The sequence below is a fragment of the Amborella trichopoda genome, chromosome 7 (genome assembly GCF_054954075.1).
Source record: "Amborella trichopoda isolate Santa Cruz 75 chromosome 7, AtrichopodaSantaCruz75HAP2 v2.0, whole genome shotgun sequence".
Classification (NCBI taxonomy): Eukaryota; Viridiplantae; Streptophyta; class Magnoliopsida; order Amborellales; family Amborellaceae; genus Amborella; species Amborella trichopoda.
The window spans coordinates 13,746,608-13,890,786 of record NC_142342.1 but is presented as its reverse complement, the minus strand read 5'-3'; the positions used below and the strand labels follow the sequence as shown (position 1 = coordinate 13,890,786).

Below are 144,179 nucleotides of genomic sequence, written 5' to 3'. Positions count from 1 at the left end.
TCACTCTCCTCTACGAGCCTCACACCCCTCTCTCTTTCTGATCTCTGTAATCTTTTCTAATCCTCCCAAAGAGAAAATATGTTTTGAAAGAAAGAAAGAGGGGGCACGCCCCCAACCACATAGAGCTTAGAGGGGCACGACACATGGCTCATGGTAATTAAATAGAGCCATGACAATACTCATTCCTGAATTACTAATTTACTCTTCATTTTGTAAATTATGTATACTTGGCCCTTTCAGCCCATTTCCGTAATTTCCTCCTCTTTCCTCATTCTCCTCGCATAAAATGCATCTTTCACCAGACACTGTAGCAACAGCATGAGATGAATATTCCACGAGACACCATAGAAATAATAAAAATGGAATAAGTTACACATAAAATACAACTAGGGTTGTCACTTGGTTCAGGAAAACCAAGCAACCTCGACGCACGTCCAACCTTGGACTCGAAAACTAGATCTATCCAATCTGGTCCTTGTCCAACAGAGTTCATACCAGACTAGTACTGGATCTAACCTCGACTTGTCCAAGTTGGGTCCAAGTAGAAGTCGGGCCCGGAAGCAACAATCAACATAAGGATACAGGGACATCACTATATTGAAGTTTGTCCCCCTGGCTTCATAGCTTTTTAGAGGGACGATCTCCTCTTTCAATCTCAAGATTCTATCCTCTAATGTCCAGTACCACGCCCTGAATTATGGATGCCTTCACCATCTCCCCATGCATCAATGAATAAAGGTGTCTTAGAGAGAGCACAATGGCTTATAGGGACGAAATTTAGTCCCACATTTAAGAATGTATCATGTTTGCTATCTATTAAAAGGTGTTCACGTTCCACCTTTCAAGGGCTTGGGCAATGAATGTGATATTTAAACTACCAAAACCCCCCATTAACTTGCCCAAGCTTTTATTTTTCGGACATGTATAGTGGGTTTTTCTCTCTTTAAAGTTTCTTTTTTATTCTCGGTATATATATGGGCCTTTGATACAAGGTGGTCGCAAGTTCTTACAACCATTTAATGTGAATTTGATAGGTTGGATGGGTCAGGAAGTTCGAAAACATTTCTTTTGAAGTTTGAGCTTGGTCAATGGAATAATTGCAGCCATCCATTTTCACATAAATTGGTCAAGATTATTGTGACCACCTTGTATCAAAGGTAAATAGTCTCATTCTATAGTTTCTCTTTTTTTTTTTGGGTATGGTTTGTAGAAGGTTGCAACTTTAAACAATCTAATTAAGGTGCACTTCCAAATTTTAACTTAACATATAATTTTGGTGTAAAACATTCCTAGAATTATCTGAAAATCTATTTTCATCTCTAATTATAACATTTTAAACTCCAAAAATAGTTAAAATCAAGTGGATCTAGATATGTGTTGCAAAATGCACTAATTGTGGGACTCAAAATCTTTTCTTTTTCATATTCATACATCTAGATGTTGAGATGATCAATTAGAGGGTTATTTAACATTAAAACAACCATTCCCGACGGAATTTTGAGGTGCATTTTTAATTCCACATTTTAAGGTTGCAACCTTATATAAACTTTTTTTCTTTTTCTTTTTTTTTCTTGGGTAAATACATCTCTCTCTCATTGTACTTTTCTCTCTTTAATAATTCTCTCTCTAGTATGCCGCTTTTTTTTTAGGGTTAGTATACAATGAGACCATTTACTTTGATACTGGGAGGTCACAATTATTTACAACTATCAGCTGTGAATTTGATTTATATATATATATATATATATGAATTTGAGAGAAATTTACCCAAAATTTATTTTATTTTCACAATTCAACAATAGTCCTCTATATTCTATATTTTACACTTAAGATTTATTTTTTTAGATTATAAAGTTTCCTTTAATTTTATTTATTTTATATACATAGATTAAACTCAAATTTGATATATACATATTTTCATATTTAAAAATAATAAATGATCAAAATACCCTTAAAGTATTTAGAGCTATTTTGAAATTTTAAATTATTTTTTAATTTTTATAGGTACATAATGTGAAGGGGTGTGGGACATTTTTCTCGTAGACTTGTCTCTTGGAGACTGGCTTGTATTTATATTACATGCAAGGCAATGGTCAAATTTCTTATCATGCCCAAATTGTAGATGACAAAATAATAAGTTAAAATTGTAGACGACAAAATAATAAGTTTCATCGTCCGCGTGAAATTCATGCCAAAATTGTTGATTTCTTGTGCAAATCACCAATGGATGGACTCATTTTTCTCATTTGGCAAGGATAGAAACAAAACTGAAAGGATTCCTTGCACCCACATGACCGCATTATCCATTTGCTCCCTTCAGTAAAATCCAAAGGTTAATTTTATGACCCTAAATTTTGGGGATGTATCCTATTCAACTAGAGATGTGTGTATTTCAAAACCACCTGAATGAATTAATGTCAAAAAATTGAGCATAAACTGACCAATTTTTGGACGTCAGATCTCAGCGTTGAACTCAAATCTAATTTTCTTATTTTGTGAAAATAAACCCACTCTAATTGTTAAGTGGAACCCGGAGCTTCCTAAATTTTTCTAAATGGCCTTTTCACTCGAAGGAGAGAGTGAATAATCTGCTCCCATGGAAGCATAGTATACATTTCAAAAATAAAACTATCTAACTATAAAATTTAAGGAAAATATCTCCTTGTCCCTATTTTTAACTTCCATATCTCATGATACTCAAGAATTGAAAATATTATTTGTAAGCCAAAGGTCTCCATCTTTTCTATCTTACAACCTCTTGGGCCTTTTTTACTATAAATTTTTGACCTAAACAAACACTAAAATGACACCTTATTTAAACGCTATCTCTCTCTCTCTCTCTCTCTCTTCACTTCTCGATGAGTTTACTAGCCAAGGGGTTTAGCTTGAGCTCGAACACGAGCACACCTTTTTATGTGTGTGAGAAAGATCGAGTTCTAGAGAGAGAGAGATGGGGTTTTAGAGAGAGATGGAGTTTTAGAGAGAGAAAGAGATGGAGTTTGAGTTTTAGGTAGAGAGATGGAGGTTTGAGAGAGAGAGAGACGATGTGAGAAAGAGAGATGGAATTTGGGTTTTACAGAGAGAGACGATGATGTGATAGAGATGGAGTTTTAGAGAGAGATAGAGTCATTACATAAGTTGTCGAGGTCTATTATATATGGTCAAAAGGGTTTAGGGGGTTGGAAGATAGAAAAGATAGAGTCTTTTTGCTTACAAGTAATATTTTTAATTCTTGTGTCTGATGAGATATAGAAGTTAAAAATAGAGGATAATAGGATATTTTTCCTAAAATTTAAATTGTTATCCAAGGGGACTATGACATTTGTTGACCCATAGAGTAAGTTTAGTGGGCCAGCCCTGACTTAAGTGTTAAGGTCCAATGGGCCTTAATTACATGGAGTCTTAGTTTAACATGGTGCAAGCAAACAAGTCTGATATGGGCTACGACCGGGCCCTATTGAGCCGGGCTTGAGTTCATGGTCTATTCGCTGAATATGCGGGGCTATGGTGGAGGCCCGACCCATGTATACCCCTTTTCGGTAATTCAGTGGGACCTTCCACCCTCTTTTTCCATGGCAAGAACACAATTGCGCTGCTACTTGCCCAATAAAATAGAGCCCAATGTGGTTTCCTGAACATTACTTCTCATACAAATTTAGTTTGGGCTTGTGTAGTTAGCAGTTGATACTAGCAATCAACACTGTATCTTACGTTAGATTCTCATAACTAAACTGCCTTAAAAAAAGCTTTGCAACTTCCTAAAACTAGTGGGGAAGATTTATCAGAGACTCTAAGAGGAGTCAGCCACTCAAAGCATTGGTGCCCCTTACTTCTGAGATCTTTAGGATATTATACATGGACCAAGGATGCAAAAAATGGTCTAAGGCTATGGGCTGTTGTGGTGCTTCATCTCAGAGCCTTTGGTCTCTTAGCATTGGCCAGCATGGCAAAGCCTGGCTGCGAGGAGAGATGTACCCTTTCGGGATGGGCCTTCATGGAGGGCTTTGACATAACCTGCAATAGCTCCTTTACACCACTGAAACCCTTCATAGGAAAAGGAAACCTCCAAGAGATCAATATCTCGCTCGTGAATGCTGAGGTCCGAGTGAATACCAGTTTGTCAATTGCCTACAGTTGTAGTAATGGAAACAGCAGTGACGGCTTTGTGGAACTTGTGGAAAATCGACCAAATATCATTTCAAATTGTTGTAATGTCAGGATAATCCAATTACTCCTTTTGAACAAATTAGGATATCTCAAATCCCACTAGATGTGGTGAGCACTACATCACAATGATTTCAACATTCAAATAACATGCCCAAGATGCAATAACAAGTGCAATATAATTGGGAAAAATATAAAAACAATAAAACAAGCATATGGAAAACCATCAAACCACAACACAAATGAAAGTAGAGATGACCACGTACATATACGTGGTTCACCTAAGATGGGCTACGTCCACGGGCAATACAGCAAAAGTGTACTCACTATCAAGAGGAAAACTTACAAGATTGGGGCTATGTAGAGTTACCTCATACAATCTCAAATAAAACTCAAACAAAAGAGCTTCTTACCATAAAACCACCTACAATCGACTCATTTCTTTGATTCACCGATGCCGCGAAGAAATACCCATAAAAATTTTAGCAAAAACCCCTCAATTTTCTCCCCAACCTTCTCTCTACCATTTCACCTTTTGTTTTCTTCTTACATCTTTTCTCACTCAACTCAAATGAGTTATAAAGCCTTATAAGAAAGAACACTTTAATTATGACTAAAATAACCCTCATCATAATGAAAATACCATGGGGTTGTGATTTAGCATCACGCCCCAACAATCTCCACGTTGATGCAAAATCACACATTTGTCTTGTCAAACCATCACTTCTTTCCTTTCATGAGACTTAGAGAAGTTAGACTTCATTCTAATTTTTTTACTTAGTGGCCTTCGTAAACATATCCGTAAGGTTGTCTTCGGTCTTGATATTGACTAATCAAACTCTTCCATCTTCGACAACTTGTAGGTTATAGTGATATTAAACCAATATGTGCCTTGACCTCTTGTGGTGAACTGGATTCTTGCCCAAATGGATAGCACTCATATTGTTACAAAATAGTTCCATTGGCTTGCACACAATGTCCGTCTCACCCATCAATCCTTGAAGCCACACGACTTCTTTTAATGTCTCTATTATCGCCATGTACTCAGCTTCAGTAGTTGACAATGCTACTGTGTCTTGTAGCCTTGACATCCAACTAACCGATCCGTTTGTAAACAGAAAAACATGTGCGGTAATCGACCTATCACTATCAAGATCACTGGTAAAATGTGCATCCATAAGACCTTGCATTTGCATTGAGCCCTTGCCAAATGTGATTGCATAACTAGTTGTACCTCTTAAGTATCGAAGCACTCATTTTGTTGCTTCCCAATGAACCTTTTCGGGGTTTGCCAAAAACTGACTTAGAACATCAACCGCATGTGCGATATCTAGTCTTGTATATATCATGACAAACATTAAACTTCCAATCACATTTGCCTAAGGAACTTTAGCCATTTGAAGTTCTTTCTTCTTCCGTCTTCAGACTTTGTATTGAAGACAATTTGAAGTGAGGCGATATGGGTGTCTTCACCTGCTTTCCATCTTTCATGCCAAATTTTTCAGGCACCCTTTCTATGTAACCCTTTTGAGAAAATGACAAATTTCATTTTGTCTATTCCTTTTAATTTCAATCCCAAGGATTTGCCTTGCAGGCCCGGGATCCTTCATCTCAAATCTTTTGCATAAAGAAGTCTTGAGCTCATCAGGTTTTTCCTTATCTTTGCATACCAAAAGCATGTCATCCACATATAAGACTAAAATCAAGTATGTAGCATCATCAAAGAATTTTAAATAGATGCAATGATCATAATTACTTCTTGTGTACCCAATGCTCATCATGAACATATCAAATATTCTATACCATTGTCTTGATGCTTGCTTGAGCCCATACAAGGACTTCTTCAATTTGCACACAAGTCATTCTTTGCCCTTCTCTATAAAGCCTTCCGGTTGTTGCAAGTACACTTCCTCTTCAAGTTCTCAATGCAGAAAAGTAGCATTCACATCTATTTGCTCAATCTTTAAATCATGCATAGCAACTAATCCAAGCACCAAGCGAATTGAGACCAACTTGATTATCGGTGCAAAAATTTCCTCAAAGTCAATACTTTATTTTTGCGAAAAACCTTTTGCCACCAATCTTGCCCTATATCTTTCAAGCATGTCATCAAGCCCCTTCTTTATCTTGAACACCCATATACAACCAACAGCCTTTCTACCTTTTAGTAGCTCCACCAAATCTCAAGTCTTGTTTCTTTGAAGGGCCAATATCTCTTCTTCCATAGCTCTTTTCCAATGCTCGGTACCATTGTTATCAATAGCTTCACGGAATGATGTTGGCTCTTCATTTTCGGCTATCAAAGCATTCAAAGTATTTGGATCCACATAATATTTGTACCAACCAGGTGCATGATTTTCTCTAGTAGGGTGCCTATGTGCCAAAGGCACAACTTCATCATGATGGCTATGTAGTTCTTCATCTTGACTTCCTAGTTCTTTACTATGATTAATGGGTATATTCTTATAAGACATAGTTGTACTTGGTGGAAGTATTTCGGGGTTGCTTTCAAATTCTTGGTACTCTTGTTGCACTTCTTGACCATTGTTTTTCATCATCATTCATTTTTCCAATACCTTGGATTCATCAAAATGCACATTACAACTGTGATTATTTTTTTGGTACTTGGATCCCATAACAGGTACCCTTTCACACCCTTGCTATTACCCATAAAGATGCACTTCTTTGATCTTGGATCCAATTTATTCCTTTGGCAACTTGGAATAAGTGTATATGCATCACAACAACAAAATTTTAAATCGGAGCAGTCACTCAAAGTTCCATACCATACCTCATTAGGAGTTTGTTTCCCAATACTACCAAAGGTGATCATTTGATAAGATAACCAGTCATTGATACGGCTTCAGCCATAATTCTTGTTCTAGGCCAGCATTGCTTAACATGCGCCTCGTACGCCCCATCAAAGTGTGATTCATCCTCTCAGCCACACCATTTTGTTGAGGATTGTAGGCATTTGTGTAATGCCTAGTAATTTCATCATCTTTGCAAAAAATTTCAAACTACTTTGATACAAACTCTCCACCATTATTGGTTTAAAGAACTTTGATGAGATGCCCCGTAGATTTTTCAACTTCAATTTTAAAATTCTTGAATGCATAAAACACATCACTTTTGGACTTGAGGGTTTTGATCTTTACTTTTCTTGAGAAATCATCAACAAATGAAACAAAATATAATGCACCGCCATAAGATGTAGTTGGTGAAGGGCCTCATACATCTGAGTAAATGTAATCAAGTTTGCACTTGCTTGTATGCTTCCCGGCCTTGAATGGGCGTCTATGTTGTTTCCCATAGACACAATGCTCACAAAATTTGGATCCATTAATTTTAAGTGTAGGAATAAAATTCCTCTTCATCAAGACACTTATACCCTTATCTCTCATATGCCTCAATCTTCTAAGCCACAGGCGAAATGGAACTTGCTCACCTTCGACTGCAGAATTCACTTCATCATTTATTATTTTGCTTCCCAATAAATTGTACAAGCTCCCAACTAGAACTCATTTCATCACAATTAGAGCCCCTTTTGATACTTTGATTATCCCACCTTGACCGGTGAACTTATAACCCTTTTAATCTAGAGAAGAGAGGGAAATCAAGCTCTTTTTTAGTTCCGACACATGCCTAACATCTTTAATTTCCTGAATAGTCTCATCAAACATCCTTAGGCGAACTGAACTCATTCCAACCACCTTGCTAGTGGAATTATTACCCATGGATACCGATCCTCCTTCACATGACTCATATAAGTCAAACCGTGATCTATGTGGGCACATGAAATGGGTTGCTCCACTATCAAGTATCTAATTTTGATAGAATATTGAATTATATGCTACCATCAATACTTCATCTTCAATGAATTCGGATGTAAACTCTTCAACTTGATTTGCTTCATTTTTTTATTGACTTGGCTTTCACCTCCCGCATTAGGAGCTCTAAAAGAATTTATCACATTTCTTTTAAAACAATTCTCCCTTATATGACCGGGCTTCCCACAATACCAACACACATTTTTGTTTTTGGGCCCTCTAGATTTTGATCGAAATCATGAATTACTTCTTGAATGATTTCTCGATGAATCGCCCCATTCATTTGATCGACCTCTTTCCACAAGAGCTTTTGTCTTCGATTCTACCGAACTTCCCTAAGATGTCTTCTTTCAAAGTTCATCGGCAAGTAGAGCACTACACATCGAGCCCAAATTAAGAAAATCCTATTTACTACAACTCAATGTAATAACAATGTTATCATAGGATTCCGGCAATTAACAAAGTAAGGTGACCGCCTTATCTTCATCGTTCATTCTCGCACCAATACTCTCAAGTTGACAAATGATATTATTAAACTCATTCAGGTGTTTTGACACATTTGCACTTTCTTTCATTCTCAAGGAATACAATTTCCTTTTTAAGAAATTTCGGTTTGTCAGATATTTTGTTTGATACAAACTTTCCAGTTTTTCCCACAAGTCTTTTGCCGTCTTTTCGCCAATAATATTAAACAAAACTTCATTCGCTAAATACAAGCGAATAGTGGCTCGTGCCTTCATATCGAGTTCGTCTCAATCATCATTGGTCATGTTTCTTAGTTTCTTATCTTTTTCCAAGTAATGATTTGTGTTGCCCTTGATGTACCAATAAATCTTGTATATTTTATTTTCAAATTTAAAAATCATATTTCCCATTAAACTTCTCCACCTCAAACTTGTGAGATGTCATTTTCCCAAAAAATACCACACTAATTCCTTGAGCTCTGATACCACTTGTTGTAATGTCAGGAAAACCCAATCACCCATTTTGAGCAAATCGGGATATCTCAAATCCCACCAGATGTGGTGAGCACTCCACCACAATGATTTCAACACTCAAATAACATGCTCACGATGCAATAACAAGTGCAATATAATTTGAAAAAAATATAAAAACAATAAAACATGCAATATGGGAAATCATCAAAGCACAACAATGTACGTGGTTCACCCAATGTAGGCTACGTCCACAGGCAAGACAGCAAAGAAGTATTCACTATCAAGAGAAAAACTTATAATATTCGGGCTATATAGAGTTACCCCGTACAATCTCAAAAAAAGTTCAAACAAAAGAACTTCTTACCACAAAACCGCTTACAATCGACTCCTTTTTTCGATTCACCGATGTCGAAAAAAAGCACAGGTAAAATGGCTCAACTCGAACCCAAATAGTGGCACTAGGGTTTTGTGGCAAAAACCCCCAAATTTTCTCCCCAGACTGCTCTCACTCAACTCAAATGAGTTAGGAAGCTTTATGATAAAGAATATTTTCATTATGACTAAAATAACCCTCATCATAATAAAAATGCCATGGGATTGTGATTTGGCATCATGTCTCAATGCAAATGAGACTATGTTCACAGCCATCGAGTGCGACACTGTGGGGTACGTCACAGACGATGCCAGCTTCACCAATGCGTGCATGTCTTAGTGTGCGAGCGAAAGCACCGTGGTGAACGGTTCATGTGATGGAATCGTGTGTTGTGAAACAAAGTTGCCCCCTCCGTGTGTCTGCTGGTAGTGTTAACAACCACACATTGAGTAGGAACTACGGCTGGTGCTCCTATGCCTTCCTGGCAGAGCTTGGGAGCTACAAATTCATTGGAACGGATCTTTGCCGTTTTCTGAGCAAAGCAGATTCCACAATTGTGCTGGAGTGGGCGACAGGGAAGGGGAGGTGCCCGACGACCGGGAATTCTACTGGTACTCCATATACGTGTGGAGTGAACTCGGAGTTCTATTATTCAGAGAGGGGCATCGGGTATCTATGTCGTTGCATCACGGGCTACGAGGGGAACCCATACCTTCGTGGAGGATGCCAAGGTAAGTACCAGCGTTTCTAAACTTGGCTCTAATGACTCGGACTCGAACGAGTTACTTGGTCTCCACCTATAAGCGAGATGGGTACTGTGTTCCCGAGTTCTATGTATATTTTTATTCACTTATATATAGATTGTGTAAGTGACTTTTGGCTATTGTATTCATCTCGGTTACCTCATGAGTTCAAATTCTCCCAAGATGTTTTTTTTCTTATTAAAAATTAAAAAAGGAGAGCTTTCTTATTTTTTTAAAAATAAAACAAGATGTTTTTTAAAAATTAAAAAAAAAGACATTTCTTTTTTTTTTTTTTTTTAAAATATGAAAAATCCACACGGCTACAAAGTGACATGCCAGAGGCAGGATTGAACCTCTTGTTGAGGTGCCACAACTTTAATACCAATACGCTACTTCGTTATTCATGATAAATATAGGCATTTTATTATATATAAACCTCATTGATTTTTTTTTTTTGTTTAAGCATGACCTGAACTAAGCTGAGTTACTCAACTCAACCGAGTGACTTGCTTGGCCAAGGTCCGAGTACTTTGGCCGAGTCAATTTTCTGAGCACAGGTAAGTACTCGCTCTCCTATGTGTGCTCCATTTAATAGGCAGAAATTACAAATGTTCTCGGTCAACTCACATTTTTTTAGTTTTTTAAAAACTGCCCCTCGGTCTAAGGATAGAATCCTTAATGCGAATTTTATTTTTTTGTTATTTTTGTTTTTAAAGTTTTTTTCTTTAGCGGGGCAGTACCCCAGGCATTAGGCCAATGCCATACTAATGACAAAAACTTAAAATTAAAATTAAAATTAAAATTAGATCGGATGATGTCTTCGGATTGAAAGATAATTTTGGAAAAAATAATATTGATCGATCTTCTTTGTATTTTCCACTTACAAATGAAACATTTTGAATTTTAGGAAAGATTTTAGAGTATGTAAGTAAATCACTTTAATTATTATCAATGTGGAACATTTCATGTCCAATCAGGTACGCCTTGTAATAAGCCACGCAGCCAGGTGTCGCTCAAAAAACCTAGGATTGGGCTACAAGATGTGGCCCAAAGACCAAGGCATCACAGCACAACGATAGGGCCTGGACGGCCCAAGACCAGGGAAATGACAACACTTGCTCGCCTTCCCAGCCCGTCTCCTAAGCTGGCTCAACCCAGCCTTCTTTTTTGACTTTTTTTTGTTTTTTTTTTTTTTAATTGATTATGTTAGCCCAGACCGGTAGAGACTTGGTCAGGGCCTATTGATCCTCGCTTTTTATGAACAGACATGGCAACTACAACAGATATGGCAACAAGATATTGAGATCTGTCAGTGTAATTGTATGTTATACCTATATAAAAACTGTATCTTATAGTTTTAGTAAGTATTGGTTGTACTCTCTCTATAAGTACACAATTGTATTGTAATCTTAATCATTATTAAAAATATAAAAAAATTGATGCACACATCTTAAAGAATCATTAATATGTCATCATACTAAACTGTTTGGATGGCAGATATCGATGAGTGCACGAGAGGGGATGATGACTGTGTAATTGGAGCTCAATGCATTAACACGGTCCCTGACTATACTTCCAAATATCCCAAAGGAAGCAACAGGGATGGCAAAAACAAAGGAAATTGATGCACACATCTTAGAGAGTCATTTCCTATGTTAAAAGTTATTCCACGTTCAAAACTAATCTTTCGTTCCTTTTCATCAATATCCATTTGAGTACAGTACACATTGGGAAGTGAATTTCTATAGTATTTCACTCATGGTTCATCATTGTCCAAAGTCCATTATATGGTCATACTTGTTTGATAGTGTTTGAATTTTAATAATTTTTTATAAATAAAATTAATCTAAACTTTAGATCGTATGTACATTTAACTAACTTGCATCTAAATAATATGCTTAAAAATAATTCTCAAAAAATAAAATTATAAAAATAGCCTTGAAATATTCATAAGGGTAATTTGGTCATTTCTATTGTTTGGACTTTTTTAATATATAAGTTAAGTATGCCTCATTAAGGTGCATACATCCACAAAATTTTAGGTTAAGCTAATTTGTAAAAAAAATATTAAAATTCAAATACTATAAGATAATCGTGACCATCTGATAGACTTTGAATGGCGATGAGTCATAAACAAATAATACAAAAATTCAGTCATGAGTGTTTTTTAGTATTTTCCATCGTATATAGAGGTCACAATTAATCTTTATCATAAAATTTAAAATTGGGTATTTACATTTGTTCAATTGACTAAGCTCAAAGTTCAAAATTACTTTTCCAAATTTTTGATACACCCAAGCTATCAGATTTCACATTTGATTAGCTGTAGGTGATTGTCACATGCTTCTGCCAAAGCCAATACAGTCCTATATACATGAGTGCTGTGTGAAAATGATGAGGCACGCTTATTCTTGTACCTCACTTTGTATTCTTAATGGCGCAAATTGATACTGAGCCTTTGGGTGGCCGCAATAAGATGTTGTTTTTTATTTTTCTCAAGTCTATGCATCTTAGTAGAGTGCACTCATTAAAAATAAAACATAATTTAAACAAAAAATTGATAAAAATACCCTCACAATATTTTAAGAGTAATTTCAACATTTTTATTTGAATTATGTTTTTGTTTTTATTGGGCGAGCTTTATTAGATGCATGCGTGTCCCAGTTTCTATATGAGTATGCTTTATGGCCAAATAGAAAAGAAATAATAAAATCAATTTTTGGCTATCCGGTTGGCCCAGATTCATTTTGAATTGTTCATTGTAGGATATTGGTAAAAAAGTGAACCTGATCCGATCATCAGCTCAGAACGGCAGAATTGTAGACCTCAATGCATTTCAATGTTCATTATCTTTTATAATACTTGATTGGAACTCTCTTGCTGGAACATTTTGGAGCAGGCGTGGGCATAAGTGTGGGGTTTCTTCTTGCTTTTGGTGCTATTACCTGCCTAATCATCAAGAAGGTAAAGTTCATGAAGCTCAGAGAACAGTACTACCTCCAAAATGGAGGTCTCTAGTTACAACAAGAAGTCTCTTCTAAAGAAGGAAGCAACGCCCCGAAGATCTTCACAGATAAAGAACTTAGAATAGCCACCAACAACTACAATGAATCAAACATCTTAGGTGCCGGAGGCTTCGGCACCGTGTTCAAAGGAACCCTGGATGATGGCACAATGGTGGCCATTAAGAAGCCCAAAATGGTGGATCAGATATTGATCGATCAATTTATCAATGAGCTATTCATACTCACTCAAATTAATCACAGGAATATAGTGAAGCTCTTGGGATGTTCCTTGGAGACCCATGTGGCTTTGTTAGTGTAGGGATACATCCCCAATGGCACACTTAGGAAGCAAATCCATGGGAGTGACTTTGGAAGTCGAATCACTTGGCCGAGTCGCTTAAGATTAGCCACAGAAACTGCAGAAGCCCTTGTTTATTTGCACTCCTATGCTTCCTTTCCAATCTTCCACAGAGATGTGAAATCAGTTAACATTCTTTTGGACCATAACTTCAAGGTGAAGGTCGGCGATTTCGGGATTTCACGGCTAGTCACCATGGATGAATCCCAAAAATCAACATTGGTAGGAACTTTCGGTTATTTAGACCCAGAATTCATGAAAACATGTTTTTTTATGGCCAAGAGCGATGTCTACAGCTTTGGTATCATCTTGCTAGAGCTTTTAACTGGGGAATTGCCTTTCTCTAAGGAGAGATCGCAATGCGATGCCCCTCTTTCAAATCGTTTCTGATCATCTGTAAACGTGGCCAACTTGCGGAGATTTTGGAGATGAATGTACTGAGGGAGGGAAGCATCCACCAACTAGAAGGTGTTGCCCAGGTTGCCATGAAATGCCTGAAACTGAGTGGTGAGGAAAGACCTACAATGAGGGAAGTAGTGCAAGAGCTGTCGTGGATTAAAGGGTCTACAAACCATGCATGGGTGCAACAAAATGTGAAAGAGAATGAGAGTTTACTAGGAAACAACCCCTCCCTGCCTAGCGAAGGAGGAGTGGACAGTTTGCAAGCAAATGTACTGCAAGTCCTAGAAATCGGTTGTTGAGAAATGCTAGCATCTAATAATACAAAAAGCTCACAATCACCCTTCACTGTTAGACATGAAATTGTGTGGTTAGAGGTGTGCCATGCATTGTACTGCATGAAAATTTGTTAGACAATATGTGGAGAAATGATAATATTCCCTACCACTCCATTTCACAGCTAGTAGCTCAGAGGGTTCGTCACCTTCTCGTATAATATAAGTGTAATTAATAGGAAAGTGTGTTCACTTATTCAAGGTGCAAATTGTAGATGAGTTGCACTACGTATCTCTATTTTCACGCCCTTATATGTTGCTAGTTTGAAAGTATCACCATTTGTGCGTGATTTCCCAGTTTTTTTAACTCAAGCTAACTCAATCCTGAATCAATCCCAATGACTTTGGGTGACAATGGCATAAGTCTTATAAATATAGAGAAGTGGACATGCCAGAGATAATTTAATATGAGCTGGTGGGCTAATCCCATCTTTTCCTATATATATATATATATATATATATATATATATATGAAAGAGAATATGAATTTAGAGAAATTTACACAAAAATCTATTTTATTTTCACAATTCAACAATAGTCCTCTATATTTTATATTTACACTTTGCCTTCACTTTTTGAGAATACAATATATTTTAATATATTGATAAGCCCAAATTTGATATGTTCATATTTTTCATATTTAAATATGATATGAAATAATAAATGGCCAAAAAACCTAAAGTATTCACAACTATTTTGATAATTTTATTTATTTTAATTTATCAATACAATCTAAAGCTGTCTGGAGATGGCTTAAGCCATAATCCTCATATCAATCGGCAGTTTAAAACCGCCCAGATATGGCTTAACTCATCATCCTTAATGATAGTTTAAAGCTACCCGGAGATGGCTTAATCCATCATCCTCAACGATAGTTTAAAGCTGCCCGAAGAAGGCTTAACCCATCTTCATATCCTCACAGCCTGGCAGTAAGAGCATTAAAAGCTGTATGTGTTGTGCGATATTTGGTTACCAAAAGGGGATTCATTTCTCAATACAAGGAGTTTTCTCATGAAATCAATACCGTTGGATTCTTGACTCATTGTTTCATCACCCTTAAAAGGTGTAGTATGGACTAAGTAGAACAACGGAAGTGGTTATGATCTACTGACAATAGTGACAAATCTTTGATTTTTCTCCCGCATGATCATGAGGTTCGAATGTTTGAAATTCAAGATAAGTATCAGCGATTATACCTACGTGAACAACCCAACAGTGAGATTAGCAGCATGAAAAAATAAACACAAGAGGTAAAAAACATTATGAAGATAAAAACTATGCCCTACAGATTATGTGATTCAAATGAAATGATAAGTCCAAGATGAAGATGAAGGGTGGAAATTCAAAGATGGAGAATGCATTGTTATCCCTTGAAAACCATAACTTAACAGTATAAAAAAGGGATCTCTCAATTGAAGAGGAGTCCCACATTTTTTATTGACACATTTAAGTAGAGATAAGCATTATTGCAAGGTTTTACCTTAGTAAGAATTAAGAGTGAGAAAAGAGAGTGAAATACTCAGACAAAAAAGAGAGAGAAATAATCGTCTCCTACGATCCACTTGAGACCCGTTCTATAACAATCCTAAACTTTCATAAAAAAAAAAAAAAAAAAAAAAAAAAAAAAGGGACAATAAACTTTTAATAAGTGATGGTCTATATGAGCATGATGGTCCTTAGGGACCATCACTATTTTCAAAATCTTTTGGTTAAGTTTCTTTTGTTTGGCCCTGCCTTGCCACGTCAAGTGGACGTGGGCTTTAAGCATATAAGGGGTATTGTAACGGTTACACCTCGTTTATGAGGTGTCCCTTAATAAAATATTATAATAAGGTGTCGTAAGAGTTTAAATACGAGAGGTGAGGACTCCCACCCTAGAAAAATTTTGAAATCTTTCCCTTTCTGGTCGAAACACAGTGAGCTCCTCTCCCTAGCCGAATTTTTATCGGAAGCTCCCTCTCAAATATTTTAGGTAAGTGACATCGTCTTCCTGAAAAATAGTCTATTTCTAATAAATAGTGATATTTCCGTCAAGGATCTTTATTTAATAAGTTTTGTGTGTAAGTGACGTCGTCTTCCTGAAAAATAGTCTATTTCTAATAAATAGTGTTATTTCCGTCTAGGATCTTTATTTTATAAGTTTTGTGTGTAAGTGACATCATCTTCCTGAAAAATGGTATGTTTTTAATAAATAGTGATATTTCTGTCCAGGATCTTTATTTTATAAGTTTTGTTTGTAAGTGACCTCATTGTCTCGAAAAATAATCTATTCTTTTTAAAAATGAAATGAAATAATTATTTCTGCTTATTATCATGAATTTTAGGCGCGATATATTTAATGCGCACGTGACCTCATTATCTTGAAAAATAATCTTTTTAATAAAAATTGTGATATTTTATCTATGCTAGAAATTTGGAATGCTGTAAATTATGAAAAATAAATTTATTTATTTTTCTTGTCTATTGTTAGAAATAAATGTGATATTTCTGCTTTTAGTAAAATTGTGATATTTCTTTCTACTGTTTTGAATATTTAGACATTGTAAAATTCATGTGCAAATGATTGCCTTATTATTTAAAAATTGACATTTTTGCAATTGATTATAGTATTATTGTGAAATGTTTATTTGTGGATTGATATCCCATAAATTGTGATAATTCCGTATTCTTGAATTTCTATAAGAGTTTTTCTATACATATTAAATTGGCAATTATGCTAGAATGCCTTTACAAACTGCTACCTTTCTAAATTTGAGCCCAAAATATTTGATTGGTTATTTTTGAAATGTTATAGAGAGTGACTGTTATTAATGGTTTAAGTGAAATTCATATTAATGATTTCAGTGATATGTTGAGTACATGATATTGCTGCTTTCGAATGTTCAAAGAGATTTAAAAATAATTTAAGTATGCAAGTGGACTCATCCGGTTAGCCGGTGAGGTATAAGTGGACCTATCTGGGACGCCGGTAGGGATTAAGTGGACTCATCCGGTACGCCGGTGAGGTATAAGTGGACCTGCAGGGATTAAGTGGACCTATCTGGGACGCCGATAGGGATTAAGTGGACCCATCAGGACGTTGATGGGGTATATAGGTGACCTACTTGGGACGCCAGTAGGGTATTTTGTGAAATCCTTTGAATTATGCACTACCGTTAAAGTGTTATATGCATTTCAATTATTCGGATTGTACTTAATTATGCATTTATTGAAAGTGAAACTGTTGATGCATTTCTGTTAATAGATCTCATTTTGGAAAATATTGATATCTTTCAATCATGATTATTTTTAGGATTATGATGATCACTTACTGAGTAGCCAAACTCATCAAACTATGGTAAACATTTTTTCAGGATAATTGCGGATTCATTTTAAGTGCTAGTCAAGATCAACCTTGGAAGATATTGTTGTTGTGCTAGCTTTCTTTATTTACTTTGTAAGACCTCGCCACTGTAAATTTGTCCTATCAATAGATGTATATATGTTTTGTCTGTCACATCTCAGAAATAACAGTACTGTAAATTCTTGGGGTGTAACACGTTCTCTTAGGAAGACCAGACTTGAAGGATAATATCACTGTATACATCCCCAAGTATATGGGCTAATATGCCCCTGATGTTATCTTTTCTTTTTTGATATATCTGTATATTGTCTTCCTTACAAACAAATGTATAAGTTTCAAGGCCAAAATCAAAAGTGTTAGGTTTATTTTTCTTTTCTATAGCCGATGTAAATTATAACTCGGGATTAAACCTCTAGAATTGTTCAGTTCCCGATATAACATAAAGCCTGTATTTCTTACATGGAATGCACGAGTGAATTTGGCCCTAATTGTGACGTCCTTTGGTTTTTTATTTGCAGTCTAATATTTGTTTAAACATTTCCTTCTAAGCATTCACATCCAGATTGTACATCTAAACTTGCATCTATCGTTGATCAGCAATGGAAGGTCCAACACATTTATAAGGAGGTCAGTATAGTTGCAAATTCTTTGGTCAAAGATGTGGTTTTTGTTAGCCCCCTTGATTTTATAATTCTTTTCATTCTATATGATGTTGCTAGTGCTCCCTTGCCAAGGGTTGTTTAAGATTTGTTTATGTGATATTTCTTTTGATTCTTAATTAAAACAGGCAAGGGATTCCTTAGAATTTTGAGGTTCTAAGTCCCTAGAAGCTAGGACTATTTATATCTGGAATTTTTAAAGGGTGCGGTTTGTGTAGAGCCTAGGCTCTAAACAATCAAATTAGAGCCTACTTTCCAAGAGCGTCAAGAAATGTGGTTTCAATACTGGAAATCTGTGATAGTCTTAAAATATATTTCATATTTATTTATAAAGTTTAAAGCTTCAAAAATAGTATAAATCGACACATCTATAAAAGCTTGAAAAATCTTGAAAATTGACGGATCAAAAATGCGTTACAAAATACACTATTTCCAAAACTTGAAATCTATTTTTTTCTCACGTTTATGCATGTTGATGCCGAGATGATCAATTTGAAGATATTTGGGCACGAAAATAACCTCTTCTAGTGAAATTTTTGAGGTAGGCTCAAATTTGAGTCTTTAAAGCCTCGTCTCTATATAAACATTTCCCATTTTTAAAATACTTGTTTAATAACCTATCTCGAAATTTTCAAATACAAATATCATGCTCCATAATGTTTCCATTTTATACGGTACTTTAACTACCGTAATGTTTAACTCATTTTCTACAACACTTTTAATCCCAGGAAAGGTTTCTATGCTTCCCCTACAACATAGAAGTTCTATCTTCCTCCTACCATCCAACTGTCCAATTTTGATCAAGAGGGCCACTCACTATTTGATGTTAGATCTGACATCTCAAAGTATTTTATTTTTAGTTTTTTTTATACAAATTGTATGAATATGAAATTTGTTACGTGCTATCTTCTCATTGGGGTGCACCTATAAAAATATTAAAAATATTTTTTCAATAAAATATAATGACCAAAATACCCCTTAAATTTTTCAAAGGTATTTTGGTCATTTTATTTTATTGAAAATAATTTTTTTATATTTTTCGCTAGTATGAATTTAATAGAGGAATGAACGTCCAAAATTTGGTGTCAAAATAGTATATAGAAAAAAATTAAAAATAAAATAGTGTAGAGATGTGACATTGTGATTAGGGCAATCTTAACTGTCCATTCAGAACGTAAGGTTGGATAAGGGAGATGATAGAATTTCTTTGTTCAGGTAAGCATATGAAGCTTGCCCTTTAATCGCACCCCTTTTTCTCTCAACTTTCCCCCTTTATCTCTCTCAATCCCCCCAACAAACCATCTATATCGCTTTCAACCCTCCTGCCCGTACTTATCTCTATTTCATCTCTATCCACCCTTAAACTTTCTCTCTTTTTCACCATGCCACTCTGAAATCTCTCTCACAAACGTAAAACCCCTCCCCCTCCAAGCTCTCCATGCCACTTTTCACTCCTTTCTCTCTCAAATCTCTCTTTCTCAACTTGAAGTACCGTAATACTACTTCAAGTTATTACAGTAATTTAATTATTGTAAAACTTAATATTAATTACGATAAAACGATTACGGTGAAGGTGACAAGGTTTTTGAAAGTTTGAGATTTTTTTTCCATTTAAGCTAAAATATAGGTATATTTACAATAATTACCTATAAAAATATTTCAATAACATAAAAAGTTGACTCGTATACATGCTCCACAAGGTTTTAAAAGCGGACACCCACACTATGCTACCACATGAGTACATTGTGTGTCAACTCCCTCAGCTAGAACTCCGATTTATAAATTGCTTTTAGACGAAAATTTTAGTACCTACACAAGAATTATTAGATGATTATTTTCAAAATAAAAATTGAATTTTTAGATTTGTTGCGCTTAGACCTAGCCCTTCAAAAATTGGACGGCATCAATTCAATTTTGAGGCATTAGTTTTTTCTAGTATATAGAGAGTTTATTCCGGATCTTTTTATAATTGAGATTAGTTAATAAGTTGTAGAGATTACATTCCCAAAATTTGAGATCTAAAAAGTATCCCTTGTATATGATTTGCCCAAGGGAATAAATGGACAGTATACTCCTGCTCGGAGTAAGAAGCTTTTTGGCTTTTCTTTTGGTTGAGTTTCCGTTGGATTGAATAAAAAAATTCGTACATTGGATCTGGAATTCTTAAACGATTGGGATATTGAGAATCCGTAAAGTGTAATTTGAGGCACTTAGGGTCCGTTTGGATAGGAGGAAATTAGGAATCATAGATATTTTAAATCTTAAGAAAAACTATGGAATTTCAATATCAAGGAATTTTGTCGTAGATTTTCAAATCTCTTGTTTGGATAAACTATACGAACAAAGTTCATGGATTCTTTGCAAATCACTTCCATGTCCACTGTTTGGTAACAAAACTTGATACAATTTCTTTCTCTATAATTTTTATACGCTCTCACTCTCTTAAACTCAAAATTTAGGATATTGTATCTATAAAAATTTTGAGATAGTTTCTCTCTCTAAAATCTGATATGGTTTTTCTCTCTAGAATTTAATATACTTTTTATCCAAAATTTGAAATTATCTATATAACGATTTTGAGATAATTTCTCTCTCTAAAATTTAATATAGTTTCTTTTTCTAAAATTTTAAGATACTCTCTCTAAAACTTAAAACTTGACATAGTTCCCCTCTTCAATAATTTTGAGATAGTTTCTCTCTCTAAACATTTTTAAGTGGTTCCACACTCTAAAATATGATATAGTTGTTCGCTCAAATTTTTTCATTATCTAAAAGTTTTGAAATAGTTTCTCTAGCAAAAATTGAAATAGTTTCTCTCTCTAAAAATTTGTATGTACTTTTTCTCTCTAAAATATGATAGTTTCTCTCTAAAACTTAAAATTTAAGATAGTTTCTCTCTCTAAAATTTTGAGATAGTTTATCTCTCTAAAATTTTGGTACTTTTTTTCTCTAAAATTTTAACTTTCTTCTCTCTCTAAAATTTTAACATACTTTCTCTATTTAAAACTTAAGATTTGATATAGCTTCTCTCTAGAATTTTGAGATAGTTTATCTCTCTAAAAAAATTTGGTACTTTTTCTGTCTAAAATTTTAACATACTTTCTCACTCTAAAATTTTAACATATTCTCTCTAGAAGTTAAAATTTGAGATAGTTTCTCTCTCTAAAATTTTGATATAGTTCATCTCTCTAAAAAAATTGGTACTTTCTCTCTCGAAAAGTTAAAATTTGAGATAGTTTTCCTAAAAAAAACTCTCTAAAAAAATTGGTACTTTCTCTCTCAAAAAGTTAAAATTTTAACATACTTTCTCTCTTTAAAAGTTAAAATTTGAGATAGTTTCTCTCTCTAAAAATTTTGAGATAGTTTTTCTTTAAAAAGTTTAGGTACTTTTTCTCTCTAAAATTTTCATATCTACCCAATGCTCCCTATCTTTTAGGTTGAGGGAGCCAATGAGTGAAATCCATGGACCTTGGAAATGCAAAAAAACAGGTTTTGGTGTTGAAATGAAATCATAGAAAAATAGGTCTTATTTCCATGATTTTGATTTTCCTGATTTTAAGTATCCTAGTCATTAAGCAATCAAAATGGTAGATTTTGGCAAAATCCAAGATATTAAGAATCCATGTCCTAAAATCCATGTACCCAAACAAGCCTTAGTGCCAACAAAAAATTCCAGATTTTGAAAATCCAAAGAGACCAATTTGGTTATTTTTAAAAAGGTGCGGTTTGTATGGAACCTAGGCTGTAAACAATCAAATTAGAGCCTACCTTGAAATAGTGTCGAGAAATGTGGTTTCAATATTGGAAATTTTTGTGATATCCTTAAAACATATTTTCATATTTATTTATAGAGTAATGATCCTATAAGACCATCCCCTACCCATGTGTGTAGAACCCCAAAGGATCACCATTAAAATCCGTACGGATCTCTAGAAAAGTTATTACATGGGTGTGAGACTTGACTTTTCTATAAATCCGTGTCAAATTTAATGGTGACCCTTTGGGGTCCTACACACATGGGTGGGGGAGGGTCCTATAGGATCATTTCTCTTATTTATAAAGTTTAAAGCTTCAAAACTAGTGTAGATTGATAGATCTATGAAAGCTTGATTTGAAAATTGATGGTCCAAAAATGTGTTACAAAATATACTATTTTCAAAACTTGAAATTCATCTTTTTCTCATGTCCATGCTTTTTGATGTCGAGATGATCAATTTGAAAAAATTTGGGCATCAAAACAACCTCTTCTGATGAAATATTTGAGGTAGGTTCAAATTTGATTGTTTAGAGCCTCGGCTCTATATAAACTTTTCCCATTTTAAGAATACTAACAAATAATCGGGGGCTGCTTTTTAAAGAGGAGAGTAAAATAATCCGATATCGGACGATCTGGATTGGGGCCTGCCTTTTAGAGAAAGGTTCGGTTTGTATAGAGGCTAGGCTCTAAACAAGATCCTACCTTGAAATAGTGTCAAGAAATATGGTTTTAATACAGGAAATCTTTGTGATAGCCTTAAAATATATTTTTATATTTATTTATAAAGTTTAAATCTTAAAAAATAGTGTAGATCGACATATCTATGAAAACTTCAAAATCTTGAAAATTAGCAATCCAAAATTGCATTATAAAATGCACTATTTCCAAAACTTGAATTCTATTTTTTTCTCATGTCCATGCATCTTGATGTCGGGATGATCAATTTGAAGATATTTGAGCATCAAAACGACATCTTTTAGTGAAATTTTTTAGGTAGGCTCAAATTTGATAGTTTAGAGCCTCGGCTCTATATAAACTTTTCCCTTTATATAATGTATAATATATTTATATAATATATACTATTAACATATATTGACATTGCAGTATATTATATTATGTTATATTATATTATATAATATTATATATTATATATAATATATAGGGAAAATATCTCCATATCTTATACTTTTAGGTTTTATTTCACAATAGACCCAAAGTTTTAAAAATATTTTAGGGAATAAAATTTGTAGATTTTATTTCTTCTAACCCCTGAGCAAATTTAAATCTGGTTTTTTTAAGCCAAACAAATCTAAAAAAACATACTTTTTCTAAAAGTCATTCTTCCAAACTTCTTTATTTCTCTCTCACCGCACCCTTTCTTTCTCTCCATCTTTCCCATCTCTCTTCCCTCACTCTATCTCCTCATGTTCCCTATCTCCATACTTCCCATCTCTCTCCACTCACTCTGTCTCCACATATTCTCTCTTCATATTTCCCATCTCTCTCCCTTAACTCTCTCTCCTCCTGTTTTCTCTCTCCATGTTTTTTATCTCTTTCTCCTCCCATTCTCTCTTTCAATGCTTCTATCTCTCTCCCCTCTTTTTCTCCTCTCAAATACACAGTATAGAGAGAAACGCTCCAATCTTTCTCACTCTCTCTCTCGTTATCCTCTGCATGTTTTCCCTCTCTCTCCTCCCTCCCTATACCCCTTCTCTCTGTCTTTCCCATCTCTCTGCCCTCATTATCTCACCTCCCATTCCCCCTCACTTTCTCTCCTTCCATTCTCTCTCCATGTTTCTTATCTCTCTTCTCCTGTTCTCTCTCCATATTTCCTATCTCTCTCCTCTCTCTTTCCTCCCAAATACACAATATATAGAGAAATGTCCCATTCTTTTTCACTTCCTCCCGTTCTCTCTCCCATATGCCTCAATCTTTCTCACTCTCCTCTCATTCTCTCTCCATGTTTCCATCTCTCACCTCCTAAATACAATACACAATATAACTAGAGATGCATCAGTCTTTCTCTCTCCCCCAATTCTCTCTCTCCATATTTCCCATCTCTCTCCCCCTTCTCTCTCCTCCTAAATACACAATATATAAAGAGATGCTCCAATCTTTCTCTTTGGTGCGAAGAAAACCCAATTTAAAAACCCGATTCCCACAATTAATAGATTTGCTAGCACCTCTCCTTCTAATCTAGTTCCCATTTGCCTGTAGAGAGGGAGATTTTCCAAGATTCACCACTTTTTTTCTATATTGTGGAAAAAAAACCCAATTATTATATGAATTAAGAGAAATATTTCAACACCCCTCTCTCCCCTATCTGATGGTAATTGGTAGAGATTTCACTTATCTTTGGTATATAAGTGAAGAGAGAGAAATGATTGGGTTGGATTTCACAAAAGTGTAAGGATATGGGAGTAGAGAGAGGTGTTTGAAAAAAAAAAAAAAGGAGAAAAGAGAATTAGAAGGAAGAAAAAAAAGATAAGATTGAGGTACATAAATAAATAAAATGAACTTTCTCATATTTAAAGTTAAAAAGATATCTTTGAAAGAGATATTTTTCATGATATATATAAAACAATGGAAGGATTAACTTTTCGCAAACAAAACGCCCCAAGTGCGAGAAGAGGAGAGAGAGAGCCTATATATTCCATCGCACAGAAATCAGCCACCACCTAGAGCGAGAGAGAGAGAGAGAGAGATAGCCGTGATCATGGCTCAAGAATGTCGCTATCTATTGAACCCTTCTGTGCCACCACCTGGGGTTTGCCCTTGTTGCCTCACCCAACGCCTTCTGTTCTTCCAAAACCAACTTAAGTGTAAGAGACAACTATCTTCTCTCTCCCATCACCCAAAGAAGATCAAAGAACCCCCAAATCCATCTTTCTCTCTTTTCAGAAAACTCCATCTTCCACGCTCCCTGCCTTTCGGCTGGTCCTTTTTCGGACAACCCATCCATGGTTCAGGCAAGAATTACTTCTCCAGTGTTCTTTCCAGTGAAACCCAATTTTCTATTGAAGACTCTGCCCAAGATTCCTGCTCCCAAGATTCCCTCTCCGGCGATCTTTCCGGCAAAATCCACTTATGCATTGAAGAATCTAGCCAAGGTTCCGGCTCCAGCGATATCCACTTTTCCGTTGAAGACTCTGGCCAAGATTCCTGCGACTTAACGGACTCTGACTACCACCGGGTTTCATCATCGTCTAATGCCGTCCTTGGCATCAAGAGGGACGTTTAAAGATTGGCTGATCATTTCGAGAGGGAATAAGAACAAGCACGTGGAAGATGATGAATCTAAGGGCACTTGAGCCCCACCTGGTTAACCGTGTCGGGGAGTAATTTGTTTTTTGGCTGCATCGAATCGTCGCGTCGGGGAGTAATTTGTTTTTTTAGCTGCATCGAATCGTCTCCAAGTGCGAGTTCTGGACGACTTCTTGAAGTTTCTTGTTGTTTTACTTTTTCCTTCCTTTTTTTTTTTTTTTTTGAACCTGCCAATCAGTTTTTTTATTACTTTTCCCTATATTTTTTATGTTAATTATTGGAATATTGTTTTCCTTATTTGAGAAAAATTAAGAATCCATAATTTCTAACTTTTTTTTGTGGGTGAATTTGTTAACTATTTATTTAAAATGAGATATTAGCCTATTCTAAAAATTAAAAAATAAATTTAAAATCATATCCAGATGTGTGTTTTTTCTTCTTCTTCTTTTTTTCTAATGCTGCTGCCCATAATTTCCAGGAGCTCTAAAATAGTACAAATTAGATGATCCATTTTTGGCCGTTCATGATTTAGGACCCCCAAAACATGTCCTATATCACCGGAAATCTTTCCATTTCAATCCATGCGTTTATAGGTCCAAATTAGATGATCCCTATTGTTAATGAAAAAAAACACAAAACGCACCATTTTTCAGGCTACAAATATGTAAAGTCTCACCTTAAAACCCCTTAAAACCCATTAAAAATTACAATTTTGATATCAAAAAACCTTCAAATAGATTATCTTAGCCTTGAATTTGGAGTGTAGCTGCATTTTTATAAATATAACTAAATAAAAATAATTAAAAATATTTAAATAAAAATAACTTAAATAACTCTAAATTTATTTTGTTCAATATTTTTTATTCAAAATTTTTTATTAATTTTATTAAATCTTTCTTGTAAAAATGAACTTAAAACCAAATTTTCATACTAATATATTTTTAAATATAAAGTTAAAAATAAATGAGATTCATTATTGGCCCTTGGATGAACATGGTTCATACTGACCATTAAAAGGTGCATGTGTACCTTTTAAGCGTCCACATATTGTGGATGTAATACCAATCCAAAACAAAATTAGAATTTCAAACCTTAAAAATAGTGCATGTTGTAAACAAAATTTCCAAACTGTATATTTCACTTTAAAAAAAGTGTTCACATATCTACGAGCTTTATATCAATTATTTTAGTTTTAAATTTCATAACTGGTGTTGGAGATTGATTTTAGAGCATCATGTAATTTTTGATGAGGCCTTTTTGGTTTTCATAAGTACTAGGCCCTATAGAAAATGGACCTTTTTTTAATTCAAAATCGATCTCAAAAATGAAATTTGGAAGGGTGGACTCACTTTACTAGTTATGCCAGGAAGCAACTAAAACCTACCCTTTATCAATTCATAGGCTGGATATTGCGTCATAAGATGCACAGCTTTCAAAACTTGAAATCATTTTATTTTATTTTCATATCTATACATATTGTGCTCAAGATGATCAATTAGAGGGTTTTGCTATGTCACAATAATCTATTTTAGTGGTTTTTTGAGATGCTCCCAAGACGATCAATTGGAGGCTTTTGCTATGTCAAAATAATATATTTTAGTGGTTTTTTGAGATGCTCCTTACTACAGTTCAGTTCAAGGTTGACACCTTATATAATTTTTTTTCTCTTTTTGACTACCCTAAAAATGCATCATTTTTCCTTTTTAGCGAGGTACAAATTTTATAATAGAAGAATATGGCTTGTGATTAGTTCAAATCCTAACCTACAAATGCTAAAAATATGTTTTTAGCAGTAATTAAAGTAAAAAACAACAAATTTATATGATCCCTTAGAAACCAAGAAAAAAAAAAAAAACAATTTTTATAAACTATAGTCTTGTTTTTGACTTGTCAAATAGGTGCGAATTGACGCCCTATAAATTGTACTTCCCCCCTCAAAATCCCTAAAGGAATCTTGGCCTCCAAGATCAAGATCATAGATAAATTTGCCGATTCAAATGGACGCACATGTCACATTCCCATCATATTGGGAACTTCTAGACAGCTTTGATTCCTTACCATGTGTTTACGACTAAAACGTATGGAATGCTTAGCAAATTTATTAATTGTAATCCGGAGCTTGTTAGACTTAAACTATTTTGATTTCTTAGAGTGAGAGGTACAAATTTATTAGTTGTAAAATAGAGCTATTTAAAATAATAAAAATACAAAAAACATGAGCATACAAAGTTAAAAATACGAGAGATGTTTTTTAAATACGACGGTCTATAAGGGCTATTAATATAATTTTCTCTTAAACTCAAAAGTTAGCACAATATTATTTTCCCATTTTTTTTACTGTCTAACATGCGGAAATGACTCGTCTTTGGAAAGGAGAAAACTATAAGCGGTCCCTACCAAATGAAAGAAAAGGGAAAATTATAGGTAACCCTCAACTTCCCCTTTTGATACCACATTATTAACTGCAACATTGTTTATCCCTAAATAAAAGAGTTAATGTTTTTTGAACCAAAACTTATGTGTTTTAACTGATGTTTCCAAAAGACACATGTGCCGATCCGGTACATACTATAAGTGTCGGTCATGAACATAGAAAAAGGTACGGGTTTGGCACATACAAAATGTGTTGGACATGCTTCTAGCGAAAAGAGTTAATCTGACACAAAATGTGCTAAACTTGCTTCTTAAGTTCTTATATTAAAACTCTACTTGTTCGAGACGAAATGTATCTGATTATTTTATATTAAAATTGTGCTGGTCAAACATAAAATGTGCCAGATTAGTTTCTATATTCTAGTTGTGCCAATCAGACTAGCATAGAGAGAAAGTAGGAACCATGGGTTAAAATGAGAGTACTTTGGTCCAAAAAAATTTATTTTTCTTTGCTTTTTTTGTTATAGGGAGTGCCAAAAAAAACCAAGTGGTGAGGTTAATAGTATGATACCAAAAAATAAAAAGAGCATGCCTAAAACCAATTTTTGGGGGTTTTATAATTTTTCCATAAAAAAAACAATATGGTCGCACTGGAAAACAAAAATTCACTTACCTAAAAATATAAGACCTTGCAAGATATTCCTTTTAATAAATTAGACTTCGTGATGTTTTGTTTTTAACTTTGGCCTTTTACTTTCACGTGGGCTCTCCTAAGAAGGGTAATTTACCCTTTTTAAAAATAAAAAATAAAAAATCCGAAGTCCCTATTCTTCCCTTCTCATATTTTTTGGCATGATTTCATTCCTCTCTCATTAAAAATGCTGAAATTCTTCCCTCCTCTTCAGCACCAAAATTTTCATTGCATTAAGGAGTAGAAGTTGTCAATTATTAGGGTTTTATTTTTTCTAGATTCATATAAACCTTAAACCAAAAACAAGCTTTCTATATAGACTTCACGTGTTTATGAAAATCTTGATCATGTACAATTGTTTTGCTTTCAATTTTGCAATAAACATGTTCTTTGTTTACATGGACTTGGGCCTCTTTTTGTTTCTCGTGGTTTTAATTTTCTATTGAGGTTTCATTACATTGGAATGGAAGTTTGTATTGATACTTAAGTAGCATCTTAAATCATTTTTTTCTTAAAATACCAAAAATATAATGAATGAATATCTTATATTCGAATCCCAACTGCTCAACCCAAAAGAAACTTACAAGAGAAGAAGCACTTGAGATACAAATTCATAAAAGAATGAATAAAAACTACTCCATCATAAATTTCATTATGAGTGTTTTGGTTCTTAACACTTTGATTATGGTAGGACCCACCAATAATAGATGGGAAAAATTTGTATGGAGATTATTTCAATGGATTTATTAATGTATGGGCAAACGTTTTATGGAAAATTAAGGGGAGATCAACCCCACATTGTGCCCCTTTTTTTTCTTTATTGTTTTTTCTTTTCTTTTTTTTTTTATTTTTTTTATTTTTTTTCCCAGAATTCTCAACCCGCCCGATATTTTCTACACTGATTGGTGGGAACTGCTGCAAGTTTTTGGTTTTTTCCTTCAATTAGGGCCTATTTGATAAAGATAGCACCGAATGACACAACAATCCGACATTAGAAAAATTGGCCTTATTATTATAAATAACTATTATTTTTTGAATTCTACTATTTAATTACTATAATAGAATATAGGGAAATTATAGCTAAAATACTTTAATTTTGATAAAATTAGAAAAAAAAAAAAAACCCCAACTTTGAAAAACTTCGCGTGCACCCTTTTGCCCATTTTTGGGTTTTTATGGACAAGTTTACCCTTTACAATAGTCAAAATATCGTACACAACATTACGATAATTTTAATACTGTAATGTATACAAAATTATTTATGGTATTTTATATACCGTAATAAACTGAACAACTTTTACGGTAGAAAAACTATTGTATTTTTTTAACTGAAGATTACGGTACACGAAGTACCATAATAATGTGGATAAATTATACGGTATTGATATTACCGTTTATGTTTCCCTGTTTTTTTTTTTTTTAGGGATTTTTCCACAAAACCCTTATTTCCGCGATTTTTTTTGGCAAATTCATCCATTTTTTTTCTCTCATCTATTTTCCATTGTATCATCTATTATCTTTGAACGAGGTCTATGAGAGCATCAAATATACACACCAGCATTGATTTATAGGTATGTCATCAATATATTAGGTTGTTTTGAGCATCTAAAGAAAATTTTATGTTGCTTTGCTATAGTGATTGATGTTATTTGATTAAAAATTTGAGTAAATAAGTTTTAGATCTATGTATATTGTTGCATAAATAAATTTCAAATTTATTTAATGGTTGGCCATCAAAATAAATTTTTTTTTTATATAATACTTGATGTAGTTGGGTTAGCCATTGTAATTTTTTTTATATTATGGCATCTGTTTTGCAATCATTTCCCTCATGCAACCTCCTCATTATTTGTATGTATTATGAATTTCTTATAAGTATTTTATATGTTTTTCCATCTAAAATTTTTATGCAGTTATTCAACTTGTACGCAATAATAATGGGTGAGAACAGAGTGAAAATCGTGTACACTTTGGTGGTTTTTTCAAGAGGAAATCTAACGATAGAAGTATTTCTTATGACGGTGGAGACGTAAAGGTTATATTTTTTAAGGGGATCCCAACATTTGAACAAGTCAATGATCACTTGTCAAAAGTATCAAATTATGCCCCAAGTAGCATGACTATTACGTATACTAACCCAGGGTTATCAAGTAACATGATACGTATTGATGATGATGACGACATTGTCAATATGATGGAAGGGTCTTCTCCCATCGCTATGTACGTATCAAACAGGCTTATTGAGTCTGACTGCAGTGAATATTGACCACCAAAAATGTCCGATATTGGTCCGTCTGACTGCAATGAATATCGACGACCAACAATATCCGATAATGGTCCATCAACATTGGTCATGTAAAAAGTTTGCAATGAAAATCATTAATTTTTCATATGTGCCAATTATTTGTTATGAGTTAGGATAATTTTGACTTGTCTTGAAATTTTTTTTATACAGCACATCCCGACTAGAGCAATTAGGTGACAGTGAATGTGCTATTAGACGTACAAGATGATAATGAATCTGAAATCGAGTAGCATATCGACAATATCAATTCGATAGAAAACCCCCTGAGGATAACCGTTACTAAGTTGTACTTCAAGTTGGTCAGGATTTTGATGATGTACAGGTATGCCATAATCATCTTATTAGTAATGTCATATCACAAAACTTCAATATGAAGTTCATAAAAAGCGAGGGGAGACGTGTATGGGCAAAGTGTGCTATGGATAGTTGTTCATGGAAAGTGCGGTGTTAGAGGGTTAATACAACAAACTTCTTCAAGGTGAAGAAGTTGATAAACGTGCACTCATATGCTGGGGGAAGGGCGGAGCGACTAGGTGGCAAGCAAGATCAAAGACCGATTGAGTGATATGCCCAATCTTACACCTAGGGATGTAGTTAATGATATACAACGTGATCACGGTATCATGTTATCGTACCAACAGGCATGGAAGGGTAAAAAGGTTGCACAATAGATAAATGAGGGTTCCCATGTGATGGCATACAAGGATCTTACTAAATATCTTCATAAAATCCGAGTCACTAACTCTGAAACCTTAACCATCATTTAAAAAAATGATCATGATCAGTTTGAGCGTGTATTTATATGCAATCATCCATGTGCATATAGATTTCTGTTTATTTGTAGGCCGCTAATAGGACTACATGGCACATTTTTTAAGGGAAGATACAAAGGAATATTATTGGCTGCAGTTGGGGTAGATGCGAATAAAAATATTTTTCCTATAACATATGCAGTGGTTGAGAGTGAAATACACTAAGTTGGACTTGGTTCCTAGAGCTTATGAATGAGGAGTTTTACGAGAGGCCTGATTTGTCAGCATTGAGTATTGTCTCAGATCATCAAAAAGGGTTGCAGGCTGCAATAGAAATAGTATTTCCAACCAGTCAAAAAGGCTATTGTATGAAACACCTTGCCGATAACTTTAAAAAGTCCCATTGAAATTCGGCGCTCACAAAGCTTTATTGGAAAGCTGCACATACATTGTATAAATCAGACTTCGATGAGTACATGGCAAAGATTAAGAGTACAACTGCTGAGGCCTATGACAGGATCATGGTACAGCATTCAAATTATTGGGCAAACACATATTTTAAGAGGTGCAGATACAATCATCTAATATCGAACATCTCTGAATCATTCATCCAGTGGATATTACAGGCTCGGGAGAAGCCCCTTATCAAACTCCTTGAATGCGTAAGGGTGCCATGTCCCAAGAATGGAGCAGCATTGTTACATCGAAGGCCCAAAAGGTAATAGAACTAAAGAGGGATAAGTACAAATTGCTTTATACAGTCACATGGGCACATGATGGAATGTATAAGATCAATAAGGATAAGATTTATGCTGTTAATCTGACGACTCATATATGCAGTTGTAAGATGTGACAGGTTAGTGGGTTGTCATGCAGTCATGTAATCGCCGTTATAGATAATAAGCATGAAGATATTACAAACTATTGCAGTATTTACTTCACAGTTCAAATGTATTGTAGGGCATATTCCCTTCTCTTCAACCCACTGCCTGATGTACTAAAGTTGTCAGAAATTGTCTATACAACTGTAATGCCGCCAGCTGCTAGGCAAACCGCAAGTCGGCCAAAAAACCGTCGCATGCAAATAGAGTACAAAGAGATTAGGCCTCTTAAGTGTAGTTAATGCGAGGTTGTGGGCCATAACCGAAAGACATGTAAATCGAGTATATAAAATGATGTAAATAGATCATTAGTGCCAATTCTTCTTTTCTTGATATGTCATTTTGTTTTTGAAATTGTAAAGATATTCATCTTCATATGAATTTTTGGTTTAATTAATGAAATATCCAAAGTTATGCAGCCTTGTGATGGAATATCTAAAGTTATGTAATCTTGTTATTAAATAAAGTTATGAAATATCTTAAGTTATGTAGGCATTTGTATTGTAACAAGTAATGGTAATTTAAATACCGTAGAGTATTTTTTAAAAAATAGTACATGAATGTATTCACCATGTAATTTTAGTGTAAAAAATTTTATTAGGATTATCTAAAAATGTAATTTTAGTGCACCTCCAAATTTTATCATAATATGTAATTTTAGTGTAAAAAATTCTTAGGATTATCTAAAAATATATTTTCATATCTAATTATAAAATTTTAAAACCCAAAAAGGGTTAAAATCATGTAGATCTATAAACATATGAAAATCTTGAAAATGGATAGTCTAGATAATGTGTTGCAATATGCACTATTTTTGTGACTCAAAATCTTTCTTTTTACACATTCATACATTTCGATGTCGAGATGATCAATTAGAGGATCTTTCTAATTACAAATTTTTAAGGTTATTACACTTAAAAATCATTACGGTAATCTAATTACCGTAATGTGTATTACGGTAATCTAAATACCGTAATGTGTATTACGGTAATTTAATCAGTGTAATGCTCTTTGATCTCAAAAGGAGCAATATGGTCTTTGTTCCACTGTAATGCTTTCAAACAGTATTATGGTGATCAAATTATCGTAATACACATTACGGTAATTTGATTACCGGAATGATATTTGAGAGCATTACGCTGGAACAAAGACTGTAATGCTCGAAGGTCTTATGGACTTTCGAGCATTACGGTTTTTGCTTTACCGTAATGCTCCCAAAGTGTATTACGGTAATCAAATTACTGTAATACACATTACGGTAATTTGATTACCGTAATGATATTTGAGAGTAATGCTCCAAAGTGTATCACAATAATCAAATTACCGTAATACACATTACTGTAATTTGATTGCCGTGATTCTATTTGAAAGCATTACGGTGATGAAAAAACAGTAATATATCTTTCTTTTTTAAAACAAATATGGTGATCTCGACATGTTGACTTTAAATTTTTTAGATGAACTGATACTGATAGATCCATTGGATGTGTGTCAATGGCTGAACCCACCAACCCATAGTTGCCCTTTCTAATGAGCTCTTGTATTTGGTATTAACTAGCCTCACTATATTCAGTGAAGAATTCAAAGTCCAACATGTTCTACATAGAAACCATACACCCAATTAGGAAGTCTCACAAACTACAGACTAGCTACAAACTACAAAGCAGCTACAAAAAAGCCATATTCCAATATAACCAAAAGAAGCTCCTAAAAATGAATATGAACATTTCATGTACCAAAAGGTATTTATATTTCAACTTTTCATAAAAACATTAGGTAGCTACTAATGGCCTCTTTACAAAATTTAGGCACTACTAGGCTCTTTACATCAAATGATCATTAACGCTTTCGGCGTACTGGTAACTTCTGACCCCACTGTGGTAATTGCAACTTTGTATTGGATCTACTCTCCTGGTGTGAGCTGATCTCCTCCCTTCTTCCAGTACAAGGACATAACTGCCATCTTGGCTATTCTGGTTGAACTGGTGTGGGAATGGGTTGTGTATTGTTTGGCCCCTCATCTGGTCGAGGAGGAAGCCATACAGGCACGTGATCATCCATCTCATCACCCAAGTCCAATTATTTAGATTCTTCTTCCCCTGCATCTTCTGGGTCGTATAATTTAAGTACCGATAATGCTTCACCAGCTAGGTCTCAATTTCTTGAATTGCAACCTTCACGCAGAAGTTGAGTTGCATGCCTGATGTCTCTAGGCTTCATCAAGTCATATGAAATATGAAATTAGGTTATTGAGACTTACAATGGGAAGCCGACACCAGAATACATCTAGTGGTACAGGTTAAGGACTAGGCCCCATTGTGCATATCTTCATCTGCCTGACAAATGTAATCTATGCGATTCGTCCACATATTTATTTCAGCTCTAAGCTCATCCCCCCAATTGTCAGTCATTTTCCCCCTTCTCTCCCTCCTCTCCCATTGCAAGGGATCCGCCGGTGTCTCTTGGTGAAGTCCAAATTGCCACAGCACCCGATCTGGCATATACCCCTCACAAATGTGTCCACATATGAGGTATGTGCGACACAGAGTAGTCTGACGTACAAAAAGCTCATAATCTTTGTCCTTAGCAGTTTCCTATCTTGCGTCAGGATAATCATCATATGGGGTCCATATGACCTATGAAAAAAAATAAGATAAATTTTAAGTTGAATAACCTAAACTTAAAATTAATTTCATTATAAATAAACAAAATAAAATTTAAGTATATTATATTAACATTATTTATACGCACATTATCAATCTCCTGTCGACCCACGAGACCGAAGTTGTGCTCGTTATCCTGTACTCTAGGAGGAGCCCACCTGAGGGATTTAGGTTGCCCTACTCTTATTACTTTAGGAATTGAGCACAACAATTTGAAATGCTAGTATGCCCAACACTGAAATACATATATAAAAAGTTTAGAACCATAACAAAGTATATATATCGAATTTGCTCAAAAGTATGCAAACATTCATATATTAGCATTACCAGCAACATAGTGGCTGATCCACTTAGATGTTGATGATCGAAACGAACAACTTTTGATAAGGCTCGAAACAAAAAAGTTAAGGCGGTTGCACCCCATGCATATTGACCAGCTACGTCCATATCCTCAAAAAATTGTAAATAAATTGTAAGGACCGTACCATCTGTAGAGTCCGTAAAATTTGTGCACCCTACAAGATATAAGAAGTAGGCACAGGTGTATCGTAGAAGAGTAGTGCGGTTATAGTTGCGTGGTACCTGCTGAAACGTGTTCCTCAGCTACGTCAACCGGATAATAGAATGGCTATGATTGGGTGGCAGCTTTTCTATCATACTGACTATATAATCCCCATAGTTATCTACTCTCCTCAAAGTTACAGCCACACCAGTTACCTTTAACCGCCATGTATCTTCAAGAGTAGGCATCATCTCTCCAATGTCTACATTGAAGTGCCCGGTGTTTGTCTCTACGCGTCACCTCTCGATAATAGTAGATAACGTGTCATGGTCATGGTGAGTCATCGGTACTATGATCAGAAGACACAATCCTGATCTCCTGACCAAATCAATTTGATCGTTGTTTATTAACGGCCATGAAGGATTTGCATTGGCCTTCTCATCAATCTTGAGGGCATTTTCCTGATTCTGAAATAGAATGCGTGATTTCAGGTACTACAATAAATAAATTATTTAACTAATATGATAAACAATGAATATAATTTCAAATACTCGTATATACATCTCATTATCATATCTTCTGTGATATATGTTCCCTCTGTCTATTAAGCAATGTAGGAACTTAGGACCTCCAAGGAAGGGTCCATCTTCTGCCATGATTACTATTTAAAAAGCCATGATAAATCATTATTACTCTTCAAAAGGCTAAAGAGTAATCATTATTACTATAAGTGGATGGTGGTTGTGTAAGTTACATTGGATATTACTGATGAGGGAGAGATAAAAATAAGAAATTTTACAATAAAAAATTAACATATTGGGGCTCAAATACTTGAAAAATATAATTTTACAATCATAAATTTAAAGATGAAGTGGAGACAGAAATCAATGATCAATATTGCATACATCAATAACTAAACATGATTCCAACCTGATGGACTAGTATCTTCTAGGTGACACAAAGTAAAAGATATATGAATTAACACAAATCGACAATAGCATCAAATCAAATTTTGATGATAGAACTTCAATATCAATTATATGAATGTCTAATGAAATCATGGCAATACAATTTTCTTAATGTCCAATAAAATCATGGCTAATAAAATTATCTAAACAACTTCACATAAAATTTTGATACATATTTGTAGCTCGTTGCTAATACAGTATAAACGCTAATGTCCAATGAAATCATGGCTAAAAACTCACATATCCATATATTCAAGAACAAATTTCCCCATTAAAAAACATATCCAAATATTGACTTCTCAATTTCATCCAAAATCTAGTTAAATAGATTTCACATAACGGAACTAACAATTTTATATAACTCAAATTAATTCCATATTGAAAAAAATTTCTTATAAAGTGTTATTTGGATGTACTTCTCAATGATAATTCATTCTTTCATTTTTTTTTTGGGCATTTAACATAAATCCAAAATAAACAAACCTAATTTTTCATCTCTCAATTTCTTCCAAAATCTATGATAAACCAATTATACATCACAAAACTCAATCCCCCACAGAGAAACCCTAATTTCTCACAATACCCTAATTCAGAGTTTTCACCGGAAAATTCTCAAATTTCACAGGAAAGCCCTGAGAAATTTTCCTCTAGAAAACATGGAATAAATAGAACTGGAAAACAACTAAAAAAAATGGAATAAATCTAGAAAAAATACACATCTATCATAACGACAAAATAAACAAACCCTTTCATCTCTCATTCTCATCCAAAACGTATTTAAATAGATAAATGCAGATAAAATGGATAAATCGCAGAAAAAAACCTATGAGAAGAAATCTGTTTAACTGCAATAGAAACACTGTAATCACCTTCAATAGCATCACGCCCCCTAATACTCAATCACCTTCAAAAGCCTCAACAAAAGAAAGCTTTACGGTAATGCATTTGCCATAATAGAGCTTTAAGAGGAACGAAAGAGGGGTGCTTTCTGAAGAAGGGATATATGGGGGGTATGGCAAAGCTTTACAGCAATGTGCTTGCCGTAATAGAACTTTAAGAGGAGGGGGGTTTCTGATGAGGGGATATATGGGAAAGCTTTACGGCAACGCGTTTGTTGTAATAGAGCTTTAAGAATTTACGGTATTCAGAATATCGTTAAAATAACAACGGTTATTACGCTAAAATATACCATATTATCTATTATAATAATTACGGTAAATATATTACCGTAATTGAGCTTTAATATTTTATGGTAAATAGATTACCGTAACAAAGCTTTAAGCTTTTACGGTAAATAGATTACTGTAAATATTTCGTGAATTACGATAGTCTATCTCTCGTAAATTTTGTCCAAAAACAGCAAAAAATGGGGAAAAGGGGTGCGGGCGAGGTATTCGAAAGGTTAGTTTTTTTTAATTTAACTAAAATTTGGGTATATTACTGATAATTAGTAATTTAAGTAATTTTATATGTTTCTTATTTTTTTATTATTTGTATTTGAGAGTATTTTATTTGCAATATATTTTCCTTTATCTTTTATTTGATCTTTTACTTTTTATTTCTATATTTTTATTATTTTTCTATTATGTTTTTTATTTCTATTCTACCTTTCTATCATTTTATATATAATTTTATATTTTAATTCTCAAATTAGAAAAATAAAAATGAAATACAATAGAAATACAAATCTAAATAAAATTTAAATCAAATATCTAAAATTATTGAATATAAATTATTATTATTATTATTATATTATTATAATGTTGGGAGCGGCGGCCAACTTATAAGTTGCGACATGGGATCCAACATTGACATCTCTTGTTAATTCCAGGTGAATAAATATATATCGGTTGATTCGAAGGAAGGTTGATATATTGCTCTTTCTCATCTAATACAAAACTCACGAAGTTAGGTCTAGATTGCCTTATTTACCCAAATTGATTTCAATGAGTTCGTCACCATTGACCTCCATCTTCCAATTGTAAAGTCATCTGCACGTTCTTCATTGTTGCTTGGTCATCATGGATGCAAGGCATTGGATTGTTCATTTTCCATTCTTAATATATTAGGCATTGAATTCAATATGGACTGATATAACGGTCATGACTTCATTTTATAATATAATAGTAATAGTTTTTTTATAAATCGAAATTACATGAAATTTTAAGCGTTCATTCTTCTCATCAAGACGCACCTAATAAAAAATATTTAAAAAATAATTCACAAAATATAAATTGATCAAAATGCCTCTAAACATTTTTTAAGATATTTTGATTAATTTATTTTTTTACAATTTATTTTTTGATATTTTTATGAGATTCTTCTATTTTTAATGAATAAATATTCAACCTTTCAAGCAATTTGAATTTATAGAAAAAAAATTTAAATTAAAATACGAAATACAATCGTGACCAGTAGATCAGCCAAGATTCAGTCTAGGCCGTTGAGCTAACCTCAGCTTTTCCTATATATTACATATAGGACTTGTCTACAAGGAGGCCATATACTTTTTGTATAAGGAGGCAACCATTCCCACTTATTTGATGTCAAATTGGATGGCTTGGGGTGAGTCATGAGATCCAAGAATATTTTTTGAAACATTATGTCTAATCAATGAGACTCTTAAAACCACCCATTTTGAGATCTAAGGGACCAGAATGATTGTGTCTTCTTTGTACAAAAGGTAAATGGTTTCTTCGTAGAAAAATGCAAAGGTCAACCCACCAGCAAATGGAATAGTATAAGCTCAATGACCCAGATTGAATTTGAGCCGATTTGATTGTGAAGATTGTATTTTAGTAATATAATTTTAATAATTTTCATTTAAATTCAAATAACATGAAATCAACTCTTCTCTTCAAGGCGCACCTAATAAAAATATTAAAAGAATAACTCATATGAAATAACCCTAAAACTTTATAGGGGTATTTTGGTCAATTCATTTTATACAAATTTTTTTTTGATATTTTAATTAGATTCTACTATTTTTTAAGAATAGACTCTCTAAATTTCAAATGATATAGATTTATATAAAAAATATTAAAATTCAATTACTAAATACAACTATGATCAATTGATTGGCGAAGATTCAATCTGGACCATTGGGCTTACACTGTTCCATCAGCCCATGGGCTGATATATATATATATATATATATATATGAAAAATCTGGGATTAGCCCACTAGGTTATATGAACATATGAGTCTAACGGTTCATATTGAATTTGGACCGTTTTGACGATCACTGATGTCCGATAGTACTTGAATTTTATTTTATTTTTTATAAATATAAATTACTTTAAATTTTAGGTATGTGTTCTTCTCATCAAGGTACACCTAATAAAAATATTTAAAAAAATATTCGTGAAAAATAAAATGACCAAAATACCCCCTAAAACTTTTCGGGGGTATTTTGGTCAATTTATTTCATGTAAAATATTTTTTTGATATTTTTCAAATATTCAAATATTTTTTGTAAACACACGCCTAAATTTTAAGTGATTTAGATTTATAAATAAATAAATAAAATTCAAATAGTACCAGACATCTGTGATCGTTAGATCGGCCCAGATTCAATCTGGGCCATTGAGCTCATATGTTCATATGAGCTAGGAAAACTCTTCCCAATGCCTATAGGCAAAAATAAACAGTGATTTTTTCTACCCTCATCACCATACAAACTTCATCGTATGGTCACAGTTGTGCGATAGTGTTTTATTTTTCATTTTTTTTCTATCAATCCAAATTACTTGAAATTTGGAGCATATGTACATCTTAATGAGGCGCACCAAATAAAAATATAAAAACAATAATTCGTAAAATATAAATTGACTAAAATACCCCCAAAAATTTATGGGGGTATTTTTATCAATTTATATTTTACGAATTATTTTTTTTATATTTTTATGAGGTACACCTCCCTAAGATTTACACATATTCCAAATTTTAAATCATTTTGATTAGTAAAAAATAAATGAAAATTAAAGCACTACCAAACAACTGTGATGAAGGTTAGATATTCTGAGGGTAGGCAAAATCCCTATTCATTTTCACCTATAAGAATTTTGTAGTATCTAATCAAAATGATCTGAAATTTAGAACTTGTGTACATCTTAGTAAGGCACACCTAATAAAAAAATATGAAAAAAATAATTCATAAAATAAATTGATAAAAATACCTTTGTCAATTTTTTGGGGTATTTTGATCAATTTATATTTTACAAATTAGTGTTTTCATATTTTTATTTTGTGCTCCTCACAAAGATGTACACAAGCTCTAAATTTCAAGCAATTTGGATTTGTAGAAAAAAAAATGAAAATTGAAACACTACCAGACAACTGTGCCCATGCGATAAAGTTTGGATGGTGATAAGAGTAGGTGAAATCACTGTTTATTTTCGCCTATAGGCGTTGGGAAGAGTTTTTCTAACTCATATGAACATATGAGCCCAACGGCCGAGATTCAATTTACATAAAATAAATTGACCGAAATACCCTCGAAAACTTTCAAGGGTATTTTGATCAATTTTATTTTTACGAATTATTTTTTTTATTTTTTTATTTTTTTTATTTTTCAAATTCAAATACTATTAGACATCTCGGCCACAGAATGACCCAGATTCAATCTGGGCCATTCATGTATGGGCGAGTGGCTCGCATATATATATATATATATATATATCTATATATAGGAAAAAGATATGATCAGCAGCCTCATGTAGATAAGTTAAATGTGCCAATGGTCCAGATTGAATCTGGGCCGATCCAATGATCACAGATGTCTAATAGTGTTTGAATTTTTTTACAATAACACGTACTTTTGAAGCAAAACATATAAATCCAAGGCTTTTAAAATCTTGATGTCACAAAAACAATTTTCTTTAAACAAAGAAAAATAAACACCACTTCATATGCTTGAGAATATAAAGGCATTATAACAATTATGCAATAAATAAAATATAATGTCGAAAATTACCTCAACCGAGCTTATTACATCCCACACTGAGTTACCATCATCCAATGGCGCGGGATCGACGATCTAGCTTCAATCTCAACTGGAAAAACAATTTTAAGGCCAAACGTTTCTATTGAATTTTAAACCAAACTTGCCCCCTAGAGAGAGAGAGAGGAGAGCGAAATTTTGGTGTTGAGAATAGAGAAGGGGAGGTCCTCTATTTATAGAACAAATTTAGGTTTAGGATTTCTCATAGTTTGCATCTTAGGTGAGATTGAATATGAACCATCGATCAATGGTGACTTGTGGAGTGAAAGATCTTATTTGAATATTTAAAATATTATTAAATCAATATTTTTATTTTTATTAGCCCAAATTTTATAAATAAAATATCTAGAGATTTATAAAATTTCGAATAATAGTTTTAAAATAATATTTACCATAAAATAAACATAATTAAATTAATTTGATGTGAAAATGATCCATATGACTTAGGAATTAATTTAACAATCATGTCACCATCCACCTTCAACTGTGGACTACATATCACACTTGTTTTATCATGCTGAACCCACAGTCTAGGCAGGAGCTCATTAGTGGTTCACCAAAGTCTAGCCAATGAACCAAGGGGTCACAATTCTAGTTTGTGGATTTCATATTCTCCCTTAGAGACGTAGGTCACAAAAGAAGACTTCCATCTCCAAGCTTAGCTCGGTCGTGGCTTGCTCTTTTTTTTTGGGTGTGAAGCGGTGTCAAACCAAAATACCAATAACCATTAACTCTCCCTAAAAGGAGGTGATCCTAGACAAATAGAAGCGCATAGACAGGCAATGACACAATACACTCGTCGCTGCAGAAAAGTATGGGTACGCATATTCCCCAACAAACCCGTTACAGTAAGACCTGCGGAAACACGTATGGTTCGGGAAAGGGATATCCTGAATATTGGGTTTCTATAATTAAACCGGGTCGAATACTTCACTATTGTAGAATATTCATGTGGTACCCTCTCAAATTTTGCGCATATGATACATGTTCCTTTTATTTCTCCAAGTAAAAACCTTCGCTCATTAATTCAGGCATACTCCGACCTCATCAAAGGATGACTCATTAGAACCCTCATCGGTTTTGTATTTTATTCCCAGGTAACATGGTTTTTTTCCAACCAACTGGCCTAAACTGCCAAGCACAAATCGGTATATGCAAACATAGTTTGCACAGTATGGTCCACGAGGGACAACACTCCCACAGAATTTATGATCCACTATATCAAAGGTATTATTACAATCACTCATAAGGCCTTGAATGGTCACATAAACTCAACAAAAAGTACATCAGACACTACTCACTAGTAGCGAGATTCTACATCTTCATGACGCGTGATGAATGTTTGTCATTGGGACTGTTGAACCAAAGGTCCCCATTGCATACCTATATAGTGTATTATACTATTGCCATTAAAGATACACTTCAACAGCAGTAGTAGTAGTTGTTGTTGTTGTTGTTTTATCTTAAAATAAAATATAGGAGTACATATACAATGTGTGTATATACTCTTTCGCTCAAAACACCTATTAAGGAAGATGTTTTCAGCCTAAAACCACATAACAATTATTAGATGAGCCTTTATAAAAAGAAAATTTTGAATTTTGACTTTTATGACACTTAGATCTAACCCTTCAAAAATTGGATGGGCTTTATTCAATCTTGAGACATTAGTTCCTCTAGTACAAAGAGAGTGTATTTCAAAAATCTTTTTTTGAGATTAGTACGTGGATGTAAAGATTACATCACTAAAGTTTGAGATGCTCAAAGGAGTAAATGTATGGTATGCTTTTGTGGGAGTTGGAAATATTTTTGCACAAGTTCAGAGCAATGATTAAAAATTGATAATCTGAATCACAAGATCTGATTGATAATTAATAGGCACAACACTTGATCATTGCTATAATCTGGTAGTTCAATAAATATATAATATACTAATATAGGCACTTTATATCAGTGTTATCAAGATAGGACCGGTCACCGAACTTGAAGAAGGGACTTATTTAGTCAAAAAATTGTTTGACTACATGTCAAACTAATTTGACTAAAATTTAATATATAAAAGAAAGCAATGAATAATATTTTAAAATATGTAATATTATAAAAATGAGCATTGTCCAACTTTGTTTTGGCTAGTCAAACTAGTTGAAACTAGCTGGTTGGATCGGCCAAAACTGACTGGTTTGAACTGGTCTTGATAACAATGCTTTATATTACATTGTCAATCAAGGCAAGTTATAGGATCTAGGTGTTTGGTTTAAGGTTTAAATCCCTCCAGTAACTAAAAAAGGGTATAAACCTTTTCTTTTCTTTTTTATTTTTTAGATCACTAGTCCAAACTGATCCAAATCGGCCATTTGACTATTCACAACGGAATCACTGAGTTGACAATCTAAACGGAATCACTGAGTAGACAATCTAACACACTGATCTACTTTTTACAACTCTTGGCTTAAAGTCCTTGACCTTATGAGAGTTATTACTCTTTCCATATGTGCAAAACATAACCGCAATTGAATCACTGAGGGGTTTAGCAAGAATCAAGATAATTGACCATTTTGTTTGTATGTCATTACTTTGCAGGACTGGATTTTTATATATTTTTTCTTTTTAATTTTTTTTACTTTTTATTTGTAAGGAGATCATCCGATAAGTCAGATGCAATGGGAATTGGATGAGCACGTATCGCCTAGACCTTTAATCCATCTGTAAGGATCTGAGAGATTACTAGTAAACTAGAATGCGTTGCATGTAAAATTGTATAAAGAAATAGAATATTAAAAAATAAAACGATAAAAGAAATCAGAAATATATTCTCGATGTACTAATACATAGTATTATTTGGAACATTAAATATTTAGTACTATTCTTATTCATTAAAGAATTATGGCAGATGATTAATATTTAAAAACTTGTAAAACGAATACATGACAAATATAATTTTCAATTATCAATAAAATATAATTTAATAATTTACAAAATAAGAGGTTAAAATTGACTATTTTAAAGTCCAAGTTTTTTAAAATTTTCTAGAATGCTGATAGTGGTGGTCAAAATCATAGAAATTTGGATCCAAAATCCTTCCTTAAAATAAATTTTGGAAGGAACAGGTGCATCAGCTGACCTCATCCTGAAACCCCTACACCACTCTACTTGGAACAAATAGACGTATCATATAGACCACTGATTTACATTTTCCCTCATATAATCTCATATCATCAAGAAGCACACAAAAGCATAATCCTTTTTTACAATATATATTATCATATCATCAAGAAATAAATAAACATAATTCCTTTTTACACTTCAACTCATATCTACAATATTTGGAGTTATATGAACAATATATCACATAAACCAATCTGCATTTCATGAACAATGTACAAAAAATGAGTCTTTAAAATTAAAATAAAAAATCAGTCGGATGTTGCAAATATTGAACAGCTGATGGTGAGCATAAAAATTCATAATCTATTTTTTAAAAAAAAATTAGTTTTACAGTGATGAGTCTTATATGAAATACTATGTTATTTATTTAAAATTTTTAAATCCACTGTAAAAAATATTTGTAAACAAGTACAATCAAATCATAATATAGGAAGTAATTTAGAAATTCGTATGGTAGTATTCCAATAATCATACTTACAATTATTAATGATTACTAATATTATTGAGACCTCCAAATCATCAATATATATATATATATATATATATATATATATATATATATATATATATATATATATATATATATATATATATAAAAAATATATATATATATATACTTGAAAATTTGTAATCAAAACTAAAATTTAGTACAATTTTAGAAAGCATGGAAACACAAAAACAAACTTGCTTTTTTTAAAAATTAAAATTACTAAATTATAAAATAAAGCTCAAATTGCTAATAAAAATATTTTCTTGGACAAGAAATTTATTTTTTACAACTTTAAAAATTCTTAAAAAAATGGGTTATTCTTTAAAAAATTGATCATTAATGAAATAAGTGAGCATAAATATTCAGGATCTATTTTTTAAAGAATTTTAGTTTTATAGTGATGAGCCTTATATCACAATGTTATTTATATAAAATTTCTAAAATCCAATAATAAAAAGGCGTAAAAAAGGAAAAGTATAAGCACATCATAGTATAAGATATAAATAACAAATTATTATGATAATAATACCTCAAATTTGCAAAAAGAAAAAAGAAAATTGACGAACAACAACTTAAGGGATATGCATGGAGTTCGAACATACCTTGTTATTGTCTTCTCACTCATTTATCAATAAAAAAAATCATTTATCATAAATATAAAATCAAAGATCCATATTAAATTCAACACCACTTATCAACAAAAAAAGTCATAAACCATAAATACAAAATCCTGTACCAAGAAACAATTAGAAAAGTTAAAGAGAAGAAGACGAAAGAGAGAAATGAGAAACCTAACTAGGGAGAGAGAGAGAAAGAGAGTAGTGGTGGGGGAGAGTACAAGACAACTAGAAACTGAGCGGCATATTCTTTCTCTATAAAAAAGAAATGAGAAACGTAAATAGGGAGAGAGAGAAAAAAAAAATTTAAAAATATTTTTTCAACCGGAAGAATTTAAACCTGACTATGATACCATGTTAGAAACTCTATTAATATGCCTTAACCTCTCATGACTGATGAATTACAAAGGCCCCACGAACTGTATTATAGAACCCCAAATTGTGTTACAGAACCCGCTCAACCTCCTACATGATGCATGTCACACCCTATTTTATAAGAGTATAAAACGTTGTGGTACAAGTGTTTAACAGATGTGCATATCCACAGTTAAAGATATCATGTTGTTTAATCTATGTGGATATCCACAGTCAAGGATATCATGCTATGTATACAGCTGGTTGTTTATATTTCCACAATCTTTGACGTAAGGAGGTCACAATTATTTTTAACAATCCAATTTACCAAAGATAAATGGTCACATTTTATATATTTTTTTATATTATATTATATATAAATTATAATATTATATTTTATATAATATTATATACATAGTATTATTATATATTTTTACAATATATTATTATATTATATTATATTAATTATTACAATATTATATTATATATAATAGAATATATCATATTATATAATAATAGTATAATCTACATTGTATCATAATATGTAATATTATTAAAATATATTATAGTATATCATTATGTTATATTATAGTATATTATAATATATATTATAAAATATTATGTAATATATATATATATATATATATATATATATATATATATATATATATATATATATATATATTTTTTTTATTTTTTTTATTTTTTTATTTATTTATTTATTTATTTATTGTCAAATGCCCCCTAAAGAGAGAGTAAAGGAGAGACAAAACAAATGTAAACATTTGCTTTAAAAAGAGAAAATCAAACTCCAATTTAGACCATTCATTTCATCCTAAAAATAAGTGTTCACATATCCGCAAGATTTATACCAATTTTTGAGTTTCAAATTTTATTGCCGATGTAAGAAATTAGTTTTAGAGCCATCATGAAGATATCTGATGCCAAAAGTGCTTTCTAGATGAGGATTTTAGTTGAGGCTTTATTTTGTCCTCATAAAGCTTAGGCCCTATAGAAACTTCATCTATCTTAAAATTTTAGAGAGTGAAACTTTATCAAATTTTAAAGAGAGAGAATATCGATTTGTATCTTAAAAGTTTAGTGAGAAACTATATCTAATTTTACAAAGAGAGATGGACAATCTAAAACTTTTCGAGATAGAAACTATCTCAAAAATTTTGGAGAGAGAAATTGTCAACTATATAAAATTCTAAATTTTTAGAGAGAAAAATTGTATCCAAATATTTGGAGAGAGAAACTATATCAAATTTTAAATTTTTAGAGAGTAAAACTATCTCAAAATTTAAAGTTTGATATGTTCTCTCTCTGTGCCATCACAAACCAGGTTATACAAAAGATGGTCCAAACATGACATTTGCATAACTTGGGTACCATTGAAAGCAATCCAAATAAGTCATGTTGAGTAAGCAGGTTTTAACATAATCAAAATTTGGCATAACATAGTTTTGATTCAAAACGTGGGTTTGTTATCGAAATGACCCCCTTAGTTGGCACAAATTCAATATCACGTTGAGAACTTTTTTGTATCGTCATGGGTGCACGGACACTTTCTTTACACTAGATAAGATTAACGGGCTATATCGGTTCACATTTTGTGTACTCTTCACAACTTTACATTTTGCGAACTTATCTTAAGGATTAAAAGTTGGACGAATTGCACTTAAAGTGGGGTATTTCATTGGTAATGGAGTTGATTTGTATACCTCTTGTTATTGAAAAGGACTCCAAGTTTCTTGTTGATTCTATGAATAATTGTTGCAAACTTTCTTGATAATTGCGCTTAACTTTGGCTGATTGTATATCAAAGCTTGCATTTTTCGTTGATTAGTAATGGAAGGTCCAACATACTTATAGGGAGACCAATGTAGCTGTGGATTTTTTGACCAAAGTAATGGTTTCTATGAATGAAGCAACAGTGTGTGGTGTGCTTGCCCCATGATTTTGTAATTCCTTTCCTCTCTCTCATGCAGCTAGTATTCTCTTGTCAAGGGCTATTTAAGAACTGTTTTTGCGATATTGTTTTCGATTTTTTTAATAAAATAAGTAGGGACCCAATATCCTGATTGAAACACCCAAAAAAAAAAAAACAAAAAAAAAAAGGTCAAGGATCCCTTAGGATCTGGAGGCTCTAAGCCCCTGGAAGCTAGAACTATTGAGATCTGGAATTTCTAAAATACATTGTTCAATAATCTAGCTTGAAGTTCTCAAATATAGTGATCATGCTCCATAATAAACTAGCAAAGCTTCACAAAGATTAGGCTTAACAGCTTCATAGAGAGATGGAGAAAGGGCACAGTTAGAGAGAGAATCGAGTTACGGAGAGAGTCTCACATTTAGAGAAAGAAAAGGTTGATGTGATGAATGAAAAACGACACAACTAGAGAGATAATGGAGTCGTGAACAGAAATGAGAAAGGGCATGATTAAAAAGAGAAATCTTAGAGATAGATACAAAGGTTGCAATTACAGAGAGAGAAATGAGTTACATAAAAAATGGACATTGCTGGTGAAGAAGTTAGAAAAGCCATAATGGAAGAGCGAAATGAGTTAGAGAGAGAGAAAAGATGCATGATTAGGGAGAGACAGGATTTTGCAAAAAAAAAATAAAAAAAAAAGGACATGGGAAAGAAAGTGGACAGTTAGAGAGAGTTAGAAAGAACAAGTGCACGGTTCAAGGGGGAAGAATTAGAAAGGGAAACACATTAGATAGATAAATGGTGCCTTTAGAGAGAGAGAGAGGATTTGAGAGAAAGAAAGGCACAACAAAGAGAGAAATGATACAGAAAGCCAAAAAGAAAAAAAAAAAAAAAAAGTGAGAAGCAAACTTCCTAATAAAGAAGATAAATGAACTTCCATGGGCTGAAAGCTATAGGTTCTCAATTTTTTATAATTAAAATTAGTTTTACATAGCACTTCCTGTTGTTAGAGGGCTATTTTTTGTTGTTGTTGATAGTTTTTGTGAGGAAGAATTAAGCCATGGGTGGTTTGGAGGAATGACAGAGACCATGTGAGATATGATTGGTGATTGCCTTCCCTTCTGTCACTTCACTTCATTTGCCATCAAATGATGGATTGGGAGCAACAATTGGCGCTGGAGTGGCTTGACAGAGCTTTTGCTCCTGATGCATGCGCCTTCTTGTTTGTAGTGCGTGGTGTCTATGATTTGTGTACATATCAACTGCGCAAGATTGAGAAAGGCGTTGGCTCATGGATTTATTCTTTTATTTGTTTGCCTTTTTGGCTCTTAGATGTTGATGCAAAGTGCATGCTAATTCTGATTTGTTTCTATTTTTCTGTTTCTCATTTTGTGTATCTGATAAATTGATGTTCTAGATTTTTGGCCTTTTGGTTTCTGTTGATTTTTTGTGGCAAAAAATTACAGTCCTTTCTTCTTTGCCTGATCCCACTCATATCAAAAAGAGAAAGAAAGTGACAGAAGGCTTCGCTCTCTCAAATTTAATGCCCCCAAAACCATTTCATGCCAAGATTTTTATCTTTTTTTGTCTTTTTTAGAGAGAATAAAATTTGGGGATGGGTTTCGGTATTTGAAGCTCGGGTAGGGGGTGGGTCCGGGTCTGGGTCCCAGGTGTCCAAAGTGTTCTCTTGGGTATGGGTATGGGTACGGATATGCTAATTTGGACCCGTCGGGTCCGGGTACGCATAGTACATTTCAGGTCCGGGTCCAATGGGACCAGGCCCATTATAAACCCTACAGAGGGTCGTTTGGATATCTGGAAATATATTGTCTATAAAATATATTACTGTCGTAATACATTACCTAAAAAATTCATTATCACCATTTGGATAGTATCTAAATATAACCTGAAAAATACATTGTTACTGTTTGGGTTGTACCACCCTTTACTGTCTAAAGCTGCACTCTCTAGAGCTCTTCTCTTTTTTGACGATTAAGTGACATACATCAGGTGAAACCTCTCAAATACACTTACCATTAAGTGGGTGTTTCATATCCTATACAATCAAAATATATGAAAACATCACAAGAAGAGAAAAGGTTGTTCTAGTTGTGCTCATAATCATGTCCAAGCAACAAAAGGAGCAATAAGAAACAGAATTGATGGGTGAAATAATGTACATATGTACCCACCAAAAAGAGAATGCAGGTTGATATGCTTTCACAGGTGAGCAGGAAAAACAGAAAAAAGAAAAGGCGACAGTAGCCAAGACATTAACAGTATGAAGCAGCTTATCAGTGAAGCCTTTTTTCCTCAGGTTTAAAAATACAACAACAAAAATAAGAGGGCGAGAGAGAGAGCATAAAGACTTCTGTAAAACCTAAGGCCCTTGTTAGGAAATTGACCTTCCCAGTAATGATGAACTCCCTACTTGAGGACTTAAAAACTAACAAATGGTTTGGGTATGCTTCAAAATTCAAATTATACATTATTTGGAGGACAGGCATGGAATATTGGCTAAATATAATAGATAATGGTTTACGCATATAACCAATGGTTTAAAAAACGGATCGGTGACCCGCATAAGGCTTCCAAAAAACCGATCCGGATCGGCGAATCGGCGATCCGGATCAGGAATCGGGTGAATCGGTCAGAATAAAGCTTCAAAAAAAATTCGAAAAAATTATTAAAATTCATTATAAATAGTGTTTTTTAGGAATTCAATAAGAAATGAGGGTACTCCATTAAGAATTTTCATGTTTTTGAATGAATATGCGAATATTGATATGTTCTTTCCCTGCATGAACCGCCATTCAGCATTTAATTTACATCACACAAAAGGATAAACATAGAATTATCATGGAATAAGTATATCAACATACATGGACTACAATAAAGCATAAAATTAGTAATATATGATCTAAAAATAAAATGATAGACGACGTTGTTGTTCTTCTTGGTCACGCTGATGCCATTGATTGAATTCGTTTGACAATTCATTGATTCAATCTAAAAACGAATCATCGATATTAGCGGGCGTCTGACTATTCCCAAAGCCCTGAGTGTTAGTGTTTTGTTGTGTTCCCAATCCAAAATCCCCGAAGCTTGTCCATCCTTTATGCTCACCTGCACTGTCGTGCTCATCCCTACACTGTTGCTGTTGGGACTTGATATGTGAATAATATGGCTGGGATAGGGAGGCCTCAGAATCATCATCTCTCTCATTTTCTCTTAGACCCCCTTCCCACTCTCCCTCATTAGGTGCAATATCACCGACATATTGTGGATACATTGGCTGGCTGCTTCCTCTTTCATGCTGCTCATCACTTTCTTCAATATCTTCATCACTGATAGCCTCAAGGAACGCTTTCTTGTGCAACACTGGCTCCTCTTCTTCTACTACCCATTGGTCTGTTGTGTCTGTGACAAATATTGTGTCTAAGTCTATCGACCCATAGTCTTCAAGCTTCCTTCTTATTTGTCGCTCTCTGAGGTTTAAATTATAATGAACGTAGACTAGTTTATGAAGCTTCTCAGAAGCGAGTCGATTCCTCCTAGTAGTGTGCAACCATTGGAACGTACTCCAGTTGTGCTCACAGCCAGTAGCAGAACATGTCTGGGAGAGCACCTTGATTGCTATCCTCTTTAGGTGAGGTGCATCAGTACCATATATCTCCCACCATTCAGCTGGATTAAAATGTAAAAAGCATTGTAAGGGCAAGAACAATTCATAAGATTAAATATATGAATGAACAAAATATTAGCGAGGGGATAACCTGGATCCATCATAGTTCGAGAATTTATTGCAAGCCTAGTTCCGAAGGATCCTATAGCATCGCTATACATAGCAAGCTAAAACAAATATATTACGTTTTAGTGCATCATTCCTCACAAATATAACAACTCAATGAAGTTCTTACCCAAACATTAAATAATACCTCTTGTATTGCTGCTACTTGGTTTCGATGGCTTCTCTCCAACCTTGCAATAATGTATCTGACCCCTTCCATAATCTTGTGGGGTTATTCAGGTGTCAAATAGAAAAATTTTGGGTTGAAATAGTACCTAACAAATATATAGGTAGAAAAATGTCATTTACAATTTCATAAAAAATGATTTAAACTGAAACATTGTAATGATATTTACCAGCATAATGAATTGGACGTCCAAATTTGGTGTTCCACCTCTTTTCTATAATCTCGATCACTTTGCTAGAAAATTACACTTCTCCCCAATGATTTAAACTGAAACATTGTAGCTTTCTTATCAGCATCCATCATTCTTAACACCGTGACCAAAGGTGCAGTGGCCTCTACAACACTAGAACATCGAGACCAGAACAACCTATTTGAGATTATGTTGTCCACTTTTATACCGGTACTGGACTTCGAGAGGCGGTCATTTAACCACTCTTCACAAGTAAACAATCTCTTTAATGCACCTTCAGATTCTCGAATGGAGTCCACAACTAAGTAATCGTTCGCAAAGCGGGTTATGGCAGGCCTGATTATATCTTTTTTCTTAGAGTGTTCTCTAAACAGAAATAATATTTTAGAGTGGATGTATATAAATCTCGACACCAACCATGCTTCATCTAGAGTCTCCTTCACAATTTTGATCTCACCGATCTCCTCTAACATAAGATCGATGCTGTGTGCAGCACACAGGGTCCATACTAGATGCTTCATCTTATCCATCAACTTGCTGCCCGCAGAAACACATGCACGCGCATTGTCCGTAATAAACTGGACTACATGCTTATCTCCCACCTCCTCCACTATCTGATCATATAGTCGTACGTAGAAGTTTGCATCCTTCTTCGTCCCTGATACGTCTTTGCTAGACAAAAAAGCTGTACCTTTTGGGGAATAGGCCAAGAAGTTTAAAAACTCCTTTTTGCTAACTTTATTCAACCAACCATCACTCATGAAAGTAATTCCTGTCTTTGGTCAACTCTGTTTATATTCTTCAATCCACTTTTTAACTTCCTCTACCTCTTCATCTAATATTGGCCCACTGAGCTCATATGCCGTCGGGGGTTTTACCCCGGGCCCGACTCTTTAGATTGCACTAATCATACGTGAAAAATATGGGCTATTGGCTGCATCAAAGGGAATCCCTTTATTGTAGAACCATTTACCAACATATCTCCCTAACATGTTTCTTGTACCTTTAACCATGCCTTTTAGGGTCATCTGTTGTGACTTAGGCTTTGAGAGAAATGGGTCTTTACGACCATGACCTGCAATACTGGCACTCCTAGGTAACCTAGAAACAATTTCTTCAACAACTGATTCTCCTTGATACATATTGCCACCAACCCCTCCATACATATTTGAGCTGGGCCCGCCATACATGCTCGAGCTGGGCTCGCCATGCATATCGGAGCTAGGCCCACCATGCATGTCTGAGCTAGACCCACCGGGCATTCTAAACCCACGTTCCCTCTAATATTGTTCATGTAAACTCAATCTTGTGGCCATGTCCAGCTCATTATTATATTGCTCTTCTAGGTCATTATTATATTGCTCTTCTGTATCATTCATGTTTGATGGTGTATATAAACTAGCTATCTTCTCATTCATCCTATGTTTGGCAATTTTTTTACCTTTGTTAGCATTAAGAATTGCCACCATCTGTTTTTTTACATTACTAGGGACATTAGTGCATGCAAAAACTTCTCCCTTAACCCCTGCCAAGTGTTGCTTGAACCTATGTACCCCACTACTTATCACTCTTTGATAGTAATTACAAATAATTTTGTCTTTCTTGTTGGGATCAAGTCTGACCCCATGTTGCCATGCAGAGTCTTCTGCAGATCTTGATATGATTCAACTGTTTTAAGATGTAAAAAGTATAAAATTAACCTGACAGTTCAAAAAGAAAAATAATCACCAAGTGTAGTGCTAATATGTTGCGGTAGTTCATGTAGTCATATTCGTTGTTATTTGTTATTGCAAAATACCTTTTTTGACAATAATATTTTCGTACATATCAATTACAAACATTCAGAATAATATAATACAAAATGCAAGCTCCAAACATGGCTACAACTCAATTATCAAGAACATACATTTTTTGCATTAAAAAATTAATAATAAAAACAATTCTTCAGAGAGCCAGCTAACATCAGTCATTCCAACTAAAAAATCCATGAACAACAGATAAAAAAAATACAATTTTGCATTAACAATATAATAACATGCATTTTTTTGCATAAATAATCCATCAATATACAATTTTTTCAACAAAAACTTTAACAATAAAAATTTAAAATATGGTTTAATACCTCATGATAATTAAAACATTGTCACGATTTTCACATCCTTTCGGAAAATCATCATTTTTCAAAAAATTCGATCATGGAAAAAAAAAAAAAAAAAATTACAGCAAACTCAAACAATTAAAATTAAAAATTGGGTTTAATACATCATGATAATCAAAACTTTATCACGATTTTCACATCTTTTCGGAAAATCATCATTTTTCAAAAAATTCGATCATGGATAAAAAGAAATAAAAAACAAAAGTACAACAAATTTTCAAAAAATTCGATCATGGATTACAAAAAAAAATTCGATCATGGATTAAAACAAAAAATTAACAAATTTTCAAAAAGTTTGATCATGGATTAAAAAAAAAAAATCACAAATTTTCAAAAAATTCGATCATGGATTACAAAAAAAAATTCGATCATGGATTAAAAAAAAAATCACAAATTTTCAAAAAATTCAATCATGGATTACAAAAAATTCGATCATGGATTACAAAAAATTCGATCATGGATTACAAAAAATTCGATCATGGATTACATAAAATTCGATCATGGATTACAAAAAATTCGATCATGGATTACAAAAAAAAAAAAAAACATAAAAAAACAAAAAATTCGATCGTGGATTACAAGAACAGAAAAAAACAATTCGATCATGGATTACAAAAAATTCAATCATGGGTTACAAAAAAAAAAAAATTCGATCATGGATTACAAGAAAAAAAAACAAACATTTCGATCATGGATTACAAAAAAGTCGATCATGGATTATAGAAAATTCTATCATGGATTACAAAAAATTCGATCATGGATTACATAAAATTCGATCATGGATTACAAAACAAAAAACAAAAAAAAACAAAAATTCGATCCTGGATTACAAAAAAAGAAAAAAACAATTAGATCATGGATTACAAAAAATTCAATCATGGATTACAAAAAACTCTATCATGGGTTACATAAAAAACAAAAAACAAAAAACAAAAAATTCGATCATGGATTATAAAAAAAAAAAACAAACATTTCGATCATGGATTACAAAACATTCGATCATGGATTACAAAAAATTCTATCATGGGTTACAAAAATAAAAAATAAAAAATAAAATTCGATCATGGATTACAAGAAAAAAAAACAAACATTTCGATCATGGATTACAAAAAATTCGATCATGGATTACAAAAAATTCTATCATGGGTTACAAAAAAAAAAAAAGAACAAAAAAAAAAAAACTCTGTTCTTCACAGAGCCGTTTTACATAAGCGATTTTAACTCAAAAATCCACCTCTAAGTGAATAAATTACATCCAATTGAGTATATTTTCTGATAAACAACAATATAAGGAATCAAAACCCTAATTTTTTAATTCATTATTTCTAATATATCATGAAAACAAAATCAAAAGGCGGAAAAAAAAAAAAAAAAAACGGAATTTTGGTTCTGCAGACATCTCAGTGTTCATCTCAAATTTCATGCTGTAATTAACCAGATTACGTAAAATTGAAAATTTTAAATCATACTAGACACAATAAAGATTAAAAACCCAAATTATTAAACTCATTATATTCAAAATATGCCGTGAAATAAATCAAATGGCGGAAAAAAAAAAAAAACCCAAACTTCTTACCTAATTTTGTGAACCGAAGCCTTCAATCTCCAAAAAACTATGTTTTTCTCAACGATTATCACAAATTAGTAACAAAAGGTTTTGATTCACAGCTTTAAGATCAAAATGCCTACAAATTTTGAAAGATTCATGCCCTATTTGGCATGAAACTTTCAGAAAAGGCGGAAACCCTAAACACCAAATTTTTTGTGGTCCAAAAACACCAAATTTTTCAACCATTTAATCCTTGAAAAAGTTGAATAAAGCTGTTTACAGCCTGCAAATTAGATCACATGCCAAAAAAAACAAGAAAAATGATAAAAAAATGACAAATTTCAAATAATCCCGTGAAGAACACTGTGCAACCCGTGTTCTTCACGGACTCGTCGATTCCGCACAGTGACTCGGCGAGTCACTGTACAGAATCGTCTGGTTCTCTCTAGAACCGGACAATTTCCGATTTCTTAGCCTATCCGATCCCCATTTTGCGATTTTCGAGTCGAACCGGGCGAGTCCGGTTCGACTCGGCGTTTTTTAAAACACTGCATATAACACTGTCACTTAAAACTGAAAAGATAGAGGGAGGAAAAAGCTGCATAGCAATGTGAAATTACTAGTTCTCAAATAAACAAGAATGCTTACCAACCCCATAAGTTGAACTCTGCACTAAAGCTCCTCTCCAATCAACCCCATATGTTGAACTCTGCACTAAAGCTCCTCTCCAATCTGTTTATGGCTTAAAAGTTATGTGATTTCTTTCTCTTTTGTCTTTTTTTTTTTTTTCTCTTTAGGAAAGCATGGAATTCATTAATTCATAAAATAAAATATTCTAGTTCATTAATCACCAATATACTTATATTTTAATAAAATCAGGAAAAAAAAAAACTTTCAAAAACTTTCAAAAACTTCACCTATACCTTTTTTCCCAATTTTCGGCTTTTTTTTTATGAAAATACCCTTTACGATAATTTTTTTACCGTAATGAACATTACGGTAATTTAAATATTGTAATAAATTGAAGGAGTATTACCGTAATAAATTGAAGGAGTATTACCGTAATTAAAATACTGTAATACCTTAAAGTAGTATTACAATAATTTAATTACCATAATAACATTACGGTAATTTAAATACTGTAATATTGATTACGGTAATTAAATTACCGTAATATCTTAAAGTAGTATTACGGTAATTTAATTACCGTAATATTGTCAAAGCCTCATAACAAAGGATTTTCTACTCTATCGAGTCTACTATCTATTTACGCCCTCGACAAAAATCCATGCTAGTTGTATTTTTTAAATCTCAAATTTTTAAGATATAATCTCTACTTAATTTTTATATGGTTCTCAAAATTTTAGAACAAAAATACTCTTAAATAAGTTGTTTTGAATGATGGAGTAGATTCACATCGTGCTCACATGGGAATATAGATTTTTTGAAAAGATAGAGGGGTAGCCCTGATATTAGCTTCGGTTTGAAGCTTTTGAACAAATAGAAGGGTGGAAAGTCTTTAGTAAATTAATTACCTAATGTGTGGGAAGTTTTACGGTATTCTTATTACCCTAATGCCTTCCCAATCACTTCCCCCTCCTATTGGTTGAAAAGCTTCAAACCGAAGCTAATATCAAGGCTACCCTCTCTCTTTTCAAAAAATCAATGTTCCCATCAAAGCACGATGTGGATCTACTCCCTCGTTCAAAAATACCTATTTAAAAGTGTTTTTGTTCTAAAATTTTAAGAACCATATAAAAATTAAGTAGATATTATATCCTAAAAATTTGATATTTGAAAAATACAGCTAGCATGGATTTTTGTCGAGGGAGTAAATAAATAATAGACTCGAGGGAGTAGAAAATCATTTGTATTGAGGGATGGGCAATATTACGGTAATTAAATTACCGTAATACTACTTTAAGGTATTACCGTATTTTAATTACCGTAATGAGTATTACTGTATTTAAATTACGGTAATATTATTATGGTAATTAAATTACCGTAATACTACTTAAAGGTATTACAATATTTTAATTACCGTAAGGTTCATTACGGTAAAAAAAAAACTATCGTAAAGACTATTTTCGTCAAAAAAAAACCAAAAATTGAGAAAAAGGGTGTAGGGGAGGTTTTGAAAAGTTGGGGTTTTTTTTTCAATTTTATTAAAATATAGGTATATTAGCGATAATTTCTCTAAAATAAATAAATTTTGGTTCATTAACTCATAAAATAAAAAAAAATTGGTGAAAACTTTGGAATGCATATTGCAAAAAGATCTGCCAAGAATGGCAAAAACTAAATTATTTGGAATAGAAGTAAGATACATTCGGTACGAAATTCCTACTATGTTCGAATTTTGGCAAAAATAGTGATCCCTTGACTACTAAATATCAGCAGAAAAGAAAATAAATTACAAGACTTGCTTTCTAAGGCCTGTCTAACTACCAATTACAAGCTAGAGGGAATTCTGATCTTCTACCCATACGTAAACCTGGAGCTTGAGATTTGATCAACACAGGACCACACTTCAATTTTACCAGATACTGTTCTTCAAAAATTAAGCCAATTTCACTAATTTTTCAACTAAAATTTGTATAATTTCTGTAAAATGCACTAATGTCATCAGAAATGGATGTGCATTACGGCTATTGATTTCTCCTGAGTTTGTTTCGCTCCAATGTACAAAGTAGGCAAAGAAGAACATATGATAATGTAACGGACAGAGCACTATAAAGGTGAAAATATCACAAGCCAATTGTTCCAACTAAATCACTTTTAGGGAACTATAACAGTACGGTCATTTCAAAGAAGTCTCCCATCTTCAGAATTCATAGAAAAAAAAATTTATATATATATATATATAAAAAAAAAAGGAATTGATTCCAGTAAGATCAAAACTAGTTTTACCTGACTGTGCCAACAAGAAAGCTTAAAAATCAACTAGAAACCCAGAATATCATATCACAATTTAGCTAGAATAAATTATTGAGATATAATTATCTTTTATTATTAACATAAAAGAAATTTCCGAAAATAATTTATCATGAAGAAAAAGATATCCAGAGCTGAAATCCAAATTAACATAAAATTTGAAGAAATAAAAGAAGGTATTATTCAATGTAATAGAAGGTTCCATGTACTCAGATTTAGTGTAATTAATACAAAACAAAAAATAAAAAATTGAATCAAATAAAAACAAATAAAACAAAATTTTCTTTCTTTTAAAGAATTCCTACGAGCCCAGTTTGCTTAAAACAAAAACAAATAATAAATAAATAGGTATTTTCACCGTAAACAAGATCAAAATAAACTCAATAAAAAATAAAAAATCCGCCCATACTCATAAAACCCCTTTAAACCCTTAAATCCGATAAATAAATTCACAGAAATAATAAGATCATCACCAAATTCTCATAAAAAACTAAATATTCTTCAATAAAAACTTAAACAGAATTCAATATTCCCAATTCACTCAGAAGGAGAATCCAATATTCACCGCTAATTCCAAAAACAAACAGAGAAAAAAAAAAAAGAATAGATTATCAAAGACTAAGATCAATCTTCACCTGAATTCGTCCAAATAATACTACCAAATTCTGAAACAAAAAAAAAAAAGAAAAAGAAGAAGTAAAATTTGGGATCATTGTCTTTCCTTTAATCTGCCTGAAAAAATCGCTGGAAAATTAATTTCGCGGCAGCGTTAAGAGCAGCGGCGTTTGGACATTGGAATTTAGAGAGAGAGAGGGGGAAATAAGAGATAGAAAGAGAGAGTTTACGGTGGGAGATAGGCTTTTTTTTTATGAGAGGACGTGCCAATAAAGAATTACCCGTTAGGCAATGTAATAGATTTTTTAGCGATCCATGCGTGTAATGGGTTCATGATTTTTGGAGAAATATCTGAGTAATCTATTTCCATTTTCTTATTATTAAAGTGTATTTAAATCTCATATTTCCTTGTAATCTATTTTTCATGTAATAAATTTACTGGTACCCAAACGGCCTCTAAATGTTCATTCATTTCACTGTAACTAATTTAAGAACTGACTCTATATAGTTCACCATCGGAAGTTTTTACGCACAAATTGCATTGTCATATTATTTAAGACAAACATTTACATAAGATTGTGACCTTATGTTATTGAAGTAAAGTACACCTTAAAGGTATTCTTGAAAAGAGAGTTTCGACATTGTAGAACCCTCCAATTGATCATCTTCCTTTTGAGATATGTGGATATGAAGAAAAAAAAAATCTTTAAAATAATATTTCTTGTAATAAGTTATCTGGACCATCTATTTTCAAGAGTTTTAAGTTTTATGGATCTGCTCAATTTGTACCATATTTAATATTTTAAATTTCATAACTAAAAATAGAAATAGATTTTCAAGCCATCATAAGATTTTCAATACTAAAACTACATCTCTAAGTAAATTTATCTAGGCGCACCTTACTTTTATAGTAAAGGAGAGGACCTTAAAACCTCATATATTTATTTATAAATAATATTTTTTATATATGTTAATGGTGGGATTAGAAAAGGAGTACCCTATGTTGAGGCAACTTTCCCCTCACCCCCAATGCCCCCACCCCAGTCCCATTTAGCCCCACACACAGTCTTGCAGTCGCTTGTCACAAGCGTCAGCCGGTGACCATTTTAAGTCATGGAATGCATCACACATATTCCATATAAAGCCAACCCAATGCGAAAAGTCAAATATCAATCGGGCTTTTGTTTACTTCCATATCCAATAATAAAACTACTAAATAATTAAGGGAAAAGTTTATATAAAGTTGTAATCTTAAAATGTAGAAACACAATGCACCTTAAAAATCTATCGGAAATATTGTTTTAATGTTGAAAAAACCCTCTAATCGATCATCGTGATGTATGAATATGAAAAAAAAAATTTGAGTCTTGAAAATAGTGCATCTTGCAACACATTATCTAGACCGTCCATTTTCAAGATTTTCATATATTCATAGATCTACTTGATTTTAACCATTTTTAGAATTTAAAATTTTCTAATTAGATATGAAAATAGATTTCAAGATAACATTAAGTATTTTTTACAATAAAATTACATGTTATAATAAAATTTTAAGGTCCGCCTTCATTGGATTGTTTAATATTACAAACCGCACCCAATAATTAATACTAACCTCATTTTTTTAATTTTAATAAAAAAAACTGCCTTATTTTTAGGGTTGTTTCCTTTAGGAATTATCTGGATTACTTGTGCCCTCCCTACTCATGTTGCTTTCCTCCACGTGCAGGCCGTGGATTGCACGTGTTGATGCCTCTCTTGCAACACGCCCCTTTATATTAAAGTGCACTTATCCTGAAGGAAAAAGTTTATATCAGGTGTTAGAGTAAGATGCATCGAAAAAACCCATTAGAGAAAGTTATTTTTATGCTTGAAAACCATTAAATTGATCATCGCGATCTCGAAATTCATAAACACATATTAAAAAAAAAAAAATGAATTTTTAATTCTAAAAATAGTTCATCTTCTAACACATTACAGGGACTGTACATTTTCAAGATTTTCAAGTATTTATGGACCGGGTTGATTGTCAACATTTTTGGAACTTTAAATTTCATAATTAGGATCAATAATGGAATTTCATAGCATCGCAAGACTTTGCAGCACTGACACTGCATTTTTTACATAGTTTTAAGATGCACCTTACTTCAATTGTATATGGTTGACACCGTATACAAACCTCACCCATATCTAAGTGCCTACTTTGTTTCTTATGCACTGTATTTACATGTACATCATAGCTGGTACCATTATTTTATGAAAATAAATATTAAAAGAATCAAAGGAAGGCCAACCAAGTGTGTTGATCTACTATATTTACATATATCATCACCTACCATTGTTTTTATTTTTTTTTTTGACAATATCACCTAGTGTTGTTGTTATCTCAAAATAAATATTAGGGGAAGCAGGGAGAGTTTTGAGCACCCAAATGTGTTCATATGGGTAGAGCTTAGAAGCCAATTATTGGGGTTGAAGGGACGGTCAGGATCACTCGGTCTCAAGAGAAATGATTCATCACTATTTATTCTGTACCCACCTGCGCTGAGGCCTAAGCCAAACAATATGAGAGGGAATAAATCCGATGAAATCCGATTCCTAAAATGGGAACTGCATTTAAAATTTAATAGAAAAGGAATTAAATGGAGGCATTTTATGACCCTACAAAGCCATAGTTGACTTCTTAAGAACTATAAATAAAAATTACGCACAAATACACCCAGACTCTTGGAAAAACATGGGTGTATACATGCTCCCATTGGACGTTGTAGACTTAATCTATCGAGAGAAAAGCTATTTGACAGGATTTTTTGGATCTTAAATCACCAAATGGTTATTATTTGTCAAAAAAAAAAAAATCAACAAATGATTATTTTGAAGAGTAAATTAAAATTGGAGTTTCTCATTTCTTAGATCTCATCTTCCAAAAATTGGACAGCGTTTTGTTCGCTCTTGCAAGTTTTTTTTTTTTTTTTGAAAAATTATGTAGAGATTGGAAAATGTTACCATAATTAGTTTGGTCCGTATTTTTTGATATTTCGGGCAGAGGTCCTTCCTTCTGTCTCGTCTTTTTTCTTTTCTTTGTTTTTGTCATGGTTTTGCCAACGGTATTCTTTTATGTCCTATGTATCCCGCCCGACCACAAAGACCCTAGTTTACCTCAAAAAACTTTTAAGATTTGGCAGAATTTCGTGACATCTAAGAGCTTAGGTAAACTTGCCATTTTGGAAAGTAAGAGAATGCTCATGGGATCAAGGAAATGGTAGATACTTTCAAACCTAGGTATTCCGACAGACCATAATGACCCTAGTTTGCCACAAAAACCTATAAAGTTCAACAAAAATCTACTAAGAGCTTAGGAAGACTTGCTATTTTGGAAAATTAAGAGTGCTCATTGGTTCGATGAAACAATAAAAAAATTAAAAACATTTGTGGTCTAGTACACCACCTAGAACATAATTGTATGCTAGTGGAAGTATTAGATGGTAGTTGTATTGGAATTTGTAGAAGCGTTGATATTAAAATTTAGAAAAAAAATCTTATAGAACCCTAATTCCTCGTATTATTTCATGGTAGACCTTCTATCCGTTTGTATTTCAAGAGACTTCAGAAAACCTCTAAAGATTTCACCATACCCCCTCATCTCTTATCTCCCTCTTTTATTGATGTGTGATCATAAAAATTTGCCCTAACAAATTTTTTTATACCATTTCAACCTAAACACCTTTTTAATATGTAAAAAGGGAAAAAGATGATTAAAAAAGTTTTTAGGATGAAATGGTATAAAAAGATTTAATTTTTATGGTCAAAAGTCAATAAAAGAGGGAGATAAGAGATAAGGAGATATAATGAAATCGTCAGGGATTTCCTTATGCCCCTTGAAAGAAAAACGGAAATATAGTCTACCATGAAATAATATGAGGAATTAAGGTTCTATACGAAATTTTTCCTAAAATTTCTTTGAAAAATAGCAAAGAATGATAGTAAGGGTAAAAAGAAAGCAGTATTAACTCAAAAATATTTGATTATTGCAATTGAAATAATAAATAACTGGAGCTCCAAAATCATCAGATGTCTGCAATATCTGAACCCTAGCAAAATCATAATATAATTATAAAAAAAAGATGAGAGAAGGACCTTCCCAAAAACTTGTGGACGAGAATGTAATTACGGTAAAATTTTCTATTGTCAACGTAAATTTCCCTTCTTTTTTTTTTTTTTCATTCTTTCCTCTGGTACATACTGGGTGACTTGACATTTCTTTTAGGTTTGTTGCTAGTTTGAAGCGTATATCACCAAAACTTATGGTCTCAAAAAATGCTCTTGGATTGAGATTTATCCGAAAAATTTGGACTTGAAAAATCAAACGGACTCAGAGAAAGCAAAATGATGGTCCATTTGTTTTCTCTCTCTTACTCTCTCTCTCTCTCTCACGAAAAAAAGATTCAAATCAATGAGATACTTATAAACACTTCAACGGTCCTACGACATTCTAGTTTAACGCAGCCTACATACCGTTCTTGAATTTCAATCCCTAACTGGTTATTAAAGGTTACTATGGGGCTTTTTTTTATTATTATTTTTTCTTGTGATTGAATCCTAAAAAAAATATACAAAGAAACTAATTACTTAGTACAAGGGAGGTCACAATTACATTTTTTCCACCAGATCTTATATCTTATATCGTGTTGTTGTAAGTGTATTATTAACTAGATTCAAAGTTCAGAACAAATATTTCTTATACTTTGTGACATACTCCAATTTGACATCAATTGTCTAGAAGTAATTCTGACCACCATGTAATAATGATAAAAGATATTATAGTATACAATCTCTAATGTCTAAAAAGCTGTTCATTTTTTGACACTGATAAGTGATACTGTTACTATTATAATAAAGAAAATGAAGATGCCTGAGATGTTGCATCATACGTCTCTATAGTTGGGAACCAATGGGACGTTTCACAAACGTCATATATGCCACAGGTTGATTCCGTTCACACTAGGCATGTGTTCAACTCACGGTTGAGATTTCCCCACTAACACCTTTTCGGCACATCTGAGCCGCCCGATCTTAGAGGGTGTTAGGACAATGCCACAACAATAAATTTACTAAAAAGGGTTAAATTAACTTACATGAAGACGGAGAAAATAAGTTTTCCCTGTCTCCAGTGATAGAATAAGGGATATAAAGCCATGAGTTCAGAGTGAGAACGTAAGCTTAGAGAGAGGGAACCAGAGAGAGAGATGGAGGGATGTGGTGGAGCAACAATGGAGAGCTTTGAGAACATACTGAACCACCTCCTCACTGAAGAAGAGAATAGAGAGGCTTTTGCTTACCCAACTTCTTCGACAGAAATTTTTTTAGCAGCTTCTCCTGATGTCTTCTTTGATTTGGATTGTGGGAGTAGCAGTTTTAAGGGAGGAGAGATGAGCCCCCCTTCTTTCTTTTTCGAGGAAAAAGGGGAGACGGTGGAAGCATCTACCCTCATTAGCCCTTGTGACCATTCTAAGACTCTTAGCTCAGAGAGGAGGAGGAGGGGAAAGCTTAATGAGAGGCTCTATGCCTTGAGAACTCTAGTTCCCAACATTACTAAGGTAAGCCCCAAGTACGACTCTCTCTTTCTCGGCATTTCAAGGGCATTGCTAGGTGCCTTAACAACTAACATAAACAAGTATACAAGCCTCACTAAAAGGCACTGATATAAATGTCAGAAATGTTAATTTTAAAATTGTACTTTTAATTACAAATATATTCCGTGTATCATTAAAAGAAGAGGCAAGGTGAATTTTAGGTGACATTAAGACTTTGGCATTGAAGAAAAAGTTGCAAACAAGTGTCCAAGTCTTCAAATGTCGAACACGATGGTTACATTCTAGCATTGAAGAAAAAGTTGCAAACAAGTGTCCAAGTCTTCAAATGTCGAACACGATGGTTACATTCTAGCATTCACAAGCACTGATAACCGCATACATGAAATCCATATTATGTAGATCTATAACCATTGCATCTTTCTGTTAGGAACACATGGACTCCCCACGCACGCGCACACACTCATTTCGGCTAATAATATGTATCTGTTTGATTGATTTGTAGATGGATAAGGCATCCATAGTGGGCGATGCTGTGGTTTACGTCCAGAAATTGCAAAGAGAAGCAAGAGAACTCAGAAAAGAAATCGCTATACTTGAATCAACCATGCAAAGGGATGGTGCAGGACAAACATCTTATAATAACAATAATACATCGTCCTCCTACACCATTAAACACCATTCCAAAGCTCAATCCCCTTGCAGAAAGGTACTTCAGGTGTGTGTATGAATTTGTTGGTTATAATGAAAATTCATCAAAAATCATTCGAGAGATGAACTACTACAGATCTCACTTTGACATTTCATTTCCTTTTAAAAAGTTCGACAAAAGAAACGCGATCATGAGCTAAAACAGTTGATATTTTGGGTGTGTTTTAATAAATAATTAAAATTTACATCTGTTTGTTATTATAGGATGAAATAAAAGTTAGTGTTTCATGTTATATAAATGTAAGGACGGGCGTTGATATTGTTATTTTGTGGTGAAGATGGATGTGTTTCAGGTTGATGAGAATGGGTTTTATGTGAGGATGATTTGCGATAAGAGTGAAGGGGTTCTGGCTGCTACATGGAAAGCTTTCGAATCCCTCCCCTGCTACCGTCTACTTTCTTCCAATTTTGCCACACCCTCACCGGAACGCACCCTCATTACATTTACCCTTCAGGTAATTACAATTCACAACATAATGCATCTCTCTCTATACCAATACTAACTATTATTAGTTAGAATGTTAGCATCTAGCCCTCGTCCTACTAGAGATAGGGCTAGGGCTAAGGCTTGGGCTTGGCCACATAGAAAAAAAAATTACAAAGAGCAAAAGGGTTCGTCCCAATTGAACTGGGCTGTCCCTATCTTGGGCCCCGCTCAGACCCAGCCTAACCCTCGAGCAACATTTTATGGCCTAAGCCCTAATTTGTTTTAAGCTCGGCTACACGGCGCATTGCTGCCCCTAAAGACTTGGTTTTTTATGGGCATTTGTAGATGGTGGAATGGGAGAAGAAGATTAACGTCCCCGTCCTGGAGCAGCAGCTGACTCAAGCCCTCTCGAAACATGGCTTCCAATTCTAACATTGCATTTTTTAGGACGAAGAAGAGCATGACTTCACGGCAGCGAAAGTTTGACTTTTTTTTTTTTTTTTTTGGGTAATTATGTAGGGAAGATAGCCCCTACCCCGGAGGGGCAGCTGACCCACGCCCTCTCTAAACATGGCTTCCAATTCTAACATTTTAGACGATGAAGGAGGGGCAGCTGACTCAGGCCCACTCGAAACATGGCTTCCAATTCTAACATTTTAGAGGATGAAGAAGAGCATGACTTCACATCGGAAACAACTGTTCGATTTTTTTTTTTTTTTTGGATAATTCAATAGGGAAGACAGGCACCTATCTGCTACTTGCTTTTTTAAGTATATTAGAAGTTAGCTTTTTGAATGTGTCAGTGAGATAAGGTTCGTATTGACAATGAAAACCACAACGTTGATGATTAAGATGTGGGACGGCTATGACCACGACTCCAACCCCTTTCCTTTGAAGGAAAGTTTGATATTAGATAACTTAAGGCACGCTTGCACTAGGAATTGGTGTAATGTTTGGAGGATTTTTTACTTTGTGTTTGCTTAGACAAAGGCTAAGAAATAATGCATTGTGTCTCACTTATTTCTAATATTACAAAAACTCTTCTATTATCACGCTCTAGTGGATGAGATGACAAGATAAAGACTGTTAGGATGACTTAATTCTATAACAGATATACCATATATCAAGTATATTACTCTTATCTAAATTTAATATCTTATGTATTATTACTTTGTTTGACCAAATTGTCACAAATTTTTTTTTCCCTATGTTCCTATTTTAATTGATTCATTCGTATTGTAGAGAGACTTTTTGCTTAGAACCCAAAGGGTATATAACGTAGACTTCGGGATTCTGGAATTTTGCCGCCAATTATTTAGGTGAATTCCACAAATTCCACTTTTGTTTTTGGTTTTCCAAAGTTCCTACTTATGTTTGTGTCTGAGAAGGTTTCGAAGGGAAAAAGTTGAAAATATGGCATCAATGAAAGTTGAACAGAAATTATGGAAATGTAAACTTGGTTGGAAATTTTTAGGGAAATTACTAGAAATATACCTTAATTTTAGCCTATTTGAAAAAAAATCTTCAACTTTCATAAAACTCATCCACACTCTTTTTTCTCAATTTTGACTTTTTTTTACTAAAATAGCTTTTACCGTAAAATAGCTTTTACGGTAATAACTACCGCATTACATTACTTAAAGTACCGTAATGATAGATCCTTCACGGTAATATGACTAACTTGAATGATATTTTTATAAAAAACATACTAAACTTGAGAAAAAAAATGTGTGGACAGAATTTATGAAAATTAAGGGTTTTTTTCCAATTAGAATAAAATTAAAATATATTTTTGATAATTTTTCAATTTTTTACGATGCGAGAAAGAAGTTTACCCATTAGTTCAAAATAAAAAAGTTTACCCTTATCTTTTTATTTACGTTTTCTATCACTTCACACTTTCTCTTACTCTTCTTAGAGTTGAGACACCGCCTACTTAAAATACCAAGGGATATTTCCGTACATATAGGCTAAAATTATTAATTTATCCTTGAGTCTATAAGGTAGGTGATTTTACGGCAAGGTCCTACACCTTTAACTCTCTTTTTTTTTAACGGACCTACTCCGTTAACTTTATTATTTGTTTTGAAACGGACCCACTTGATTTTTATTTTTTATTTTATTTTTATTTCTTTTTTTTTGACGTTTGTGGGTTTGAGCTATGTCTAAACATCGAGCCCCCCATTTCTCGAGCGATTAGATAATTACAACATCGGACTACGTTACTTTTTTGGCCTATCGTTCTTTATAGGGTGGTTCAATCTTACAAACATTAAACTGGTATTTTTTCATATATCTTTATTTAACGGCCCGAGCTTTCGAATATTAGACCGTCTATGCTTTAGGGAAAAAAAAACGTAGTTCAAAAGCTGTTTGATGCTCAAAAGCTCAAACCACTAAAATATAAAAAAAATATGGAAAATGACGGTCTAATGTTTGTTTGATGTTTGTAATATTGGACCACTATGTAGACAACGTTGGCAATCTAATGTTGCAGTTATTAGACCGCCTACATATGGGGCAATCGATATATTAAACATCGGATGACCCTACAAATCTAAAAAAATTAGAAAAAAAAAAAAATTTACTTTGATGTTTGAACTGAAATATCAAACTGAGGTAAAATTAGAAAGAAATAAAAATGGGTGGAGTACCTCACAGTACAACTACCAAACTTATGGACCAAACGGTAAATTTGGGAATTTTGCTCAATCTGCTAGGGCTTACAGCGGGTCAGGGCAGGGCGAGACAGGCCATTGCATCCAAAGGCCCAGCCTGACCCTGATCGGGCCAAAAAGGTCCATCGCTCTATCAAGGCCCTGTTGAGCCAAATAAAATTAAAAAATAAAAGAAAAAGAGAGTTGCGTCGAGCCGCACAGGGCCGACCTTGGCCATAGCATGGCCTTCAGGCCACATTTTGTGGCCCAAGCCCTAGTTTTTAAGGGTCAAGCATGTTCACCAACCCACTGTGACCCATGAGAATGGAGAGATTAAGGAAGATGGCGTGCATAAAAGTAGAGTATGGTTGGCATATTAGAGATGTGCTTTCAGATTTCTATGTGATTATCTCATACCTAAGAAACTTAAGGAGAAACTCTATCCGATGACTGTAAGACCAGCATGTTTATGCGTCAGAATGTTGGGTGGTCAAGATACAACATATCTATATAATGAGTATAGCTGAGATGAGGATGTTGAGATGGATGAGTGGTAAAACAAAGAAATGATAGAATTTGGAATAAATATATTTGAGGGAATTAAGTGGTGGCTCTAATATGTGATAAAATGAAGCAAAGTAGACATAAGTGGGCTAGATATGTGCAGTGCCCACCTAAAACAATATTATGGCTGGCACTTGGCCAGCAGGGCATTGTCGCCCTACGCCGGCTTGGCCTGGTCGGCCCATTACTAAAAAGTAGGGCCTAGGAACAAACTATGGCCAGAGGGCTGACCTAGATGAATGATGGCCAAATTCAACCCAGCCTGGCCCGATTTTTTCTTGTTTTTTCTTTTATTTTTTCTTCATTTGCTTTTGACCTGGCCCGGCCATAACAGGGCCATGACTTGGCTTGGGCTAGTAGCCTCATGGGCACATGGGTTGGGCCAAGGTGCCAGGCCCTAGCCTGGCCTTGCCCAAGCTTAGTGTGTTGCCACACTTAAACATCACAAGTTAGGATAAGCGACTTGATTCAAGTAGAAGACTCTAAAACGGTAAGGGGAAGACCCGAAAGGATGTGGATAGAAGTAGTGAGAAAATACATTGTGACTTATGATCAAACTAAAGGTATGACTCTTGACAGAATATGATTCATGTAGCCGACTCCAAATAGTTGAGATAAGACTCAGATGATGAAAAGAATTACTCAACCCATACATAGAACTCTCAAAAACCTAATAACTTTTATCTCCCTAAGCATCATCCAAAAGCATTTTCTCACTTGGGGAACCGCAAGTCCGCAAGCGAGAGATCCTGGCCATTGTTAAGAAGACGAAGAGGGTGAACATGCCATCTTTACCTCCTCGACTTCTGCGAAAGAACCCATACCAGAATTTATGCCCTTCAAAACTCCATGAACAAAATTGAGCAGGTAGCTTATTATTCTGGACAAAGTTTATATAGAGCCGAGGCTCTAAACAATTAAATTAAAACCCATCTCAAAAATTTGACTAGAAGAGATTCTTTTGATGCTCAAATATCCTCAAATTGATCATTTCGACATCAATATTCATGAACATGAGAAAACATAGATTTCAAGTTTTGAAAATAGTGAATCTTATAACGCATTTTTGGACCACCAATTTTCAAAAATTTTAAGCTTTCATAAATCTGCTGGATTTACACTATTTTTTAAGCTTTAAATTATATAATTAAAGATAAAAATATACTTCAAGGCTATCACTAAGATTTTTAGTATTGAAACCACATTTCTCGATACCATTTGAAGGTGTGCTTTACTTTGATTGTTTAGAGGGTCGGCTCTATACAAACCACACCCTTCTCTAAAAACAATCTATGCGTATCTAGCATCCAAGTTATTCAAGCGAGTATAACTGGATTCGACAAGTCACTGTTTTTAACGCGATTTTCTAAAAGAAGTGACATTTTTTAAAAATACGTTTGTAAACTATGACCTTTTCAAAAGATCAAAAAAAAAAAAAGGCGATATTTTCATAAAAAGTTTAAAGCACGTTCCATTGAACTTTTATAAAAAAAGGGTTCCAAAAACTTTCCATTTAATTTTTTCAAATTTTAATTTTTTCGAAAGGTAATAACTTTTTCTTATTTTCTGATGTTTCTATTTTTATTCTTTCTTAAAAATTGTGAATTTAAAATATATCCTTTTTTTTTTAAACCTAATCTGGTATATTTGCAATATTTGTATATATAGTTTTTTGCCGATCCATATTTTTTCCCCAAATGTTTGCTTGTGGCTTTTTGGACCAAACACGATTTAATTCTCATTTTATGGTGAACCAATATGTTGTTATTCCCAGACTTACTACCTATTAAAAGCCCAAAAAAAGTTTAAATTTTGAAAATACAAAAAAACTGTTAAAGCCAAATGATATTATACACCCTGGGTGTATACTGCCTAATTACTACCTCAGGTAAAACCCCATTAGGACCCCAAATTTTGGGATCTAACCTCTTCAACTTATAGATTAGTCTCAATAAAAAAAAAAAAATATCATAATTAGACCCTCTATGATTAATATCTCAAGATTGAATAGAGAATGAATTATCAGAGAGTGAGATATAATTATTGAAAAAATCAAAATCAAATTTTTATTTTGAGAATAATCATCTATTGATTCTTAGGTGTTCCAAAATATTTAAAATTGAAAAAAATCCTTCCCTCTAGGTATTTTGTCCGAGGGAATAAATGTACACTAAAATACTCCCATGGAAGCATAATATACATGCTTTTTTGTTAAAATTAAAAAATATAGTATAAAGTAATCTAAATTAAACATTGAAATACAAAAAAATAAAAAATATGTGTAAAATAGAATTTTCAAAATTTTGATTTATAGCTAGAAACAATTCAAAAAAGTCTAGAAAAAGGGGAATAGAGAAAAAAATAACTTATAAATAAATAAATAATAAATAAACCCAAAAGTATGAGAGACATCAAAATCATATATAAACATATTTAGATATTGGTTTTGTAGAAAATATAATCTTTATTAATCTTTTAAATGTTTGTTATATTCGAGTTTGTACCAAGGGCTCGACTTGACAAGGTGTCGAGTCTAAGTAACTTGGCCAAGTCCGAATCAACTTGGCCGAATTTTAAAACCTTGATATTATCAGACCCATCATTTGGTTAAATCCAATAAAGACTAATCCATGTTAGAGGCGAATTTCTCTCATGACATCTCCATCCAGAGATTAAATTTACTAAAAAAACAAAGCATTAAAAGTTTTCCATTTCATTATGGAATCAAAAAATCTAAACCCTCTACTCCTTAAATCTACTTAATACACTCCCTAGAATCACACCCCTGGTGGCTAACTTCCGAGGGTTCAAACTCCAAATCCTCCTACAAATTTACAAATTTAGTAGAGGTTAGTAAAGATAAAGCAAATTAATTAGTCAGAATGATTACCACACTTTAGGGAGCGGTTAAAAGGGCCACTTTGCATAGAGTTAGAAGTTTAACCAAACTTATTCATAAACAGTTCAAATGCAATCTCAAGAATACAAATTTAATAAGTACGACCACTGCAAATAAGGCTTTCAAAAAATTAACTCCTAAACTACTTAAAAAAACCGGATAGGGGCTTGTCTGCCCCACTGAATTACCTTAAGAAAAAAAACACAGGAAGCCATCACAAGGGTGTCTGAGATTACCTCATCAAGACTTTATACACTCCATACTGGATGCCCTCCTTTGGTGGCGCGGGAGATAGAGGCCCAACCTTGCTCCTACTTGGGAAATCACAATAAGAACTCCTGGTTCACACAAATGTTGAGAAGGTTTAGGAGAAATAGTTGTAAAACCTCCTGCTAGGGCATGTGCCAAAAGAACAAGAGGTGGTGCTCAAAACCCCAGGGAAACTAGCTTACAATAACGGCATAAGGGGCAACCACAATGGCATTCAAAAAAGCAAACAAATGTGACTAAAATTAGGCAAATTACAGCTGGTTTTTGTCATTAGAGAAATTGGAGTGGAGGTCCATGGAGAAGGCTAGAACAAAACTATGCCCCTGTGGCTATGAAGTAATTCTACAGTATGGGACCGCTTAGGGTGGTTGAGCCAAGCTCTAACAATGCACTATAATATGTTGTGCATGGTTGGAAGCTATGACAAATTTTCAAGCATAACATTATAATAGAGAGATGGAGAAATGGGGTGCCTAAGCCCCTATATATAGACTTGAATTAAGGAGCAATATAGGTGAAGAGATGTTTCATCCACAAGGGAGCACGTCATCCACCCCGAATAATCACCATAAGGATTCTCTTTGACCTTGACGAGGGCTGGACCCTACGAGCCTTATTATTTTGAATAGTGCTAATTGGTTCTTGTGACTATAGACACCTCTTCTAGGTCCTAGACCGCCTAGGCCTAGTGGGTCTCTTCTAGATCCTAGACCGCCTAGGCCTAATGGGTCTCTTCTAGATCCTAGACCGCCTAGGCCTAGTGAGTCACAACCCGATCCCCTCCTCGAGGACCAAGCTCCCATTGTAGCCAAACAAAGCTAATGTGTTCGAGCACAATGATGTTAAGGCCACAAAAGTCCTGCATCAATAAACTTCACGAAAAAAATAACCTCGCTTTTCCCTATGATAAAATTTATTCCTCATGGTTTGTCACATTATTCATCAAAATAACATGCTTTGTTCAATGGGTGCGGTTTGCATAGAGCCTAAGCTCTAAACAATCGAATTAGAGCCTACCTTCAAATAGTGTCGAGAAATATGGTTTTACTACCGGAAATCTTTGTGATAGCCTTAAAATATATTTTCATATTTATTTATAAAGTTCAAAGCTTCGAAAATAGTGTAGATCGTCAGATCTATGAAAACTTGAAAATCTTAAAAATTGACGGTCTAAAAATACGTTACAAAATATACTATTTCAAAAACTTGAAATCCATTCTTTTCTCATGTCCATGCATCTTGATGTCGATATGATCAATTTGAAGATATTTGGGCATCAAAAGAACGTCTTCTAGTGAACTTTTTGAGGTAGGCTCAAATTTGATTGTTTAGAGCCTCAGCTCTATATAAACTTTTCCCGTGTTCAATTAATAATTCTTATATTTGTTTGTAAATCCTAATACAAAAATATTTTTAAGACCCTGAATTTTAGGGAGTTATCGTCTTACATGTAGCCACCAGCTTCAGGAAAAAGAAAACATAAATACACTCTCCACAAGTCTGAAAACGATTTGAAACTAAAAATCCACCTTTTTCAAGAACTCATCGAGTGATTCTTGAGTGGATTCTAAAATTTTAAGTCCAACAAATCCTCTTGAGTAGCTTACCTAGGGGAGTAAGCAGTTAGTCTACCCCTATAGGGGCATAAAATACTTACTATTCTTATGTCCAAAGATTTTTTCTCTCTCTAGGAGCATACTGTCTACTTGCTCCCCCAAGGAAATTTTAATATAGGAGTATTTTTACAACCTATAAATTTTAACACATATCCTCTTCAACCCAGGACCAACTTCAAGAAAGGAAAAAAAAAACAATCATAAGATATTTTATAAGCATGAAAAAAGAAAACGTCTTTAGTTTTTAACAAAGATGGTCCAGTTTTTAGACAGCCAAGCTCCAAGTGTCACAAGACTTAAAAGAGCAAGTTTCTATGATTTAGCCGACTCATTTATTCATATTTGTGTCTCTCCAAAAAATATCTTAGTGATGCATTTTGACCCCTAAAAGTTTTGGGGTTGACAGTCTATGCCATGATGAACGTGGATGCAAAAAAATATGTACTTTAAAAATAAAGATAAATTATTATGATATATGTTTTTTAGTCCATTATTTGTAGGTGGTGGCGGGACCACTACCTTTTAACGTCCATCGTTGAGATGGATGTTAGTTACATCAGGGATGACACATGTAGATGTACGTCCCCTGACTCACACTACACTTTTTCAAACTTAAATCCAGTCTTTTTTTTTTTTGGTGATAAAATTTTATACCAAACAAAACTTGGAAGTAGCTCTTTGGAGGGAATATTGGCCACACTTAGCCCTAAAAGACTATTTCTTGGGCCATGAAATGTGGCTTTGAGGGTCGAACCAACCCAACCCAACTTAGTCAGTTCAATTATAGGGCCATACTACCAACAACCCTTTCTTTTGGTCTTTTTTTTTTTTGTAATTTGGGCCATGAAATGTGGCTTAGAGGGTCGGACCAACCCAACTTAGTAGTGCCATTATAGGGTCATCCCAACTTGATCCTTCTTTTGGACCTTTTTTTTTATTTGGGCCTATTGGATGGTCTAGGCCGGGCCATGCCTATGCTAAGGGCTCTTCGACTTAATCCAGGTAGGACATTCTTTACCCGGGCCTTGCTAGGTAGAAGAACTTCATAATTCCCTTAAAATTAAAAAATTTAAGATATAGATTACATTTCAATTACTTATGAAAACATGAATCGGCGGAGCCCTTGATAAAAAAAAAGAGAGGCTATGTATAAGCCACTCACATGTTTATATAATATATGAATTATATGTAACTGTGGGGTTAATCTAGAAAGTTGGTAAACATATGCTAGACAATTTCAATTACCTATTAACTAAGAGGTCTACTTTCTATGTGACCCTACCCACATAAAAAAAATATGTGCCTAGTATTTCGTTTTTATTGAAGCTAAATAGACCTGTCCCAATGTCGTAAAATTATATGTAAATTTGGGAACCGGCTCTCAGTCGGTAGCCCGTCCCTTACCTAACCAAGCAGTCTGCCTGTCTTGCACTACATAGTCTATCTCATTGTCTCTCTAACCCTTTAATTTCTTACCTACGGGAACCCTAACCCTCTGTCAATCGTTGCTTTCTCTAGCAATAATGGAATCTCTAACCCTTTCATTCCTTACCCGCATGAACCTTAACCCTTTGTCAATCGCGTCTTTCTCTAGCAATAATAGAAGGAAGCTGTAGGGAACCTTAACCCTCTGTCAAATGAAAGGAAGCCGCAGGGATTCTAACCCTATGACAATCGCTTCTTTCTCTAGCAATAATGGAGTAATAATGGAAGAAAGCCACATAGACCTTAACATCTATCAATCACTTCAACAATGGAAAGAAGATGAAGTGAGAGGAGCGGTGGTCACAACATAATGAGAGACGTCTATCTAGAAAGAGAGAGAGGGCATGAAAATTAGTACTAGTTTTGTAGATTGGCAGTTTCTTAGAGAAGAGGAAGTGAGGGGAGCAGTGGTCAAGAGAGTCTCTCGGGAGTAGGACAATATCAATGAGTTGTAGTTCAATATTTGCTTGAATTTGGGCTGTGGTTTGCTTGAATTCGGGTTGTGGTTTGTTCGTGAAAAGATAATATCAGTGGATTTGGTTTTCTGTGGTTTTTGGGCTATGGTTCAATATTTGCTTGAATTTGGGTTTGTGGTTTGTTTGTGAAAAGGCAATATCAATGGATTTGGTTAATTAAGAGAGTGATTTTTTTGGGTCTAAGGATAAAAAATTCTAATTTCTGTGTTCGATAATCTCCCTGGAAGTTAAGAAGTTTATGGTTTCTGTATTTGATAACTCCTCGGATATATAGTAAATATCTTATATTTTTTTTTATATTTATAATAATTTAAATATAAATATATATATTTATAACATACTATAATATATGTTATATTGTATTTTATATTTATTTTTAATATATATATATGAAAATATATTATATTATATAACTATATAATATATTTATATATATTTTGTAGAATATGTATTTTATATTTATTTTATATATTATATAATAAAATATATTTTGTTACATAAATTTATAATATATACAACATAATAATGTACTTTTTATTTTTTATTATATATTTACATAAAATAATATAGTATATTGTACATTTTATTTTATATTTATTCTATTAATATATATTTTTATTATATAATATTATAAATATCTATTATATTTTATAATATTTATAACACACACACACACACACACACACACACATATATATATATATATATATATATATATATATATATATATATATATATATATATATATATATATATATATATATATATATATATATTGTATATTATACAATAAAATATATACATTTTATATATGGGGGGGGCGGGGGTGTTCATAAAAAAAAAAGTTTCAAGTTTAAGTTCCAACCCTTGGGTTTGAATGTTTTTTTTAAAGCAAGACTGGAACTTGAACAGTTCCTTGAAGTTTTGTTTGAAGTTCAATTTTTTTATCAAACACGAAACTTGAACAGTATTAAGAAGTTCTAAACTTCCAAGAAGACACTTCCTGTTATCAAACACGCCCTTAGGATTTGTAATCTTTTCTGCTTACTATTAGATTCAGTAATTTTTTCTAGTTTGATTTTTGTAGAAAAAGAAGTAATCTCTCTCTCTCTCTGCCTTTGATTGAAAAGTGGATCTCTCTCTCTCTCTCTGCGCCTGGGATTGTAAAGTTGGTAATTTTGAGCTAAGCATTAAGTTCACGACTTTGGGTAAAGCAATAGATTTTTGAACATCAAATCCATGATATTTTGGAATCTAAATGGCTGAGAAGATGTCTTTTGAAATATATAAAAGCCACATTTTAGAGAGAGAGAGTATGATGTGAGACAGAGGGACTGAGAGATAATAGCACACAAGATAGGCGGGATGTGTAAGGGAAGGCCAAAAGGTGAGAGTCGGTTCTCAAGTTTGTTTCCAAATCTGTGACATTTTGATTGGTGTTATCCGAGCCATTCCTTTAGATCCAATGGCAAAAAAATAGCAATCATTTTTTTCTATGTGGGTGGGGTCACATAGAAACATTCCCTATTAACTAATGGGTATGGACCAAATTCTACTGGGGGTAAAGCTTCTTTTTATGATTAATTATCTAGATTATGTTCTCGGTTTAAAGTTTCATGGTGCAAGTGGGGGTGTTTAATATTATTAGGCGGCCTAGCGAGTCTTATTCCTCCCCTAATCTTTCTCTATTCAAGTGTTGATTCGAAGGTTTTATTCAACAGCATGAGTTTATTGACTTACGCTCCTCAAGCTCCATTTATACTTGGTCTAATCATTCTGTCTTTGATCCAGTTCTCACTAATTTGGATAGATTTTTTGGACTCCCAGGCTTTTGTTAATTCTTACCAAAATGATAAGTTAAAACTCTTCTCAATATCTTTTGACCATATTCTTCTCCTTTTATTTTCGATGGTACTTCTTATGGTCCAACACATTTTCATTTTGACATTTGCTGGCTATCGGATCTTTCGCTATGCGAATTGATTGAAAACTTCTAGCATAACCCTATGGTTGAGGGCTGGAAAGGTTATCAGATGTCAACTAAACTCAAACTGTTGAAAGTAAAAATTCTTATTTGGAAAAAGGAGGATTGGGGGGTGTTGCAACATATAATTTGTGATACGAGGTTGCAAATTGAAGAATTTGATGGAATTCAATTCCTGGGTGGAATTTGACAGCTGAGCAATAAGAGAGAAAAGTGTATCGATAAATTCATTGGAGCAATAACATCGTTACATGACCTTTTGAGACTAGAAGAAATTCATTGGAGATAAAGATCTAAAGTCAAATACTTGAAAGAGGGTGACTGGAATACAAAATTTTTCTATGCTATAACCAATGCTAGGAGGAGGTCGAATACTATTCAAAATCTGAAAATTGAAGAAGTTGACTGTAATGATATTAATGAGGTCGAAAAAGCCTCATTGAACATTTTTCTACAACCTTTACTGTTGAGAACTTGTTCAATCTCCCCATTGACTTCGTTCCTTTTGCTAAGCTACTAGAGGAGACTGCTATATGGTTGGAAAGAAGATTTGAGATGCAGGAAATAAAGGATGCAGTCTTCGGTCAGCTTAGAGATAAAGCATCGGGACTTTGGCATTTTTTCAGACTTCTAGGATCTTCCAAAGGAAGATTTGTTTGTACTATTGGAGGAATTTAATGATAGATGAAATATCAATCTGACAATGAACTCTAACTTAATTGATCTTATTCCTAAGAAAACAGTGATTGAACAAATTAAAGATATCAAACCCGTTAATTTTTGGGTAGTTTATACAAAATAATAGCAAAAGTGTTAGCCAACAAGCTATGACAAATGCTTTATGGGGCCGTTTGGGAACCTGGAAATCTATTACATGAAAATAGATTACACGGAAATATGACATGTCATTGTTTGGGTACACTTTAATGGTAAGAAAATGGAAAAAGATTACCTGAGATTTCTCCAAAAATCAAGAAATCTATTATGCATGGTGAATGGTGAAAATTCTATTACGCGCTTGACGGGTAATCTTAGGAAATCTTTCCCGTGCATCTCTCTTTCGCGCACCTCTCCCTGCAAAACTTTCATCTGCCTTCTCTCTTTAAAAATGCAGGAAGCCTACCCTCTCTCTCTTGCAACTCTCTCTCTCTCTGGAGAGAAATAACCTCCTCACTTGCTCTGCAACCAGGTAACATTTCATCTGCCTTTACTTTCTTGACATGGTAGAAGTCAATTGTTTTACATTATTATCACCATGAAACCATTGGATTTTTTTTTTTTTACTGTGTATCTCCAAGAAAACCAACCCTATCTTGGATCTACCATTTTTTAGGCTTCTCGCTCTGTTTTAGGGCTCTCTCTACGTCTCTCTCTTTCTCTCTCCTCCTCCTCTTCTCCCTCTCTCATTCCTTCGTATTTCAAAACATACATGCAAATCATTCTATCCTACTCCGCGTTGATTCAGTATAGGTCAATTTATAGGTTTCCTTTCACCACTAAATCATGTCTTTGTACCTTCTCAAATACCCATTTCCCAAAAGATTTCATATCTATTATAAGTGATTCATTGTTTTATACCACCATTTTGCTCTAGAGAGCTATTGATTTCATAGCTTTAGTTGGTTGGTCTCAAACTCAGTAGTATGCATCTTTTGTTTGCTCTCAAGTCTATAACTTATATTCTGCAACCATGTTCATTCGGTAATTAGTCAAATTTGTATATTCTATCTATATAGTTTTTTGTATTTGTCTAGATTTTCATAGGTTACCATGGATGCAATATAGGCTTTGAAAGAGAGGAAACAATAATTTATTTTAGATGAAAGCCTGAATTCAGTAGATGAAAGAATTCTGTATAGCCTCTCTTTCTGGTTATTTCCCAACAGAAGCCTGAATTCAGTATATGAAAGAAACTCATTTAGTAAGTCATATATGATCAATCTCAGAATTACGTTATGATATGGCATAACACGTGATATGGAGGCATTATGAACTATTCAATCACATTTGAAATACTCACAGTTTGTCGTGTGGGCTTTGAGATGTATATTTGGACATTGAATTTGCAGATGCATACTTCGTCAATGATCATGATGAGGTAGGGACAAGTATGCGGTACTTGTTTTGGTTTAACTATATGTTAGGTGTCAAAGATTTATTCGATTGTGATATTTTTATACATTATAGAATATCAGCTGCCCAAGATTGAGTACATAGCAATAGCATATTCTCACTAACAATGTGCCCTGCAGCGATACTCAACTATCTCATGTTGAGTAACAATCGAAACCTCAAGTATGAAGTAAAGATGAAAATAGCTGGATCACTTGTTGCAGTTGGTAGTACTCTAGCTATATTAGGTAATATTCTAGGGACCTATGTGTATAAATCATCTGCACCAAAGCGTAATTCAATTGGTACAAAGTACCATAAAATGATAATTAACTCCACTGACGTGGATTGTCGAAACCAGATTAGAATGAGTAAAAGAGCTTACTTTATCTTGAGGAATATTCTTTTAAAGAGAGGAAATATCACTGATATAATGGGGATTTCATTTGATAAACAACTTGTGATGTTCATGTACATTCTAAGCCACAACCTAAAGAACTAAAAGATTGGTCATGAGTTTGGTCACTCAAGAGAAACTGTAAGTCGACACTTTAACCGAGTGTTAAATGCAGTCATAGGACTTCACAGAGAATTCTTCAAACCATCAGAGTTGCTGGTAAGAAGGGGACGTTGTTTCCTTCTTTTAAGATAATGCATATTGTTATACTTATTGTGTTTATTTGATTAATGTGGTATTCAGCAATATTTTAATTGCTTCTCAATAATAAGTTTGTGTTGGAGCCATTAATGGCACTCATATCCCGGCAACTGTTCGGACTACTCTCGAAAAAAAAAATCATAATAGAAAGGGTTTTATATCACAAAATGTGATGGGTGTTTGCTCATTTAACCTTCAATTCCAATATATTCTTGCTGGATGGGAGGGTTCTGCTGCTGATTCCCATGTTTTGCAATCATCACTCTCCTGTGATGATCCTCTTGTAGTTCCCAATGGTATTTCGACTCTATCTTTGATACTATATTTCTTCACATAACAATATATTACCAATTGATTTTAATCTCAATCAAATATTCATTTTGTAGGAAAATACTACACTGTAGATCTCGGGTATCCTAGTATCCAAGGATTTATCGCCCCTTATCATAGGACTCGTTACCATTTGAATGACTATGGTCATGATAGAGAAAGACCACAGAACTACAAGGAGTTATTTAATAAACGACATTACTCGCTCAGAAATGCCATTGAATGTGCTTTTGGAGTTTTGAAAGTACGTTTCCCTATTTTGAAAATGGCTACTACTTATCCAATCAAAACACAAGTCAAGATAGTGGTTGCATGTTGTATTTTACAAAATTTCATTACAAGTGAAGACGGTGACCTTCATGATTATGAAGATGTAATATCTTATCAAAACCAGACATCGTTAGTAGAAGTTCTAGAGTCTGAAGTATTTGGGAGGAGTCAAATGGAGAGAGATGAGTGGTTCGAGTTTAGAGATGACTTTACGATGCAGAAGTGGGCAGATTATAGGGGTCATCTTAATTGAAGCTCATAATTTATTTATTTTTTGTAATTGATATGAATTCATGAGAAAAACTTTTGTGGATGTATGACCTGATTTTACTTCATATTTTTTTGTTAGACATTATGACCCTTTTAAATCTATGCAAATTTCTTTTTTGGTCATGTATAACTTAGCTTTGTAATTGTATTTTACATTGCTATATTAGATGAATGCATTCCATGTAAATGTTTTTTTAATAACGGATGTGATAGTGATATTTGATAATTCATGTTAGACATGGCGAATGAAATTCCAATGACTCAGTCAAATCCCAAGTATGGGAGGAAACTTAAGTGGATTTAAAAAATGGAGACGATTTTGTTGGAACTACTTGTTGAGCAATGCTTGCTCATTAAGAAGCCCAAATCAGCTTTTAAGAATGAGCAATGGGGTGCAATTGAATAGAAGTTCAATGCCAAACTTGGAATGAATTTGAGAAGAGAAGTTTTTAAGAATAAACTTAGAACAATGTCAAAGAACTAGAAGACTATCAAAAAAATGAAGGATCAAAGTGGCTTTGGATGGAATGAAGAATCACATAAGACCATTATCGATGATTCTTTATGAGAAGACTATATAATGGTATGTGTATGTTTCTCATTTATCTAGTTTTTTATTATTTTAAAAAATGTAAATTAGTTATTTAAGTTAATGCATATTGTATTAATCGTGCCATCTAATATGCTTGCAAAGAACTTTAAAGGGAAGTCCTTTGAATACTGGAATGAGCTGAGCCTAATTGTCGGCAAAGATTTTGTGGAGGGTGTTGGTGTCAGGACACAATACAACTAGAGAAGGATATTGATGATGATGTTGAGGATGTTCGAGAGACAATTGTGAGCTTAGATAATGATGATGATGTTGAGGAACTAGGTGATCATGAGGACTTCCCAAAGACACTAGTCCAATCAAGGACAAATGGAATGACCACCAATCCATTAGAAAAATCAACATCGGCTATGCCATCAAGGAAGAAAAAGAAAACCAAGGTTGATACTGTGGAGTTAATAGGTATAACCGTGAAAGAAATTGGTGTTGCAATTTGTAGAGTTGAGGAAACCAGCCGCAAATCCACATAAAGGAGAAGTCTACAAAGCTCTTCAACATGTCAACGGCCATGCTCGACCCGTCTTCATGTGAGCATCTAATGAAATGATATCAGACGCAAATATTAGTGAGGGATTCTTAGCAATGGCTGAAGAAGATCGGATGTATTGGATTAATTCGAAGTATTTCCAAGAAGGTGGTGTGACATGTAAAGTGGAGTAAAATCCACTTTTTTTATTTGGGTTTCTCTCTCTTTTTATTTGATCGAGATGGTTTTTGGACTTGAGAATTTTTGTTATCGAATTGCTATATTTACTCTCTAACACACATCTCTCTTTTTTGATGGATGATGACAAACATCTCTATCAGTTTCTCTATCTATGATAATATTAGTAAATCTTGTTGGAACAATGATAATTTTATTTTATGTTCTCATTCTCTCTTTAAAATTATGATGATGAAGATCAATACTTTGCACTCTCTCTATCTTTAAAATGGTTAATATTAATACCTTTATTTCTCTATTTCTCTCTAGAATGGTGATGATGTTATCACTAGAAATCCGTTTGGAATGGTGTGATGATACTTTAATTCCATATTTCAGCGAAATTTTATGACAAAAAAAAGAAATGATAGTTTATAGGAAACTGCTGATAAAATTTTGGTAATGCATTTCCCATATTTCTTCCAGACATAGCCAAACAGTAGCAATGTATTTCCCAGGTTGCATCTAAATACTACCCAAACAGTAACAATCCATTTGCAGGTTATGTATCCAGTAGTATATTTCACAGACAACATATTTCCAGGTATCCAAATGACCCCTATATGGTTATAGAAGGCCCTCAATCGATATTCATTAAAGTTATGCACATTATGGATAGTATCATGGTTGCACAAGAATGCATACATTCTAGATCTAAAGAACGCAATCTAGGTCTCATTTGCAAATTGGCTTTTGAGAAAGCCTATAATAAAATTGATCGGTAGGTATAATATAAGATTATGAGCAGAATGGGCTTTCAGTCAAGATGGAGATTATGGATTTAGGTTATCTTTCTACCACACATTTCTTGATTTTATTTAATGGGAAAGCGTATTTGTTTAGAGCTTCAAGAGGATTGAGGCAAGGAGACTCGTTTTTGCCTTTTCTTTACACTATTGTAGTTGAAAGCTTCTGTGTTATACTTAGGTCTATGGTGGACTAAGGTATGATATTTGGATTTCATATTGGTAAAAATGGCTTAATGGTGTCTCATTTGCAATATGCTAATGATACAATCATTTTCTGTAATCCTGAAGAGGGAAAATAAAAAATCGTAGAATTTTTCTGAAATACATGGAGCTGATCACGGGTCTTAAAGTTAATCTATGAAAGACCTTTTTTTATTAGAGTATGGTATGCAGAAACCTTAGTAAAATATTTGGTGAGGGTCTTAGATTGTAGTATGGAGAGTTTGCCTTGTAAATGTTTGGGAATTCCTATAACGGATGGTCATCCTCCTCACTCTATTTGGGATCATATTGTTGAAAGATTTAATAAGAAATTAGACTTTTGGAAGTCTAAATGTCTTTCTCTGAGGGGTGAGTGGCATTAATTAAATCCACCCTCTCTAATATACATGTTTACTATATGTACTTGTTTTACATGCTTGAACAGGTAGTCAGAAAGTTGGAAGGCATCATGAGAGCATTCTTGTGGGGAAGCTTTGACAATTGAAGGAAGCTGCATCTTGTTAAATAGGATCAATGTTATGCAATTATCACAGACGGAGGCTTAGGGATTAGGTAACTTAAAATCATGAACATCGACATTCTCACAAAATGGTAGGGAGATGTCATAAAAATAACCAATCTTTATGGTGTGCTGTCCTTAAAGAAAATTATGGTGTTGATATGACGAATGACTTAGTCAAAGCCTAAGGAATAGGTTGTCTTTCGTTTACTGTTTGTAAAATGATTGGTTATTGCAGGCCTATTTACCTTCAACAATATCATAAGATGGTGGGAAATGGTGAAAATACATTATTTTGATATGATAAATGGTTGTGAGATTTTCCTTTGCATTGCCATTTCCATGAGGTCTTCTCAAAGGTTTTTAATCCAATAGGCACAGTCAAAGAGATAAAAGGGGAAAATGGTTATAACAGGGCATGGTATATCCCTTGTAGATATAGAAGGATGAATAATAGGTTTATTGAAGAACTTCAAAATTGCATGTTTATGTTAGAACAGTTTCATTATTCTCATTCTATGGAAGACTACAATATTTGGGATTTAACCACATCGAGTGATTTTACTGTGAAGTCTGTTTATACTTTGCTATATCATGATCGTAGCAGAATATTGGAAGAAGCGTTAGCCAAGATTTGAAAATTACAAGTCCTTTCAAAGATGCAAATACTTTTTGTGGATTGCCTCCCAGAGCAAGTTTGCCACAATTGATAATCTCTAAAAAAAAGGTTTTGTTCCAACCAATGTTTGCATATTGTACATTTGAGAAAGAAACTGTTGAGCACCTTCTTCTCCAATGTCCATGTATTTTGGGGTTATGGAATTGGGGAAGGCAGATGCTTAATCTTCATATTCAGGCACCGATATATATGAAAATGGCATTGTAACTATGGATTTCACTAGGAATTTCCAAAATGGCTTGTATTATTTGGAGATCATTATGGGTGAGCAATATATGGAATGCTTGGAGGCAACGTAATAGGAGAATCTTCGAAGATAAGGCTACTGACTTGTCATTCTTGAAGTCTAATATTGTACGAATAGATGCAGATTGGATATAAGTAAGCAAGTACTGTAAATTCATTCCAAGGGGCAAGATTATTATGAATCCCATGGAGGTAGCGTAGTTACATTTCTCGAGGTTGAGGCATATCTTACCTTGGTCTTATGCACCCATAAGCAGTGTTAAACTCTACTTTGATGGTAGCTCTTTCAGAAATCTGGGGCCTATAGGATTTGGAGGCTTCATTATTAACCACGATAGACTGATTCTTATGTGTTACTCCGGGCTTTGTGGTATAACTACTGTTAATGAGGCAGAAGCTAGGGGATTTGTTAGAAGAGCTCAAGTTATTAAGAAAAATTAAATATGGTAAAATTATTGAGGGAGATTTTGCGAATATTGTGGCTTGGGGAAATGGGGAATCTAGGTTCCTTTGGAGGTTAACATCATTTTTCATAGAGATTAGAGAATTTTTTGCGTCTCAATTTGTTATGTTGTGCTAGACTTTCAAGGAGTCCAACACTGAGGCTGATTCCCTTGCTAAAAGTCGTGTTCATTACGATTCGTTGGTGATCACTAACTTTGCATCCTTGTTAGGTATCTAATTTTTTTTATCCTTTTGTACTTTTTCTTGGAAGTTAGTAAAATGTCAACATTAAAAAAAAAAAAAAATGTATTTATTGGAAACATCTCCCTAATGAATTATATGGAACCTTTATAGTAAACAGAATAGGAAAAAAAAATTTATAAGGTTGACACCTTAAATTGTAGAATTAAGGTGCATATCAAAACCCATAGAAAAAGGCCATTTTGATGTTGAAAAACCATCTAATTGATTATCTCCACATCAAGATGTACGGATAAGGAATAAAAATAAATTTCAAGTCCCAAAAATAATATATCTTGCAACGCATTTTGGACAGTCTATTTTCAGGATTTCCATGCCTTTATAGATTTGCATAATTTGAATCATTTTTAGAGCTTAAAATTTCTTAATTAGAGATGAACGTAGATTCTCGCGCCCTCTTAAAGATTCCAACACCAAAATTGCATCTTACGACAAAGTTTGGAAGCGTGTTTTACTTTGATTGTTTAAGGTTGCAACCTTCAGTAAACCTCACCGAATGAAATACATAGAAATAAAATTGTGATTGATATTGCAAAGCCCTTATATTATTACATTTCATAACAGATGTTTGTACAAGGTGGAGGCTCTAAATAATCAAAATAAAACATACATCTAAATAGTGTCAAAGATGATTTTTTAGCAATAAAAAACTTTGTAATGACCTGAAAATTTTATTTTCTTTTCTAATTATAAAATTTAAGGCTTAAATAATATTGTAGATCAAACCCATCAATAAATAATTACAAATTAAAAATTAATATATTCCTAAAAGTTGAAATCTTTTTATTTTTTTCACATCGAGATGAATATCAGAACTTGATGGTTTAGATATTGGTCTGGCAGTGCAACATATCCGCGCCACTTTCTTTTATCCCTCTCCACCGAATTCTCTCTTAGACTCTCCAAATATGAAACAATGGCAGGAAAGCACACCCATTTTGTTCTCCTTGACCTGTCACTGCTAGACGCCCTGGTTCATGGAGCTCTTCTTCATGGGTTCTACTTCCATATCCTCTGCTTAATTTGACCACACCCATCTCCTCTCATGGAGCGGGAGCGCCCATCTAATCCTTCTCCAATGCGCGTTCTCACCAGACCCTCTTCCTCCCCCTCTGCTTCTTCACCATCTCCTTCTTCTCTTCAACCCCCACCTTCCATTTCTCTCTCTCCCTCTTCTCGAGATGGGGTCGTGGTTGTCGGTGTTGTGGGCCGAGAATTCGACCAAACTTCGCAACTTCTCAATCGTCTCCTCGATGCCAATGTGTTTGGGTCTGGTCATCAAGACCATAACCTCTGTCCCAAATCTGAGGAAACCAGTGCTCGTGAATTTACAGGAGATGAGTCTTTTTCTTTTTCTGGTTCTTCAGAGTCGGGGAGCATGGCTTCTGAGTGGTTCAGAACAAGAAGGATCAGCTACTTCTACGATGATGAAAAGGGGATTGTGTTTTTGCTGTTTGTTTCTTCTTTTGGGTCTCTTCTTGTTGAGAATTCTCCAGGGGGAGTTCATTTACCTTCTTTAATGGAGGGGCATGATGCTGGCGATCTGCGTGGACTGCTCGTCATGTTCTCTGTGAGTTGCCCATTCATGTTGATTGCTTATTATGTCCTTTTGTTGCAGTTTTAATTTGTTTTTCTCGCTGTTTGGTGGTGAAATGATCTCGGTTTCTGATTTCATGTTGTATGAGTAAGAGTGCGTACCCACTTCAGTGACTGCAACTAATTTGTTATGAATCAATGTTGGCTACGTTTAAGCTTCTTTTAATTATTATTAGCAGAGAACAGCTCACTCCCATGGCTGCAAGTGATTTGCTATGAATCAGTTCATATGTGCCATGCTATTATTTTTGGTGTAAGTCTCTTTTTGTTTTTAAGTCCACCGGTCTGTACAGGAGTCTTTCCTCACTTCCATGGCTGCAACGGTGAATCCATGTTAGCTTGAAATAAGCATTTGTATTGGAGAATTTGTGGGTCTCAACCCATTTCCATGACTTCAATTAATTTCTATGAATCATTTCAGGTCTGTCATGTGATCATGTTTGTTAATGAAGGGGCAAGATTCGATACTCGAATCTTGAGAACCTTCAGAATGCTTCAATCTGCAAAGAATGCCCTGGCCCCCTTTGTGAAAATCCATATCACACCTACCATGATGTCTTCCAAATCTTCTCACTTCTCTGCTAAAGCAGCCCCTAACTCTTCGAACCAATCTCCTGGAAGAGGAGGAATGTTGGGTCGCCATTCTTCATCCATCTCTCTCATGTCTGGTTCATACCATTCTCTCTTCCCAGGCCAATGCACACCAGTCATTCTCTTTGTTTTCCTAGATGATTTTGCGGATTCTCCAAATTCTGGTCTTCACTCTGAGGATTCACTGGATGCCTCTCTATCTCCTGCCATAGCTGGTGCAAATCTTGGAGCTTCTGGGGTGCCTTTGTCCTCTGGTACAATCAGCATACCCAGGCCTGGTTCCTCTTCTTCAAAAGCGTCATCCAACCCAGTGGTGATGCTATCTCGACCTTCTAGCAAAACTGAAGGTGGTTTTAGAAAGAAATTGCAGTCTTCTCTTGAGGGTCAGCTCCGGTTCTTGATAAAAAAGTCTCGCACCATAGCAGGAGGTGAAGGCACAAGCCTCTCCGGTTCAAGAAGTGGGATGTCCTTATTGGGAGGAGCTGGAATGGGGGGTACTTTGTTTTGTCTGGATGGCTCGAAGGCTGTCGCTCTATTAGACCGATCAGCCAACCTCAAAGGAGAGTCCCTTAACTTTGTAACAGGACTCATCGAAGAGGTGTTGCATGGGAAAGTAGCATCTGATATCTTCTTTCTTGAGAACCATAGCCAGAGCTCAAATAAAGAGGACATACAGTCAATAAAAGAGTTTGTCTATCGGCAATCTGATATTCTAAGGGGTAGGGGAGGTTTGGGTTCAAACACAAGTAGTGGGTCTAATGCAGGTGTGGGAATGGTGGCTGTTGCAGCAGCTGCAGCAGCTGCTGCTTCTGCTTCAGTAGCTGGGGGAGCTCATAATAAGAATGTTGGAAACCCTCCTGAGCTCCCAAGCCTTGAGAATTGGTTATCAGCCAGTCGTCTTCTCCTAGAGACATTGATTTCAGCGAGAACAAGGCCTGAAGAAGAAAAGGTAGCTTCTGAGATAGTGGGAAATGATCAAGATAAATGGCCTCATGGAGCAAAAGGTGGGGCTGTTGAATCAAAGGGAAAAGATGCTATTGCAGCTGCCTTATCATGCCTTGAGAGTGGCATGGGCTTGGATGAAAAGTTCTCAACCCAATGGTGTCAAAGTGCCCTTCCAATGGCTAAGGAGGTCTACTTGAATGGTTTGCCTCCTTGTTATCCTACTGATTTGCATGAAACTCATATGGAAAAAGCAGTTTGTTCTTTTCGCCTGATGGTGCGGGGGTTGGCAGTTCCGAGCTTTACAGATAAACTCAGGGAAGAGTGTGTGGCTATTTGGAAATCAGGGAGGCAACTCTGCGATGCCATAAGTTTAACAGGGAAACCATGTGTGCACCAAAGGCACAGACTGGAAATCTCGGATTTGGCAGGCACGTGTCAGAGTTACGGTGAGGTTGATGAGCTCAAAGAAGCTCCTGTAAAGCCTCATTCAAGTGGGTATGTGTTTATTCATGCCTGTGCTTGTGGTCGCTCGAGGAGGCTCCGAGAGGATCCTTTTGATTTTGAAAGTGCCAATGTTACTTTTAACCGTTTTCCCAATTGTGAAAATCTCCTCCCGTCACTTGTATTGCCAAAAACTGGTAGGCCGGGTCCTTTACGTGCTTCAGCATGGAGTTTGGTTCGAGTAGGAGGTGCCAAATATTATGAGGCAACGAAGGGCTTGCTTCAAAGTGGCTTTTGCTCTACTGGGAAGTTCCTCCCAAAGTTTGTGATTTCATATCAGCATCAAAATGGAGCTTTAAAGCCCGAATGGGCTCCAAATTCCAAGGCCTTGCTTACACCTGAAGAAATTCCAGGGAAACTTCGTTCAGCCACTCATGGTGGACAAGGCCTTCATGAAAGGGAATTCTTGGACAATGTGCCCCAAGATGGCTCGAAGATCCAGTTTGGTAAGGATCTCCCTCTTCCAAAAACAAAGAAGCCATTTTCTGAGGTTGTTGTTGGATCGGTTGATTCTGATTTGGCATTCCCCCCTCTTCAGCAGAAAAAGCAATCTACAGTGGGTTCAGGAAGGGGTACAAAACAGAAGGTCTCGAGAGAGAGAAAAGAAAATGGGGCCAGTGCATTGGATGAGAACAAAAGCTCCCTCAAATCTGAAGATGTCTCTTCGGTCCAAGAAAGTTCTCATAGTTTAGGAGCTCTTGGGCAATCAGGGGGGAGCCCAGTTTTACAGATTGGAAGCAATGTGGTGCCAGTTATCATGAATGGCAATCAAACTGCGCAACTCATGAAATTCGTTCCTACTGTGAATAAGGTCGTTGTGTATGTTGGGTTTGAGCATGAGTGCTCTTATGGGCATCGGTTTCTTATCTCTCTAGAGCATCTTAAAGAATTTGGTGGTCCATATGAATTTCCTGGGAAATCTCAGACACCTGATGAACAAATGCTGAAGCAGACCAAGATGGGTGAAAAGGACAGCGACCAGTTGCCAACAAAAGTAATGTCTACATATGTCGGAAGAAAGCTTGCATCAAAGAATAAACAGAATGAAATAATTGCAAAGACTGGAAAAGGAGTAAACCTACCCTCTAGTGGGTTTACAATAGATTTTCTCAGATCTGGATTTGATTTAGAAGGTGATCTGCAACGCTTTACTATCGGTGATGGAGGAGGAGGATTATCGCTTTTGGATATGAATTTACCTATCTACATGAACTGTCCACACTGTAGGATGTTAAAAACTAACAACAAGAAAAATGTCAAGTTTGCCAGCACAGTATCACAACTCCAGCGTATATTTATGGTATGTAAATGCTTCCATTATTGATGATATTGTGTTTATTATTTTAATCTGATATAGATGATTACACGCACTGATTTGTGAACATATAACCATAACAGGATACATAAATACCATCATTCATGGCATCTGATTCTTGATATGCCCTTGCTCGTTTATTTGACTGATATCACCATATATAGGCACACATTTTATATATTGAAATTATTCATGCTCATTGACACAAGGTAGATATGCCACAGCTTATTATTGTATTTATTTATTGTAAACTTGTAATTGGCCTCAGATATGCGCCTTCACACACCTATACACATGACACAACTACTCAGATACCTAGTAGTTTCTATTCATTTGCAGCAGTTTCGATATGAAATTCATAATATGGCTTCATGATTTCAAGTTATAGTTCTTTTTGATTGCGAACTTTCACTAAAGTAAATTTGGAAAAATTTGAAAGATTTAACTATTCAATGATTTTTTTCCAGTGCAATCTTATGCATAGGACTTACTCCAGATGAGAATACCGGTGTGTCTGTTGTATTACGCCTTCGTGTAAACTCAGTGAATTAATCTTCACAAAGAAAGAAAAAGGAAAGAAAAACAAGAAAAGAAAGCAGAAGTGTAATACCAAGTTTCTCTAGCTAGAAAGAGGAAGTATAAATCAAGTTTTCTCATTAGAAGAGGTTTGATACATCTTACACTGATCTGCTTTCAAGATATGGCTTTAGTTTCAGATTTATCTTTAATAGCTTCCTTTTTCTACAGATCAGATCCCTTAGTCCTGTTGAACCTTCATGTACTGTAAAACATGAGGAATGCTTAAGTGTACAAGGAATGAGCAGAGGGAAATTCTATGCCTATATTCTAGTATGGAAAATATTCTGTTGAGATTCTTTCTTTGCTTCAATGGGAGGCTATTTTAGAAGGTATGGTGCTAGACAATGTTTATCTGAATGGCAACAACATGATTGGATTACTTATGCTCCTCAATGGAAGAACGTTTGAGGCATAGTTGTTGGAAACACTTGGGAACCCGAATCGTTTTAGGAACCGGAATCGCGGAATCTCGGCCAGCTAGAAGATTCATGTCTTAGGAATTGTTGTCCGTACAATAGGAATCGCCAGGAACGAGATTCCTAGTTTTTGAAAATCGTGTTTCGATCGAAATAGATCCAAGTTTCATCCACCTATGGAATCGAGATTCCGTCCTCCTTGGAATCGAGATTACCATTCCCCTGGAATCGACACTCCAGGAGTCAAGATTCTTTAATATGTGGAATCAAGTTTTCGACATCTATGGAATCGAGTTTCTGACATATGTGGAACATAGATATGTTGTTGTTTCGAATCAGAATTCTAACATATTTGGAATCAAGTTTTTAAAGTATATAAATCAGAGATCCATGCCAGATTGCAATAATATGGACTATGGAATGCGGTTGACGATCCTACTAGGAATCAAGATTTCATTTTTATGGAGAAGGAAGCCACAAGCACATCTTGAGCCTCATCAACTTTAGAACCTATGTTGGATGTCTCTTATTAGAAGGTTTGTCGAATTTTAACGTGATTGTGTTGACTATTGAATTTATGGTCATTATATACAAAAGACAAGTATTCTTAAATTGTGTTATTATAAAGACAAGATAAGATTATGTCTACACCATGGTTTTACTTTTAATGTATGTATTGTATTTACCAATTATATTTTAAATTTAAAGTAAAGGCCATCCAGGGTAGCACAAGTAAAATAATGAAACCCTGCAACCGCTAGAAGCATTCGAAGGAAGATTTCTACTCCAATTGACATGGAATCAAGATTTAATCCTCGTAAGAATCTAGATTCGATATATTTGGGAACATCTACCCACAATTAATGGGTTCAAGTTTTCAAAGATGTGTTAGATCGAGATTTCGAAATTAAGGAATCAAGTTTCCTTGGTTCCGATAAATGGTTTCTAAAGATGTGTTGAATCGAGACTCCGAATTAAGGAATCGAGTTTCCTTGGTTCCGAAAAAAATTTTCTAAAGATGTGTCGAATCAAGATTCCGAAATTAAGGAATCGAGTTTCCTTGGTTCCGAAAAACGGTTTCCGTGGAGATTTCTTAACAAAAATGCGGGATTGGGTTTTGGAACCAGAAGTGCGAGGTCGGTGGAGAGATTTCGGTAAGTATGGTTGGAGGACAACATTCTTGATTATTTCAACTTGAGTTGCATACAATGTACTTACTGCTGAATACAATGTACTCCAGCGCATAAAGTTACGCAGTTATATACCATTGACATAAATATATCAGAAAAATCTCTCTCTCTCGCTGTCAATATCAAATGAGCCTTACATCTCAAAATCTCCCTCTCTTTCTCTCTCTTCTCTCTCTATCTCTCTCTCTCTCTCTCTCTCAATCTCAAATGAACCTCACATCTCAAAATCTCTCTCTCAAAACCCTACTATGTCTCCATCGATCTCAAATCAGTTCTAAATTTGAAAACCTCTCTCGCTTCTAACAGTGTTTTGAAATGCGGGATGTGGCCCGAAAGCGTTGGGGGGCCGATGTAGCGATGCGGCTCGATGCGGTCCGGATGCGGGTGCATCGCGACGATGCGGTCAATAAATATAAAAAAAAATCTAAAAAATCTACAAAAATAGGTTAATACATAGAAAAAATATGGAGGTGATATATGTGATAGTAGGTATTTTAGTTTAATGATTAACTCCAAAAATATTAGCTGTCGGATTCTGTATCCACTATCCCCTAATAGAAACTAGAAACTTGAAACTAGCTTCATAAAACATTCAACAATCAACAACCATAAGCACAAATTTGCAACCACATACTTTAAAGTTACAAAATAGTGATACTACAAACCAAAAGTTCATGTCTCCTTGAAGATTAAAGAGTTTTGAAGTCAAGCTCAAAAAGAGTTAATAGTTAATACAATCATCCAAGACAATTTTGAAGTCAATTTTTCAAATATTAATCAGAGCAGTGATCTTGAGAGTCGTCATGTGCATCATCATTATCATCCTCGGCGGCCTTCACGTATTCTTCTTCCTCGGTCTCCTCTGAGTCAGCCTCCTCCTCCTCGACCCTGGAGCTGATGTGCGAGTGCGACTAGACTCTGCCCTTGCTGCTCCTCTACTCCTCTATGCTCTAGTGTTAGGTCGATCTTCTTCGTTAGTCCCTGTTGTTAGCTAGACATCAAGCTATGTAAGATCCTCACCCTCAAACACACGCTCTAGTCTTGGATCCATGGTCCACTCACTTGTGGAATCACCATCAATTTCATACAATTGAATATGGTTGATACCTCTCCCTAAGCCCCTCATTATTATACTGCACATAAACCAAATTATTCAACTTAGTTTGCTACAACCTATTCTTTTTTTTTGTATGGAGCTGTAATAGAAAATTGAAATTAGATTTTATATTAGAAAATTGAAAATTGAAAATTGAAAATTGAAAATGAAAATTGAAATTCAAGAAATAAGGATTAAGGAATAAGGAGCTAAGGACTTACATGCTCAAATGCACTCCAATTGCGTTCGCAACCAGATGAGCTACATGTGAGGTTCAACACTCAAATAGCGAGATGTTGTAGATTTGGTGTCTTGCTTCCATATAATGCCCACCATGCAGCTGTATAATATTTTATAATTTAGATTATAATATAGATAAAAATTAAGGGTGAGCGAATAAACAATGGACTGTATATAAATTCATAGACAAATAAGGGTACTTTTTGCCTTTACCTGGTTCTGTAGTGTCCATATTTCGAGTAGCAATATCTCTCCCAAAGTTTCTCAAGGCTAACTTGAACTTAATCAATTCATGGCTCTAGATCTCATCCTGAATATCTTTGTCAGGCACCAATCTCTCAAGCACATTTAAGAACCTACCATGTATTACACAATCTGACTCAATGGATGGGTGCTTGTAGTGAAGAGATGGGTTTAAAAAGTAACCAGCTGAATGAAGGTGCCTGTGAAGCTGGGAATCCGATCTTCTATAAAAAATTTCAAGTATAGCCTTGCACATATTTTCATCATCCTTTAAAACATTTTTTATCTCTTCTCTTGCTCTTTTCATTGCCTCATGTATGTAACCCATAGCGGGCTTCACATCACCATCAACTAGTTGAAGCACTCTCACTAAAGGGCGAGCCACCTCCAATGCAAGAATTATTTGACTCCAAAAAGATGTATTCAGAATAATTTTTTCAGCCTTTCTCCCATCCTTGTGCTTTGACCATTTACTTTGACTCCATTGCTATGAAGAAAACATGGTCCTTAAGGCACTTTTTTGCTTGGATAGGCTTCGAAGATTGAGAAATGACGTGGCAAATCAAATCTAGTGATACCCGGTCTCACTAATTCTCTCTTCTTTGTAAAAACTCTCATCATGCTTAGGACTATGGTGTGATTGTAAATAAATCCAACAACAAACATAGCTCTTGAAATCACCCCACTAAATAAAGATGTTATACCCATTTCCTTGAGCATAAAATTAACACAATGAGTTGCGCAAGGAGTCCAAAACATATGCATCCTTTTCAAAGTCAAGAAATGCTCAGCTTCAGCATAATTGGCATCATTGTCAGTGACAATTTGTACCACATTTTTCTCTCCAACAAACTCTACAATCTCATCCATCAAGCCACATAAGTATGTAGCATCATGTGACTTGTCTGATGCATCAATAGACTTAACAAAAAAAGTACCTGTTGGGCAGTCAAAAAATTAATGAATACCCTCGACTTCCCATCGGCCAACCATCACACATAATAGTGGCCCCATATTTCTCCCACCCTTCTCTTTGAGAAATCAAAATTTTATTGACATCAAATACAACATCCTTTAACAAAGGCTCCCTAGCCTCATGTAGTGAAGGAGGAAAAAGTCCTGGGCCATATTGCCTAATTGCTTGGACCATACATGCAAAACTATCGAGAGTTATAGTATTAAAAGGAATGTTGGCCATATAAATATACTTTGCAATTCACTTGCATACCGACTTCCTCTGTTCTTTCTTTGTTTTGTTTTTTTCTCTCTCCTAAACCACAATTTCGGGTCTAAGGGTGAGAAAAACATCCATTGGCCCCTTCGGGAGAGGTGTTCTTTTTTCTACACTACCACCAATATTTATAACCCTCTCTCTTGATATTGCAGTTCGAGTACCTTTACCTCATTGCAACTTTAGATATGTCATCACCAGCAACATTATCATCAAATAATTGTATATCATTAAGTAATTCTTTGCTTTTCATTTTTTTCTTCTCTTTATCTTTTTTCAATATATCCATGTATTCTCTAATCTTCTTTTTTATTTCATCGGTAGCTTGTGAGCATGCTCTTATATTCCCAGAAATTCCTGCTATGTATTCTTTTTGTCGAAAAATACCACCCATATAAGTATTTCCACAGACCATGCAAATCACACAATTTCTATCTTTCGGATTTTTTAGTTTGGCATATTTCCGTGCCGGATCCTTATTACTAGAAGATTGGGAAGAAGACATTACCCCAAAAATAAATATTACTGTACAAGGAATAAAAAGTTACCGGCGCTTGAAGCAGTGCTCGATTTCTTCACAGCCTTTGAAACCCCCGATTTCTTATCACAAATTCACCTAAACTTCCCCAAATCAACAACCAAAAGGTTCAAATCAAGATCCAAGTATCAAACAATCCACAAATCCAAGATCACAGTGAAAAACACTTTCCGCCCATCTTTTTTTTTGCTCGATTTGATCCCAAAAAAGTCATGAAAGTGACTGTAAATGATCGTTTGGAGGGTTAATACCCCCAAACTATTTCCCCCAAGTTTTGATGGTAAAAAATGACCATTTTGCCCATCCCGAGGGGCACAATTGAAAAAAAAAAGGTGGAAAATTATGCAGGCATATGCGGTTGATGCGCTATGCGGCTCTGATGCGCTATGATGCAGAGCATAGCTCCAAACCGCATATGTGGTCTTTTTCGATGCGTTGTTCACCGTATGCCGGATGATGCGCCCTCATTTTAAAACACTACTTTCTAAACCCTTCTCTCTCTATCTCTCTCTCTCTCCAAATCTCAAATCAGCCTCGAAAATGGGTTCTCCATTTATGCGATTACATAATTTTTGAAGATTTGTCGGGATTTAGTATTGTCCATTGGTGTGATTTCATCATATTTGAAGCTTACTGGAGCTTTATGGACAAATTTGAAGCTTATTAAGAGATCTGTATTTGGAATAACCAAGAAGGTGTTTCTAGACATGGAGATCTATGCAGCAGATAAATGCACCAAGTGAAATGGAGCACCATAAGCAAGAAGAAGAGTTACTAGATGCAAGGCTTTTGAACTCGTCTCAGCTGTGGAAACTTGGCCACTAACCTGGCCTAGCTAATTGTGTGAGTCTCAGTCGACTTGCCTGAGTATGCCCCAAGTTCGAAAAATGCTTAATGATTAAAAAATTATAAAAAATGAAAAACCTCTATGAAAGATGGAAACTGCTACTAATTTAATGAGTCAGGGTTGTATTCACTGAAATTACTTGATAATCCAGTGCAACATAGTGTTGTTAAATAGTTTCTATTATCCATTGCTAATTCAAATGAGGCACATTAATTTCTGGTTCACATTGATGAGTAAAGATCTAAAGATTTAGTTAACATTGCTCTGTAATGCAAATGTACACAGAGATAGACTCATTCTCTCACGGACACTGAATCAGTCTCATAGAGAGCTGTTCAATACAAATAATATAGGAACTCTACACTAGATATGGAATCAATTTGAAATACATGGTTAAAATCATTTGTAAAATAATGAAAGCTACTAGATTCATAAAAAAACATAAAAAATAGCAATTTGCTAGCAACATGAATATTTATAAGAAAAAAACATTTATAATAACATAGATTTCAATCATTGTATACAAAGATGCAACTAGCAATTTGCTAGCAACATGAATATTTATAAGAAAAAAACATTTATAATGACATAGATTTCAATCATTGCATACAAAGATACAACAACAACTGAAAATAAATCTGGATCATCTAAACTTATTAAAAAAAAGGTCATTTTATATTTTCAAAGTGAAATAAAAAGGAAATTTACCCAACATTTTGAGCAAAATTCCTTGTTCCGAGATCTTTGCACTCAATGCAAATTGACAACTCTGATTCTCATCAAAGCATCCTTATACTACCCCAAACGAAACCCTAAACTAGTTTGGGTTGAGTTCAATCTAGGAGATCCTAGCTCTTGAAAATTTTGGATGAATAGTGAATCCGAACTTGAAATCTCTCAAATCCTTTTTTTCTTTTTTGTGTTTTTTTAGTTAATAAATAAATAACTTATGGTTGGATGAAGAACCCAAAAGTAGGCTCAGGGATCAAATTTCATTGAAAAAAGACCTTTGATTGTGAAGAAATTGGAATCCCTCCCGCGCCTATCAAAATCCAATTGCTTGGATGGATTGCGATACATAAAAAGATCATGTAGTCAACCAACTACAGCGGCACAACTTCTTTATGCCAAATCGGTATATCCTTTGATACAGCGCAGAGACCATGGGCCACATTTTTTACTGTAGGTAGCTTTTGAAGCCAATGTTTACAGATATTTTGGGTAGAATGTGTAGTGCCAAGAAACATGGAACAACTGTTTTGCACCAGTTTCTCGCCCCTACTACCAAAGGCAGGGTTAATACTTTGGAGGGCATCAATCTTTGCTTTGTCATGGAATGTTTGGCTCGAATGCAACAGAAGGACCTTTGATGATAAGGAGAGATCCATCCTGAATGCTCTAGAGAACATCAAATTAATGGTGGTTGAATGGGTGAGACAACTTAAAGGGTTCAAAACTTACGCAACCTCGGACTTCATATTGAACTAGGAGACTATTGGCAAATCTGGTAGAACATTTAATACTCTTGCTGGCAACCACAACAGAGCACCATCAAATTAAACTTTGATGGGTGGTCATTTGGTAACCTAGGCAGGGCACTTGTGGGAGGAATATTTAGGGCGAGCGAGGGATCCTCGATTAAAACCTTACCGCGGCCCATAGGTATTGCCACCTCATCAATGGCTGAGGCTTGTGCCCTCCAATAATTTCTAAAGCTATTTGATAAAAGCCAGGGCACATCTTTAATCATCGAAGAGGATTTGAAAAACACTATGAACTTGGTCACATAGAGACTAGATTGGATTTTTGAAGAGATAATTTTGATTAGGTCCTCGCTAAACATCTCTTTTCATCATGCTTGTTGAGAGCCTAAGAGCACTGGGGATGGCTCGGCTAAACAGGAGGCTCTCAAGGCATCTTGAGTGCTCAATTACCCTGAAGTACAAAACTATCTGTAATTTTTTTACTCTATTTGCTTCAACTTGTGACCGAGCAGATTTATTTTTTCTTTTGTGGAAAGGCTCCTTTCAATTTCTTACATAGTATGTTGTATGCTATAATTTGTATATGTATCCCTTTACATAACTGTTTAATACATTTAACTCTTCTCAAAAATAAAATATTTTATGATTTTTGCGAAATTTTCGATTTCTCAGATAGGTCAAATCTAACGTTCTTTTGTCAAATATAATTCATCTACGAGATATCATCATGATTATCATCATCATTCGAGCCTTATCCCCACTATTTGGGGTCGGCTACACGAGTCTTGTTCCACCATTCCACTCAATGGACATACCCTCAGTCAAACCATAAGGTACCATAACTCTTTTCACGACTTCCATCTATGTCCTTTTACGCCTTCCCCTTGCCCTTTTAGAACCTTCCACTTGAACCAACGCGCCTCTCCTCACCGGTACTATTCTAGCTTGACACTGCACATAACCAACCCCACCTATGTCGACTTTCCCTCATCTTGTCTCCTATTGGAGCCACCACTAAGTTCCCTCAAATATTTATTTCGAATTCTATCCTTTCTCGCCTTGGTTCAGGATTCATGAAAAGATGTGGCAAACTTTAACAGTGGCCACCCACCTAGCCCAACCCCCCTCCTTTCTTCGGGCTTGGGATTGGCCATTGTGCAGTTAAATGCATCTACGAGATAGACACAGCAAAATCAAGCTATACACTCAATTTGGACTCAAAATGTACTCCCGAATCCTCAAAACTTCAAACATAAAGGATAAAGGGGGTGGTTTTTTGCCCCTACCACCCCCACTCCGGTTTTTAAACTTAAACTTGTGTAATTCATGGGTGAGTAAGGTACAGACTTGCCTAAGTACTGTGAAACTCGTGTGAGGCAGCCTGATTTTCACGATGCTTGAGCGAGTCTTTACAACAATATGTGCTCGAGTATTTTAGTCTTACTTATATACTTTATAACCTTCTGAGGCTTGCCCTGCTGAGCCTTAGTAATTCAAGCGAGTTGGAGTGGTCTGGCTCAATTTTTAAGCATTTATTGGATGAGTCAAATATTTGAAGGAGTGATGTGAAAGATAATATGTACCTGGCCAACAAACAAAAAGGATTAAAGGACCTAAATAAGCAATGGCCATATGAGAGACATGATGATATGCCTAAGGACGACAAGGGACATACAAAGGAATATCAAATGAAGGTGATCTTGGGGATGACCTGGAGCATGTACAAACTAGTGGACCAAGTAGATGAAAAAGAGCCAACATGGATAAATGATGAAAGCTTGATTCATGAAAGCTAACGACAAGCGTGTGAACAAAGTGGAAGAATATGATGTGGCGTTAAATGTGATGGATATTCCCCATTGGCCACAGATATGGAGCGCAGATGCCCCTTTGCACAATGCTCCATGTGGCATTGAGGACAAACAATGGTTGAAGGCCAAAACACTGTATCTCAAAATGAATTTGATGGAGAGTAAATGGACTGAGAAGTCTTGCTTATTGGGTTGCAAACTAAATAACACGTACACCTATGCCAAAGGCTACATACCACATAGAAGATGATCTATTTGCATATATCCACATGACATTCTCTGGAAAAGGATATGTGATCCATGGAGAGCACTTATATTCATAGAGAGTTTCTGTAATGGAGAGTGGGATGTTATAACTTCTACATTACCATTTGGTGAAAAAGTACGGATATCTCATATTCATGCTCCTAATGCAATCATTTCTCCTTAGGTGGGACCCCATAACCCCTCGCTAGTCTAGAAAAAAAAAGGAAGTAATATTTGTCAGACAATGCATCTAATGTTAGGATATGGGTCTGTGTTCTTCTTTCACAAGTAACAGTTCTACTTTATGATGACATAGATATACTAGATTTAAGAACTCTGATTCTAGTTTGAAGGCAGCTTTGCTCCCAAGGGTGGTGAATCCTATCATCTGAGCCTTCTGCCAACTATTTTGGGATCGGCTATATGCATCTTGTTCCGCCATTAGGTTCAGGATTCATGAATAAATGTGGCAAAGCTTTATGCTGGCTGCCTACCTAACACAACCCTCCTCCTTTACCCGGGCTTGGGACCATCATGGGGCCAACCAAGGCAAAGTTTCCTAGCCCAGTCGATACTTATTCAAAATTTGCTACCTCCTGACTTTCATTTGCACATTTGTTCTTGCTTCCACATCAGGTCTGGCATATATTCATCCTAGCTACGAGGCTCTAAGGACCCTGAGAAGATACATAGGTAAACTTATTTGGCTGGTATTCTTCACAAGTTTGCAGTATAAGAAAACAATCTATTTCCTGCCACAATCTGAAGTGGCATCCTCTGGACCATATAAACTTAAGTGTGTGTTTGGGTGTAGAATAAGGTAGATATCAACTTAATTTTTATTGTATTTTTTTTTTTTTATTCTTCCTTGGTAATCGAGGTCATGGATGCTTGGAGGTGTGTCTAACATGTAGAACTGTTGAGAACATTTTTGGGTTCATTGGGATTCTATGACTCATTGGAAACTAAGATGATGGTGTTTTTAACTAGCTTGAGATTGTGCCCCTTAGAATAGTGGAGGGAGATGGTATATGTATTGAGGATGGGGAATTTCATCGTCCGGATTGTTGCCTTGACATCTCTTTGCCCCATGTTTCGCTTGTACTTGCACATTGTTTCCTCCTAATAAAAAGTTGTTAACAATAAACAAGATGGCTACTGTGACTTGGTAGTTCCCTTGGGTTTGGCTCATAATGTCTGTTTTGTCAAATGATTCTCCATGTTCATTCTCATAGGATGGACACAAATTAGAGCTAAACAAAGCTTATTTACATTTAAAATAATTGTGTTAATCATTTACACCATCTTAGATTGGTGCATGATGTAGAAATTTGATGAAGAAAAGGAGAAATTATACAATTTCAGACAAAGGCACAAGCACCAATTTGAGGAAATCTAGGTTTCTTCCCCAAAGTCTCACTAGGGCTTCAAAGTTAAAGCTTCCTTTATTTATTTATTTGAAAATCTCTTGAATCCCCCTCGGACCTCCATGCACTTGTTTTATAACGGGGTATAAATATCCATGTTGCCCTTCACTAAAATAGGATTGAGTAAACAGTCCTAACTTAAATAAAACAAAATAATCCATAAGCACTCTAACTATGTTCTTAAAAAACTCCTGCTAAAATCCTAAAAGTATAAAAAAACCCTAGAATCCAACAAAAAAACTTAAAAACCCCAAAAGTAATCCCTAAAATTAACATTAAAAATCTACAGCATTTAAAATTAAATAAAAGTAAAAAATTAGAATGATTTTGTTCTGCATCAATCTCTCCTGGTTGCTGAAACTCGTCCTCGAGTTTTGAAGTGTACTAAGATGAATCCAGCATGAAAACCACCACCTTCAACTTTCTTCTTCTTTCTTGGCTCAAAGAGTTGTGGTAAGAAGAAATGCTTAAGAAACAAATTTTGATTGATATATATATATATATATATATATATATATATATATATATATATATATATATATATATATATATATATATATATATATATATATATATATATAACACTACGCGACGCCTATAGGCAAAAATGAACAGTGATTTCGTATATGCTCATCACCGTCCACAGTTCATTGCACGGTCACAATTATCCGGTAGTGTTTCAATTTTCATTTTGTTTTTACAAATCGGAATGATATGAAATTTGGAGCGTGTGTTCATCAAAAATAGGAGAATATAATAAAAATATAAAAAAATAATTCGCTAAATATAAATTGACCAAAATACCCCTGAAAATTTTGGGGGGTATTTTGGTCAATTTATATTTTGCGAAATATTTTTCTCATATTTTTATTAAGTGCGCCTCACTAAGATGTACACATACTCCAAATTTCATATCATTCTGATTTGTAAAAGAAAAAAAATAAAAATTGAAACACTACCGGACAATCGTGACCGTGCGATGAACTTTGGACGGTGATGAGCATATGCGAAATCACTATTCATTATCGCCTATAGGCGTTGGGAAGACTTTTCCTAGATATATATATATATATGGGAATGGATGTTGTTAGCCCACGAGCTGACTGCTATAATGTCAGCCAATCTGGGCCGATCTGACTGTCACGACCTTATTCGTATTTGAATTTTCATTTTTTTTTCTACAAATCAAAATCACTTGAAAATTTAGACGTACATTCTACTCATCAAGGAGCACCTAATAAAAATATAAAAAAAATAATTCGTAAAATATAAATTGACCAAAATACCACTGAAATGTTTTGGGGGTATTTTGGTCAATTTTTCGAATTATTTTTATTGGATTCTAATATTTTTTAAGAATAGACACTCGAAATTTCAATCGATTTGGATCTGTATAAAATAAATGAAAATTCAAATACGAAATGAGATTGTGACCATTGGATTGGGCCCAGATTCAATCTGGGACGTTGGCTGACAGGATCTTTTCCCTCTGTGTGTGTGTGTGTGTGCGTGCGTGCATGTGTGTGTGTGTGTGTGCATGCGTGTGTGTGGGTGGGTGTGTGTAGGTGGGTGGTGGGTGGTGGGTGGGAATCATTACAAATTTATCAAATTCGACTATCCCTGAACTTGCAATGAAGATCGTGTAGGAAACTTCAAATCAATTTTCTGGCTTCTAGATGCTTTCTTGGCATCTATTTCATTACTCTTTGAATTCAAGGCCACAGTTTGCAATTTATGGGTTGACCATGCTTTTGTTGCGCTACTCTGATACGAATGCCCCAAATTTCGTGATTGCTCCACCTCTTCAATATCGTTGAGATCTTCATCTTGAACCTTATCATAGAACGGATCTTAAGAGATCTTGCTGTTCATCTAAGCATGTATGGAACATTCGTGGTGAATCCCAATCTACAACCTGCTGATTTTGAAAACAACTTGATCAAATAAAGATTTTTGCGGTCGGCCTCCTCAATATCATAAACGAAATTGTACCCACAAGCGACGAGTTTACCGCTCCTTTAATTGTGAGTCAATTATACTCGCCAAAAATAGGAATGTCCACCTTCAAATAAAAAACCCTAAATTGATGTCCCCCACATCTAGGTCTTTTTATCACTTTTCTTTTCACTAGACTCCTTACGCAGAGCATGATGGTGAAAAAGGTTGTACTCGAAATCTTCTTGAGCAGAAAGATCACCATCTTGCCCATGAGTGATGCCTGCAAGTTGTCGTGCAAGCTGCTGAACTTCCCTCTTAAAATCTTTAATTTCTTCATCTTTGACTTCACAGGTAGATCGACGATAGCCCTCCTCCCGTGATCCCTTTTTGCTGCCATAGGTTGGCCAAAATAACAAACGCTAGGCTGAAAATCAGCAAACCCTAGGCAGAAATCACCAAGCTCTAGGCTGAAATTAGTAAATTACTAAATCCTGAGCTAAAATCAACAAATTTTGACTGAAATTAGCACACCATGGCCTGAACTCAGCAAACCTTAGACTTGATTGCAGATTCCTGCCCCTTCCTGAGCACAAATCCTTAGCTCTGACACCTTATGATCTAGAATTTTTCTAAAGGAAACAGAAAACAAATTCAAGCAATTGGAAAAAATATCTGGGATTTCTTCCTCAAACTAGGGATTCAAAGCTAAAGCTTCCTCATTATACACACAAACACACGTGTGTGTGTGGCGTGTGTGTACGGTGTGTGCGTGTGTGTGTCTCTGTGCGTGCGTGGTGTGCATGTGTCGTGTGTGTGTCTGTGCACGTGCATGGTGTGCATGTGTGTGTGGGTGTGTGGGTGTGTGGGTGTTTGTTTTTGTTTGTTTCAAGATCATATGAATCCTCTTTTATGACTTCATTGGATTAAAAACGTCCATAATTCCCTTCATCACCAAAAAAGGATTGATTAAATAGTCTTAACTTAAAACAAAATTTGTAATGACATAAAAAATCCTAGAATCCTAAAAAAGAAAGAAATAAGAACCCTAAAAATAACCCTACAATTAAATTAAAATATATATCCTTTGAAATTAAACAAAAATTAAAAATAAGAATAATTTTGTCTTGCATCAATGCAATAAATAAAATCCAGACTTTGTGAACTACATGAACCAAAAACAATTAGCCTTCCAATTGTAAAGCTAAATGCTGCCCACTTCAGGGCACACAAATGTTTATGGGGTCATATAAGGTCTTTGGCACCTTTGTTCCTTGGATGGTTCATGCGTTTTGGCTCGGTTAGTTTCTAGGGCCGTGCATTTCCCACGAGTTAGGCTGGCTAATGAGGGGGTGAGAGAGAGGGAGATGCAAGTCTAGGAATTTTTTATCCCCTCGAATAATGGATTAGGTTTTAGGTGTTTGACCAGGTTGTTTTCTATTTTTTTGTTAAGTGAATGATTAGTCATTTTTGTTATTACCTATGTTCGATTTTCTTGGTTTTAATAAATCTTTGGAAAATTATCGCTACTATCCCTCTCATTTTTTGAAATTAAAAATACCTAAATTTTTTTATATATTACTCCCATTCCAATGTTCTTTCCTTGATCTAATATTTCCATAGTGTTGGTATCACAAATCTGTGGCTATTCTTACTACTATGGGCCTAATAGTCCATGGCACCATGGACTTGTTAGGTTTGTAGCAGTGCAGCCACTATAGGTCCTTATAGGCGCAACCTCTGTAGCATTTTAGTGCTTCCTAGAATTCTGGGAAGCACCAAAATTTGTACCGATACAGACCTAATAGTTCCGTTGCACCATTGCTATATTTCTGTTGAGGCTGTAGTGCCAGAAAGTAATATGGATCTAACATATCCCTGGAGGTTCTTCCACTACAGACTTGTTAGGTCCATAGTGGGGGGGCAATTTAGGTATAAAATTAAAGAAAGGGAAAAAATTAGTATGGGCGTAATAATATGAAAATTTAATTATTTTTTAAATTTCAAAAAAATATGAGGGATACTAGTGATAATTTCCCTAAAACTTAAGTACTGGAAAAAAACAAAAAAAAAATCCTTGAATTCCTCATCGAGCTGAAGGATTTGAACTCCTTGATCCTTTTGGATTTTCTAAACTAGCAATAAAGAAGACATTAAAGGAAGACAAGTGAGAATAGGTGGACCTTGTTGCTGCACTATTGATTGAATCATCCAAGACAAGTGTTCAATTGTCTTTATATTGCCCTTGCACTCACATCCTCTTTGTGTCTAGTCCAGCCTAGGGAAAGACTGACGTACTTCTATTTCAAATATAATTATGCACATACCTACCTTTGCCATGGATGATGATTTTCAGCCTATTGTTAACTATTATTTTGTTTCCCACCAATATTACTCCCCAACGCCCCACAAAAAATAAAAAATAAAATATAAAAAGAAAGGAGGAAGCCTCCTATGACCAGTGCTCAAACTTTGCCCATGTCATCTATCCTCCATTTGTTGGGGATGCTTGTAATTGAATTATGTGATTTCCATTTGCATCCACTGATTGGGCTGACAAACAGTAGGAATGGGAGTAATATATAAAAATGAGAACATTGGAATGGGAGTAATATATAATTTTTTTTTATATATTACTCCCATTCCATTTTCAATTCCCTTGCCTCATACTTCTAATAGTTACGTATTGTGTTAATCAGTGTTTCAAAAAGCGGACCGCCCAACGCCTAGGCGGTTTTGGGGGCCTGGGAGCTCGCTCAGGCCTAGACACCCAAAAAAAGTGGATATCCTTGGGTGCCTGCTTAGGAGGCCGCCTGGGCGGCCGTCCGGGGGCGGAAATGTCCCTCATTGAAGGTATTTTTGGGTCATTTTTTTAATACTAAAGGTGAATTATTGTGGGTTTTAGGTTCATTTGAAACCTAAAACCCATTAAAGCCTATTTTAGAAGGAGGGCACCAGCCTAGGCGCTGGGCAGCCTGGACCCCTCAGACCGCCTAGGTACTGCCTAGCTCTTTTTGAAACACTGGTGTTAATGGAGACACTAGTGGTAAATCATGTTCAAGTTCCTATAAGATTTTCTATTTGTGTTTGAAATGCGAATGATGCTATGTTGTGTGAACAATATTTGATTGTAATAAGTAGTTAATTAATGGCAACTATCATCCTGATCTAACATGTGTAAGTATGGTTTGGAGCTCATTTGTAACAGAAACCATCTCTATGGAGTGCAAAAATATCATACAAATAGACAAGTTTGGAAATGATACATGGAACATATCTGAACAAAGGAACTCTTTTGCAGTTGGAGATGCATCTTGATCCTCGTTCTGAATGAAATAATGTTTATTATGTTCAATTGATGTCGCCGGAGTTACCAGCATTTTGTTCAGGCTTTTGTGCAATAGCAATAACTTTGACTTATTTTATTGTGTAGGTCACACCTCAATTTCCCACTGTTTTAGCAACCAATCCAATTGTTGAATTTGAGGTATGTAAAATTTTGTGGAAAGCTTATCATGTGATGGTAATTGTTGACAAGAAACTTTATCGTCTTGCTGTGGAAGGATTCTTCCATTGTGCTTTCTATTTTCATTTCGATAACTGATGGTTTTAGCTCTAGAAATATCCTACCATCTGAATGGAATTTATCAGGTTGATTATTTAGCCACTAGGCTAATGATGTACGAGAAAACCCCTAAAGAAAATAGTGTTAGACTTGTTTGTTTAACCTCTGTTTTTTGCATACCTGGTGTTAGGCACATGAAATTTGTTTTTCAGACAAAAAAAAAAAAAGGTGGTTCTCTTAGGTGAGGGAAAATTGGGTTAATGTCAGCCATGTGTTTTGGTTCACCGGTAGATCTCGCTTTAGACAAGCTCAAAGTTCTTGTTCTTTTTTTTTTTCCTCTTTTAAGTTGTTTATCTAGTGTTTCTATGACCATGTTCCAAATTTGGGGTCAAACAAATCCAGTTTGGATAGTCTTTTGATAGTGGTGTAAGGAGGGCTTAGGGGAAAAAGGGGTATATATATATATTAGGGAAGTGGTTGCATGTAATCATTACATTATATAATGAAACCGCTCTTTTAAAAAATCATGTGCGTATCATTAGTATGATCCCAAATTTTTCACTCACACTCTCTTCATCCCAATCAAGGTTTAAAAAAAATGATCGGTGGCCCTATCAGCCAACCAAAAAAACCATGTCGAATTGGTGGATCAATGACCAGATCGGAGAATCAGCCGGTTTTGGCTTCAAAACAATTTCAAAAAGTACTTAAAAGACTTAAAAATAGTGTTTTTTTTTAGTTTCAAAAAAAATTTGTTGTCACATTATGTACTTTTGTTATTTTTCAAAAATATGTGAATATCGAGACGTTGTTTGTGTGTGTAATTATTTATTATTGTATAATATAATGATATTGCATTAAACATGATTCAAAAAATACTAAAACGCACTTCCATATTTTAAGATTAAAAAAAATAGGGAAAATGACCTCTACCTCCCTCTCCGAAATTTCCATCCCTATTAGCCCCTTGGGATCACCAAATTCCCTTGTACCCCCTCAAGTTTAAAACTTTGGGACCATTAGCCTCCTAAATTTATTCTTCTATTCATACCATTTATTCACCTGTAGAAGTGATAGAGACACCCCATTTTGTCACCCCATAGAAATCACAGTGAAAAGAAGTAGGACTTGTCTCACATCCTAAATTTGAGGTATGCAAAGCCTTCATAAAAGAAATGCCACACTCAGCCAAAAAACCATGTGTTGCACTCGCGAGTTGAAAGTGTACAAATACAAGGCGTCTGCTAATGACGACAACACTCTGACTTGTGGTGATAAGGCTGAATGGTGGGGTGGCCCATGATGCCAATGCTCTTTTGTCAAAAAAAATTAACAAGGAAAAATATAAAAACAAGTACTGTTTCCAACCAGTCTATGGTAGATCCGGCCGGTTCGGTGAGAGAACCGGTATGGACCGGCCGGAGCTGGGGGGACATGGCCGGATCCCAATATATTACGGGATCCGGAACAAACACGACAATTTTCGATCTAGATTGGGCAATTCCAATCCGGATCAATGATTTTTCAAACACTAATCCCAATAGTCCATGCCAAAAAGAAAAAAAAGACTGAATTTGCACTTTAGAAAAGGTCAAACTGAGTCACTTTCCAACAATGAATCCAGACCATTCATGTGGTGGACATTTAGATCTAGGCTTTTAAGAACTCAAAATCAATATTTTGCTTTTTAGAATTGTTCATCCAATGTCTACGAAGGCATCTATAGAAATTGGGATAAAAAGAATCCCTCTAAGGCCTAATCTAATTATCCCATCAAATGGATGGCATGTGTTCATTGGGTTAAAAAAAGCAATTTTTATGGTGCGTTTTCAAATTTTGATTTTTATTTTTAAATTGTTCATCATTGTGTTAAGTGCATGTTAAAAAATTAATGTCAAACAAGTGCTCCTAACATGGTTTTTTACTGTGTTTCATTATTGCTATAACTTAGTCAAATGAACCACTCCTCATATGTATATAATGGCCTTTAAGAACCCAACTGCAATTCTTTGTTTTCAAATTGTTCATCTAATGATGATAAGAATATATGTAAAATTAGGTTTAAAGAAATGCCCCTAAGGTCTCCATGGAACACCCTTTTTTTTTTCCCAGAAATGGATGACCTACATTCATGCAATTTTGTCTGCCCTCAATAACCCATTTTCTGGGTGTTTCTTTCAGCTATTTTCATGAGCTGTCATTGGCATGAGTATGAGGTTAAATACATCCCTTTAGATTTGTTTTGGAGTTTTTGGCTTCTAAGCTAATGCTGTGGAAATCAGCTCATGGGCGTGTATATATATATATATATATATATATGAAAAAAGCTTGTGTGAGCCCACTAGCTCATGGAATAGTATAAGCCCAACGACGCAGATTGAATCTGGGCCGATCTAATGAACACGGATGTCTGGTAGTGTTTGAATTTTAATTTTTTTTTTTTAATAAATTCAAATCACTTAAAATTTTAGACGTATATTCTTCTCATCATGCCGCACCTGATAAAAAATATAAAAAAATATTAGCGAAAACAAATTGACCAAAATACCCCCAAAACTTTTCGGGGGTATTTTGATCAATTTATTTCATGTAAAATATTTTTTTATATTTTTTGAAGATTCACCTATTTTTTATGTACACACGCTCAAAATTTCAAGTGATTTGGATTTGTAGAAAAAAAGTAAAATCCAAACACTACCAGACATCTGTGATCGTCAGATCGGCCCAGATTCAATATGGGCCATCGGGCTCATTTTTTCCTGTGAGCTAGTGGGCTCACCCTAGCATCTTCTTATATATATATATATATATATATATATATATATATGGGTGCGGTTTGTATAGAGCCTATGCTCTAAACAATCAAATTAGAACCTACCTTCACACATTCACACACACACATACACACGCATACACACACTCTCACACACATGGCTGGTCAGCTGGAGCTGTGGACAACAGTGGTCCTCTCCTTTGGCAAGCTGAAATATATTTGTGTCATGCATGTGTGTCAGGTATTTGCAAGTGCATATTACACATCATGTTGAATTTTGTTTGAATTGTAGGCTTCATTTCTTCCTCCAAATCTTCAGGACCATTCACAGCAAGCATGGTTTGGTCTTGGTTGCCTGGTGGTATTGCCTCCAGAGAGCTTTCTTGTGTTAAGGTTGCCGTTTGTTTATGGGGTGCAACTCAATAGTGGCCATATGCACCCCCTCAATTACAACAAAAATCAGCCAGAACTTACTGCCTGGATTGCTAAGGGCACAGCCTTGCAGGTTTTATCTAAGGGAAGCCATGTTGAGGGTGAATTTCTCATGTAAACTTTTTACCATCTAATAAAAATTGATAAATCGTCATCCAACTTCAGTCAGGTATTACTCAGGTCCTACCCTGTTTTTTAAGTTCATCAATTTATTTTACGCCTAGGTGTTAAAAATATGCTTGATGTTTTCCAAATTTTGATCGAAATTATTAAATAAAAATCAACCTATATCATTCTTAGATGCATTGCCCAGGACTTCCCTTCTCTTGATGATTTGGATCGGTATCATAAATGTTCTAAAAAATTATGAAATGTCTGCTCTATACAAAATACAATTGATTTTGGAAATTTGCATTTTATATATGGGATTGTATACAATGAGACCATTTACCTTTTATACAAAGATGTCACAATTAGTGACAACCATCCGATGTGAAATCTGATAGCTTGGATGTGTCACAAAGTTCGAGAAAATTTCTTTTGAAGTTTGAGCTTGGTCAATGGAATATATGTAGCCATCAAATTTCACATCTAATGGTCAAGATTAATTGTGACCACCTTGTACCAAAGGTAAATGGTCTCATTGTATGCTTTTCTTATATATATATATATATATATATATACAAATAGACTATTTACCTTTTGTACAAAGAGGTCACAATCATTCTTGTCTCTTAAATTTCAAAATGGGTGGTTGTAACAGTGTCATTGAATTAACACAAAGTTCCAAAAAAAATTTTCTTGGACTTTGTGACTCACTCTAAGCTATCCAATTTGACATCTAATGAGTAGGAATAGTTGTAACCTCATTGTAATAAAGATAAATGGTCTCTTTGTAGAAAATCCTTACATATATATATATAGGTTATGTTAAGGTGTTCACACTAGAGAGAATTTTAGAATTGTACTCAACAAATTTTGGACACATATACCCTTGTTTTATACAATGAGCATATTTTTAGTAAAGGTATTTTTGGTAATTAGGTAGGGTGTAACATCATCCACATAGGTTGTGACATCACCTACATGGAGTACACTAGTGGCATGTAATGCTCCTTGTGGGTAATCTCACACCCCATGTAGATGATGTCACAACCCTTCTAATGACCAAAAATACCCTTACTAAAAAAATATTGTACTACAAAACAAGGGTATATAAGTGTCCAAAATTTGTTGAGGACAATTTTAAAATGCTCTATAGTGTGAGCACCCGATATATATATACATATATAGGCTTTTGAAAAATCGGGGGCATTTGTGGACTTCTTAAGGAATATATTTAATTATTCCATTCAAAGTTATCCTGATTTCTCAAGGTATTTATTACTTTTAAAAACAAAGGGGGAACAGATTTTAAATAATGTGAAAATTTGAGATTTTTTTGCAAATGTGAGGTCTGTTTAGTTGCTCTTATGGCATTTACTTCTTCATTTTATTAAAAGTCCATTGGTTGTCTTTTCTTTAATGACTTTCAACTATGGAAAAAGAATGATGATATTGGTTTCTATATTATCAGAAATGGGTGTTTGTTTTGGGGAATATAATATGATCCATATGATTATAGTAACAACAATGACCATGTGGTTTATCAATGTGCAGCCTATGAGTCAGACAGTGATGGAGGAAAATTAGGGATTTACTATATTATGATGGGACCCACTCACCTCCATCACCTTCGTGCACCGTGATGGGACAGTGTTAACTTTATAATCTTGGGGTTTTGATGACCACATGGGGTCATATTGTACAGTCCCTTTGTTTCATGGACTTATATTGGAAACCATGAGTATGAAAGGTAGTTATGATATTTTGGAGAGGCAGTGTTTCCATTGAAAATTGAAAACATCAGGACCATGAAGCACGTCAAGTAAAGGTTGGAGCTTAGAAGTGTATGACCAGAATTGATGATACTAAAAGCTTCTACATGGTTAGTGTACTTTGGATATGTTGGCTAAATTCTCTGTTTAAGTGCCACAGACTTAAAACAGTTCTAATTAATATGAGTAATTCATGCAGGTGTCACTTCACAACTAGTTTTACAACAATAGAATGCTTTTCTCCATTCCGGAAAACATTTGTACAAGTCTCATGGTATGTTCATTTACCTGTATTTCACAGGAAAACTTTTGTTTCCCTTGCATGGGATGCAAAAGTGCGCAAAAAAACATGAAAGACCAAACAAGTGCTTGGACAGCTAAATGTATGCTTTTTATGACTATTTTACCCCTCATGAGAACATTAAATCACTGGATCCAAAACTTGATTTTTAAAAGCATGCGAAAAAGAACATTTTAGTCAAAATTCATTGAAACTTTGAATAGTCTAGTATTTATTCTTTCAATGGATAGTAAAAATTGATATATACTAGAAAAAATAAAGTTGATGTTGGAACCTCTAGATTTTCTTCATCCTGAGTTTATGCTAGGGGTAATACCATCATAAATTGCACGCTATATTTGGCTAGGCACCTCCTTGGACTTTGATTCTTTTGAAGCACTTGTGTTAGAGTCATTTTCATTCTGGTTGTGAAAAGGTTTTGTTTGTTGAATAAATTCATTACGACACTCTCCTGTGCTAAGTTTGGAACAATATAATCAGCTCTCTAGGTCTCTTTTAATGTTTCATTCCCATTGCAAGAATTTGTTAATATCTCTCTCTCTCTCGCTCTCTCTCTCTCTCTCTCTCACACACACACACACACACACACACTCATATACTCTTTCTCTCTCTCTCTCTCTCTCTCACTCACACACTCATATACTCTTTCTCTCTCTCTCTCTCTCCTCTCTCTCTCTCTCTCTCACACACACACCCTCATATGCTCTCTCTCTCTCTCTCTCTATCTCTCTCTCTCACACACACACACTCATATACTGACGACATACCGATCACATGATGTTTTTTCTTGCCCAACAATACACTGATTGCGAGTCATGTTTTTTCTTGTTTACAGGATAAGAGAGCTTGAAGTAACTTTCAAGATGTGCAAATGATGCCTATTTCGATAAAGAAAGAGTACTTTGTATGGAAGCCAAAGTATTTTGAAAAATGCTCTTTGGATAATTAGCATTCCATTGACTCTAAATCTGACCACAATGAGAGGAAAGGTTATGCTATGATTCAGATACAGATTAATAGTTGAAAGATCTTGTAGATTTTTAGTTGAAAAGCTATAGGAAACATTGGGAAGAAAAGGTTTGCTACCATATTTATGCAAGGAAAAAGTTAATCTAAGGTAAAAAGCTATGGCTGAATTGATCATCCTTGCCTGAACAACAAAAAATAGAAAAAGTTGATTGCAAGCCTTACAAATACTGTATTTTATAATATATTATCCGGCCTGCCCTAGATATGTGTTCATATTGGGAGCTTCAAATTTCCTATCCAGGTATAAAATTGATTTTGAGGCCATCATAGGTGTTTCTAGCATTGGAACTACATTTTCCGGAAAGATGATAAGGTGCAAATTTGCTTTTTATGGTTTTTATGGGTAAATAATTTGCTTTTTATACTAAAGCTGCAGCCTTAACATATAATTGGAGAAACCATGGAACAAGCGGTAATATTGCAAATGCTTTCCAAGCTGTAGGTAAATTCTCCTTTAAATTTTAACAAAATTATTCTAATTTTTTTATTTTCTTTTGAAGAACATGAGATTTTATCTTTCTGGTTTCATGATGCTGATTGAATCTCAGTTCGGCGTTGCTTAGAAGCACTGGTGCTTTCCCATGGCTATTTCTCGTTTTGTAGAAGGGAAACCGTTGTAATAGCCTAGCTAGATAGTTCAAACAAAATGAGAATTTCCCTTTTATCCATTGGCAGTATTGACAAGGCGACTAATTGGGTTTTGCAGAGAAAAAGGAACCATTTGAGGTCTAATTATTAGAAGTATCAATAAAACATAAGGGATACCACCTCCTGCACTTTTTGCTCGTCACTTTTGCTCATCGCAATGGGAACGGTCTTTGCGCGTCACTGCAGGGTGTTCCTCTCGGGAGGATAGAAATTTATAAATTACGGAAATTTATTCAAATGTCCATGAGAGCTACGCTATTTTAATTTTAAGATGCCCATCAAAAACACGACGCATGATGATGACTTAGGAAAGATGCAAAAGTGAAATTACAAATAGTGCAACTACTGTGGGTATTTTAATAAATTTCCCTATAAATAATTATACGACAAGCGCTATGCACATATGGTCAGGGTGATGGATGCCACAACCCGACAAACATGAAAGACAGGATTATCTATCTTCTTAAACTTCAAGTATTTGAGATACACAAGGTGTTTTTAATTGAGGATTTTGGTGAGAGAAGAATTGTGTGACTTGGGAATTTATCATTGTTTACCAAAAAAAGAGGCAGGGATGCAGTGTGCACCGCTGAGCTGGGTCCACTAGACTTAGCGATGCACACCGCATTGGTCCTTCGATGTCTGGATTTAGTGAGGACCACTGCCTTCTTGGTTGGGACAGTTTTGGTCTATAAATAAACCATTTTTGGTCGGATTTAGGACTTCTTCTATAACAAACCCTATCCCTAGCCTCTCACCTTATATCCTCAAAGCTCCAGCAAACTCTAGGTAATTTAAAACCTGAATTTCATAAAACTACAGTTAAATCCTAGAGAAGTAGACAACCTTGTTCTTACCGATCAAAGCCCATGTGAAAATTCAGAGGCATTTTTTCCTTAAGAGTTCAAGAAAACTTTTGGTTCAGCAAACCTCGAAGGTGAAAGGAGGATGGATTCATCTTCAGACTGATCCAGGCCCAACTCTAGTTACTAAGCCAAATGGCCCGGCTTCTAGGTATTTAATGCCATAACCTCTTCTTTTCTTATGAGTAATGATCCTATGAGACTCTTCTACACCCATGTGTGTAGGATTCCAAAGGATTATCCTTAAATTTGGCATAGATCTCTAAAAAAATTATCACACGAGTGTGGGATTTGACTTTTCCCTATGATTTCCAAATTTCTTGAAAATCTTCTTTAAGTTTTTCCGAAAGCATTTGCTTTTTGCTTTTACATAGATCTAAGCATTTCCTTCCTTTATGAGAAAGAGGTCTATTGAGGCTAATTTCTAGGAAATCGTATTTTGAAGGACCGCTCTTTGGTGATTCCTTTAAATAATAAGTTTGGGCACAGATCGAGATGGGATCGATCTCGAGTTTGATTTCCACCTTAGGTTTGCGTGTAAACAATTGTGCACGTCGGTGAATCTACCATTAATGGATGTTTGCCAAGCGCAGTGCTAGCAAGTGAAGAGATGCCCTGCAATACCGGTGAGACCAATGCCAATAAGTCGGATAGAACTGCCGTTGACTATCAGCCACACCGCCGCTGCTTTTTGAGACCCAAGATAAAGTATTGGGGAGCTCAATGGCAAAATCCATGACCATAAAGAAGTATAGAGTTGGTATGCTGTAGATAAACACCTCTTCATCATCGGTCTTGAGTTGTCTATTTTCCAATTGAATCTTTCTTCAATTTTGTATAAACTTTATGACCAGTGTAAGAAAAATCGAACCAAAACGGTTAATCAGACATAGGCATGGAAGCGGTGGTTCAACTGACCGAACCGGCAAACCGGGTGGTTCAACCATTCTAATTGGTCAAAAACGTGTTAAAAAATACAAAAAATATAATAAGTATAATTAAAAAATGATTAAACAAAGCACATCCAAATAAAGTTGAAAACAAATAATAAAAAAAAAAATAGATTTTAAAAAATTGATTAGTGTCTAGGAGTACTTTTAAATTTTTTTAAAGAATATGAAAAAAATGTAAAAATAAGTATTAACAATCAAAATAATTTCCAATTTTTGCCATAATGATAAAAAACATTAAAAAATGAATTACAAATAAAATCCATTAGTTTTTTAGATTTTATATAATTTTTTTAAAAAATACCTAACCGATCACTAAACCGGCGAAAACCAAAGCGGCCAATGGCCTGTTCCAATCTAACCAGGCAGTTATCGGTTAGATCGCCAGAATTTTCCTTCAATGATTATGACTTTATTCGATTATGTGAACCCTAATCATTACCCAGAAAGACTTTCGTACCCATCTGAGCTGAGTTCGCTAGACACCATGTCTTGATAACCTATTGCCCTTTTCCATCTCACCAGTACCCAACTAGTTGCATATTTTTTCTATGCTACAATTTCTGGGAAAGTAGAAATGAGAAGCCATTAAGCCGGTCTCATACAGTTACCTTGATTTCCACCATTTTTAGACTAAGGCTTTGAGATTTGAGAGCCGTTTCCCATGGCTTATCGCTATCCAAATCTTTCAGGCCCATATAGAAGTTTGAGAGTTTTATCTCTGTCTTCACTTTTCATCCCACCCACCTACCAATATTTGTGATACAATGCCTCAGTTTTGCCCAATAAATATTGATATCCACTGAAACCGTACGCAGTTTCTCTATACTCTATTTCCGTTGATCTAATATTTCGAGATTTTTCTAAGTTTTAGCCAAATTTCTCAAATTTAAATCCAAGTGATAATCATAGTTAGCAAGTCGGGGAATAATAGTATATCAACGAACCAAAATATTCATAATGAATCAGTTTTGTTTCAAAAATTCAAAGGAAAAAATCGGGTAAAAAATACGGATCGCAAAAAAATAAGATAAATTATAGAATCTTTAATATTTCGGATTTATTCTAAAAAAAACGGATATGTAAAGATGACATAATAGATTTGCAGTTATTGTGTAGATACATTAAAGCCATTGAACAATAATTTTATGACCTTGCCTAGTGTCATACTTGACAATTTATCATCTAATCTTTTAATAAATCCATCAACAAGCTTACTCTATTGTCACAACTCACAACACAAAACATAACACAAAATTATTCGGAGCAAAAAATGCTGCAATATTACTTAACGCAATAGAAGCCCTACGTTGTTTATCTATCTATACGGTTACTTTTGCAGCCTATTTATTTCAATTCTCTAGTAACTTTTTTTCTTTTTTAATTGTTTACCATAACTTCGGTTTTATTTTTAATGACCCCCTTTTGTTCTTTCTTTATGTCACTTTCGCATGCACACGTTATACAATATTGGAAATCTTAATATAATAGTTTTGAGCTCAAAAACTATATTATCGTATAATATTGTTAGTTACAATTTCCTATTTTGAGCATAAAATATGTGGCCATCAAAATTGCAAAATACTCCAACCTATCTCTTTATCAATTCAGTGATTGATCCGATCCTAATAACATAATTACGAATAGTTTTGGTTTAGAAAATAAAAATAAAAATAAATAACACTATCATAAATAACTCTAATCGTTACTTGTTTACGTTGGGAGTCATTTATACAAATGTGAGGCCCTAAACAATCAAATTAAGGCACACATCAAAAATTCATAAAAGAAGTTGTATCGATGCTCAAAAATCCTCAAAATGATCATCTCAACCTCAAGATGTATATACATGAGACAAAATGGATTTCAAGTCTTAGAAATAGTGTGTCTTGTAATGTATTTTCAGACTTTCAATTTTCATGTTTTTCAAATATTCATAAATCTACTCGATCTACACTGTTATTTAAGCTTTAAATTTTATAATTAGAGATTAAAATAAATTCTCAAGCCTCACAAAGATTTTCAGTATTAAAACAATATCTTTCAACACTATTTAAAGGTGTGCCTTACTTTGATTATTTAAGGCCTTCGCCTTATAGAAACCACACCCTTTTAGAGAATAACACGAATATTCTCTAACACGAATATTCGACGCACGAGATTCTGCATTATTTTAGGTAGCAAGCAAATGATAAATGAAAATCCCTAATAATATATCTCCCAAACAATAGTGGTCCCACGAAATGGCAATATAAATAAGAGAAAAATATAAATAATGGTGCATATCCTACAAAATAAATGTGGGGTTTAGAATATTCATTTTTTCTTTGTTCAACTTTCAAGTTACATTTACAAAAAGGTACCTTCTCAAAAAATTTGTTTACTCCTATTTCGCATGACAAACACTTAACAATTGGAAGCATTTTAGTAATTTAGATCACTTCAGTATCTTTGGTTGTTTAGGACAAGAAACATGGAATTGCCAAATGAGCAAAGTACTCCCATTTTTATATTGCTATTCCTAAACAACTAGTGATATTTTGGTTAGTTGGCATTTCCATATTTCCAATCCCAACATTAAGGAGTATTTATGTAATATATCTTTAACAACTTATGTGGGCTTAACTCTTAAAGGGGTGTGGTTTGTATAAGTTGAGGCTCTAAATAATCAAAGTAAAGCACATATTCAAATAAGCCTTTGAGAAATGTGGTTTCAATATTGGAAATCTTTGTGATAGCCCTAAAATATATTTTCTTCTCTAATTATAAAATTTAAAGCTTCAAAAATAGTGTAGATCGAGCATATCTATTAAAACTTAAAAATTTTAAAAATTGACAGTCCAAAAATACATTACAAGTTGTATTATTTTCAAAACTTGAAATCCATTTTTTTCACATATCCATACATATTGAGGTCGAGATGAACAATTTAAAGATATTTAGGCATCAAAACATCATCTTCTAGTAAAAATTTTTAGGTACACCCTAATTTGATTCTTTAGAGCCTCGCACTTATGTAACTTTTTTTCTTATTAAATTGCCCTTGATTGAACACGATTGCTCACAATAAATAAGAGTAATTTGGAAACTTTTAACAAATGTTTTGTGGGAGACGTTTTGAAATGGAGCTTAGGCCTTATATAATAAAAAATAAAAAAGTAAAGCCTCATCTCAAAAACTTGTATGGAAAATACTTCAAATGTGGGAAATTCCCAAGATGCCTCTGAAATTTGTTTCCACCATTTATTATGAAATTTATATTTTAAAAAATACATATCTTATGAATCTATGAACACTTTAAAATAGACGGTCTAGATAATATGTTACGATAATAATTATTTTTTGTACTTGAAATCCCTTCTTTTTTTTACAACGGACCGGATATCATTTAAAGATTTTCCTATGCCAAAACTATACTTTTTTATGGGCCTATACTTCCTTTTGTCTATAAAGTCTTGCCCTTATTTTAACCTTTTCTAAAAGCAAATGGTGTAGTGAAAAATTGGATATTTTCAGTCCCGTATTAATTTTGTAAAATAATACAATCCCTTCATTGATATTTTGCAGGAAATAGGATTACCATAATCCACACGCGTGTGGCGTGGTATGGTAAATGGAGGTTTGATGCTCAAGTTGGTGATATGTACCATACACTCGTCCTTTTTTTTTTTCTTTTTTTATTTGGGTACGTTAGTGGAGAAGAAGGCCTCTACCTGTTTTTTATTAGTATTTTAAAATAAAGATAATTACAACTCATTTTTTTATAACCCTGATTTAAAAGAGATATAGCCTTCTATACAAGAATATCAACCACTATGTTGGACTCACAAAAAATGTGGAAGCAGGACCTTCGATGATTAGAAAGTAGTTGGGACCATCGATGATTAGAAAGTAGTTGTCTACAATTTGCTGCCATCGTATATAACTTCCAAAAAGGTCGACAATGTTCATGAATAATATCAACGAGCAAACCTGAATCACTTTCAATCTGAAGAGAGAAAAAAATTAGCTGAACGGCTAAAACCAAACCCTTTTCAAGAGCACATAAACGGACTTCAATGAAAAGAGAATTCAAATGATACTGCGAAATGATATATGTGAAAAAAACTAATGTCCTAAACTTGAACAAAGACGGTTGAACTTTTAACAAAGAGATCTAAATGCTTAACAACTCGAAATTTACTTTTCCTGATAATCCCATATTTGAGACAAAAAATTAAGTGGATCCAAAATTTTCGAAAAAAAAAAATATTTCTTAGCAGCTCTTTGTTTTTTGGTAAGTTAGTGGGGAGAAGCCCCCTACCCATTTTTTATTATATAAAAATAGAGAAGATATACATTATAGTGTTACAATCCTATCATAGGATAACTGAGCCAAGAGTTAAAGACAAAGAAATGAAATATAACAGTCTAGCACGCATAAAAAAACCACACTTTTCTCACTAGCTCTTTCACATAAGGGAGTAAATGCACAGTATGTTCGGGCCGAAAATAGTGGACGGCGACGTAAAAAAGCATCTCAAAAAGCTAACATGCGAAAGACTATTGTACTTAAAATCACTGTTCAAAAAGAAATGACTCAATTAGACACTTATTTCCCTTTCAAAGCTACAATTCACTATTTATGTCCAAACCACCCTTGGCCCCCCTAGAACTTTATTTTTATTCTTTTCCCTTAAATTGAAGATCCATATGTACTATTTAAATTAATAGATTCATTTACTTATTTACAAAAGTCACAAAAACTCTTAGTCCTAAGAAGTGAAATTTGACACTCATAAAGCTTTCCCTTTCACAGCTACAATTCACTATTTATGTCCAAACCACCCTTGGCGCCCCTAGAACTTTATTTTTATTCTTTTCCCTTAAATTGAAGATCCATATGTACTATTTAAATTAATAGATTCATTTACTTATTTACAAAAGTCACAAAAACTCTTAGTCCTAAGAAGTGAAATTTGACACTCATAAAGCTTGAGAATATTACTTTTATAAAATCAATTATTAATATTATTTTATTTCTAATAGTTAAAGATGATTGTGACTTCCTTCTATCGAAGATAAGTTATCTTAATATAGTTTTTCTCTGAATTAAATATAAAGCAAAACAATAAGTTGTTTTTTTAGATTTTTTTTTTTTTTTGAGTAAGCACGCGTGTTTTATTAAGGTGATGAAAAGTAACAAAGAAAATAAAAAAAGAGAAAATAAAAGAACCGATTTTTTTTTTTTTCCTAAAATAATTGATGCAGCCCTTGTTTGTAGAAATGAGAAAGAGAGCTCGTTATTCACATGTGCCTGGTGTGGCTGACCTCCTTTAAAAAGGTGTGGTTTTGAGGTGAGACCCAACCGACTTTCATTTATTTTTGTTTTCTTTCTCTTTCTACCATGACTTTATTTCAAATAAACGGCACCGGCCACCGCCTCTCCATCCCCACTTCCCCTACTATTAATAATAATTAAGTCACTGTAATCACCTTTTAAAAACATATGTACGTGCATTTAATCAATCCAATCCATTATTTATATGAAAATTTATATTCACTCCAACAGGTTCGGTAGGCCAAATATCATCATTTCTTCCTCATATCATTGGCGAAGTGGTTAGTACTACCAAGCTATATAGTATATAGTATATAGTATATTCATATCATATTGTTTGGGGTGCTCTATTGTTTGGGGTGCTCTTTTTATAGTGCTGAGGCTCTAAACCATCGTACTTTCAAATAGTGTGAAGAAATGTAGTTTTAATATTGGAAATCTTTGTGATCGCCGTAAAATATTTTTTATATTGAATTATAAGATTTAAAGCTTAAAAAATAGTGTAGATCGAATAAATTTATAAAACCTTGAAAATTGACGGTGCATTATTTCCAAAACATGAAAGCTATTTTTTTCTCATGTGGATGTATCTTGAAGTTGAGACGTTTAATTTGAAGATATTTGAGCATCAAAACAATCTCTAGTAAAAAATTTGAGATGGGCACTAATTTGATTGTTTAGAACCTCAGCTCTATATAAATTTTTCCCTAGATCAATAGTTGCTCTTTATGCTTGATTTGGCACTCTAGAGAGAGAAACTGAGGCCAAATCCAATATTAATTTCTTAATTTGGCAACTACTTCTATGTTGCGGTAAAGATAATATAAAGAATAGATATTTAGTGCTTTTGTGTTAGAGGGAGAGTGGGCCCACAGCTCACATGGTAGCCACGCAGTAGGTACCGCAAGCCAAGCTGTCGACGGCACTAAATCCAGGACCAATCCCGAGCCCTGCGCCCCGCGTACGAACCCCATCTGCCATTACATCCTCTCTTGATATATGAGAGAGTGAGCGAGCTCTCTTGTTAAGGATATAAGATTTAGGGCTGGCAACGGGCCGGGGTATCAGACGCGGCCCTAACTGGACACAAGCCCAACCCCATCTTTATTAGGGCCGGCCCGGCGGGCCAGATAAAAATGATAGTATATTTTATTTTTTTAAAACTACTTGTATGTATTTCAAAATAACCGTATGTGTTTTGTAGTTTTTTTCTCTGAGCTACATTTTGTAGGCAGGCAAAGTAAAGTTGTAGTTTTTAATTGAAATGTGGATTCAATATGTCTCTCTATGTTAAAATTTAGGTTTGCAACTCTCTCATTACACTTTTTAGTGGACTCATCTCTCTTTTCGTTTTTATATATTTCTCTCTTACAAAATCATAGGAATCTGATGTTTAGCGTGTGGGTTCCAAACTCTCTCAACAAACCCTTCTAATCCAGATAACATAATAGTGGACGCATTTTTTTCTATTCGTATTTTTTTCTCTCTTTTTAAGTCATCATAAAAATTTAATATTTAATATGTGGGTTCTAAACTCGAGTACAAACAGCTTTAGAACATAAAAAAAGACATCTTTGTTTTTCTCTATCTCGATAATAAATTGTTTTTTTTTTATGCACGTCAAATACCATATTGAAACTGAACTAATATCGTCTTGATATAATGTAAAGGGATAAGAATATCAACATTTCAAGATAGAAAAAGTGTTATAGTGCATATAACATTTAATGAGACAAAAAAAAAAAACAAGAGATAAGGATTCCAACAATGAAAATTTTATAGTCCTCGTGCCAAAATTCAAATTTAACCCACTGGCCAACAGCAAACGGGCACACAGGCTCCGCGTCCCTCATCTCAGATTCCCGACCACATGGATAACGACAACGCATCACAACACGCGAAAAGCCTCTTTATACCTCAATTAACAAATCATTAGTTCTTAAGAAGTGGTTTAAGTTCCCTAAGTCCCTATTAATCCCCCACTACTAATTTCCACATTAGTTTACTATTAACAAGTGTTTGATCCAATGGTTTAAAAAACGGATCAGTGACCCGGATTGGGCTTCCAAAAAACCGATCCGGATCGGTGAATTGGAGATTCGGATCTGGAATCGGGTGAATCGTTCAGAATAAAGCTTAAAAAAAATCCGAAAAAATTATTAAAATTCATTATAAATATTATTTTTTAGGAATTCAATAAGAAATGAGGGTACTCCATTAAGAATTTTCATGTTTTTGAATGAATATGCGAATATTGATATGTTCTTTCCCTGCATGAACCGCCATTCAGCATTTAATTTACATCACACAAAAGGATAAACATATAATTATCATGGAATAAATATATCAACATACATGGACTACAATAAAGCATAAAATTAGTAACATATGATCTAAAAATAAAATGATACACGACGTTATTGTTCTTCGTGGTCACGCTGGTGCCATTGATTGAATTCGTTTAACAATTCATTGATTCGATCTAAAAACGAATCATCGATATTAGCAGGCGTCTAACTATTCCCAAATCCCTGAGTGTTAGTGTTTTGTTGTGTTCCTAATCTAAAATCCCCGAAGATTGTCAATCCTTCATGCTCACCTGCACTGTCGTGCTCATTCCCTACACTGTTGCTGTTGGGACTCGATATGTGAATAATATGGCTGGGATAGGGTAGCCTCAGAATCATCATCTCTCTCATTTTCTCTTTGAATAATATGGATTAAAAAAAAAAAAAACAAATTTTCAAAAAAATCGATCATGGATTAAAAAAAAACAATCACAAATTTTCAAAAAATTCTATCATGGATTACAAAAAAAAATTCGATCATGGATTAAAAAAAAAAATCACAAATTTTCAAAAAATTCTATCATGGATTACAAAAAAAAATTCGATCATGGATTAAAAAAAAAAAATCACAAATTTTCAAAAAATTCAATCATGGATTACAAAAAATTCGATCATGGATTACATAAAATTCGATCATGGATTACACAAAATTCGATCATGGATTACAAAAAAAAGACAAACAAAAAAAAACAAAAAGTTCAATCGTGGATTACAAAAAAAGAAAAAAACAATTCGATCATGGATTACAAAAAATTCAATCATGGATTACAAAAAACTCTATCATGGGTTACAAAAAAAGCAAAAAACAAAAAATTCGATCATGGATTACAAAAAAAAAAACAAACACTTCGATCATGGATTACAAAAAAAAAACAAACATTTCGATCATGTATTACAAAACATTCGATCATGGATTACAAAAATTCTATCATGGGTTACAAAAAAACAAAAAAAAACAAAAAATTCGATCATGGATTACAAAAAAAAAAAAAAATTCGATCATGGATTTCAAAAAAATCGGTCAAGTATTACAAAAAAATATATCATGGATTACAAAAAAAAAAAAAAAAAAAAAATTCCGTACGGGACTCGCCGATTCCGTACAGTGAATCGGCGAGTCACTGTACAGAATCGTCCGGTTCTTTCCAGAACCGGACGATTCCTGTTTTTTTCACCGATTGGAGCCGTCCATGACGATTCCCGACTCGGCGTTTTTTTAAACACTGGTTTGATCAATGAATAGCGGGTGGCTTAAACAAAGGCAACTGTTCTAGAGAGAGAGAGAGAGAGAGCCCGCAGTTGAGACAAGCCCATTCCTCCGCCTTAACATATCATTGTCAAACATCATGCTTACGTGTTCCTTATTTTCAATAAACACGTGGCAAGCTCAGATCGCTTTGGAGGCCGATGAGCTGTATGGACAAGATCAAGGCGGGAAAAAATATTAACTCTTGTGACCGGCAACCGGTAATAGCCGGTAAGGCCCCCTCCTCTGAGCAGGTATAAAGGCCATACCACAGAGCATAAAACACCACTAGAGAGAGAGAGCTCGAGAGAGTGACAAGTACAAGAAGAAGAAAGGGTAGTTTTAGAGAGAGAATGCCGATCTCTAGAATCGCAATCGGCCGGGCCGAAGAGGCCACCCACCCTGATGCCTTGAAGGCAGCCTTGGCTGAGTTCATCTCCACCCTGATCTTCGTCTTTGCCGGCGAAGGCTCTGGCATGGCTTTCAGTAAGTTTCTCTCTCTAAAAAGATAAGATGCATAAACAATGGCACTCAGAACTCGATTAAGAATTTTGTTCCTTTTTTTTGTGTCTAATGAATCAATTCTGTATTTCTTGTAGACAAGCTTACTGACAATGCATCCACCACGCCGGCGGGGCTCGTTGCGGCGTCGTTGGCGCACGCCTTCGGACTATTTGTCGCTGTGTCGGTCGGAGCGAATATTTCCGGTGGACATGTGAACCCTGCTGTGACATTTGGTGCCTTTGTGGGCGGCAACATCACTCTGCTCCGCGGAATCCTTTACTGGATCGCCCAGCTCCTTGGCGCTGTCGTCGCCTGTGGTCTCCTCAAGTTCGCCACCGGTGGACTGACCACCTCCGCCTTCGGCTTGTCGGGTGTCTCCGTTTGGAACGCATTCGTGTTTGAGATCGTTATGACCTTCGGCCTCGTCTACACTGTGTACGCCACCGCAATCGACCCAAAGAAGGGCAGCCTTGGTATAATCGCACCGATCGCGATCGGTTTCATCGTAGGGGCTAACATCTTGGCCGGTGGCGCCTTCACCGGTGCCTCCATGAACCCCGCGGTCTCCTTCGGCCCCGCCGTCGTGAGCTGGTCATGGGACTCCCACTGGGTCTACTGGGCTGGACCACTCATCGGTGGTGGCCTCGCAGGGCTTATTTACGAGACTGTATTCATCTCTCACACCCACGAGCAACTCCCCACCACCGACTACTAGGTCCCCATCAATGCTTTTCTTTCTTCTTTTATTTCTCTGTGTTTTGTATTGTTGCAGTGGTGCTTCTTCTTCTTCTCCTTCTCTTTTGTTTCACATGACCTGTAATTGGAGTTGTTAATTATGCGTGGTCCCTTTGTTTTCTGGATCATCACGATTTGCATTCGCAATGTTGGGTTCGTTATTTCCCGTGATACTGTGTTCGAAATCGCTCGTTATTTCCTGTGATGCTGAGATCGAAATCGCAATCGATTGAAGCTTTTTTTAATGTTTTTTTTTTTTGTGTGTTTACATTGGTCATGAGCTTTGTTTGACTCGATTCTTCTGAATTTTTTTACTCATTTTTATTATTTCTGGTTCTTGTTTATGGGCTCCCCCAATAATTGAGTTTTGAGGAGAAGTATCTGGTAGCACAAAAGTGGCTTTTTATGGGTAGGTATGCAGAAAGTGTTTTAATTAATTTTATATTCAATAACGGGAAACTACAGTAATCCACGTAAATTTTTTCTTTTTCTTTTTAGGTGGAAATATCATTGGAGTGGTCATGAACCCTTGGCCTCTCGTTAATTTTAGAAGTGTTTTGGTGGTGGGTTAAATTACTTGACTGTTTCCATGTGCCAGTACGTTTCAACCCTGATCAAGAACGATTTTGATATTTTTAAAGGGTGCGGTTTTTATAAGGTTGCAACCTAAAACAATCCAGCACCTCCAAATTTTATCATGACAATTTTGAAAAATATTATTAGGATTATTTTAAAATTTATTTTCATATCTAATTAGAAAATTTTAAACTTCAAAAATAGTTAAAATCAATGAGATCTATAAACATATGAAAATCTTGAAAATGGATGGCTTAAATAATGTGTTGCAAGATGCATTATTTTTTAGATTCCTCTTAATGTCGAGATGGCCAAAATGAAATGGCTTTTCAACATTAAAACAGCCTTTTCGATATATTTTTGAGGTGCATATGTAATTCTACATTGTTGTAACTTTATATAAACTTTTCCCATTTTTAAAAATATGCAGTTTGTAGAGAGTTAAAGCTCTAAACAATCAAAGTAGAGCCCACCTTTAAATAGGGGCAAGAAACGTGGTTTTAATACTGGAAATATTTGTGGTAGTTTTAAAATGTAAGGTTATCTTAGGGTATTCACATTATAGAGTAATTTATTATTGTATTCTCAATAATTTCGGACATTTTTACTTTCTTTGTTTCGTATGTGGAGTATTTTTTTTATTAAGGGTATTTTTTGTTGGGTAAGTTTTTTATGCTTCCTTATCACATAAAACTTATGTATTTCTCTTTATTCAACTGTCCATGTTGAATAGAAGGTTAAGATTGTCCTAATCATAATGTCACGTCTCTAGATTATTTTATTTTTAATTGTTTTTCTATAAATTATTTTGACATCAAGTTTTGGACGATCAATCCTATGTTAAACTCGCGCTAGCGAAAAATATAAAAAAAATATTTTTAATAAAATAAAATGATCAAAATACCCCTGAAATCTTTGAGGGGTATTTTGGTTATTACATTTTATAGAAAATTATTTTAAATAATTTTTATAGGTGTGTTTTAATGAGAAGATGGCATGTACCAAATTTCATATTCATACAATTTGTATAAACAAAACTAAAAATAAAATACTTTGAGACGTGAAATCTAAGATCAAACGGTGAGTGGCTCTCTTGATCAAAATTGATCAACTGGATAGTAGAGGATGCATGGATCTTCTATATAGTAGAGGAAGTATAAAAACTTTTTTTTTTTTTTATCACTTGAAGGGATGTGATGTCATTTATATGGGGTGGAACATCACCCACATGGAGCACTTTCGACTAGTGTGTTTCATGTGGGTGATGTTACACCCCATGTAGATGACGTCGTACATATCATAATTACCAAAATTATCTTTATTAAAAAAAAAAAATCCATATACAAAACAATGGTATCTATTACAATAGTATTTATGTGTTCAAATTTTGTTAAGTACAATGATAAATTACTACGTAGTGTGAGCACCCTACTCTAATATAACCCTAAAATATATATTCATATCTAATTATAAAATTTAAAGCTTTGAAAATATAATATAGATCGAGCATAACTATGAAAACTTGAAAATCTTGAAAATTTGCTGTCCAAAAATGCATATTAAGATATATTATTTCCAAAAGTTGAAATCCATTTTTTTTTCATGTTAATGCATGGTGCTATCGAGGATATTTGAATATCAAAACAACCGCTTTTAGTGAAATTTTTGAGGTGCATTATAATTTGATTGTTTCTAATTTGATTGTTTAGAGCCTCGGCTATATATAATATTTTTTTTAAAAAAAAGATATACTTGAGGACATATTTAGAGCTAAATAATCCTTCTAAGATTTTGATCCATTAATGCTTTTAGCGGTGGTAGCCTACTTAAATGACCTTTCTAATTTTTTTTTTTTTTTTAAGTGATATTTTCTCTTTTTGTCTTTTTGTTGGGAAATATACTTGTGGCCCCGGTAATTTTATTGAAATTACACTTGGTACAATGGACCACGGGGTGATTTCGGTAAAAATTACCGGGTACGTAGGTAAATTGCCCTTTCTGGTTTTCTGTGGTGGTGATCGTTTGTTTGTGGCTGTGCCATAAGAACCATGTGCCGTATCAGCTTTAAGGATGACCTTCAAATGTCTCCTCTTTATTCTTTTTAGGAAAAGTGTTTGGTGAGTAAGCCGACTCATACTATTTTTCTGTGGTCTCCCTATAAAATATATTTTAAAGATATATTTTTCAATCCAAAATTTGGAGTTAAGTAATCTCAAGCATGACAATTATCTAAAGATACGGCTTCTATTATTAGTCTATGTAGACATGAGTCACCTCTTAAAAATCTATTTTTGAGATGGACTTTTTTGACCTAATTTTAAAGGACACATAATCTCTTACATAGACATCATGAATATGATAAAATGATAAATTTTGAAATTAAAAATAATAATTCTATTGAAAAATATTTAAACGGTTAGTTTCAATTGTTTTTAGATGGACCTCCTATTTGCATCCATCTTTAAGATGGATGCTCTATGCCTCTGGGACTGCAAATGTAGAAATGCAGACCCGCATGAAACAATTTTCCATTGTCTAAAGGAGCACAGTTTTTGTGACTGAGCCGACTCACCTATTATTGTGCGGTTCCTTGTCTAACTTCCATCTTTAAGATGGATGTCAAATAATTTTACATCCACTAAAAGATAAAATGGACAACGGCAAAAGGAATTTAAAAAATAACATTTATAAAAATTTTAAACAAATTCCAAATTTAAATACTTGTGATGATTGAGATTACTTGACTCTAAAATTTTGTATGGAAAATACATCTTTGAGATATATTTTGTAGGGGGCTGCACAAGAATAGTGTGAGTCAGCCAATTCACCAAACACTGCTGCATTGAGATTTCTAAATTCTTTGGTGCCTTTTTTTTTTTTTTATGAAAAATTGAATTTAAAGATCCAAAAAAATTTATATCTTTATACGTCATGTTGTCATGGTCCTGATAATTTTTCTTTGCATATGGAACAATTTTAATTTGTCAAAATATCGAGATCCTTTTATTTATTATTATTATTATTTGTTTTTTGGGTTTCAAGTTCATATTAGGAATATGAAAGAATTTTGTATCATCAAATTTTATGTCTTAAATAAAGAGAAAGTTTGCTTTATAATACTTCATTACTAATGTTTTAAGAAAATTTATGTATTTTATATTTTATGTTTTTTCATATATTTTATATTTTATATTTATATCTCTTGTTATTGTTATTAGTATTGTTATTATTATTATTTATGCTCAATTCCGAACTATATTCGAAACCATTTTGATTTTATACATTTTTTAACAAAGGTTACTAAATTTATTAAAATCACATGATTAAAAAGTCCAAAATAGGAAAGGAATCAAATATCACTTGATCTATACCTTTTCAAAGGAACTAAAATGGTCTGGAATTATGAAATCCATAATGCTTTGATCTATACCATTTGTAGCATCCAAAACTAAATAGTTTTTTTAATCATTTTGATTCCTTACAAGGAGTTGATAGAAACTAATATTTGCGGACCACCTTGATTTATACTTGCTAAATCAAAGTCATTCAGAACTAACAGTTCATGGCCACGTTGACTAAAATGATTCATTAAAAAAAAGAAATAAAAATGATTCAAAAAATATTTAGTTTTGATCTATACTAACAGTTCCTTACCACTTTGATCTATACTTTTTGTAAGAAATTAAAATGGCATGAAACTATTAGTTCATGCCGCCTATGATTCCTTATAATGAGGGGTTTACAATTTGTAGTTTTGAACTGCTTTATTTTTTTACAATGAGCAATCTGGAACTAATAATTTTAGACATTTTTTTGTTTTTACAATGAGCAGTCCCCAACTAAACAACTCTAGATTGTTTTGATTTCTAAACATTGATCAGTAACAAATATAGAAAGGACAAAAAATATGGGTGCAAAATGTAGCACATGGGAACCATTTTTACAGTTTAGATAAGATTGCAACCTAATTTTGATGAAGTAAGTTGCACCTCAAGAATTCTTTAGAAGAGGGTGTTACGATATTGGAAAACCCTCCAATTGATCATCTCGATCTCAAAATATGTAAATATGAAGAATTTTTTTTAAATCATAAAAATAATACACATTATAACAAGTTGTTTGAGTTGTCCATTTTCAAGATTTCTAAATATTTATAAATTTATTAATATATTTTTAAAATTTCAAATTTTATAACTAGGAATAAAAATAAAACTTTTAAACCATAATAAAGTTTATGAGACCATTAGAGGTGCGCCTTTCTTCCAAGGAAGGTGCCTTCTATGGCAAATAGTAATATTATTTATAATAAGGAGTATTAAAGTGAGCTTTCCTTAAAAACAGTTTGGATGGCTCTCCATGAATATTATATTTAAATAAATATGATTGTTTAGCAGGGGCATCGAAGGTACTAATGATTGTGCACGTCTATAACAATAGTCAAAATGCCACACCCCATATAAGACAATGAAACCTTGTAAACATATGCAGTAATGCCCATCACTACCATCCGTCTTTGAAGTGAACGGCCAACATGAAATTAATAAGATTTACACATTAAATATGAATATTTGAAACTCTGAGCGAAGAATGACGTCCCCATTCAAAAGAGAAAAATAAAAAAAAAATGAGAGAAGAAATGACTCTTTGTCTTTATCCATTTATGAAACTAACTATTTTTTTTTGGTGCGGTTTGTATAGAGCTTAGGCTCTAACCAATCAAATTAGAGCCTACCTTCAAATAGTATTGAGAAATGTGGTTTTAATACCGAAAGTTTTTATGATAGGTTTAAAATATATTTTTATTTTTATTTTTTTTTATAAAATTTAAAGTTTCAAAAATATTGTAGATAGACAGATCTCCAAAAATGTATTAAAAAATACACTATTTTCGAAACTTGAAATCCATTTTTTTCTTATATCTATTCATATGGATGTCGAGATGATCGATTTGAGGATAGTTGGATATCAAAACAACCTCTTTTAGTAAAAGTTTTTAGAGAGGCTCGAATTTGATTGTTTAGAGCCTCGGCTCTATATAAACTTTTCTCTTTTTTTTCCCTAAAGGGTGCCAATGGGTTGGGCTCCCGACCGCGAAGATAGTCGGTGGGTGAAAGGTCCAAATATTTTCTTAACATAACTATTATTTCTAGCTTTCAATTTTTTTTTTTTTTTTTTCATATTTATGATCTCCATGTTAAAGATTATTTATTCCCTAAAAATTAAGATCAAATTATATTAAAAAACATATTTATTGCCAAGCCCTCATTACTACTCGTGCGGGCTTTGTCCAAAGACTACGGGATGGCTAAGGGCTTAGAATCCAGGGAGCGTTTAGGCGAAGGACTTAGTACCAAGTAGCTCCCTGGTGAACCCAACCCTAAGGCACTAAGGCGTGGGCTGAGTAGCCCGAAAGTAAAGTTGTGCAAGGCCTGGGCAAATCTAGCCTGGCTCAAATAGGGCTAGCGCCATGGCCTTTTTATCCCCTCGGGACAGGACAGGCCACGCCAGTATCAACCCAATAGGAGCTATGCCCACGCCTTGGTTGGCGGTGCCAAGCGAGTCCAAGCCTGACCCGAAACTCGAAATTCAAATCTTATCCAGATTTAAATATGGATTCAAATCTTAAATAAAAAATTTGGATTCTGATCCGATCCTATCCGAATAATTCTTATCATGCAATTGTACGATGAATTGAAGCAAAAGAAATATCCGGAGGGTCAACGAGAAGAGTCGGTTAGAGGTCATTTTCGCTATTTTCTTAAGAAGCAGGTGCTCTTGAGCATCACTATCCATTGATGAATATGGATCCAAGATCATCATTAGTAAAAAGTTTTGCAACAAATTTCTAATTATAGATAATGAAGGATAAAGCCCATGGGATCATTCTCTCGATGCTCTTGCGATTGTGATACGTGGCGATCATCTAGTGGCTCGCAGGCAACCGACCACCGGGTTGGGAGGGGACCACTGAAGTGGGTCCCGTTTCCCGGATGTATGCATACTCCCTGTCTTGGGCACGTGGTGTTGCTGGGTTGATGGAGACTGATAAGACAAAAAAAGAAGAGAGAGAAAAGGAGGAGAGAGAGAGAGAAGACATTAGGGAGAGAAAAGTAGGACCAAGGGGCAAGGCAGGGTGATTATTCACCTGGGTCTTACGTTAGGGTACCCGACCTTTTATAGTCCTGGGCGGATATATTATGCTCCTACGGGATTATACTGCTCATCTACTTCTTCGGTCAAAACACGCAGTTAAGTTATGTTTTTAGTCTAAAAATTTGATAACCATATAAATATTACTGGATGATTATTTTTTAAAAAAAATTTTAAATTCTGAATTTTGTGATACTTAGATCTAGCCCTTTATATATTAGACGGTCTCTATTCAATTTTGAAGTATTGTTTTTTTGTAATATATAAAGGGTTTACTTCTGAAATGTTTTTAGCTGATATTATTCTTTGTGTTGTAGAGACTACATTCCAAAATATTGAGATCTAAGCATGTATTTTGTCTGAGAAGATAAATAGATAGTCTACTTCTGCGGGAGTAATAAATCTTTTGGCACCTCTGACTCGTCTCTACCAAACACTCAATAATAAATGTGCAAAACATTCCATGCTTTGTAGCAATGGCAAGAGAAACGCTCACTTGAAATGACATTTTAAGGGGCTCAAAGGAAGATATATGCCGTTCATTTATGGCACAAGAAGGCCATGATCGCTTTCAAATATTAGATATCAAATTAGAAGTTTACAAACTTTGAAAGAAATTAGACATTAAACACATTTAAAACCGTCTGATTTCATATCTAACTGCTAAGAGCAGCAATGGTTCAAATATCGTTTGAGCCAGCTCCGACTCGGCCGAGTTACATGGGCTCAAGTATTGGTCCCGAGTTGGGGTCCAACTCAGGGATTTACAAAAATATCAAAATAATTATAAAAAATATCAAAAAAATAAATATATTTGTAATATGTTTTTTTATTAATTTAACAAAGATTTAAAATTATAAAAAATGGCTCTTTATTTTTAAGTTATTAGAAATAAATCTCAAAAATTTTAAAACCTCATTCATACTCTTTTTCTCACTATTCTTTTTTTTTTGTTTACTAAAATACCCTTCACAGTTATCTTAAGTCCGCGAAGGCATAACGGTCAACTCAAAACCATGATGGTTTATAGAGGGTTCAAACCCTTGTCGTGTTGGATTTAAGTGATCATGGCTCTACTAGAACTGGGATGCGAAGTAGTATTTGAATCATCACTGTACATACATAACTGTGATGGTAGGCGACTTTATAGATGTAAACTACGTCAGACACACCACCTTGATACGCCTTTCACAAACCTTAAACGATCATGGTTAGATAGCCCGATCATGGTTGAAGAAGTACCATGATGGCTGACTAAGTGCTAGAGCCATCACGGGTTTTTAAGTGCCTTGATTGTCCAAGTACTAACCTGCTTTCACTGTTCATCCAGAACCGTATTGACTTAAACCCTCTACGACTATCATGGCTCTGGGTTAACCTTGATGCTTTCACGAACCTAAGACTACCGTGAAGGGTAATTTAGTCAAAAAGTAAAAATAGAAATGAAAAGGGGTATGAATGAAGTTTTGAAATTTTGAAATTTATTTTTAATAACCTAAAAATAAAGTGATAATTTTTATAATTTTTTAGACATTTTATATTTTTCTATCTTTTTAAAAAAAATTCAAAAATACCCTAGTCACATACTGATATTTCAAAATCCATTTTTTCGCTACTTTTTTAACCACCTTTAGATGTGTTTAGTTTAAATTTATTTTAAATATATTTATCATTTTCTTAAATTTTTTTTTTTTTTTCTTAATATTTTTTTACTATTATATTACTCTAACCGAGTTACTCAGGCTTGGACCGAGTACTTGGCTTGGTCACGGGCCAAGTAGGGGTTTCCAACACTGGCTAAGAGTAATCCTAATGTTCTTGCGCCAAAGTAGACCAGATGTCTAGTTCTAAAAAAAAATGCATGCTATGTCACGTTAACGTTCATTGTCCGTTAACTTGGGTAGTGTCTAAATCATTGTTGTCACGTTAACGTTCGTTGTCCGTTAACTTGGGTAGTGTCTAAATCATTGTTGTCACGTTCGCTTTTGTTTCGGCTGAAGATGCTGAAGTCTTTAGATTTTAAGATTAGATTGAAGCAAAGCTATGTCTGGTGCTACTGCTTTGGGCTGCCTTGAACAGCTTTGAGTCGCTTCAGTCAGCTTCAAGCGAGCTAATTCGGTCAAAACAAAAAAATATCTATATAAAAGTTTTTTTTTTTTTTTGAAAAAAAAATTATTATAAATTATTTTCATTTTTTTTTATATGAAAAGCTAATTCCTTTGTACAAAATTAAAGAAAAAAAGTCTGAAGTTTTCCCCGGATCAATCGAAGCACCAAATTGCTTCATTGTTCTCACCTAATCAATGAAGACTCCGAAGCGAATATGATAGGTCTCCGAAAAAAAAGCATATGACACACTACCTTCGTTGTTCATTCACTTGGTCAGTGTTTAAATTGAACTTTTCCAACATTGTCCACTCACTTGGGAAATGTCTAATTGGATCTGCCTCAAATTTCCACCCACGTTAGTTGAGATTTGAGAATGATTGATGAATTCATATGTGAATGAACTATTTAAATGAAATCCTTGATATTTGAGAATGGATGATGAATTCAAATGTTAATGTACTATTTAAATTAAATCCTTCAAGTGTCCAGGAAACACTTAGGCGAGAGCAATTACGATTTAGATATTTTTTACATTAATTTGAGACTCGGTAAAAATTGAGCTCTAGACATCATGTTGTCGTATCGACTACCATGATCACCCGACCCGAGACCCTTCCGTCAACATCACCAATAGATCATGAAAATAAAAGTTGCAGAGACTTGCTACTCAGGACGTGGCTTTTTTCTCAGCGTGTGGTCATACACAGATTCACCTTGGATGCCAACTTTTGTGGCTTTTTTCGATAAAAGTTAACTTGGAGGGCATCCTTTATTTGAGTCAATGATGAAAAGCACCTTGATATCAATTGGTTTATTTGCTGGTCGGTGGAAGAGGCCATGTTATTGTCCAACAGGGCAACACATACTTGCAGTGACCGAGTAAGCTGATACAATGGAAATGGATCAAACCACTTTGGTGCCGATAGTAAAAGAGCCCTAAAATAAAGATCGGTCATTTAAAAGTGGGAATCAGGCTTCAATTCCGATCCCAGTTTGAATCCAGTGATTTTTGAGTCGGACTGATTTATATTGAGCAAAAAAAATTAGAACAAGAAACATGGAGACTTGGCTATTCCCGAGTCAAAAATATTTTGGCCATTTTTTAGTCACTAGTCGTAGATACCCATTCTGAAATTGGCTTAATTTCTGAGTTTTTGAACCCTGGACGACACCAACCTAGTGAACTATAAGACAGTATACCGTAATCCATGCCTGAGCCATAGTCCAACCATAAAATATTCAGATATTCTTAAATATACCAAATATTCCATTTAGGGCTAGAAGGCACCCAAATTTTACAGTTGTACACATCGAAAGGGAAGAAATATTTGAAATTGAAGTGCCAGACCGCAGGGTGCATGGATTGATACAAGATCTCATGAAAATAGCATATACAAATAAATCTATGCCAAATCTGACGGTCTGTGGCGCAGACCGCACCGTTGAAGGCAAATGATCCAGCGGCACGGGGTGCAGCCCTGATGCAACGTTATCATTTTAGGTCACATCAAGGACCCCCCCCCCCCCCCCCCCCCCCCCCCACGAACTTAAGAGTCTTAAGATCAAATTCTAATCCAGCAAAAACCGTAACTAAACCCTAAATCTATAACCATTTTCCTATAATCCTAAGCTATTTCAATCATGAAACCTTAGACAAACATTCAAGAAAGTCCTTTACCTAGAAGCATATGACCGACACACTATTTCACTCTAACCTAAACCTAAAGATGTTTCGAGTGATGTCTCTCAAGAAAGAGAAGGTGCATACACAAAAGGCTTTTAAGTCAGGCTCCGTGTCCGTGTCTGGGAGTCAGGCATCTGTCTAGTGGAAGAATCTCCTCACCATTCTCTACTTGAGATCCAGACATCTTACACGTATCAAGAGACATCCAAGACCTCCTTTTTCCTAAGAACTCCAACTCAACGAAGTCCACATCCTAAGATTAAACACCTCATGTCACCCTCTTAGATTCATAACCTAGAATATACCCATTAGAGTTCTCAAGACATTTAGTGAGTGTTCATACCATCGACCTCTAATGATAAGAACAACTAGCAACCCAAAACTTATGTAATACAGACATGAATTCTTACTAGTCCATAACTCTTAAGGAGGTTTTAGACATAAATCTTGAAGGCACCTTATTCAAGATGCACATAATAATTAGTAGAGCATCTCTTAGGAGCTCACATAAAGATATACTTATGCATTATGGACCTCGAATGTTCTATAGTATAAAATTTTTTCTCTCTGCAACACCATATTTTTCAGAGTATAAGACATTGTTTCCAATAGATGAATCCCATAATCCAAATATAGACACCTCCCCCTAAATTTTGGCTGAAAGAGTTTCCAGAAACCTATGATTATGGGCCTTACAGACCATAGTTGCATAGTGAGCCATATTACACCTATACCGTAATCCGCAATTCCTAGAAAAATTTTAACTAGCCCAAATCCGGCCAGAAGCATTAGAAAATTCCAAGATTGAAAGTTCCTGGACATGTTGGTGTTGGAATGGATCACCGCAACTAGATATAGTACTAATTGATGTACTAGTTATGGGAAAATCTAGGTCAGTGATGTGGGGCCTAGCAATGCGATGCGCATCACTGATCCCCTTTCAACCATAGAATTTTAGATTTTTTTGGAAGCTTCTGGAGGATTGGAAGGTCTGTTTGACGATCTAAGATAAGCTTTGAACAAGGTCTTTTGGTCAGATTTACCACAGAAAGTATTTAAAGAAATTATAATCAAAGGAATATTCCTTATAAGATTCTTAGGACCCTAGCCTATACCTCCCTTCATAGAAAAATATATGAAAATCTCTAGATTTCCTAAAAATAATCCCAAATTTCCTAGAAAATTATAGAAAATCCTCAAAAATCCCAAATTCCCATAAATTTATTAGGAAAAATCTTAAAAAAATCCCTTAGATATTACAAACCCAAAACCTCGAAAAATATTGGAATTTCTCCTAGAATTATAAACCCTAATATCCATATTCTTCCCCTAGATCCATTAAGCCTTAAATTTTCCCTTAGCAATTAGGAAACCCTAGTTGAAGACATCTAAAATCATTAACCTATTTCCTTTCAATTTTTAATAGCCAAAAGCCTAAAAAATTCCATGATCTTAGTAAAACTTCTAAAAAGGAGGGTGAAGAGCAATCTGATTCGAGCCCGCAACTCCAGGTTTCGGGTTTTTAAGTAGGTATTCTTCTTTTTTCTTTTTATTTAATCATTTATTGCATGCTTTAATTTAATTTTTCTTAGTTGAATTCATTAGATCTAGCTTTTAAGTATTATTTTGGTGTGAAAACTCAGCTAACGCTGCCAGTAGTTCTAAAAGAGGCATGTTCTTTTGAGATCAGAACCTGTTTAGATCCATAATTTGATTGATCCCCTATAATCTCTATTAATTTCAATTTTAATCATTTTTTGCACAACTTTGAGGAGCTTACATTTGTGATCTCGTTAGATTTGTTGTGTAACCACATCAAAGAATGGCTCAAATAATTCGTAAGTATTCTTGCATCCCTCATTAATTTTGAGTACCTTAATACACTTCCCCGACTAGTTCTCAGCTTCCAAATCAAATTTATTGAAGTAGGAAGAAGCCTCTAATTCAAGTAAAAGTATACAAATTGATGGGCGTGTGATTTGTCACATGGCCTTTGAAGGTGGGGCTATGTGACGCGGCCAAGTATAAACTGATAAAAAGTTTTTTTTTTTTATCGCTCGCGTAACTTACAAGTGTCCAAATATAAAGTATGCTAAGGACTCTCACTTGCTTGACATCAAAACAAATTCTCATTGAAAATATAGATTTGAAAATTACATAACACTTGGAATGAAATCAAGAAAACATGAAATAAAACAAACATATACCTTGCCTCAGGTTACCCTAAAAACTTCGTACACTATACATTGGGTCTCCTCTACCAAAAGTACACAAGATCTTGGTCTAACATCCTTTTATAACTCAAGAAGTCTAAGAAAATCCCTTGAGAGCATGACATGAGTTAGGGCTTTGACTAAAGCTTAACACAAACTCAAGTCAATGGGACGAGCCACCCTTGTGGCTTGTCTGTGCCCCTTAGAGAGAGAAAGAGAGGGAGAGAGTGGAGCTTAAGTGCCTATAGGGCTGAGCGAGAGAGAGAGAGAGAGAGAGAGAGAGAGAGAGAGAGAGAGGCCAATCCAAGGTGTAGAGAATAGATTCCCCATAGAGAGTATTTATGAAAGTTGGACAGGGTAGATTAGCACGGTTTATGTAGCCTAATTTTTTTATTTTTCTCACTCGGTTAGAACACTTAAAATGGTCCAAAGATTATAAAATAAACTCAAAAGAACATAAAAGAAACACGAAATGAATCCTCAATTGTTGCCACCTGATACAAAGAAAATTATGTAAACAATGACTCGGTTACAAGAAACACAAACTGCAGTAATAAAATTAAACTGCCAAAAGATTAACTCAATTGGACTTGATACACCCCAATAGGGTTCCTCCTCCAATTGCATACCTGATCAAGGTCTTTCTTATAACCTCACTACTACAAGAAGCCTTGGCTAGAAACCCTTGAACAATATGAAAGCAATGGAACAAAACATTGTATCATGCTATGTGTATGGGGAGTGTCCCTCTATGCTCACAATATGGTTGGAACTTGCCCCTGTTTCTTTCAGATATTTTCTAAGCGTGATGGAGAGACTAGAGAGGTGAGAGAGATGAGAGAGAGAGGGTGGCATGCCAGCTTTTACGAGAGATAGAGAGATGTGTTCTAGTGTAGAGATTTGGGCCCTCACAATGAGACTATATATAGACTTGTAGGGTTAGAGTTTATAGAATTAACCATCCTTATGAATATTTTATCTAGACCATTGATCTTATGAGATTTATAGGGTTAGAAATCTTAACTTTACATTCCATAGATTGGCCATCATGATCTTAGTGAAAGGTACTAGAACCTTATTTTTTGTTTTTCTTAACTTAATCCCATCAAATATTTAATACAAAGAAAAAATATTTATATTGCATTTTATTTCCATTCATTCTCTACACATGTCTCTTTGAAAAGTCAAAATATCTTTTATTGTAAAACCTTCCTTATTTTATTCCAATTGATTGACTGGCCAACTTGCATGCCACAAAATAAGAAGGTGCATTATGTGGGGCATGCCACTCATAGAGCTCTAGTGGGCCCACATGTCCAAATTTGGTGAAGCCCATGGAGTATAGTGAGCCTCATGTATATTAGTAATTTTAAAATTAATAAAATAATTTTTAAAAAATATTTATTATTTTATTTTTCTCTCTGAATAATTAAATATCTGAAAATTCAATTTAAGCTTATTTATAAATCTGTTTTGAGAAAATAAAATATTCAAAGGCTTTTAAAATTTTATTTTATTAATTTAAAAATCAATTGTAATCAAATTAATTATTTGTAAATTAATTTGAGGGGATTAAAATCCAACTTTGTTAAAAAAAAAAGTGAAAACTACTAAAGCATTATACTGGAGACTATGAACCACACTCACTTTTTCAAACTAACTCAGTAGTTCCCATGACTCATAACCCATCACAAGGTTTTATAATTGAGCTATCAAAGTTAGTCAATAGGTAAGGGAAACACAATCCTAATCTATGGACTGCAGCTTTCTCCTAGGGACATGCTTAGGTCACATAGACCTGTGCACATACATTGCAAATTGGTGCGTGGGGGCTATCTCTCGCACATGTACATGCAATACTCTCAATAGTGTTCACTTCCCGATAAGGCTATCATACGTACAAGTTGTTGTTGTAGGGTATTTTTGATGCACTTCTTTCCCATGTGCAAAAAAGAGGAGGTGGTTGCAACCATGCCCCGTAGGTACCAAATATGCTTATGGACTACATAAGGCTGCGCAGAATAAGCCTAATTTTAAAGAGCTAATGAAATGGTGTAATCTCGGCCCCAAAAAGTGTGTGAGAGTGACATTTGACATCCCAAAGTTTGTTTCCAAGTTTCGTCCCAACCAGACAAAAGCATGCGGGAACATGATGCATATTTAGTATGGACTAAGATGCTCTAACATGTACAAGCTACACCATAGCTAAAACTCCATGTGGATGATATCGGATGGTCACTAGACCACCACATAGCTTCAGAGGTCCTAAAACCCTTAACTAGTGAGTTTTAGATCAAACGGACCTTTCTATATCCTACTTTTCTAAAAAGGGTGGACCGCTTACTATTCATGTGCAAACAACAAAACCAGTTACTAAAAATACTGCATTTTCAAAAACCAGGACAGTCTTGCGAAGCTCATATCTCATCGATCACAAGGCGGATTGAGCTATTTTAGTATGTTGTTTTCCTCGACAAGAGGAAGATTTTGACCTATGCCAAGCTCAAAGCCGATCATCGAGCCAAGAGAAATCTTAGAGAGACTTTCACACAAAAAGAGCATTATGCAGATTTTTATGTGCAGAATGTTCTCTCACTCCAACGGACATAACTCGAAGCCCCAAGGTCCTATGGACCTAAAAACAGAGGCATTTCGACAGGGCCTTGGAGGGCTTCTATTTGAAGTAAAATACGCTCGAGATGACGATCGGGAAGGCACCTGACCATGGCTCACGAGAAGGTACACTTTTCAGGTTGCTAGAAAATCACTTTTTTGGCGACTCCCAAAAATCACAAAATCATCAATTAGAGGCGAAATCACATGATTTTTTATACAAAACGACCATGAAGACTTCCCCTTCGATTGGTTAACAAAAATAAGACTAAAGAAACAACATTTTGAGTAAGATCCAATGAAGAAAAAGTGCAAGTTTGCATCTTTGGCTGGAAAAGTGACAGTTTCCAAGAACATGAGAAAAACTCCCAACAGCATGCCAATCATACACCAAAACGGTGTTCTCGAGACTATCTACGCTTTCATGGCGATAAATCACTGGAAATATCGTTGGAAATCACGAAAAGAAGGCCCCAAGCCATGTGGATGGGAAGAAGCCCCTTTTTGGGAACTTGGATGTCATTTTCATATGTTCTTAGGGTCATTCTTAGTCATTTTTTTCAATATTAAATTTTCACTTTTATGTACTTTAATTCCAATTTTAGGCAATTATCTTGGGTTTTGAGTGTACACTCATGTTCAAGGGGTAATTCTATACACCCATGCCTTGAAAATTATAAGAGGCTGGTAAATGTTGGTTGGAAATGCATTGAAAAGAGGCTTAACCTAGGGGGGGCGAGAGTTTTCTTTGACCTTCATTGAAAATCTTTTACCCTTGAGTGAGGAGAGAGAAAAGTTTATATTTAGGAGAAATACCCATCTCCCATACTCTCTATATGTTATTTCCTAAACCAAAAAGATATACCCTCCCAAAACAAATCACGCACCTAACTCAGGCCCTCCTAACTTATATCTTTCTATCCCTAACTAAAAATAAAATAAATAAATAAACTCCAAATTTTATTTACAGTATTCTCCCCTGTAGGAGAAGCTCAACCTCAAGCTTCTATAACTAAAATATTTTTTAAGCCTTCTTGAAAGTTGGTGATGTACTCCCACCATGTGTCTCGGTACTTTTTCGTCAATTTATTTATTAAGCTGATTCATCGAATGCTTTGTGCTTATCTCGAAGTAAAACACAATGATTTCAAGCTCAATCTTAATTTCTCCTTTAGATTGACTTGGTTGAATTTCGAATACTACAAAACACATATCTTCTTCTTCATAATTGATTTCAAAATTTCTTGCACATTGGGTTATCGACGTCATCTTTTGAATAAATATCTACTTCTTCATATTCTTGTTCCTATTATTTCACTTGCAATCTATGAAATAGATCTTATAGCCATTGCTATACTAGTTTGCTAATATGTTCTACTAGGTCTTCTTTGAGTATACCAAATCTTTGATCTAACCTCTCTATAACTAGATTACGGATCTCAAGGCTCTGATACTAACTTATGCAGAGAGGAAATAAAAGTAGAATAATAATAATAATAATAAAAGATTAAGAGATTATACCTCTTTCAGGGCATGCAAGAGAATCCATCTACCCTCAATGAGAGCATATATCCTCTCAGCGTCTGCAACGGATTCCACTCTAAAAACAATATTTTCACATGACCAAATTTACTCAATTCTCATTATTTGTTGAGAGATTATACCTTCTCTCAGGGTATGCAAGGGAATCCATCCATCCTTAACGAGAGAATATACTTTCGCTCAGGGTTTGCAAGGGAATCCACTCCAAATTTTTTTTTCACATGACCAATTTTACTTAATTCTCATTATCTATTCTTTACAATGAAGGGTCATCCCCCTTTAAATAAACTTTAGAAGAAAAAAAACCCACAAAGATAATTCTCTCTCTGTTTGACGTCTTTTCCCTTATTTTATCTCTCTTCCCTATTTTCTCACTCCTCCCTATTTTTTCTCTCACATGTTTTCTCTCGTGTACCATCCCTATTTTGTCTCTTTCTAACTTCAACATTA

The 144,179-nt window shown here is 34.5% G+C and overlaps 3 protein-coding genes, 1 long non-coding RNA gene and 1 pseudogene across 7 annotated transcripts; all 5 read left to right on the top strand.

Moving 5' to 3' along the window:
- The first annotated feature begins 9,681 nt into the window (after positions 1–9,681).
- LOC148781270 (wall-associated receptor kinase 5-like) lies at positions 9,682–14,112 on the top strand (annotated as a pseudogene).
- Positions 14,113–64,507: 50,395 nt separating this feature from the next.
- Positions 64,508–67,043, top strand: LOC18428572 (transcription factor FER-LIKE IRON DEFICIENCY-INDUCED TRANSCRIPTION FACTOR). 2 transcript variants are annotated; one of them, XM_020663843.2, is made up of 4 exons: positions 64,508–64,884; positions 65,384–65,596; positions 65,868–66,044; positions 66,362–67,043. In XM_020663843.2, exons 1-4 carry the CDS (start codon positions 64,534–64,536, stop codon positions 66,446–66,448), a joined length of 828 nt encoding a protein of 275 aa, XP_020519502.2. In that variant the 5' UTR covers positions 64,508–64,533; the 3' UTR covers positions 66,449–67,043. The 2 variants fall into 2 exon arrangements, with proteins under 2 accessions (XP_020519502.2, XP_088728760.1); XM_088872634.1 differs by having other exon boundaries at positions 64,510–64,884; positions 65,384–65,587.
- Positions 67,044–86,838: 19,795 nt separating this feature from the next.
- Positions 86,839–114,323, top strand: LOC18428573 (uncharacterized). 2 transcript variants are annotated; one of them, XM_006837891.4, is made up of 7 exons: positions 86,839–87,590; positions 88,038–90,953; positions 107,685–107,738; positions 110,882–111,190; positions 112,681–113,008; positions 113,098–113,172; positions 114,035–114,323. In XM_006837891.4, the coding sequence occupies exons 1-4, from the start codon at positions 87,066–87,068 to the stop codon at positions 111,137–111,139; spliced, it is 3,753 nt and encodes a 1,250-aa protein (XP_006837954.1). In that variant the 5' UTR covers positions 86,839–87,065; the 3' UTR covers positions 111,140–111,190; positions 112,681–113,008; positions 113,098–113,172; positions 114,035–114,323. The 2 variants fall into 2 exon arrangements, with proteins under 2 accessions (XP_006837954.1, XP_020519481.1); XM_020663822.2 differs by having other exon boundaries at positions 86,845–87,590; positions 110,909–111,190.
- A 1,282-nt stretch (positions 114,324–115,605) lies between these two features.
- Positions 115,606–120,453, top strand: LOC110006772 (uncharacterized). Of its 2 annotated transcripts, XR_002280041.2 has the most exons (3): positions 115,606–115,890; positions 116,333–116,499; positions 120,257–120,453. It is a non-coding gene; the product is annotated as an uncharacterized LOC110006772 (long non-coding RNA). The 2 variants fall into 2 exon arrangements; XR_016059747.1 differs by lacking the exon at positions 120,257–120,453 and having other exon boundaries at positions 115,607–115,890; positions 116,333–116,629.
- Positions 120,454–125,890: 5,437 nt separating this feature from the next.
- Positions 125,891–126,970, top strand: GAMMA-TIP (gamma tonoplast intrinsic protein). Its single transcript, XM_006837893.4, has 2 exons — positions 125,891–126,089; positions 126,203–126,970. Exons 1-2 carry the CDS (start codon positions 125,957–125,959, stop codon positions 126,820–126,822), a joined length of 753 nt encoding a protein of 250 aa, XP_006837956.1. The 5' UTR covers positions 125,891–125,956; the 3' UTR covers positions 126,823–126,970.
- The last annotated feature ends 17,209 nt before the right edge of the window (positions 126,971–144,179 follow it).

What these genes read in the sequence shown, in the direction of transcription:
- GAMMA-TIP (XM_006837893.4), top strand. Translation starts at nt 125,957, where the DNA reads ATGCCGATCTCTAGAATCGCAATCGGCCGGGCCGAAGAGGCCACCCAC. An exon ending in AGGCTCTGGCATGGCTTTCA is followed by an intron (nt 126,090 to 126,202) that starts GTAAGTTTCTCT and finishes TATTTCTTGTAG; the next exon opens with ACAAGCTTACTGACAATGCA.
- LOC18428572 (XM_020663843.2), top strand. Translation starts at nt 64,534, where the DNA reads ATGGAGGGATGTGGTGGAGCAACAATGGAGAGCTTTGAGAACATACTG. An exon ending in CTTGCAGAAAGGTACTTCAG is followed by an intron (nt 65,597 to 65,867) that starts GTGTGTGTATGA and finishes TTTGTGGTGAAG; the next exon opens with ATGGATGTGTTTCAGGTTGA. An exon ending in TCATTACATTTACCCTTCAG is followed by an intron (nt 66,045 to 66,361) that starts GTAATTACAATT and finishes GGGCATTTGTAG; the next exon opens with ATGGTGGAATGGGAGAAGAA.
- LOC18428573 (XM_006837891.4), top strand. Translation starts at nt 87,066, where the DNA reads ATGGAGCGGGAGCGCCCATCTAATCCTTCTCCAATGCGCGTTCTCACC. An exon ending in AACTCCAGCGTATATTTATG is followed by an intron (nt 90,954 to 107,684) that starts GTATGTAAATGC and finishes TTTATTGTGTAG; the next exon opens with GTCACACCTCAATTTCCCAC. An exon ending in ATCCAATTGTTGAATTTGAG is followed by an intron (nt 107,739 to 110,881) that starts GTATGTAAAATT and finishes TTTGAATTGTAG; the next exon opens with GCTTCATTTCTTCCTCCAAA.